General features: G+C 36.8%; 2 pseudogenes; both read left to right on the top strand.

The window, feature by feature from the left end:
* Positions 1 to 28,245: 28,245 nt before the first annotated feature.
* On the top strand, positions 28,246 to 121,425 carry LOC110292484 (malate dehydrogenase, mitochondrial-like; annotated as a pseudogene).
* A 280-nt stretch (positions 121,426 to 121,705) lies between these two features.
* LOC110292487 (sentrin-specific protease 2 pseudogene) lies at positions 121,706 to 122,463 on the top strand (annotated as a pseudogene).
* The last annotated feature ends 21,716 nt before the right edge of the window (positions 122,464 to 144,179 follow it).

The following is a 144,179-nucleotide window of genomic DNA, read 5'->3' as shown; positions in this document are numbered from 1 at the left end:
GATATACCCCAACAAATGGTCTTTTCAGAATATGAAGGACTGTAAAGGTCTTAGTGAGATGAGATGTACCATATAAAGTGAGATGATTATATCAACCTTGGACTGATGATGGCCGATGTGGAATACTGACAGATAGAAAGAAACCTTAGTTTTCTCATGTCTTTTATCTTAATGCCTAGGGCTGCTTGCTGCCTGGTTAACTAAAGTAGATTCACTAAGCTGCTGCTTTTAGAGCAACAACGAACAGAGAGGCATCACAACAATTCTAGAAAAAAAAAGATATAAAGGCGGGAAACAGAAGCTATAGTACATATTAATGCTCCATTGTCTCATTGAAAACTGTTAACCTAGAGTCTGAAATCATTCACAGAAGCATTTTTCCTACTGTGCCATATTATCAAATCATTGTATAATACTATACAATATAAAGAACTGAAGGTATTTGTTGCATATGTGTATATGTTAAATTTGTAGAAATATATATATATATATATACACATATATATATTAACATTAATTTATATGGTATGGATATAAGATGCATGTACATGTATTCATATTTACAAATGAGTTCATATTAAATTATGTGAATAGTGAACATGTATATGAAAATATTCACATAATTATAAAATTAGATCTTACATTTGTAAAATAAACACAGCAATATTTATTGAGATATTAATAAAAGAAGACTAAGCTCAACTTTAAAGACAATATTGCATGAGAATGAGTAATAATAACACTGTTTGTATCATGTTCTAGATAGCTGGCTATGTTGAACAAATGCAACATTGATGTTATAATGATTAAAGTGCAGGGAAATAAGCATAGAGGAATTAAAAACTTTAATCTTGACATAGGGCCACAAGCCTCTTCCGGTCAGAAAAGCACCGGGGCAGCTGGGGCGCAGGGTCAGCTGACACTCACCAGCTACCCACAACACCCGCCACAGGATCTTAAGACTTCTGGTGAGTGGAGCACAGCTTCTGCTCCAATCCAATGGGAAGCAGAAACCTGCCTGAGTAGGGCCACAGGCCTCATCCGGCCGGATCAGCACCGGGGTAGCTGGAGCGCAGGGTTGCCTGACTCCGCCAGCTACCCACGACCCCTGCCGCAGGATTTTGGGACTGCTGGTGAGTGGAACACAGCTTCTGCTCCAATCTTTAAACAGTGAAAATGATAACAACTAACCCCAGAGATTACCAGATGGCAAAAGGTAAACGTAATAATCTTACTAACAGAAACCAAGACCACTCACCATCATCAGAACCCAGCACCCCCACTTCGCCCAGTCCAGGGCACCCCAACACACCGGAAAAGCTAGACACGGATCTAAAAGCATATCTCATGATGATGGTAGAGGACATCAAGAAGGACTTTAATAACTCACTTAAAGAATTACAGGAGAACATGGCTAAAGAGTTACAAGTCCTTAAAGAAAAACAGGATAACACAATCAAACAGGTAGAAGTTCTTAAAGAAAAACAGAATAACACAATCAAACAGGTAGAAGTCCTTAAAGAAAAACAGGAAAACACATCCAAACAGATGATGGAAATGAACAAAACCATACTAGACCTAAAAAGGGAAGTAGACACAATAAAGAAAACCCAAAATGAGGCAACACTGGAGATAGAAACCCTAGGAAAGAAATCTGGAACCATAGATACGAGCATCAGCTACAGAATACAAGGGATGGAAGAGAGAATCTCAGGTGCAGAAGATTCCATAGAGAACATCGGCACAACAATCAAGGAAAATGTAAAATGCAAAAAGATCCTAACTCAAAACATCCAAGAAATACAGGACACAATGAGAAGACCAAACCTACGGATAATAGGAGTGGATGAGAATGAAGATTTTCAACTCAAAGGACCAGCAAACATCTTCAACAAAATTATAGAAGAAAACTTCCCAAATCTAAAGAAAGAGATGCCCATGAACATACAAGAAGCCTACAGAACTCCAAATAGACTGGACCAGAAAAGAAATACCTCCCGACACATAATAATCAGAACAACAAATGCTCTAAATAAAGATAGAATACTAAAAGCAGTAAGAGAAAAAGGCCAAGTAACATATAAAGGCAAGCCTATCAGAATTACACCAGATTTTTCACCAGAGACTATGAAAGCCAGAAGATCCTGGACGGAAGTTATACAGACACTAAAAGAACAAAAATTCCAGCCCAGGCTACTATACCCAGCCAAACTCTCAATTAACATAGATGGAGAAACCAAAGTATTCCATGACAAAACCAAATTCACACATTATCTCTCCATGAATCCAGCCCTTCAAAGGATAATAACAGAAAAAAAAACCAATACAAGGACAGGAACCACGCCCTAGAAACAACAAGAAGGTAATCCCTCAACAAACCTAAAAGAAGACAGCCACAAGAACAAAATGCCAACTTTAACAACAAAAATAACAGGAAACAACAATTACTTTTCCTTAATATCTCTTAATATCAATGGATTCAACTCCCCGATAAAAAGACATAGACTAACAAACTGGCTACACAAACAAGACCCAACATTTTGCTGCTTACAGGAAACTCATCTCAGAGAAAAGGATAGACACTACCTCAGAATGAAAGGCTGGAAAACAATTTTCCAAGAAAATGGCATGAAGAAACAAGCTGGAGTAGCCATTCTAATATCTGATAAGATTGACTTCCAACCCAAAGTCATTAGAAAAGACAGGGAGGGACACTTCATACTCATCAAAGGTAAAATCCTCCAAGAGGAACTATCAATCCTGAATATCTATGCTCCAAATACAAAGGCAGCCACATTCATTAAAGAAACTTTAGTAAATCTCAAAGCACACATTGCACCTCATACAATAATAGTGGGAGACTTCAACACACCACTTTCACCAATGGACAGATCATGGAAACAGAAACTAAACAGGGACACAGAGAAACTAAGAGAAATTATGAATCAAATGGATCTGGCAGATATCTACAGAACATTCTATCCTAAAACAAAACGATATACCTTCTTCTCAGCACCTCATGGTACCTTCTCCAAAACTGACCACATAATTGGTCACAAAACAGGCCTCAACAGATACAAAAATATTGAAATTGTCCCATGCATCCTATCAGATCACCATGGACTAAGGCTGATCTTCAATAACAAAATAAATAATAGAAAGCCAACCTTCACGTGGAAACTGAACAACACTCTTCTCAATGATACCTGGGTCAAGGAAGGAATAAAGAAAGAAATTAAGGACTTTTAGAGTTCAATGAAAATGAAGCCACAACATACCCAAACTTATGGGACGCAATGAAAGCATTTCTAAGAGGAAAACTCATAGCTCTGAGTGCCTCCAAAAGGAAACTAGAGAGAGCACACATTAGCAGCTTGACAACACACCTAAAAGCACTAGAACAAAAGGAAGCAAATTCACCCAAGAGGAGTAGACGGCAGGAAATAATCAAACTCAGGGGTGAAATCAACCAAGTGGAAACAAGAAAAACTTTTCAAAGAATCAACCAATCAAGGAGGTGGTTCTTTGAGAAACTCAACAAGATAGATAAACCCTTAGCCAGACTCACTAGAGGGCACAGGGAAATCATCCTAATTAACAAAATCAGAAATGAAAAAGGAGACATAACAAGAGATCCTGAAGACATCCAAAACACCATCAGATCCTTCTACCAAAGGCTATACTCAACAAAACTGGAGAACCTGGATGAAATGGACAAGTTCCTAGACAGATACCAGGTACCAAAGTTGAATCAAGATCAGGTTAATGATCTAAACAGCCCTATATCCCCCAAAGAAATAGAAGCAGTCATTAGTAGTCTCCCAACTAAAAAAAGCCCAGGACCAGATGGGTTTAGTGCAGAGTTCTATCAGACCTTCAAAGAAGATCTAATCCCAGTTCTTCACAAACTATTCCACAAAATAGAAACAGAAGGTACTCTACCCAACTCATTCTATGAAGCCATAATTACTCTGATACCTAAACCACAAAAAGACCCAACAAAGATAGAAAACTTCAGACCAATATCCCTTATGAATATTGATGCAAAAATCCTCAATAAAGTTCTTGCTAACCGAATCCAAGAACAAATCAAAACAATCATCCATCCTGACCAAGTAGGTTTCATCCCAGGGATGCAGGGATGGTTCAATATACGGAAATCCATCAATGTAATCCAGTATATAAACAAACCCAAAGACACAAACCACATGGCCATCTCCTTAGATGCGGAAAAAGCATTTGACAAGATCCAACACCCATTCATGATAAAAGTCTTGGAAAGATCAGGAATTCAAGGCCCATACCTAAACATGATAAAAGCAATCTACAGCAAACCAGTAGCCAACATCAAAGTAAATGGTGAGAAGCTTGAAGCAATCCCTCTAAAATCAGGGACTAGACAAGGCTGTCCACTTTCTCCATACCTATTCAACATTGTACTTGAAGTCCTAGCCAGAGCAATTCGACAACAAAAGGAGATCAAAGGGATACAAATTGGAAAAGATGAAGTCAAAATATCACTTTTTGCAGATGATATGATAGTATATATAAGTGACCCTAAAAATTCCACCAGAGAACTCCTAAGCCTGATAAACAGCTTCGGTGAAGTAGCTGGATATAAAATTAACTCAAACAAATCAATGGCCTTTCTCTACACAAAGAATAAACAGGCTGAGAAAGAAATTAGGGAAACAACACCCTTCTCAATAGTCACAAATAATATAAAATATCTTGGCGTGACTCTAACTAAGGAAGTGAAAGATCTGTTTAATAAAAACTTCAAGTCTCTGAAGAAAGAAATTATAGAAGATCTCAGAAGATGGAAAGATCTCCCATGCTCATGGATTGGCAGGATCAACATTGTAAAAATGGCTATCTTGCCAAAAGCAATCTACAGATTCAATGCAATCCCCATCAAAATTCCAAATCAATTCTTCAACGAATTAGAAAGTGCAATCTGCAAATTCATCTGGAATAACAAAAAACCTAGGATAGAAAAAACTCTTCTCAAGGATAAAAGAACCTCTGGTGGAATCACCATGCCGGACCTAAAGCTCTACTACAGAGCAATTGTGATAAAAACTGCATGGTACTGGTATAGTGACAGACAAATAGACCAATGGAATAGAATTGAAGACCCAGAAATGAACCCACACACCTATGGTCACTTGATCTTCGACAAGGGAGCTAAAAACATCCAGTGGAAGAAAGACAGCATTTTCAACAAATGGTGCTGGCACAACTGGTTGTTAACATGTAGAAGAATGCGAATCGATCCATTCCTATCTCCTTGTACTAAGGTCAAGTCTAAGTGGATCAAGGAACTTCACATAAAATCAGAGACATTGAAACTTATAGAGGAGAAAGTGGGGAAAAGCCTTGAAGATATGGGCACAGGGGAAAAATTCCTGAATAGAACAGTAATGGCTTGTGCTGTAAGATCGAGAATTGACAAGTGGGACCTCATGAAACTACAAAGCTTCTGCAAGGCTAAAGACACCATCAAAAAGACAAAAAAAACACCAACAGATTGGGAAAGGATCTTCACCTATCCTAAATCAGATAAGGGACTAATATCCAATATATATAAAGAACTCAAGAAGGTGGACTCCAGAAAGTCAAATAACCCCATTAAAAAATGGGGCTCAGAAATGAACAAAGAATTCTCACCTGAGGAATACCGAATGGCAGAGAAACACCTGAAAAAATGTTCAACATCCTTAATCATCAGGGAAATGCAAATCAAAACAACCCTGAGAATCCACCTCACACCAGTCAGAATGGCTAAGATCAAAAATTCAGGTGACAGCAGATGCTTGTGAGGATGTAGTGAAAGAGGAACACTCCTCCATTGTTGGTGGGATTGCAAGCTTGTACAACCACTCTGGAAATCAGTCTGGCGGTTCCTCAGAAAATTGGACATAGTACTACCAGAGGATCCAGCAATACCTCTCCTGGGCATATATCCAGAAGATGTCCCAACCGGTAAAAAGGACACATGCTCCACTATGTTCATAGCAGCCCTATTTATAATAGCCAGAAGCTGGAAAGAACCCAGATGTCCCTCAACAGAGGAATGGATACAGAAATTATGGTACATTTACACAATGGAGTACTACTCAGCTATTAAAAAGAATGAATTTATGAAATTCCTAGCCAAATGGATGGACCTGGAGGGCATCATCTTGAGTGAAATAACACAATCACAAAAGAACTCACACAATATGTATTCACTGATAAGTGGATATTAGCCCAAAACTTAGGATACCCAAGATATAAGATACAATTTGATAAACGCATGAAACTCAAGAAGAATGAAGACCAAAGTGTGGACACTGTGCACCTTCTTAGAATTGGGAACAAAACACCCAGGGAAGGAGTTACAGAGACAAAGTTCGTAGCTGTGATGAAAGGATGGACCATTTAGAGACTGCCGTATCCAGGGATCCATCCCATAATCAGCTTCTAAACGCTGACACCATTGCATACACTAGCAAGATTTTGCTGAAAGGACCCAAATATAGCTGTCTCTTGTGAGACAATGCAGGGGCCTAGCAAACACAGGAGTGGATGTTCACAGTCAGCTATTGGATGTATCACAGGGCTCCCAATGGAGAAGCTAGAGAAAGTACCCAAGGAGCTAAAGGGATCTGCAACCCTATTGTTGGAACAACATGATGTACTAACCAGAACCCCGGAGCTCTTGTCTCTAGCTGCATATGTATTGAAAGATGGCCTAGTCGGCCATCAATGGAAAGAGAGGCCCATTGGACTTGCAAACTTTATATGCCCCAATATAGGGGAATGCCAGGGCCAAAAGAATGGGAATGGCTGGGTAGGGAAGTGGGGGGCGCTATGGGGGACTTTTGGGATAGCATTGGAAATGTAATTGAGGAAAATATGTAATAAAAATATTAAAAATCAAAAAAAAGAAGAAAATTCAAAGAGTATCACAAAATTCATTTTTGTAACCAGTTCCATTTTTTAATGTGTATGATTATATGTATAGTGTGTGTGAAGAAGATTTATCTTCTCATTTATCTTTGGGAAAATGTTTAAACTGTTTTCTTGTACTTTCTATGCATTATTATTATCTAATAAATATCAATTGTTAAAAAAAAACTTTAATCTTCATGTGGACATAATTTCAATAAAGATAAATTTAAAGGCATAATTTAACAGCAACACTAAAAGTTTTTTGGGGATAACATTAGGAGACTAACACATTTTTTTGGAAATATGTATGAAATTTATCCCATGCAAATGAACTATACAAATGAACTATACAACATTAAGTATATGTGAAAAGTAAAACTATAAGACTAAAAGAAAACAGGAGGTCTTTCACCGATTTCTCCAGTCCATTCGAGCAGATGCCATAGGTGCCTTCCATGTTCTCACCAGTTGACTGAACGGGAGTAGAAATGAGGAGTTTTATACAATACTGGGTCAGCCAGAAAAGGGAAATGTGCGTTAGTTCCTGAAACAGAGCATGGGAACATCTGAGAACCTGCCTCTGTCTGGAATGTGCCTAAGATCTGATGCTCAAGTTAGGGTTTCCATTTTTTCTTGGCACCATACCTTAACCTGCAGTTTCTTCCAAATGCCCAAAGTCTTGTTTTCTCTTACCTTAGGCTCAAACCTGGCCTAGGCCTGAGGAAATCTATGGGAAATTAAGCAGGAATTGATCTGGAAATTTTCTCAAGAAAATAAGCTTGAATGGTATCCAAAGATATTGGGCAAGATGTCATGGGAGAAATATGTACAACAGTCCTACCAAGCTACAAAATCTATAAAATACAGTGGCTATGATATCCACAGTGACACAATAAAGAAGCATGTAGCTATCTATAGTAAAACTATAATTGTACTTAAAACACATTTAATATTAGGCATCTCAGGCCTTGTTCTATAACCCTAGCAAACTACCAGTGGCTTGAAGGGTCATTGTCCCTATGGAAAAATCCACTATGGTTCTTTTTCCACACCAGTGTGATTTCAAGCTGAATTCTAAATATCTCATCTAAATACCTGCATCACCCTTCTTCAAGGAAGCTTATTTTGGAACTGTACTGGCTATTTTTGCGTCAACTTGACACAGCTGGAGTTATCACAGAGAAAGGAGCTTCAGTTGAGGAAATGCCTCCATGAGATCCAACTGTAAGGCATTTTCTCAATTAGTGATCAAGGGGGAAAGGCCCCTTGTGGGTGGGACCATCCCTGGGCTGGTAGTCTTGGGTTCTATAAGAGAGTAAGCTGAGCAAGCCAGGGGAGACAAGCCAGTAAAGATCATCCCTCCATGGCCTCTGCATCAGCTCCTGCTTTCTGACCTGCTTGAGTTCCAGTCCTGACTTCCTTTGGTGATGAACAGCAATGTGGAAGTGTAAGCCGAATAAACCCTTTCCTCCCCAATTTGCTTCTTGGTCATGATGTTTGTGCAGGAATAGAAACCCTGACTAAGACAGGAACATATAAAATTATGGCAGAAATTTATAATCTCTGAAAATGTAGGATTAATAGGCTATGCTGGCCTCTAATGGTACATATAAAATGTAACACCTAAGCAAATTATTAAAGAATAGGAAGAAAGATTTCAAAAGCCAAAGGACTAGTTTCCATACTTTTAGATAACAGAGATCTACCACATGATTCAGCTCTATGACACTTGTGATTCTAATTTTGAGCAAGTGAACATTGAAACCAATTATAATCATTCCTGAGATAAGTGTCATGTTTTGTGGTATGTTCTGATTCACTTATAATTGAATCATTTGCCTTGACTATTTTCTAGTCCTCTGGGTCACATTTTTTTATGCATGAGTGTTTTTTGGCGGCTCTTAAGTGGAGTACTTTCTACCTATGGATGTCACACTTGCATAGAACAAGCAGGTAGTATTTGCATGGCTTGTTCACCACACTCTAGAGATCATATGAATGAATGAGTCTTCTAAAATCTAGCCCTTTATTTTTACACAAATTCCAGCATATACTTTTCTACAAAAAATGACAAATTTGATACCTCAACATTGTTCTGAAATGACTTTCTTTAATATTATTACAGACATCTATCATTTATTATCATTAATCATTGTCTTATAGCATGAAATATATGTTCGAGTGTTTTGTTGGCTCTAATATTAGGGTAACTGAAAAATTATTTTTAACTTATATTTCTTTTAAATACACAGAACTTCTATTGAATCTCTGTACTTGTATTTCTAACATAGTGTAAAACTGACATATTTGTATACTGTCTTAGCCACTGTTCTCTTGCTGAGAAGAAACATCATGACCAAGGCAATTTTTATGAACAACAAACAAAACAACAATAACAACCACAACAAAAAGCCATTAATGGGAGCTTGCTTACAGTTTCAGAGGTTTAGTTCATTATCATTATGGAAGAGTATGGTCACATGAAGCCACACAATGTGGTAGTAGCTAAAAGATATATCCTGATCAATGGGCATAGAAAGAAAAACTAGTTCTGGCATGGTCTTTGAAACCTCAAAGACCACCCTAGTGACAAACTTCTTCCAATGCCGCACTTACTCCAAAAGGCTACACTTCTTCATCCTTCTAATCTTCTGGAAGAATGCTACTCCCTTGTGACAAAGCATTCAAATATATGAACCTACAGAGGCATTTTTATTCAAGCTACCTCTGTAAGTGAGAAAATAAAGTCATCAAACATTATTTTGAAAATATTAGCAACAGTGCAATGGCTTTTTACAAATTTACTAACATAAAGTTAGGGATAATGGGCATTATTTATTTGAACTGCAGTACTGAAGCTGATGTTTTACAGGCTAACATATAAAATGGAATGACAGGTTGCAAAAGTAGTTCTTTTATTGTATTGCAAAGCAAAATACTGGAATAGAGAAATGTACTTTGTTCTATTTGCCACTATGAGTGGATAGACTCTGAATTAAATTACTCTGAACAAATTTTACTTTTCTCATTCAAAGACATATTACAAAAATATAACAAACACGAACTCAAGTAGAATCAATTTGTCTGGTCCATTACTTCGCCTCTTCACTCTAAAGGACCACTTAAAGTCAGGATGACATTAGCATGGTCAATTGTCAACATAATGGATTAAATCTGTCAAAAGTAATAGTCTTTTCAGATCTTCAGTAGAGTAAATCTTTCTGTAAATAAGGTTATGATTGGGGAAAATTATATAATGTCTGTTGTCTGATGTCATCAGTATAAAATCTCTGCTTTAGAGCTTTAAAGGTCTGTTTTAGAGGCCCATGGAATACGGTAAGACACTAACTCATACCTTACAGAGATAGCTGCTGAAGGTACAAGCAAAGCTACCTAAGAAGAAAAACATTTATGTTGCTAGTAAATTCATGATTTTTATAAATTGTTTGAGTTTGTGGCAATTTTATAATTCTTGGGAGCTATAATTTTAGATGTAATAAAATATATGTAAAAACTAAATTTGAACCAAATTTGTCTGACAATTAATGATTTATATGATGTCCAGGAGAAAGGATCGATACTGAAAACATTATAGTTTATATATAACTATTCTTAATGGAATGAAGCTATGGAAGTGTGTGTGTGTGTGTGTGTGTGTGTGTGTGTGTCTGTGTGTCTGTGTGTGTATATGTGTGTGTATGTGTGTGTGTGTGTATGTGTGTGTGTTTGTGTGTGTGTGATTCCCTTTATGTAAAGTTTAAGAACAGATAAATATACATAATTGATGGAGGTTGGTAAGAGAGAAAAATACTGCATACATATGGAACAAATAATTGATATTAGCAAGAGTTCTCAGTAGTTATTGACTTGATTCTCTGTTTTGTTTTTAATGGGTATGCAAGCATTCTACTATCCAAATACTTTAAACAAGGAAAAGAACACCTTAAAATCCTGTGCATGCTGTAGCTATCGTGCAGTTACAGATAGATCCAAAGTTTTAATATATTAAGAGACTTTTATCTCTTTATTTTTAGAATAAGGTACTTTTCTATTTACAAAGAACCAAACCAATTTAATGCTCAATTTCAAAATTAAAACTGAAATTCTATTATAGTCACATTAAGTGCATAATTTGTAATCTCACATGACCATACTGCCAGAGTAAAAACATGTTCTTGATCAATGTTTGCTCAATCCAGCTATGCTTCAGAGATATTTGGGAAATAGAGCTGTTGAAAGTTGCTTCAGTTCTGTACATTTTCCATTTTTTTTAACTTATTGACTTTGTTCATTGAAAATGTCATACCAGTAGAAGGTGTATTTTGTTTTATTATCACTCCTTCAAGCTGCTGTCATTTTCTTTCTACAGTCATTAACCCCTTCCTCCCTATTGGTCCCTTCTGGCATTCATGTTGTTGTTTGTTTTGTTTTGTTCTGTTTCTCACAGATGTTCACAGTCTGTGTGGCCACACATTTGGGAATCTCCAGTGCAGGTGAGTGAGATAAGCATTGGACACCCAGCTGACATCAGTGACTGCCCCTCCTCCAGAATCCATCCTTTAGCAGTAACTTAACGGAGGAAGAAGCAGTGTCATGAGTCCTTTCCTGATCGATTGTTGGGCCTGATAATTTTCAAACACAGTGCTGTCAAGAGCATCTGCTGTGTAATCATATTTACAATGATTATGCTATATCCTAAATATAGAATTCCACATGGCTTCTGCCTTTCTATTTAAGTTTTCCCCTTCTCTGTTCACCAGTATTTAATGAGCTCTAACAAAGATTATATGTCTGTCTATTTGCTGCTAACCACTCAACCATCACTTATGCCAAACATCTCAAGAAGTCACAAATTCATTTAACCACAATTCACCTCGAAGAGAAGGTTCTCTGATGAAGAATGACATGTGTTATCATTAGACCCTCTGTATACATGCTGTGCTTGTTTAGTTTCAGATTTTCATTGGATTTATGACATGGAAATGGAAGAAACTCTGATTATTTTTTCTGCTCATGAGACCCTTTGCCTCCTCCTAGTTTGCCTCATCTAGCCTTATTATGAGGGTTAATGACTTGTCTTATTGAAACTTGATATGCTGTGTTCAGTTGGAATCATTGTGAGGCCGGTGTTTTCTGAAGGAAAACAGAGGAACAGTGAATCTTGGGGGTGAGGGGGAAGTATGGTGCCACTGGAGTATGTGTGTGGATGCTGCAGTGAAATATATTGTATGAGAGAAGAATAAAGATGAACAATAGCATTTGTTTATGAGTATAAATATAAATATTTAAACTTAAATATGGGTGTCTTTTTTTTCTAGCTAAACAACAATTATGAATGCTCTTCTAGGGTCTAGATAGACCAAAGGTAAGATATTTATAGGTTTTATATCACTAGGAATATATTTTATCCAGTGAAGTGATCTTCAAATCTGATTTAAGAGTGGTTGGTTACTAAACAACAGCATGTCACAATTGTACTAGTTGATACATCTTACCGGATGCATAGGGTTCAGAGGTGAGGAAGGACCACTAATGTCTTATTAGCCAAAGTTTTCCATTAAAGGAGAATATAATACTTAAAGGAGAATATGTAATTTTAGTTGTCAAATAACAAACATATTTCTATATCAGTTTAAGACATTTATTTACATAATTTTATTAGTATTTTGATTTACATTTTGTTTTGGCCCTTTTTCGGGATAGCAGTTTTTCATGAAGCAAAAACAAACTCTTATTCATCTGCTGTTCATGTATCAAATATTTTGAAAGGGTTTTTTTTTCATTCAAAAGAAAATGAAAAAGGAAATTTAAAAGAATTTGTGACATACTTAGAAAATAATGCCGTTTGAAAACTAAAACATTTAAGTGGAAAACATGGGATATGATCTTAATAAAACATACTGAAATACAATTTAAAAATGAGATGAATTTTCTTAAATGCTTTATATTGGAAGAATTTTGTTCCTGAAAAGAAATCATTTGACAATAAAATTTACTTAGTAAATGCTACATATGATTTCACCTTTTAGGTAGTTTGATTAGTCCCTCAAAACTAAGAAAAGTGTCTGACAGAAATATTTTCCTCAGTGTTTGAAATTTTCATTGTAGGAACAAACTATTGTGGAGATCATTTATTTCTAGGCATTTGGGGGTTTGAAGAAACTGTGAATGGGATTGACTTCTTGATTTTGTTCGTGTTTCTTGGTTATTGATATGTAGGAGTTACTAATTTTTGCATGTTCATTTTGAATTATTTTCCTTTGTTGAGAATATTTATTAATTCCAAGTGTTTAATTGTGGGGCCTTTAGGGTCAAATATAAAATATAACATCATCTAACAGGGATAATTTGAAAATTTCCTCTCCTATTCACATTCCTTTAACTACTTTTAGTTATCTAAGACTGAGGCTGAAATGTCATGTGTTTGAGTGTCAAGATGACAAGGTGTACTTTTGTGACTGTAAAATTTGTCACAGTAAAAGACTCCAGAATTTCTTGGGAGATGGAATTCCAACAGCCTATGCAATCTCATCTTTATTACATTAATTGATGTATGAAAACCTATCTTAATTATGAGTGACAACATTTTATTGAGCCTGAGTTATCCTCAAGAGACACAAGTGTTCTTAGCCAATGAGCTATTTCTTCAAACCATTTTCTCTCCTTGACTAACAATGCAGTGTGAACACATTTCTCAAGCCACTGCAGATTTGCCAACATAGTGAATTATGGTGTAGATTTCTGAGGTAATTAAATGCTCTCTCAATCTCTCAAAAAGAAAAGACTTATTCTATGGACAGAGAGTCATGGATAGGTCAGTTAGTATAGAAACATTCTACTAAGTTTTATTTTAGTGAGAATTTTGGAATTTGGATTTCTTTTTAAAATACAGATATACTATAAAAATGTCCTTTTCCAGGTGTAGGGGTAAGGGACTACCTGAGAGAGTCTGTTGTATCTGACTATGAATTGCTGTATGTTCAAGGAAAAGCATCCCTCTGCCAGCTGAAGAAAGTTTCTGTGATTGAGCAAATTCGATGTAAACTGTGATTTGGTATTATGGGACCATTTCAGAGGGTATATAAGTGCCATAACCCTCTGAGTAGTTGTTGGTTTTTCAATGGCTGGGTTTTAGTTTGTTAGTAGGCATGTTCAAAGAAAAAAATAAGAGGAAAGAAATTAAATTTAGAGATCTCTATTTTGGTCTTTCCCCTCTATCCTTATTTATCTTCTATATAATAATAGGGGTTGAAATTGGGGGATAAAGGGTGCCAAAAAGAACCCACAACGTAGCAGCTACATCTGATAAATTGTTTTTTGTTTTGTTTTGTTTTGTTTTGTTTTGTTTTGTTTTGTTTATCCTTGAGACACACAGGGTGGACTGAGAGAATAGATTCTCACAAATTGATCCACATTTCAACACATTCTCATTCCCACAGACGGGGCTGTTTAAATAATGACCTCCCCCAAGACTCATATACTTGAATATTAGTCATCAGGGAATGATGTTTCTCTTTTTTAAATTAATTAATTTTTTTACGTTCCATATTTTACCCCCTGCCTGTCCACCTCCTACTGTTTCACAAGCCATATGTCCTTCCCACCCCCCTGTCTCCATGTGGATGTCCCCACTCCCCTACCCCCCCAAACTCCCTGGGGCCTCCACCCTCTTGAGGGTTAGGTGCATCATCTCTGAATGAACACAGTCCCAGCAGTCCTCTACTGCATGTGTGTTGGGGGCTTCACATCAGCTGGTATATATTGCCTGATTGATGGTAGAGAGTTTGAGAGAACTCAGGAGTCCAGATTAATTGAGATTGGTGGTCCTCCTACAGGATCACCCTTCTCCTCAGCTTCTTCAGCCTTCTCTAATTCAACAACAGGGTCAACTGCTTCTGTCCATTGGTTGGGTGCAAATATCTGCATCTGACCATTTCAGCTGCTTGTTGGGTCTTCTGGAGCGCAGTCATGATAGGGCCCTTTTTATGAGTGCTCCATAAACTCAGGAAAAATATCAGGCCTTGGGACCTCTCTTTGAGCTGGATTCCACTTTGGGCCTGTCGATGGACCTTCTTTTCCTCAAGCTCCTGTCCATTTCTATCCCTGTAATTCTTTTAGAATTGTTCTTTAGGAACAATTATGGGTCAGAGTTGTGACTGTGGGATGGCCCCCCTCCCTCATTTGATGTCTTGTCTTTCTGCTGAAGTTGGGCTCTATAAGTTCCCTCTCCCTACTGTAGGGCATTTCATCTTTGAGTCCTGAGAGTCTCTCACCTCCCAAGTAAATAGTGCTGATACAGAAAACATGGTTCATTTACGCAATGGAGTACTACACAGCAATTAAGAATGAGGTCATCGGGAGTTTTGCTGGCAAATGGATGGAACTAGAAAATATCATTCTGAATGAGGTAACTCAGACCCAAAAGGACATGCATGGCATGGTATGTACCCACTAATAAGTGCATGTTAGCCAAAAAACAAAAACCAATCCAAACCAAACCAAACCAAATAAAACAAAACAAAACAAAACAAACAAACAAACAAACAAAAACCAGAATACTCAAGACACAGTTCACAGAACTCAAAAACCTAAACAAGCTGAAGTGCCCAAGTGAGGACCCCCTCAGTCACACTTGGGAGGGGAAGAAATCAATCACAAGTGGGGAGGGAGAGAGGGACATGGGAGGAAAAGTGGATAGTTGAAGGGGAGATAGTAGGTGGAGAGAGGGGAACCTGATCTGTTATTGGGTAAGGAAAATGGATTGAAACCCTGAGAACAAGCAGAATGAGTGGAAACAGGCAACCTTGGGAGATAGGAGTGAATGGTATTTCTTGAGAAGGAATAGGATGTTTGAAAGAAGTGATGCACTGCAGGTGGGTTTTAATATTTCAAAATCCCATGTCAGGTCCAAATTTTCTATCTTTCTGCTGCCTGATCCAGATATAGAAGCCTCAGCTAGTTCTCCAGCACACACACAAACATACAAATAACTAATTGTAATTTTTAAAATAGTTCTATGCCCTCAAATATTTATTCCGCCTTAGAAAAAATATAGAAAAAATCATACAGGGTGTTAGAAGAATGCAAATTCTGAAAAGGTTTTGTATTAATACTGAATGACGATGACTTCTTATGATTAAAAAAATTAATATAGTGAAACAGCAATATTGTCACTCTACATAGTCAATCCATTTCCCATAAAACTGTGATAATAGTATTCAAGAAATAGAAAATTTGATCTTAAAATTAACTTGCATAAACAAATACTTCCCAAAACTTAGTCAGGAATTACACCACCAATTATTCTTTTTAAAAAAATAAATGAAATTATCAATTCCTGATTTCACATGTCCCACAGAGGCATAGTATAAAAGAGGGTACTGACAGAAAAGCAAACATGCTGATGTATGCAATAAAAGAGAGTCATGAAAGTATTTCTTTGAATATATAATAACCTTTTGAACTTGACAAAGGTGTCACAAATGTACATTAAATAAAAGATTTTCCCTTCAAGAAATAATGCTGGAATAACCAGATAATTGAATGCATAAAAATGAATATAGATCCATACTCTATACCAAAGTAAATTTAACAACTACTATAGACCTTAGATTAAAACATGAAACTCTGAACTGGCTATAGGCATGATCAAGAACTCATTTCAGGAAATAGTCATATCAAAAAAGCTTTCTGAAAAGATTTCTGATAACTCAAGAAAAAAAAACTGAAGAACAGATTGAAGACAACTATAACAGTCAAAATAAATGCAATGTATTAAACAAATTGTCTGAATGAAATTCCTTGCTATGTATATTATGTGTTCAAACATGTGCTTCATATGGAAGTGTTTTCAGCAAGCTCTATGGTTTCTTTAATGAATTATCCATTGACTTAAAAGCATTTCAGGAGTTGGCATAAAGATGATTTAGTAAGGTTCATGCAATTCCTGCAATAATCAGCAAAAACAGAGGGAAATGTCTCAAGCTAATAGATTTCAAAACTAGGAGTCAGAGCACAACAGAATAAGAACACTCTATATGTCAGCGTGCCCTTCAAATAACCTTTAGGTTTCTACTTTTGAAAATTTTCTGCTCTTTGCCAGTTAACATTATCTGTTCAATATTGCAGAGTATGCATAAGTGCATTTCTTTCACAAGTATTCTATAGCTTATTGAAAATTAAGACTAAAATAATTATTTTTAAACTTGGCAGATATAATCAAATTTTATGTTTTCTCTATGTATTTTTATTTGACAGTTTAGTACTAAGAAATGCTACAATTAGGAAAGCAACACATACCAAAATTAGTCAGATGTAAAGACTATAAAACTCATTCAATTTTACAAGTAAATACCTCCATTCACAGTAGAAGATGTAGAGCTTTTCATTGCATTCTATAATTTTACTAACAAATATATATTTTAGGAACAGATCATATTCCCAGCAGTAGTTGGTCAACAAAAATTGGGCACTTTACTTTTGTATATCTGTGCAATTTTTTTGTTTTATTGTTGTAATTTTATATTTGTTTATCTCAATTTATAATTTTTTGACATTACATTTTTCAAGGAGAGTTGAAAGGAAACCAACTCTCCTTGAAAGGAAGAATTCATGGGAAGTCATGACAGATTTGAAATACAAGGTAACTATATTCTTTTTCATGTTTTTCCTTTAAAAATTACAGAACTATATGATGAAGTCTTGCTTGAGTCTTTATCTATGCACCCCATGTGAGACTCATGACCAAAGAGTGTATTGCATCTGGAGCTGAAGTTAGAGATGGTTCTGAACCTCCATATGTTCCAGTCAACGTCTTATGTATGATTAGAAAATACTGTTCATTCTTTAGTCATCTCTCCAGCCCCAGTATTCTTAACTAATATTTCACAATCCAATAATTCTCTACTAAATGAAAATCAAGCAACCAACAAGAACTATAGCTTTGGTATTTTGTGACATCACTTCAATAATTTCTGCATTTTCTCAAAGTCTGTTCCATACATTTATACTTTTGTTTTGTTGCATTTATTTTCCTTTATCTCTAGACTTGTTTTTTTTTTTATCTCCTTATCTTCTCAATAACTTCAATTGCTTTACTTGACATTTTTTCAAGAGTGAATCATCTGATCAAGATTTAAAGAGTTTTGGAGTAATTGCACACAGAGATGAAAGGTTCCATCTGAACAAATAATAACTGTGAATTAGTTTATGCTATATTTTTATAGAAAACTCAGTTTTGTCCAATAATTTTGTTTTTGTCTCTGTGTCTTACGATGGCATTACTCTAAAGAAAGCATGTTGGAATCCTTATCCTGTGATTCATAACTGAAGCAGTTGACCTCTTGCAAGCACTCAATCCTAGTCAAGAGAGATCCAAATGTCCCCATCAAAAGAGAACCAAATATCCTTCCTTTATGTTTATCAAGGCTGAATATGCACACAGCAGTAAGATTCCTGGTGAAAATGAACCTTCTTTTCTGTGTTTCCTCTCAGAAACTCATCCATTTTCTTTATTAGTCTGCTTTCCAACTTCCTAAACATTCTTGCTATAAATTTTCTTGTTCCCCATTTCTTTTGATGATGATGCCTTAATGTATGTCCTATGTGCATGTCGATTTTCACAAGTGAAAAAAAAAGAGTATATATCCTATTATACAGTTTCCTTATAAATAAAAATATATTTTATTTTTATATTCAGATAGAATGCAAAAAATACAGTTGGGGTAGACTGGTCAAAACTATCCAAAATTCAGAGTAAGTTCATACATTTTGGTAAACATTATAAACCCCTATATTGGCATTTACCTATTAAATAAATTTAAAATGCATATCACATTTGAGGTAGGAGCTTTAACTTCTTGCTACTCATATATTTCTGACATTCATGACTTCTACCAGAAAGTCTTGTAGAAGAAAAATTTTATTGACTATAGACTGTGTATAAAATTAACATAATTCTGGAGGGTAAAATATGTCTTTAGTTCACAGGCTCTTGATATATATAAAGTATCTACTACTCATTGAGAATAATAGAAGTCTAGGTAGTATCAGTACTCTTGAAAACACAGTGCAGCATTTTAGAATTTCCTGTCTAATCTCAAGAGATTTGAATATACATGTAAAAGCTGGAAATGAATAAATGAAGATTCAAATCACACATAGAGTTTTATAGTCCAGCTTTGTCTTTGTAATTGTGCAGGACACCAGGTAAAGAATAGAGATCTCTAGAAATGTTGCTGGGTTGAAATCACACATACAGGAACATACGTGTATGTGTGTGTGTGTGTGTGTGTGTGTGTGTGTGTGTGTGTGTGTGTGTAGGTATTTATTATAATGTATCATCTATAAACCCATGTCTATTATTTTAGTGGAATCTGAATGGATTCTACAATATACTTTTTTCTTCTTAGTTAAAGATAGCATGTATGGAATTTATCCTTTCTCACCTTTTTTTAATCATTTATACACTAAATACTGGAAAGGCTAGAAAGTTTCTTTTGTAAACACCCAGGTCCTTTATTTTTAAATTGTGGGATATATAGGGGGCTGATTAACTAGAAAAACTAGTAATCATAGATTAGGTAGACTGGCAAGCAAGAAAGACTTGAAAGCAAGCATATGCGTCTACATCCAGCTTGTTCTGTGGTAGCTGGGATTATGAATTTATGTTCTCACAATGGTGCCCCAAGGACTTTACCTATTGAGTTATATCTCCCACTCATCTTCCCTTGTTACTCTTTGTAACAAGTTTCTGTAATGTTTCACAACTATATTCATAACTTGTTTTTTTAATATTCTTTTTAATGCCATTTATTTGGTGAAGTTTGAGAATTTTAATAATAACCCCCCTTTTTTTCTAGAAGAATCATATGCATTTGCATTTCTTTACTATTTTGTAATCCTGATAGCTGAGTTTTATTTGCACCTGTCGTGAGGATCAACTTAACCTTTATTCAGAAATTTAATATTTTGGCTCTGTTCCTCTATTGGTCTTTTGTAATTGTTGTGGTATTTTTCTCCGCTGTACATTATCTTTTATACGTGTCGCTATTATATCTTGGCCCATTGATGTTACTTTCAGAATGAAGGCACCTGTTAGATACTGTACATTCTAATCCTGGAGAGACCTGTTTCCTGAAGCCGCATGGTTGTGCTAGCTGTGATGGGAATAATAGAATTGTCCTACTGTAGCTGCACCTTACCTGGGCAACAGAGGAGGGTTGGCCCTGATTGAGAGGACATGTGTAAGCCAACCAAGAGGGTGTGAGAAAGAGCAAACCCCACCAGTAGTCAGCTGTGAGGTGGCCTGGGGAACATGGTGATGTTCTGAGGTTGATGGATGTTCTCTTAGCTGGGAAGAGAGTGGGAGAGCTAACCCTGTCCCTTTGCTGGTTCTAGCACTCAGAGAGTTGGTCCATCCCTTACCTGGGCAACACAGTGCAGTTCTGATGGGAAGGCACAGGTGAGCCATCCCTGAGGGTATGAGAAAAGAGAGCTGTCCCAGATCCTCACAAATTGTGAAAATAGGCCCTATGCCTTAACTAGGCAGCATAGTAGAGCTGGCTCTAAAAGGGTAGGTGTGGGTGTTGTGCCTGGAGGGCATGGGAGCAGGAGAGCTGACATTGACTCTGGCCAGTGGCTGTATAGGGTGGACTAGCTGGAGCATTGCTGGAGAATTCATTCTGTTCAAGAGGATGTGGGAGCACTGGGCCAGCTCAGCTACCACCTAGGCCCTGATTCAGTACTCTGAAGTGACCCACCCCCAAATTTGTATCATCCATGAGCAGTTGGGACAGTTAAAGGGCTAGTCTTGTTGATCTAATGCTGCAGGAATCCATGACATGTGGTAAGAACAGGAAAATGGGGATAACTTGGAGTTCCAGTGAGCACAACATATTGAGAGTGTCATGGAAGCCAGAAACCTCAAACCAGACCAATTCATGGCAATGGGCAGTTACAACTGAAAATGTGTGAACAGAAGAATATGCTATGGAACACATTTTGACATACTACAACTTCCACAATGAGATTTATTGTGTGTGTGTGTGTGTGTGTGTGTGTGTGTGTGTGTGTGTATGTATGTGTGTGTGTGCTGCAAGAGTAGGATGCAAGAGCAAAGGACAGATATGAAGGAATAGGAAGATGAGCAAGACTGGGGTGCATGATGTGAAATTTACCAAAAATATTTATTAAAAGTTTTAAAATATGCTAGGTATTGAGCAGTCTATTCTTAGGAATATCATGTTGAATAGCTAATAGTTGATTACTGGAGACTGTAGGAGACCTTGTACTCTTTCTTGGTCACAAAGGAGGAATTTACATCAGGATTGTTTTCAAGAATCACAGTACAGCTTCTCTGATAGACATTCACAATCACCCCTCCATTTTCTATATTCTCAGAATATGAACACACACTTTATCAGTTTTGCAATAGCTGTCTCACAGATGGAATAGAAAACAATCCATGTTTGAAAATAAAATCTGATACTCAATAGACATTGATTTTAATCTTGAATAGCATTTCACAAGTTGTCATGTTATCAGATTTTGAAATAATTACTGTAGTATTATTCATTTAGTGCCTTGAAAACCTAAAAAAGAAAAAAAATGTCATTAGTTGAATGAAGAACATGACTATTCGTCCTAGGGCATTGAGAAATTCTGGGAAGGAATGGTTAATGGTTTTATGGTTAGTTGTCCACTAAACATTTTGAAATGATACATTATTGATGTTTCAGTTACCTTTCAATTAAAGAGAGACTGCAGTATTTATGTCTGAAGATATCAGGAAGCATCAACTTACTTTTATGTATGGTTGTCGTGCCCTACGAGTTGCCTCTGGTTATGTAATTAGTAACTGAAATATTTCATTAGTGGCTTTATAGTTTCTGAGTCTATGCTTTTATTGCCAATTATAAAGTTATTGGCCTTTTTGAGCTAAAAACTTTTAAATTATTCATTTTAAAATTTTATTTATTACTATTGCCTGTGTATGGTTTGCATATGTAAGTGTGGGTATATGACATGGCTTGTATATGGAGGTCAGAGTAGAATTTTATGGAATAGCTTGTCTCATTCTGTCATAGGATTCAAGGATTACTGTTTGTAGGCCTTAGCTACATTCCTATGATTCATTTATTATAGATATATGAAATTTCCTTGGTAGGGTGATATTTTTGTTTTTATTAAAGTACATACTGTTATAATATTGCTCACTATGTTAAATATATACAATGTAATTCATGTAGTGGGTATATACAATTCTTTCATTTTTTTGATCAAGATTCTCAAGGGTTGAAAATATAAAATAATACTTCTATTCTTTGATGGAATAAAACTGTTTCAAGCTTATTTAGAGTTAAAATAATTCTCCTTAAGTGACCTAGAACTCAACTTCACTCACAGACCTTTTCATTTCCCATCTTTGCCTCTGATACTTCCTTTATAATTATTTAACTTCTCACATTTGTTGGCCTACATTACAGTGAAAACTGAAAAGCAGTATATATTTTCTTTAACTTCAATCATTTATATGAGCCACACTTCAGTGAGTGAACACAGACACATTTTTAACATTGCTGATTCTTTCAACAAGTGTGATATGCTTCTCTTAAATACCACTGGCAGAAAAGCAGACATTTTGGCTTCAGTAATATGTTCTGGTGAATTTTCAATGGTTGGCACTTTCCTTGGACTATTTTAAATACTAATTTACATTTAATAAAGATATACTTTTGGAAGATGTTTCTGAGAATTTTATATAAGATCTAATCACATTTATTTTCATCAAAAGAAATTTATGGAGAATGTTAAATTCATTAATTTTATATGTTGTATAATTTAACAATCCCTTTCATATGCAACATAAAATTTTATTCTATCAACAGATTAGTGAAGGAAATAGTTCTGATGTTATTTCCAAATTTTTGACAAGGTTACTGACAACCAGAGCAGTTCCAATATAAATATTGTAGCTCAGAATCTAGAAATCTGTACACTCTCCAATGTCCTAGAGCTCTCATTATATTAAATGTTTGTCACATGATTTTACTGTATATCATTTAATCCTAAGTCTCAATAATTTCATAAATACTACATGGAGCATGAGAGTCGAGGCTAGGTCATACCTGAATCCCATACTGTCAACATACTATATTTTATGACATGTAATGTCACTGAGGAGCTATTCAATTTAGAGTAAAAACACAATGAAATTTAAATAACATATGGACAGCATGAAGCATTCTAATACCTAATATTATTATTGAATGTTCATTAAATTATAATAACCTAATCTTTTGGTACTACAAATAGAATGTTCAGACCAATGTATTTGAGGTGTAATGTAGCTTCCATTTTATTCTCTAAAGTTAAATTTAGTGGATTGGAAACTTTCTGTAACAGAAGCATGCAGTGTGTAGGATTAAAGATAGTGTGGATCCTTCCACTTTAATAGGACAATCAATCTTTGTTTTCTTTCCTTCTAGAGAGCTGCCTGTGAGAGTCTTAGTGTGGGGCTGGGCTTAAACGAGGTCAGCGTTCATACCAGACTTTTTCACTTCAGTGTCTTAAACTGCTGGGAAGCAATTTTGGTAAACACGCCATCTTAAACGCTGCATTCTGAGTTGGCTCAATACAGGGAAGATTCACAGATTGAACCGATCAATAGAAAAGCAGCAGGTGATTCGGCAGTGTCAGCTAATCCTCCTACAAGTTCCATGAAAGCTCATACTAGTGAGAAAGACAGCAACAGCAAATTCAAAACTAAAACAGCAATTTTACGGCCATATAGTAGCTGAAGGATCTTAAAGGTTGGTTTGATCTCTGTGAACTCCACATAATTCAGGATTATTGCTCTCAAGTTTGGGTTACTATTTTCCATTTTATGTACTGAACTGACAATGTCTTATCCTGATGAAGCACCTTCCAAACTTGATTATTTGTCACAATCTTTTTCCTCCAGTTTTCCAGTTTTCATTTCCAGTGAAATGAAAGTTTCCCAGCACAGAAGCCGCTCCTTTTTAGTAAGAAACAAACTCTTTTCCACAGGCTGCTCATGAAAGATTTTAGAGTGGATAACAACTGAATATAACATACCTGAACCATTATGTTAGTAAAATGATAGCAAAACATTTGATTCTAATTAAACTGTTGGTTTCCTTGCTATGGTACAGCTATGTAATTGCTCAATAATCAGGTAGTGTTAGTAAATAATGAATTATATCTATGTAAGTATGCTTTTGCATTTCTAGTTCTTTATAGATAAGAATTTCATAGTGTTAATCCATCTGAGCTGAGCTGTCTAATTGTCTGAAATTACTTACTGAGAAGATTCTCCTTTGTCTGTCGAAACACCTTATGTATTTTTGCAAACATATGTATATATATATATGCAAACATATGTATATATATATATATATGCAAACATATGTATATATGTATATATGTATAAATATATATATATAATTCCTGGATTAATTCCTATTCTGTTCCTCATGCCTGTCAATTTTGGTTTGTTTATTTATTTATCTACTTATTAATTATTCATTATTTGTAATAGTTATCACTTTCAATTGATAATGTTTTCTTTAGTCTTTCTAGGACACGAGGGTATAAACATAAATTGTCTGAGTTTGATTTAGTTTGACATGGTATCCTAAATATGTCACACATACACAAACACACACACAGAAACACACACACAGCATAGGTTGATAGGCAACTACATGGACTTTATAGCTTGATTATTGTGAACAGTGATATCATAAGCATTAATATATAAAGATGTCCTTTATGTAAGTTGAGTTATTATGTTGAAAAACAGACTAAGACATAGTTGAAATACTTTTTATGAAGACAAAAGAAAAACATGGTGCTCATTCTACATATTGACACTGCAGATGAAAGCAATTACTCCATGAAATCCAACTTGATGGACTACACATGAGGTCACTGGATCCCAGAGAAGTACAGAGAGGAGTTACTCGCAGAAACTTCAGCGATTCATAATCAGCGATTCATAATCAGCGATCCATAAATATTTTAATACATAAATGGAGGCATGATTTGGGGAGATTTGGGGAAATTTGGGGAGTGAGGATATGCTAAAGGAATTATATTATTTGGAGTAAGATTTGAGATGGAAATGCTTTATCTACTTCCGGTTTGCTTAGTTTGATTTACAGAAATGAGGCCAATGTTTGATTTTACTAGCGATATCATTTTCTATACTTTTAATTCCCCTAGACATCTGTCTTCTTTAATTTTTAATGTTTATCTAACATTTAATCAAATTTATTAGAAGATATATATTTTCCAAGTATCAAGCAGTGAGTTTTGTCTAAGCTTTTATTTTGCCTTTTTTATTTTAATTTTAATACATCCTCTCTATCTCATTTTATCCACCTTTTAATTAATTATTTTATTTACATTCTATCCATTGACTTCCCCTCAAATTGTCCCCTCTCTTTGACTATAAGAGGGTACTCTCGCCTCCCCACCATCCTGGGTATCTAAACTTCTTGTGGTCTGAATTCTCGCAAGGAGTAGGCACCTCTTCTCCCACTGAGGCCAGAACTGGTAGTCCTGGGAGCAGCCCATGTATGCTGCCTGGCTCATATCTCAGTTTCTGTGATCTCCCTGAGGTTCAGGTTAGTTGAGACTGCTAGTCTTCCTATTGGATTTTGCCTCCCCTTCAGTTCCTTCAATTTGTTCCCTAATTCCTCCATAGGTGTCTCCAACTTCAGTCTAATGGTTGGGAGTAAGAATCTGCATCTATCTCAGTGAGCCGACAGTAGAGCTTCTTGGGGGACAGCCAGGCTAGGCTTCTGTCTCTAAGTACATCAAATCATCAGTAATAGTGTCAGGCCTTGGTGCTCTCCTGCACTGAGGAGATGGACACCAAGTTGGGCCAGTCCCTGGATGGTCTTTACTTCAGTCTCTGCTCCATTTTGTCCCATTTTGCATTTCTTTTGAAAAGGAACAATTCTGGTTCAGAAATTTAAACTGTGGGTTGGTAACAACACCCCTTCACTTCTTTCTATCCTTCCACTAGGGGAGTAAGACTCTTCAAGCATGTTCCCGATCCCCACTGTTGGTCATTTTGGCTAAGGTCACCCCCATTATGTCCTGAGAGTCTCTCACTCTCTAGTTTTCTGGGACTTTCAGAGGATCCCCATGCCTCCCTCCCACTGAAACTGCATATTTGCATTCATTCTCTGGTCTACTGAGTTGCTTTCCGGATCAACCTCCCCCCAAATAACTGATATTGTTCCTTTATTCCCCTGTTCCTCCCCTCTCCCACTCATATCCCTTCCTCCTCTGCCTCCTGTGATGATTTTGTTTACTCTTCTAAGTGGGATTCCAGCATCCTCACTTGGCCCTTTATGCTGTTAGATTTCTCATGCTCTGTGGTGGGTTGTATCCTGGGCATTCTGTACTTTTTGGCTAATATTCTCTTATCAGTGACTGCATACTATGCATATCTTTTTAGGTCTGAGTTATTTCAATCAGGATGATATTTTCTTGTTTCATTCATTTGCCTGCAAAATGAATGATGTTCTTGATTTTAATAGACTAATAGCATTTCATTGTATAAATGAACAGTGCTCTGTACCTATTCTTTTTTAGGTGGTTTCCAGCTTCTGGCTATCACAAATAAACCTGGTACAAACATAATGGAGCTACATATTGTTTTTATCGTGTTTAGGTATTTGCCATGAATTCCTGATCTGTTCAAGATGGTTAAAAATTTTCTATTGGATATTTTCTTTTTTGTTATTGCTATCCATAATTTTTTATAGGGTATTTTCCTTACTTACATTTCAAATGTTTTCCCCTATCCAGGTCTTCTCTTCAGAAACCCCCATATTATTCCAGCTCATCAACCTCTATGAGGGTACTCCCCCACCCAACCACCCAATCCCATCTTCTTGCACTGGCATTCCTCTACACTGGGGCATTGAACACCCTCAGGGCCACTCCTCACACTGATGTTAAAAAAAGCCATCCTCTGGCACATATGCAGTCAGAACCATGGGTCCCTCTATGTGTACTCTTCAGTGGCCCAGTCCTCAGGACCTCCAGTGGGTCTGGTTTGTTGACACTGTTGCTCCCTCCATGGGACTGCAAATCCCCTCAGCTCCTTCAGTCCCTTCTCCAATTCCTCCATCTGGGACCCCAAGCTCGGACTTTCAACATGAAGGGCTATTTCATGTATTTGGGCACAGGATTTTTCAGCATCTAATGAGATGATGATGTGACCTTTTCCCTTGAGTTTGTTTATATATTTTATTTTTCATTTTATTTTATTTTATTGATGGTTTTTCATATATTGAATCATCCCTACATCCCTTGTATTAAGCCTACTTGATAATAGTAAATGATGATTTTGGTTTGTACTTGGATTAAATTTGTGGGATTTTTTTTCATTTTTTATTAGGTATTTTCCTCATTTACATTTCCAATGCTATCCCAAAAGTCCCCCATACCCACCCCCCTCTCCCCTACCCACCCACTCCTCCTTTTTGGCCCTGGCATTCCCCTGTACTGGGGCATATAAAGTTTGCAAGTCCAATGGGCCTCTCTTTCCAGTGATGGCCTTCTAGGCCATCTTTTGATACATATGCAGCTAGAGACAAGAGCTCCGGGGTACTTGTTAGTTCATATTGTTGTTCCACCTATAGGGTTGCAGTTCCCTTTAGTTCCTTGGCTCCCTTAGCACACACACACACACACATACACACACACACAAACACACACACACACACACACACACACACACACACACACACACACACTGCAGAGGTTTAGCATCCATGATGGAGAAATAAGGGCATAGTTGATAGTACAGGTGTTAGATCAAATCTTGATCCTGTTATAAAATGCAGAAATCACACTGGGAATGGTAAGGCTTTTTAAAACCTTAAACCCCATCAACTGTGACACACATCTCCAACAAGGCCATGCAAACACCCTAATACTTCCTTAATAGTTCGACTAACTTGGACTAAAGGGTCACATATTTAAATATATGAGCCTATAGAGGAAATTCTCATTTAAACCACTGCAACAAATATATGGAAATGCAGCATGTGAGTGCATATAAAGGACTTAGTCTGTCACTGGGAATGTTCCTCTATCAGTCTTCTTATTTATTGAAACAGGGTTTCAGCTAACCTATATAAGGCTAATATAGCTAGCCAACTTGCTCAGGAAAGCGACTTTATGTGCCCTATGAGGCTGGAGCTACAGATTGGCAGTCATTGGACAGAGTAGAGGTCATTGTAGTTACTTGTTATCTCTTGGTCCATGCCCTACCTGCCTCGGCTATGTTCTCAGCTCTGGATCAAACTGTTTGCACTTCTGTCTACAACAATGCCAGAACTTCAGACCCAGAACAATGCTAAAGCAGTGGTGCTGGACACTTCTGCAGGCATTGGTCGCCCGTTTTCACTCCTGCTGAAGAACAGCTCCTTAGTGAGCCACTTTATCTTCAACAATATTGCTTATATGAGTAAGCAGCAGATCTGAGTCACCATGAGTTGAGAGCAAATATGAAACATTACCTTGGACCTGAGCATTCACCAGAATGCCTAAGTAGTTGTCATGTAGTGGTGGTCTCATGTGGAGTGCATGAATGATATGGGATGATTTGTTCACCAATGCCACCACTATGATCATACTATCAGAAACCTATGCCCAGTACTGACCTGAAGCCATGAACTACATTATTGTCAACAGGATTAAAGCCAACATTCAAATCAAACAAAAGTTTTGAGGAAGCATACCATATACAACCCAAACAAAATAATTGACTTGACAGTTCTTGACATCATTAGAGCAAACACAATTTTTAAAAAGATGAAGTGTTTGTATCCAGCTCAAGTCAATATTCCTGCAATTGGTGAGAATGATGGAAAGATGAACAACCTGTTGATTTCTCAGCATACACCCAAGGTTGGCTTTCCTCAAGACAAGTTTGCTACACTCACCAGAAATATCCAAAAGGATAGTATGGATGTCATGAAGGTCAAGGCTGGATCAGGTTCTGTAAAAGAATGGGCTTTTCTTTTTTTTTTTTTTTTTTTTTTTTACATCTTTTCCTCAATTACATTTCCAATGCTATCCCAAAAGTCTCCCACAAGAATGGGCTTTTCTATGCCTTTTCTTGTTTCTGGACAATAACACAGAGGCCTTTGTATTTATAAAAAGCTTCAAGTGCTATAATTGGGAAGATTCTGATGTATTCTAACCTGACTATGCTAGCCCATATTATTTCCCAGCCACTTCCCAACCACAGGGCGTTGCCTGCCATCTTATTCTTTCCCTGGCAAGCTTCTTCTTTTATGTCCTGATGACAATTTCCTTATGTGCCCCTCTGAGACTGTCTCATTGTCTCTCAGAAGATAGTAGTCTTGCCTTAAATACTCCTGTTCTTCTCTAGACTGATAATCTTTTTATTGACCAATCAAAAGATGATGGAAGACAATGTTTTACAAAATACGCAGTCAGAAGATGCTTCATAGTAAAGTCACTACCAAGTCTAGACCATAATCATACCTTTGAGTAATGAAAATCAGCAATTGAATACACATTGCATAAAAACATTGTTCCAAATCACCCCCTTTTATTCTAATAAATGGCTCTTTTTCTTATATTAATAAGCAATATATAATCAGAACAACTGAAAATTATCAGGTAAAATTATATACACAATGTCCAGCCCATTTGAATTTGCAACCTTGGATCCTTTCTTGGTGAATTCAAATGTCTCTCCTTAAATCACTTTCTATCATTACTTGCATATATCAACCTATAACATCTTTTTAGTCCTTAAAATATTTTTAAATACCAAACAATTTAAGTTTAATATAAGATTATATATATCTACTCTTCAACCTTATGGGAGATCTGAAAAGGATGTTACCTGAGTAAACAGGAAGTATAGAGCAAGCATCTTCTAAAACTAAGTAATGGCAGAGATGTTGGCTACCTGAACAGTCACTCAATGTATCTCTACAACACTGGAGCATCATCTATTTTACGTTGTGACCCAGCATTTGACAGATTTTTCTGTGAAGCAGGAATTATGAAAGAGTTGCCTATCTTGTCCTTGAAAAGTCTGGCAGTTGACTTTGTATGAGACTTGTTTGTCTACAGCTTGGGCACCATGCTGTCTGCTGTTGAAGTAAACACAGTTTCTTGTCCACTCACTAGCTTACAATACTGGAAGCAAAATCCATAAGGAGGGTCTTCAATGCCCATTATCTTCTTTGAATTAGAATAGGGGTGTTGTCAAGAGATGATACACCTCACTATCATGAAAGCCTTTTATTAATAAAACATCTTTAAAGGCCATGACTAACATGACTACAAGTTTGATCAATTGACTACTTGCATTTCTTGATTATCCCAAACAGTTTGTAGTAATAGTTTTCAAAGACTAGATTACATTGCATTTAAGATTACATTAATAAATGAGTTACATTAAACAAGAATTGAAATATAAATACAGTCTGTTGAAGCAAAAATAATCATGAATCTGTATAAATTCACAAAATTCCATACCAAATGTAAAATATTTTAACTTGTTAAGGCTCTTTATTCTAAAAGTATATTCAATAATCTACCTTAATATCCTATCATTACCAAGTGTCTTTTCCTTAGTGTCCATCTCTTCTCCCTCCTTTTTTTCTTAACATTAGGTTAGAAAGAAGAATAAATAAAAGAAAGAGCAAAGAGATTGCTGAATCTAACTTCCATTATTTTGTTACCTCACTGACCAAGACCAGTAACAACTTGTAACTAACTCCTTTTAACTAACAACAAACATCTATCACCCACCAAACAACCAAAAAAAAAAAATGCCCACTTACCTTGTTTGAGAATGGAGCATTATTCTTTTTTTTCTTTAAGTAGGTATTTATTTCATTTACATTTCCAATGCTATCCTAAAGGTACCCCTTATCCTCCCCACCTCAACTCCCCTACCCACCCACTCCCACTTCTTGGCCCTGGCATTCCCCTGTAACTGGGGCATATAAAGTTTGCAAGACCAATGGGCCTCTCTTTCCTGATGGCCGACTAGGCCATCTTCTGATACATATGCAGCTAAAGACATGAGCTCCGGGGGTACTTGTTAGTTCATATTGTTGTTCCACCTATAGGGTTGCAGATCCCTTTAGCTCCTTGGGTACTTTCTCTAGCTCCTCCATTGGGGGCCCTGTGATCCATCCAATAGCTGACTGAGAGCATCCACTTCTGTGTTTGCTAGGCCCCAGCATAGCCTCACAAGAGACAGCTATATCAGGGTCCTTTCAGAAAAATCTTGCTGGTGTATTCAATGGTGTCAGTGTTTGGAGGCTGATTATGGGATGGATCCCCAGGTATGGCAGTCTCTAGTACTCACTAATAAGTGGATATTAGCCCAGAAACTTAGAATACCTAAGATATAAGATACAATTTGGAAAAAACATGAAACTCAAGAGAACTAAGACCAAAGTGTGGTCACTTTGCCCCTTCTTATAATTGGCATCAAAACAACCATGGAATGAGTTACAGAGACAAAGTTTGGAGCTGAAACGAAAGGAACATTATTATTGTAAAATTGCTTCCTGCTCTCTGGTGTGACATTCTTTTTCTAGGTGGTAAGAATATTGGGATATTGGTCAACTCTTAAGAAAGGTAGCTCTATCATTTGCTGACCAGTCTCTGTATGACAGTAAAGTACATGGCTTGCTGAAGTTGTAGTTGGAACAGTATATGAATCTGGACCATCTTAGATAGCTCTCTTGAATCTGGATGCTGATTTTTGAGGAAACAGCATTAGAAGCAGTCTGTGAGATAGGATGACTTGGGCTACTTGTCTTGGCTTCACAGATATCTATTTATTTTGTTCTGTAAGCATATAAACTTTTTAAAAAGATGACATAGCTTTCTGAATTAACACATGTATGGACTTGGAATGTTCACAATTCAGCTAAAGATGATTCTCTGATCTTTGATTGGGTGAAAGACATCAATCAATTTATAAGTCCATTTGGACTATATAGCCAAACTGTAACATAAATTTACATCCATGACATATGAAAGGATGGCTTATAATAATAATTCCCAAGGACCTGTAGCCAACAATATTTATTGCCATGCAGAGACATTTCTCAGCCAGTCTCAGAGCTAGCTGTTCCCTTGTAAAGGAATGAACATTCATGTTACCTGTTCTGCTGTTCTCTTTGGTTTCTTTCTTCATGTCTACAGCCAAGATTTTTTAGGATTTCTCCTTAGTCAAATCTAAAATATGAAGACAAAACCACTTCTCTAAGGCAACACATTTTCTCCCTTCCTTTCTTAAGTTTTAACATCCTTAAAATGAATTAGGCTGATTTAATTTAGCAATTTATTCCATAATACAATGATTCTGAGCATATGTTGGTTTTGATCATTAGTATTTTAAAAAAGTATAGTTAATAAAGTACTATGTAATCTTTGGCTGGGAAACTTTGTTAACCATTTGTTTTAGTTGAATATCTCTTTTAAAGTCCTATTAGATCTCTCCATAACAACTTGTTCTGGATAATTGTGGAGTATACCTGTAAAATTCTTTATGTTGCAATATGAAAAAAAATATTAGAGACATATCCTGGGACATTGTCAGTCTTAATTTGTATAAGTATTCTCACAATATGCATAACTTCATATAAATGTATGATTATTGAGTCAGCCTTTTTCAGAACTTAAAGCAGTTGCTCATTGAAATCCTGAACATTTGTCTTTAGAATAGTTCAAATGTGCCCATATCTTCGAGGCTCTTCCCTATTTTCTCCTCTGTAAGTTTCAGTGTCTCTGGTTTTAAGTGGAGTTCCTTTATCCATTTGGACTTGTACTTTGTACAAGGAAATAAGAATGGATCAATTAGCGTTGTAAATGCTAACCCCCAGTTGGCCAGCACCGTTTGTTGAAAATGCTGTCTTTTTTCCACAGGATGGTTTTAGCTCCTCTGTCAAAGATCAAGTGACCATAGGTGTGTGGCTTCATTTCTGGGTCTTCAATTCTATTCCATTGATCAACATGTCTGTTGCTGTACTAGTGCCATGCAGTTTTTAATCACAATTGCTCTGTAGTACAGCTTTAGGTCAGGGATGGTGATTCCACCAGAGGTTCTTTTATTGTTGAGAATAGTTTTTGGTAACCTAGGTTTTTTGTTAATACATATGAATTTGCAAATGCCCTTTTTAACTCTGTGAAAAATTGAGTTGGAATTTTGATGGGTATTGCATTGAATCTGTAGATTGCTTTCAGCAAGATAAGCATTTTTACCATATTAATCCTGCCAATCCATGAGCATGGGAGATCTTTGCATCTTCTGAGATCTTTGATTTCTTTCTTCAGAAACTTGAAATTCTTATCATACAGATCTTTCACTTCCTTAGTTAGAGTCAGGGGGAGGGGGGAGCGGGGAGGGTATAGGGGATTTTCTGTGAGGTAACTAGGAAAGGGGATAGCATTTGAAATGTAAATGAAGAAAACATCTAATAAAAAAAAAGAATAATGCAAATGCTTTAATTTTCCATACTCTGCAAAATGAAACACATGCATCTGCCAAGTTTTATTTTGGGATTCTTTCAGGTTATTCCCCATAGTTATTGCAATTTGTTATACAAAGAACAAGCAGGGCATTTCCTTAAAATTTCCTTTGCTTGTTGCCAAGTGATAGAAAAATATTTCCGTATACTTTTGCTATCAATGTGATGTTGCTTCTGAAATTCTGAAGCTTATAGAACATATTCTATTAATAGCTGATCAATTTCATCATTACCTTTTTCTAGAGTGTGTGGTAGATGTGAATGTCAGCAGAAATGTGTTATATACAATGAATGAATTTATTTCTTATTGCTTGTTGTAGCTGAATAAATAGTCAAGTTAATTATGAATTCTCTAGAATAAGGTCAATGGCTTCTATATAAACAATAACTCTTCGCATATTGAGAGTTGGAATGTATAATAATATCATACAACTTTGATTTTTAACTGAATTATAAGGGCTTTTAGCCACTGAACTTAATTTCTTTTATTTATTTGCATCTGTATAGAATGTAGAGGCTCCAGAAATTGGTGTTTGTTTGACTATACGAAGAGCATCCAATTAGTTCTTTTTATATATTGAAGCTGCTGGATTTTTGGATATTTGTTCTTAATCCCCCCTCCCCCCACCCCAAGTTACTGCAAGTTCTTTGTCAATATTTTTTCTACTGAAAATGTGACAGTTTCAGCATTAGTAAAAAGTACTAAAATTTCTGCAAGGCCTATTCCTGCTAATTGACAAAGTCTCATTTTTCCTTTTAGAATAAGTTCAGAAACTGTTTCTATATAGGTCTTTAATTTTGAATTCTATGTACTAAAAAGATTCATTCTAAGATATAACTCTCTGCATATATTTCCAGTGGGAGGAGTAGAAAGCAAAATGACTAAAATACATGTTATCTTTGGATCCAAACAGTAGACATGTGCATCTTTCAATTTCTTATCTCTCAGGCACAATTATCTCTCAGCCTCAACTCATAATTTCCTTACTACTTAAGACCTTAACACCTTCTATGGTTTCAAATAAATTACTTACTTCTTGAGTAGTTAACATAATTGTGGATCTTAACCAATTAATGTGGCCCAACAATCTTTGAAAATTAAGAGTTCATAATTGTTCTCTTCTGATCTATATCTCCTGGGGCTTGATAATCTGCAGACCTATATTGCATCCTAGATAATTATGCAATCTACTCTTCATAGTTTTCCATGAACAATTTTTAATCCTCAGAGAGGCAAAATTATCTTTTCTTTACCTATTTTTTTCCTAAGGTATCTCCATTTGAGCCAGTCAGGAAAATATAATCCATATAATGGTAAATAATAGATTCACTACTTAGTGAAGTGTACATTTATGGTTTCTTTGGAGACAAAGTTGAGCCATGTGATTTTTTTTTCTTGAAACTGTCTTATGAGAGGATGTTTTGCTGAAGCAGAATGGTGAGAGTGCTTTTAATGAGGCAGACATGTGGAAGAATGTTTAGCTGAGAACAGACACCTGATTTTTTTTTTCTGGAAGCTGCCTAGAGAAAGGGCATATTGCTAGAGCAGATGTTATAGGGATCAGTTATGTGTGAAAGGGATATAGCTATAGTCCAAAACACAGTGCACAACAGTGTGGCATTGGTTCTCCTTGACATTCTTTGCTGGTCCTTAAACTTTGCTTACAATGTGGTGCCATTTCTTTGTCTTACAACTCTTTGCTGATCATCATTTGTTATAACTTCACAGAAAGAAATGAACCAAAGAACTTCCCTTGATATATGGTGGCTTCTTACCACTTTCTCAGACTGGGCCAATTGGCAGAGCCTTGTGGTTTCTTCTGGATTGAACTGCCACTGCTTATTTATAAATGTTGTTTACAAGTTGATTGTGCTTCACTGCCAATCCCTGTGAATGGGTCTGCTAATATACTAACAATGAAGATTGGAATTCCCACAAAGAACTATGCCAATCCCTGTGAATGGGTCTGCTGATATACTAACAATGAAGATTGGAATGCCCACAAAGAACTATGCCAATCCCTGTGAATGGGTCTGCTGATATACTAACAATGAAGATTGGAATTCCTGCAAAGAACTATTTCTAAGCAGGAATACATCCCTTTTTGTCTTATTAAGCTCTCCATTCAACTCTCCTGGTGGGCTGTGGATGAGACAGAGATTAAAGCTTTTAAGAACTCTTCTTAAAGTAGGTTTTGGAAAATCCAGTCTATGGCTTATGAATTATTCCTAGTGGCTATTTTACAAAATATTGACTTAGGTTAGAACTATCCAACATTCTGTGTGCAGGAACTTTCAAATGATACCTTTGTATTGAACAACTATTATTATAAGTAGGTATTGAGGAAACAAATCTTCCCCTATATGCTCTCTCAAAGGAATATTGCTTTTGTCATATCTTTCTAGTCTTGTGGTATTATTCTATTTTGAAACACCCAATAATTTAATGCCTGTTTGATGGACAGAGAATGCATACCTTATAATGTAACACTTTCTGTTTTTCTCCTTCTACTTCTTCCTCTTCCTACTCCTCCTCTTCCTACTCCTCCTCTTCCTCTTCCTCCTCCTCCTCCTCCTCCTCTTCTTCTTCTTCTTCTTCTTCTTCTTCTTCTTCTTCTTCTTCTCCTTCCTTCTTCCTTCTTCCTTCTCCTCTTTCTCCTTCTCCTCCTCCTCCCCCTCCCCTTCTCCTTCTCCTCCTCCTCCCCCTCCCCTTCTCCTTCTCCTCCCCCTCCCCCTTCCCCTCCCCCTCCCCCTCCCTCTCCTTCTCCTTCTCCTTCTTCTTCTTCTTCTTAACCAGCATGTCTACAGGATGCCATCCAATTTAGTCTTAATCTTGGGTATGAATATTTTATAATGGCATTTATTGTCCAGTACCTACCTAGGCTATTTATGGTTCTCTAACAACATCTGTCTGAATTTCATTATTTATATTACATGCTGGCATAATAGGCTCAGGTCATAACTTTCATGTCTCTATATGAGTATCTTTTTATTTACATTTAGAAGTATATTTAATTTTTCTTCTAAGACTTGCCTCTATCTTATATGTTTAATTTTTTTTCTTTTATCTATGAAGCCCTATTATTTGATAAGACAGTGAAAGCCACTACAGCTATTAAGATTAAAATAAGAAATAACAACCTGGTAATAATCACAACCAGTAGTGTGCCAATTTCAGTTAAGTGAGTGACCTTTTCATGTTTTGTCTCTATTTTTAACCTACCCAAAACAGCATTAGATAGAATCCAACTACTCTGTTTTGTTGGGTTTTTTTTCATCCCTCCATGTATTATTCCTTTTAGTTTAATATAATTCTCATCTTAAGTACATTATTTTATTAGTTTCCAATTTTTTATATCTGCCTATTGTGTTTTATGTCCAGTATATTTCTTTCTTCAGAATTTAAGCAAATTCTGATTTAATTTAATTTAATTCCAAACATTTACACCTGATCAGAAGTTGTCTGTGCTTGGATTTCTTCTTCTGTGTTTTTGCCTGTTTGCTGCTATTCAGCTCAGACTTTATGCTGTGACTGGCTCCATACTATTCCTTCCACTCACAGGGAAGAGATGATCCTTGCATCTCCATACGTCTGTATGTGGTGTCTACCTATGTGGTGTCTACCAAGGCTCCCTGCCCCTGAAAAGCTCTTCTGGGGCTCCCTGCCATGGTAAGCTTGGGAGAACACTTAACAGCCTTTCTGTGAGGTTCTGCTTGCCAACCTTTCCACTATGTAGCAAGGATGGCCTCTTAGGGTCAATTCACTACCTTTTGTCATAGGCCCCATTCAAGTTCATGGCAGCCAGCAGATCAGGGAGTTGAACTAGGGAAAGGCTGAAAGATGTTGAAGAGGAGGATGATCCCATAGGAAGATCAGCAGTCTCAACTAGCCTGGACTCCTACGCTTTCTCAGATACTGAACCACCAACCAGGCAGCTATATACTAGTTGATCTGAGGCCCCCAACACATATACAGCAGAGGGCTGCCTGGCCTGGTCTCAGTAAGAGAAGACACACCTAATCCTTGAGAGACTTGAAGCCCCAGGGAGTAGGGAGGCCTGGAGGATGGGGTGAGGATATGGGAGGTGTGGACATTGTCTTAGAGTCAGGGGAGGGTGAGTGGGATTGGGAATTGTCAGAGGGCAGAATGGGAGGAGGATAAAGACTGGACTGTAAAATAATAATAATAATAATAGTAATAATAATAATAACAATAATAACAGCAATAATAATAATAAATAATAAAGAGGTGCTACATTAGGCCTCTTCTGTTACTAACTGGCTTTTTTTTTTTTTCTTTTTTCTTTTGGTCTGGACTCCATGTCATGAACATTTCTCTGTCTCTAAGATTAGACTTATCTAAATTTAGATCCTGTGCTTGACACATTGGATGTCAACTATAAAAGAAAAGGTCTTTTCTATGCCCACCCTTTTTACCCAACAATGAAATAGAGGTGTTTATATTTACTTAAAGTTGTCAAGTTCTATAACTGGGAAGATTGTGACTGTGCTGTCCTGGACTATTTTCCAGCCGTGTGGCATTCATTACTTGCCATCTCAGTCTCACCCTGGGCCCCAGCTTCTTCTATGTTTCAATGGCAACTCCCTTCTGTTCCCCTCTCAAACCCTCTCTTTCTCTCTCAGGGCATGGAAGTCCTGCTTTTTCTCCTCCTGCTGAGCTATAGACAGAGCTGCTCTTTATTGACCAGTCAGAAAATGATAGAGAACAATGTTTTATAAAATACTGAATCAGGAAATGCTTCATAATAATGGCAAAACCAAATCAGAAATCAGCAACTGAATATATAGTGCATAAAAACATCCCCCAACAAGCTTCTACTGCTTGTCAGTGGTTTACTTTTTATGCTACGCTATCTGCTGCTTTCTTTCTTTCTTTCTTTCTTTCTTTCTTTCTTTTTTTTTTTTCTGTAACAAGAACAAATCTCATAGGATATTTAATCCCATAATGCATTTTACGGCTTAATGATACATATCTCATTAAAGTCACAAAATACAGAATACATTATTAAAGTTAAACATATGCATATATATGTATATATTTCAAATTATTATTCCATTTTTATTTTGAAATTTTTTTTAGCATTTTAATTTCTTTTTTTTATTTTTAATATTTTTATTACATATTTTCCTCAATTACATTTCCAGTGCTATCCCAAAAGTCTCCCATAGCGCCCCCCACTTCCCTACCCACCCATTCCCATTCTTTTCTGCTGCTTTCTGTATGGACAGAAAGGAAGGAGTTGTTGGGTTCCATTTTGTTCAAAACAACAAGACAAACTACACTTTTATTTCTCCATACTTTTTCTTTTGATAAGAAAGGGCAGCCAGGCATGGTGACGCACACCTTTAATCCCAGCACTCGGGAGGCAGAGGCAAGTGGATTTCTGAGTTCGAGGCCATCCTGGTCTACAAAGTGAGTTCCAGGACAGCCAGGGCTATACAGAGAAACACTGTCTCGAAAAACCAAAAAAAAAAAAAGAAAGAAAGGGCTTGGAGATCAACTTGGTATTGGGGGGGAAAATCACTCCTTTGGAGGAGAAAATGATATCTGAGGCTATTGCTTAGCTGAAAGCCTCCATTAAGAAGATGAAGTGACAGGTTCAAGCCTAAAGACTAACATCATATTTTACCTATTCAGCATCATGTCATTGAAGACACATTAGAGATCTTTTTTTTTTTTTTAAAATATGCTTTATGTGAAGGAATAATATCAGCATAACTTCCAAATTGTGGCAATTTCCATGTGTGTACAAAATAAATATTGGCCATTTTCATTACCTTTTCCTATGTTATCTTTTCCCCCACCCACAGCCCTGCCTTCTTGCCACTAAGCTTTCATCCTACTTTCCTGTCTTTTTGTTTGCTTACCATTTTTCTTTGTGAACGATTATGTTAAGCTACTAGGATCAAACATATTGGCCTGAATATGAATGTATCTACTCACTGGTCGTGAACAAATTAGAGATGGTTATATCACTGAAAATAAAGATTTTCTCTCGGTTAACAACCCTCAGCTACCTTTTGTCTGATAGGCAGGGTTCAAAATGACTTCTGTAATTCATGATTGGATATTGAATAAATCAGACTTCTTTGGACTATAAAAATAATCTTTGTTCATTCATGTTGCAATAATAATGTAATGTCAATAAGATAATATTTTATATAGCTTTGTTCTCTGTCATGCTGTTCTTTAGGTTTCTTGTTCTCTGATGTTGCCTGAGCTTTGGAAGGGCTGATAATATCCTATATAAGGCTGAGCATTTTTTAAATCTATTTTTCTCAGTGTGTTTACAAACAATGTACTTCTGCATTGTCATTCACTTCAAAGACAAACTTCTCTCACCAAGACAGAGGATAACACTTACAATACATATTATTTTTTATAATATATTTTATTGGGTGTTTATTTCATTTACATTTCCAATGCTATCCCAAAAGTCCCCCACACGCTCACCCACACACTCCTCCACCCACCCACTCCCACTTCTTGGCCCTGTCTTTCCCTGTACTGGGGCATATAGAGTTTGCACGACTAATGGACCTCTCTTTAAATGATGTCCAACTGGGCCATATTCTGATTCATATGCAGCTAGAGACACGAGGTCCAGGGAGGTACTGGTTTGTTCATATTGTTGTTCCACCTATAGGATTGCAGATACCTTTAGCTCCTTGGGTACTTTCTCTAGCTCCTCCACTGGGGACCCTGTGGTCCATCAAATAGCTGACTGTGAGCATCCACTTGGGTGTTTGCTAGGCCCTGGCATAGTTTCACAAGAGAGAGCTATATCTGGGTCCTTTCAGCAAAATCTTGCTAGTGTATGCAATGGTGTCAGCATTTAGGAGCTGATTATGGGATGGATCCCCGGATATGGCAGTCTCTAGATGGCCCATCCTTTCGTCACAGCTCCAAAAATTGTCTCTGTAACTCCTTCCATGGGTGTTTTGTTCCCAATTCTAAGAAGGGGCAAAGTGTCTACACTTTGGTCTTTGTTCTTCTTGAGTTTCATGCATTTAGCAAATTGTATCTTATATCTTGGGTATCCTAAGTTTCTGGGCTAATATCCACTTATCAGTGAGTACATATTGTGTGAGTTCCTTTGTGATTGGGTTACCTCACTCAGGATGATGCCCTCCAGGTCCATCCATTTGCCTAGGAATTTCATAAATTCATTCTTTTTAGTAGCTGAGTAGTACTCCATTGTGTAAATGTACCACATTTTCTGTATCCATTCCTCTGTTGGAGGGCATCTCAGTTCTTTCCAGCTTCTGGCTATTATAAATAAGGCTGCTATGAACATAGTGGAGCATGTGTCCTTCTTACCAGTTGGAACATCTTCTGGATGCCCAGGAGAGGTATTGCTGTATCTTCCGGTAGTCCTATGTCCAATTTTCTAAGGAACCGCCAGACTGACTTCCAGAGTGGTTGTACAAGCTTGCAATCCCACCAACAATGGAGGAGTCTTCCTCTTTCTCCACATCCTTGCCAGCATCTGCTGTCACCTGAATTTTTGATCTTACCCATTCTGACTGGTGTGAGGTGGAATCTCAGGGTTGTTTTGATTTGCATTTCCCTGATGATTAAGGATGTTGAACATTTTTTCAGGTGCTTCTCTGCCATTCGGTATTCCTCAGGTGAGAATTCTTTGTTCAGCTCTGAGCCACATTTTTTAATGGGGTTATTTGATTTTCTGGAGTCCACCTTCTTGAGTTCTTTATATATATTGGATATTAGTCCCCTATCTGATTTAGGATAGGTAAAGATCCTTTCCCAATCTGTTGGTGGTCTTTTTGTCTTATTGACGGTGTCTTTTGCCTTGCAGAAGCTTTGCAACTTTATGAGGTCCCATTTATTGATTCTCGATCTTACAGCACAAGCCATTGCTGTTCTATTCAAGAATTTTCCCCCTGTACCCATATCTTTGAGGCTTTTCCCTACTTTCTTCTCTATAAATTTCAGTGTCTCTGCTTTTATGTGGAGTTCCGTAATCCACTTAGATTTGACCTTAGTACACGTGTAGATAGGAATGGAACAATTCACATTTTTCTACATGATAACCGCCAGTTGTGCCAGCACCATTTGTTGAAAATGTTTTCTTTCTTCCACTGGATGGTTTTAGCTCCCTTGTCAAAGATCAAGTGACCATAGGTGTGTGGGTTCATCTCTGGGTCTTTAATTCAGTTCCATTGGTCTACTTGTCTGTTGATATACCAGTACCATGCAGTTTTTATCATAATTGCTCTGTAGTACAGCTTTAGATCAGGCATGGTGATTCTACCAGAGGTTCTTTTATCCTTGAGAAGAGTTTTTGCTATCCTAAGTTTTTTGTTATTCCAGATGAATCTGCAGATTGCCCTTTCTAATTCATTGAAGATTTGAGTTGGAATTTTGGTGGGGATTGCATTGAATCTGTAGATTGCTTTTGGCAAGATAGCCATTTTTACTATATTGATCCTGCCAATCCATGAGCATGGGAGATCTTTCCATCTTCTGAGATCTTCTTTAATTTCTTTCTTCAGAGACTTGAAGTTCTTATCATACAGATCTTTCACTTCCTCAGTTAGAGTCACGCCATGGTATTTTATATTATTTGTGACTTTGAGAAGGGTGTTCTTTCCCTAATTTCTTTCTCATCCTGTTTCTCCTTTGTGTACAGAAAATCCATTGACTTGTTTGAGTTAATTTTATATCCAGCTACTTCACTGAAGCTGTTTATTAGTCTTAGGAGTTCTCTGGTGTAATTTTTTTGGGTCACTTGTATATACTATCATATTATCTGCAAAAAGTTATATTTTGACTTCTTCCTTTCAAATTACAATACATATTATGGATGTTGGCTGAACACATTTCTATTTTTTACAATAAAATCAGTCAATTTATTCGTGGGCCTATGACACACCTAACCATTGTCTTTGATTGAGTCCATTGCATTCCAAATGAATTTCTTCAGATAGAGCAGGTACCACATGGTAAGCAGTTGGTTACTTTCATAAAATAGAGTTACTATTGCTCCAATAAGGATATCTGACATGGGAGACAGCTGATATAACTTACAACATCCTATGCTGAGAAATATCATTACTACTTTATCCCCATAAATTTGTGGCAAAGTTACTTCAAACACTACAAAAAGCATAATTTCTTTCTATATAACTGCATTTTTCTATTTGTGTCCTTACTGTGTTATTTCCATTTTTATTTCTTACTTGTAATGGTTACTTAATGTAAAAAAACAAAACAAAAACAAAAAGTATACAAAACCTACTGCTTTTCAGAACTATTTAAAAACACAAAATTTATGTTAACAATCTATTTTTAAAACAATAAAGATAACTATTACAATTTAATTTTGGGAGAAAGTTGACTCAAAGTAATGTCCTGCTATGGACAAAAATTCAAGATGAAGATATATTGTACTTATCAAGTTAGTTTCAAAATTATTTACTTTTGGCTTTTCTGAATTTTAAGGAATAACATTTTACAAGTTCTAATAACTTCAAAATAATGATTATAGCCACACATAATCAAAGAGATTTTAATGTAAATTATTACTTTAAATAAACTCTAAAGTTTTTAGAGACATTTTACAAAATCATAGCAAAAATATTTTATTAAAACATACATATAAATGTATGGTTATATTTAGTATATTAATTAAAGTAGATATATGTTAATTCCATTCTCTTTTCTTATTAATCCCCTCCCAGTTACCATGTCTCAAGCCTCTCCATCTATCCCTCATGTTGCTATCCATTCTTTGATTATTATTGTTACCTATATGTTGATGTGTATATGCATGAAAAATATATAAATAAAAGGAACTTGCTGAGTCTGCTTTTGTTATTTATGTGCACATGGTCTTAGGAATGAAGTTTGGTTAGGACAATGAATAAGGCACTAATCTAAGAGGAACTTATCCTGCACTCATTAGTTGCCTATAGTTCTATGTCTAGGGATCAAACACTCTGAAGATTTCTTCCTTCCATGTTAACATGTAAATAAGTACTGACGTTGTTCTAGGCTTCTTTATGCAGTCAATGAATACAGAATGTGCCACAACTCACTTCCTGGTATTCTGGCTACTTCAGTCTTTCAGCTCCCTTTTCTCCCTTGTTTCTTGAGCCAATGATGGAGTCATGGAGTAGATTTGTCATTCACACATAGGATCCCCACAATCTGCTGAATTCTGCTACGTGTAGTCATATTTCTCTGTCATGGTCTCCAGGAGCTGCATAGAGAGGCTTTTTTGAGAGCATGGTTTTTGACTTACCTGTGTGTATATGGATAAAATTTACAATATAATAAGGCATTATGTGATTATTGCGAAGTGGCAGTAGAGACTGGAATATCATTTCTGGTGGTGTTACTGGAAACTGCCAGATTATTGGGACTGGTTAAGTAATAGACCCTAGAAATGTGTTGTTTTTCATCACCTTAAAATTTTTTAATAGTAATATCAGATATTTATAACGTTTCTTTAGTTGCTAAACCCATAAAATCAAGCATATCCACAGGAAGTTTTGAAGAAATACTAGTGGCAGGCATAGCAAGTAAAACTATACTGGATGTGATTCCGTAATACAAAGGCAAACACATCCTGAAGAAAGCTACTCAAGATGCCTCACCTGTTACAGAAAAAAAAAAAAAAAAGTTATCTAGAGACAGGGATTCTATTATCTCCTCTACATGCTAACAGCTGGGGCAGACAGATGTTTGCTTTCCTTTTATTTATTTCTTTTTTTTTCCCAGTGTACTGAAAGGAGCCACAAAAAAACTGTAACTCAATTCAAAACTCTGTTTTCTTTCATTTGCTTAACTGCATGTGGAGGTGAGGAATGAAACCTTAAATTCACAACTGAAAATCAAAATGCCAGATGGTTTTATAATTGGATATTTCTTTTCCCACTGAGCAAACAGACTTCTAAAAGACATGGGCTAAAAATATGTGTACGTATAATTCAATACATGCATAGAAGACAGGTAACATGAAAAAAATAAAACAAAAGCAAGAAATTCTTCATAACATTGAGACACTAATGACTTTGACAAAATTAATTTCATTAGAGATTAAATCTGTGTGAGCCAAGACATACTGCTTTACACTGACTAAAGTTATTTTTCTTGTATGCGAAAACAGAAATTTTCATGATAAGGACAGTGTATATACATATATTTAAATGTGTGTGTGTGTGTGTGTGTGTATGTGTGTGTGTGTTTGTGTGTGTGTGTGTCAGAGAGCTTCTTTTCTATTTATAGACTTTATTTTAAAGTCAAATTAGCAATATATTTAGAAATTTGTTTTGGCATATTTTAATGAAAATTTCTAGATATTTTGCTCATACGCTAAATAAAAATATATCAAAATAAAAATATGATCACTTTTGAATATGATGATTTTTTAAAGATTTCTAAGATATAATTTATTTAAAAATAAATTTTTATTAATGTGTAATTAAATTTCATTAAAATTTGCAATATATACTCATGGCAACCATAGACACTTATGTCTTTATATTCCAAGTATATCTATATATATACATAGCCAACAAATATTATTGGAAAATATCAAAAGATTATTATTTGCCCTATACCATCAATTTTCTATTATTTAGGAATATTATTTACAGGAGATATATAGGCTAGAGAAACAGCTCAATGGTTAAAAGTATTTGTCTCTCTTTCGGAGAACTCGACACTAGTTCCTAATACCCATGTAAGCAAGCTCAATATTGGCTGTAACTAAAAATCTTTGGGATTTGTGGGTATCATCTGCATACATGTAGCATATATTCACACACACAGACACACACACACACACACACACAATGAGCTGAGGAGAGACAGAGAGGAGGCTAGAGAAGAGGAAGAATGGGAGAAAGAGAGAGAGAAGGCAGAAGAGAAGGAGTGAGAGACAGAGAGAGGTTAATAAATATATTTAAATGTAAATCAAGATTTTGAGACTTAATATCCTGTCCTGTCTTAGGGACATTATTGCTGTCATGAAATACCATGATCAAAAACATCTTGGGTAGAAAAGGTTTCGTTTTGCACACACTCACACTTCAGAGTTCCTCCTAAAAGAAGGCTAGGAACTTAAACAGGGCAGAAACTTTGAGACAAGCTATTTCTGAATCCATGAAGGAGTGCTGCTTACTATTTGACCCTCTATGTCTTATACAATATACTTATAATACCCAGGACGTCCTGCCCAGTTGTCATACCATCTTCAATGGAATGGGCCCTTCCAAATATCAATCACTAATTAAGAAAATGTCCTACATACTTGTTTACAGCCCAATATTACAGAGCGTTTTGTAAATTGGTTATCCTTCTTAGATGACACAATTCATGTTTCAATTGTCATGAAACTTGCAGGCACACATCTATAAATAAACATATTGTCTTACATACTGTCTTAGTCAGGGTTTCTATTCTTGCACAAACATCATGACCAAAAAGCAGGTTGGGAGGAAAGGGTTTATTCAGCTTACACTTCCCACACTGTTGTTCATCATGGAAGGAAATCAGGACTGGAACTCAAGCAGGTCAGGAAGCAGGAGCTGATGCACAAGTCATGGAGGGATGTTACTTATGGGCTTACTTTCCCTGCTTTGCTCAGCATGTTTTCTCATAGAACCCAAGACTATGAGCCCAGGGATGGCACCACTCACAATGGGCCCTCCCCACTTGATCACCAACTGAGAAAATACCTCACAGCTGGATCTCATAGAGGCATTTCCTCAACTGGAGCCCCTTTCTCTGTGATAACTCCAGTTGTGTCAAGTTGACACAAAAACCAACCAGTACACATACTTTCTTTGAGAAATGTAAAGTCTATCATTTTATATTAGTTATAGATTAGTCTTTACTTTAAGGCCAGACATCATAACTTAATTTGAATTCACTTCCAAAAATGTGTTTTACCAAGGAATTTACCTTTGGATTTTCTTCTGAATCTAGTCATATCATACAAATTACTATATTATCTGGCCCTGAAAGAAATTAGCTAGTCTACAAAATATTTTTCCCTTTGATTTTGTGAGACAGGGTTTCTCTTTGTAGTCCTGGCTGTCCTGGAACTCACTCTGTAGATCAGGCTGGCCTCGAAGTCAGAAATCTTCCTGCCTCTGCCTTCCAAGTGCCTCCCAAGGCATGTGCCACCACTGCCTGGCTTCACAAAATATTTTTAACTTAAATGGATAGGCAAATGAACACTTATTCATGTGCTGACAAGGTTGCTATGAATTGTTAAAAGAAGTACATTCTGAACCTGACAAATTGAATCTCCATTCAATCAACATTTGCTATTGTCATATTTTCTAATCTCCTGACTCTAAATATTTTTAAGGTATATGTGAAATAATATAATTTACATTTTACTTCAAAAGGAAGAATACACACACACACACACACACACACACACACACACACACACCACTGACACACACTGTTGGGAACTTGTCCATGTGTTTGTCTCCTGTCAATATTGTTTAGCAGGAACAGAGCAAGTCCATCATTTGAATTTTGTAAATAACATTCACTGAAAAAAAATTCAATAGGATGAGGTTTAGTTTCACAATAATTCCCATGCAGCAAAGTGAATAAAATCAGTGGCTTGGTCCAGTTATAGAATAGTAATCTGAATTTAGGATTTAGAATCAGACCATTTGAATCACATTAAGGAGAAACACTCTCCCATAACTGTGGGGAATCACTCATTCTGCAGAATAAATGCTATGTCAATTACTGTCCTTTAATCAATTTGTTTCTATTAGTCTTCCTGCAAAGTGGATGCATTATGAGTTGGAAACTGCAGAGACTACAGAAAAGTTTAGTTTCTTTAGACAGTGTCCAATGGTTGACAACATTAGACTGTTTTCAGAGTTGGAGAATCTGTATGCTGAAATTATAACATTGTTTAACAAGGATCAAAGTTCATATGACTTTAGGTTGTTTGTGTTTGCTCTTTTTTCCTCCTTACAATTTGAGTAACTGGGCCAGCAATATGGCTCAGTAGATAAAGGTTGATGATGTTCTTCAATGTAGTAGAAGGACAGAACCAACTGCCATAAGTCATCCTCTGTTGTGCACACCAACACACAGACACACACACACATATGCAGGTACATGCACACAGACACAAACATGTTAATCTTGAAATAAAATAAATGTAATTATATTTTATAAATATCTAGAATTTTCATATAAACATAAACCATGAATGACTACAAAAAATGAAATAAATAGCATTGCCTGTCTAGTGTATCTCTGCTAGCATCCTAGGTAAAACAAGTTTTATCTTCATAATCAGCATTTCAGGCACGTCAAGAGCAGCTCATTTAACCTCCACTTAACTTCCTGCACGTTAATTATGACTGTTTTGCTTTCCAGTTCCATCGTAGTTAGCTAAGGCATTGTCCATGTCTTACAGACAAATCTGATTTTGTCTGTGTGAGACAGGAGAAGCAAGTGACTGACAGGAACATAAACTTTTTCTCAGGAAGACCCAAGACACCAAGATCTAAAGACTTTGATACAGCATATGTATTAGACATAATTCATCTTGACAGGAAACACATTGTTCTTCACAGCAGTTTTGAGTTTATAAAAAGGAAAATAACACATCTTGGTGGCCATGAAAAGTGTGAGTTTGCTGTATGCTAGTTGTACTGGCTTTAATGTATGAGAAAATGTTTTCAAAGAAGTTCCGTGTATTAAAATTTTCAATATATCATACACGGTATGCCATAGCAGTCCTCAAAGCAAGGTAGGAGAAGAACTTTATAAGACATAATTCTTCACTTGATAACAATGTTTGGTTACAAGCTTAGAACTCTAGTGCAATGGAAACTCTCAGGAATCTCTGAAAGTTACCCTGCTAAGATGTTTAGTAATGAAGGGTAGCAGCCTGAATGAATTGAATCCTCCAGTCAGTCAAAAACAAAGGTATTGGGACACCAAGTCAGTCACAAAATCTTCAAAACACAATTTGTCCTGCCTGCACAATGTGCTGGGGTAAAAGTGGTGCAGTACTTATGGGAGTGGTCAACCAATGACTACTCCAGCTTGAGACTTATTCCATGAGAGGAAGCCCATTCCTGACACTTAATGATATTCTGCTGTGCTTGCAGAGAGGTGCCTAGTATGTCATCTGTGATTCTTCTTTGGGAGAAGAGGCCCTTGGTCTTACAAAGATTATATGCCCCAATACAGGGGAATGCCAGGGCCAGAAAGGAGGAATGGGTGGGTGGGGGAGCAGGGCAGGAGACGGTATAGGGGACTATCTTAGAGGAAACTAGGAAAGGAGATAGCATTTGAAATGTAAATGAAGAAAATATAAAATAAAAAATAAGAATGTGATATAAACAGATGTAGAGACCAACAGCCAAACACTTGAAGAGCTCGGGGGATCCTGAGAGGGGTGATAAGATTGTAGGAGATAAAGGGGTCAAGGACAGCAAAAGGAAACTCACAGACCCAACTAACCTGATCTAGGGGATGAGCGATACTGTACTGAAAATCAGGGAGCCTGTATGGTGTGAACTAGGCCCTATTCTTTTTTTTTTTTTTTTAAAGATATATTCTTCATTTACTTTTCAAATGCTCTCCCCTTTCTTAGTTTCCTCTCCAAAAAATCTCCTATACCATCACCTTTCCCCTGTTCCCCAACTCACCCACTCCTGCTTCCTGGCCCTGGCATTCCTCTACACTAGGGCATAGAATCTTTGCAATACTAAGGGCCTCTTCTCCCATTGATGGCCAACTAGGTCATCCTCTGCTACATATGCAGGAAGAGACAGGAGTTCTAGGGTTACTGGTTAGTTCATATTGTTGTTCCTCCTATAGAGTTGCAGACCCCTTCAGTTCCATGGGTACTTTCTCTAGCTCCTTCATTGGGGACCCTGTGTTCCATCCAATAGATGACTGTGAACATCCACTTCTATATTTGCCAGGCACTGACAGAGCCTCACAAGAGAGAGAGAGCTATATCAGAGTCCTGCCAGCAAAATCTTGTTGGCTTATGCATTAGTGTCTCGGTTTGTAGTTGTTTATGGGATGGATCCATACTACTTGAAGATGCAACAATACCGCTCCTGGGCATTTACCCAGAAGTTGTTCCAACTTTTAATAAGGACACATGCTCCACTATGTTCATAGCAGCCTTATTTAAAATAGCCAAAAGGTGGAAAGAACCCAGATGCCCCTCAACAGAGGAATAGATACAGAAAATGTGGTACATCTACACAACAGAGTGCTACTCAGCTATTAAAAACAATGAATTTATTAAATTCCTAGGCAAATGGATGGATCTGCAGGATATCATCCTGAGTGAGGTAAACCAACCACAAAAGAACACATGTGATATGCACTCACTGATATGTGGATATTAGCCCAGAAACTTATATTATCCAAGATACAATTTTCAAAACACATGAAACTTAAGAAGAAGGAAGACCAAAGTGTGGATACTTCATTCCTTCTTAAAATGGGGAATAAAATACCCATGGAAGGAGTTTCAGGGACAAAGTTCTGAGCTGAGATTGAAGGAAAGACCATCCATAGACTGCCCCACTAGGCCCTGTTCTTATTGGTATGTTTTTGCAGCTCTGTCTTCGTGTGAGACTCCTAACAATAGGTTTTGGGGAGGTCATTGACTCTTTTGCCTGTTTTGGGAGACCCCTTTCCTCCTACTGGCTTGCCTTCTCAATCTTCAATACAAGGGAAGATAACTAGTTGTCACACTGCAACTTAAGGGAAGTGAGGAGTTGTTTGGGGTGGGAGGAGGGAGTGAAGGTAGACAGAGGGGAACCTGCGGTCAGGATGTAATATATGAGAGAAGAAATCATTAATAATAGTTAAAAACCAAGTACTGGCACATTATTCTGCTACATAATGTTTTGTCAACTCTCCTTGGGATCCAGGATTCTGTGGAAGACAACAAGTTTTGTCCTCAGCTTTCACTTTACCATTTTGTATACAGAAATATATACACTTATAAAACAACACACGTATCCACGGTAGTATGTGTCACAAATAAAGGAGGCAATATGTTTGGCATACATTAGAGGTGTTTTAATTTAGTTAGTAGCAGCACGCATACACACAAAATGGTCATACTTTTAAATGTCAAAAACTTTTGAAGTTACAGTGAAAAACAGTTTCAGGTAAGCTAGTTTTGGAAATATGAAATGTTTTTATTGAAATATTTATAAAAATAGAATACATTTGTGCATGAGGAAAAATATGCAGGAAATGGAGAGCTGGAGAGGTTTGAAGATACCAACCATCTGCAGATATCATTTGTTTAAAACTCATGTATGAAAATAATGTAGACTAGGCCGGGGCCTAGCAAACACATAAGTCACAGTCAGCTATTGGATGGATCACAGGGCCCCCAATGGAGGAGCTAGAGAAAGTATCCAAGGAGCTAATGGGATCTGCAACCCTATAGTTGGAACAACAAGATGAACTAACCAGTACCCCGGAGCTCTTGACTAGGGGCATATGTATCAAAAGATGGCCTAGTCGGCCATCACTGGAAAGAGAGGCCCATTGGACATGCAAACTTTATATGCCCCAGTACAGGGGAACGCCAGGGCCAAAAAGTGGGAATGGGTGGATAGGGGAGTGTGGGGGAGGAGGGTATGGGGGACTTTTGGGATAGCATTGGAAATGTAATTGAGGAAAATATGTAATAAAAATATATATTAAAAAAACATTATAAGCTAAGTTTAATTAAAGCACTACCTTAAGAGTTGCATTATTAAATAATCATTGAGTTCATTTAATGTTTTTAAATAAGTAAATATTAATAAAATAAAAAAAAGAAAAAAGAAAATAATGTTGAACATAAGTAATCAAATAAAGCAAGCACTACATGTAGAAGCCCAATACAGACAAATATGTAGCAACTTCCATTGCCTCCACCTGACCCATTTCTAACTCATTTATTACTAAAATGTTGGTAATCAGAATGGACAGTGTACTAATTGGTCCATTGTCATAAACTCTGATCACTGTAGCATTTATTCATTTTGGAAATCAATCACTGCTATTAGCTTTGCAATGTATTTAGTAAGTCCTCAGCATTTCTTGTCTAGAGTACTGGATGTTACCTCCTTAAAAATATGCACAAAAGATTCTCAATAATTATTTACTGTAAGGTATTTTAAAGAATATAAAATCCTCTTTTATTAATTTACCAATATGGAATAAATAATGACATAGTTAGCTACATAAGAATAGCATAGAAAACAGAAGAAGGAACACTTCCAAAATCAAATTCTCTTGATCTATTAATATGTACACACAACCTTAGCAATTGGCACATCAAGGAAGGGGGATAAAGAATTTATGATCATCTTTAAGAATACAGCAACTATTAGACAGGCCTGGGCTACATAAGATGCTGAAACAAAACAAAATGCATTAACAACTAACCTTTGCATTAATTAGTATTTTATTTTCAACTCCAGGTTTAATAGAAACTTTTAACATATTAAAAATTATTTATAGGACTATATGTTAATTGTAATTCTTTGAAAATCCATTTAAATTAGTCAGTAACTAATCATAGTGAAATGCTGAATGAGATTTTCAGTAATTACTTGTAACCAATTGCATTATACAAATTCTGAAGATAAGACAGTTTTAGAAGGGGAATGTCAATAAAATTGTGTTCAGTGAAGACAAGCCATTAAAATGCAGGAGATGTTTTCACTGGAAACTCTTAATGGACTTAATATCATCCTCAAGTAAAATGACATCATAATCTAAGCCAATATTAGGATAATAAAATGCATAAGAAATACCTTGAAAATTATTTTTCTTTATATATCAGTGTTTTTCAATTATGTAAAAATAAATTGTAGTGATAAATGACCTCTTTGTTGTTGTATGACTTCTACTTTTTGAAATAATCTTTCAAAAAAGCTTAAAGAAGAATTTAAGATGGTTTGCCACTCACTAAATCAGATGTTGTTTGTCTGACTTAGCAGACAATCAGTGAGGGGATAAATTAATGGATGAAATATTTTTGTATAAGTGTGAAGACCTTAGTTTGAAACCCAAGTTCACACATACAGCATGGATGAGATTCCATATAATGCAACTCTAATCTCAGTGCTCCTATGAGAATACGAGAGTTGTTACAGGAGAATCCAGAATCAGGAGCAGCAAGTGCATAGGTGCCTGAAAGAGAAAAAAACAAAAAGACACTGTCTCAAGCAGGGTCAAATGTGAGGACTGATAGCCTGATAGCTGAGGTTGTCCTTTGAATTCTATATAAATCCTCTGGCATTTACCCTAAGAAACACACACACATACACACACACACACACACACACACACACACACACACACACACACACACCAAGTAATTTTAAGAACATGTGAACTTTTATGATCCCCTGTGATTGTTCAAAGTTTCTTGGTGTTATTTTTTTCTCCCAACAATGTTGTTCCTCCTATTCTGTATTTTTGTTATGTTTTGCATTCACTGCTAGAATTTCTTTCCCAACTTGTATTTCTTTAAACTTAACACATGTCACATCAATTAAAATAAATTCCCCATTCCAATGGAAGATAACAATAAGAGAAGTGAATCTTCTAGGAAAATATCAGAACTCTCTAAATTTCATATTTTATTTTAAACTCACATAAATCTTAAAACCAATGGCTGTTTTTCTAAAATAAAATATATTATCACATAATCTCTGTTACTTTGTAATGTATTATTAAAGTAATACATTACCAAAGTAATCTCTATTACTGACTAAAATTTATATTGGAAATTTTGAAGAATGAAGGAAATTTGTTTATAATTTTAATGAGTAATCACTTGAAATCTAAGGAAATATTTTTAAATTTTCTATCAATTGTGGTATACTTTGTAATTTTTTCAAAATAGATCAAAATTTTAATGTTGCTATTTCATATTTAAGAGACTACAATTTCAAAAGGACCATTGCTATTATGCGTTACATAATACAGTGGAATCAATTGTATATAACAGTTGAAGGTATACTCCAAACACCTAAAGCAATACTTAACATAAACAAGAGAAGATTTTCTGATAACATGTATAAAGAGAGCTTTTAAAAGTTGGATTACAAAAGTTTTGGTGTGAATAGGAAAACAGACACATCATTATGTTTTCACTAATATTATCCAGTGATTGCCAAACTACTTAAGAGTCTCTTCAAAGTTGTATTAACAACCTTAACTTAAATTCAGAAATAGAAATGAAAGAAATATGAATATTGGGGCAATGTTTAAATACTGTTGATATTAAGCCATTCACAATAATTGCTCTCTAAAAATGTAACCTAAAATTATACTTCATTTGATAGCTGTCATTCTATCCAGCATAAATACTGAAATGCCAACCTCTAGATTAAAACACAACAAAAAATTTAAGGATAATCTAAGTATTTAACAAATAACAAACATATTTTAGAATGATATACTTACTAAAGGTTTGAATTTTAGTAGAATTATTGAGAAAAATTTGGTGGAAATATGTCAACCTTTTATGATCCAAATAAACATATTTAAACATAACAGCTCATAATGAGATGCATCCACCTGAAGCAATTTTGACTTTGTAAGACTTGTGTTCCCCTCCACTTTAACATGTGTTAAAGTGTCCTTTAAAGGACACATGTTTATTCCTAGTAACCTCCACTGAAAGCCCTCCAAAGAGTTTAGTTTTCTTTCTTTTTAACAAATACATGTTCAAACTCCTTGAAAATCAGTTAGATGTCATTGTCTTTACAAACATTCAAATCCTATAAAATCTAATCATATTTTTTACTTGATCGTTTTCTCATAACTCAGGAATAATAGAATAGAGACCAAATTAGTGGGGAAAATATTGCAAATATTAAAATCAAATTATTAAGAAACAATTAGTAACTCAGGGTTAAGAAGGCACCCATTTATTTAAATTGATATTCCTGGTTTGTTGCACATTTTACTGGTCAGAGTGGGTGATAGGAAAATCAACTGGACATAATCACACTGTAGTAGGAATTCACTGTAGAGAGAGATGGAAACGTATATAAACATGTCAGTTCAAATTAGTGATATAATAGATCCCAGGCAGACAAAAACATATAAAAAGACTTGGAACTATCTATAAGTCATTGAATATTTGGAAATATTTTGCTGAATATATTGTTCCTCAAATACACTACAGAAATTAGATGAGAATTTAACATTCATGGCACACATTGCTATAGATGAGATATCATAAATAAAAATATTTAGACAAAAAATCCTTTAAAAATAAATTTAAATGAGTTTATTCTAGCCAAAGTTATTGTTGATATATAATTCTCTTCCATTAAAATTACTATCATAAAAAGTCTCTACCTACATATGGAAAAACACTGGAATATGTATGCTTTGAAATTTGAAAATATTTCAAACATTATTAAAGTTTTGGTGTCTTCTTTCTTTTTTGTATATTTTTAATTAGGTATTTTCTTCATTTACATTTCAAATGCTATCCCAAAAGTTCCCCAGACCCTCCCACATCCACCCACTCCCACTTCTTGGCCCTGGCGTTCCCCTGTTCTGAGGCATATAAAGTTTGTAAGACCAAGGGATATCTCTTCCCAATATGGCCGACTAGGCCATCTTCTGATTCATATGCAGCTAGAGACACAAGCTCCAGGGGGTACTGGTTAGTTCATATTGTTGTTCCACCTATAGGTTTGCAGACCCCTTTAGCTCCTTGAGTGCTTTCTCTAGCTCCTCCATTGGAGGCCCTGTGTTCCATCCAATAGCTGACTGTGAGCATCCACTTCTGCGTCTTCTTGATTATAATATAAACATGGTAAATGTTAAAAAAAAATCTTTAGAAAATGAAATTCAATAGCTGACTGTGAGCATCCACTTCTGTGTTTGCTAAGCCTCCGGCATAGTCTCACAAGAGACAGCTATATCTGGGTCCTTACAGCAAAATCTTGCTAGTGTATGCAATGGTGTCAGCGTTTGGAAGCTGCTTATGGGATGGATCCCTGGATATGGCAATCACTAGATGGTCCATCCTTTCGTCACAGCTCCAAATTTTGTCTCTGTAACTCCTTCCATGGGTGTTTTGTTCCCATTTCCAGGCTCACAGTCAGCTATTGGATGGGTCACACAGCCCCCAATGGAGGAGCTACAGAAAGTACCCAAGGAGCTAAAGGGAACTGCAACCCTATAGGTGGAACAACAACATGAACTAACCAGTACCCCGAAGCTCTTGTCTCTAGCTGCATATGTATCAAAAGATGGCCTAGTCAGCCATCACTGGAAAGAGAGGTCCTTTGGACTTGCAAACTTTATATGCCCCAGTACAGGGGAACACCAGGGCCAAAAAGGGGGAGTGGGTGGGTAGGAGATTGGGGGTGGGTGGGTATGGGGGACTTTTGGGATAGCATTGGAAATGTAAACTAGGAAAATACCTAATAAAAAAAAATAAAAATAAAAAAATTTAAAAAAGGAACCATTTCAGGAACAGATTTAAGACAGAATGAGAGGTAAGAGAAGAGGCATTGGAGGTGGTGAGTATTGTCTTTAGAAATCTGCTATGAAGAAATCGGGCTATAGATGACAGAAAATGGAGCAAAATGAAAAATAATAATGTTAGAATATGGATATGAAAAATTCAAAGATTTGCATAAAGGAGTATTGATAATGGACGAGTGAGAGAGACCGGACACAAATGATTGGAGAAGTCATAAAGCATCCATGGAAATGGTGGCTGTGACTAGGCATACAGCTATTTCTAGGAAACTGGAGAAAAAGAAGGGAACGTGAATCCAAACCGACTAATATAACCAGGTTACAGTGATGGATAGTATTTTCTTATTTTTAAAAGTATTTTATTATTTACTTATGGTATTGTTTTAATTTTAACTGATAAATAAAAATATAAAATGGCATAAAAAAAAGAAAATGAAATTCAATAGACAAATTTAATTGGATAATGCATAGAGTTGATGAAAAAATATATTAACAGTTTGGAAAATCATTATTTGAGATTTTGTTCTCTTTATAAGCAAGTATAACACAACTTATCATACTTTTACTAGAATTTGCAGAAGGAAAAATTTCTGGGTTAGAGATAATAATTTACTATTTATGGTATTTGTAACAAAAATTTTGTCACAATATGTAGTAAGCCTTCCTGCCCTTTGCTCCTAGGGAGAAATTCTTTTTACCTAAAATGTCTGGTTGCTGATTTAAAACTCTTTTAATAAAATAATGGGTAGAGGGATTTATAAGGGTTGGACTGGGAATAAAGGAGAGAGGGGATCTGGGATCAGGATGCAAAAGGAATGAAACTAAATAGTTGAAAAAATTGCAAAAATAGCCATCAAACTCATTAGGTAATCTCTAGAAATATGCCTGCAAGTCTCAATAGCAAAATAGGTAGGCTAACTGTGGATCTTCACTTTTTTCTACTTTCCTCCAAATTTAATGTCCAAGTCTTCTCCCTAGCCCTGCTGCAGACTACTTGATGTGGCCTCTCCTCTTTCCCTACCACCATCTCTAACAGATAACTTTACCATTCTCAAGAGTTCACACAAATTATTCCATCTTCTATCTCCAAAAGGCATTTTCTGGGAATCCAATAGTCAAGACCGACAGAGGAGAAAGTAAGTCAATAAAGTAGACAGGCTAGCTTCAAATCTTATTCTCCATCTTCTCCTCCAAATCCTGTCCCTGAGATGCATCTAGAGTCTGTAGAGGTGTATCTGTTGGGGTCTTCCCTGACTCTCTTATCCCAAGTCCAGGGGCCTAATCAGTTTCTGGTGGAAAATTTCCCCCCTCTTGTGGAACACCTTAGCATCCTCTGGCTCATCCCCAATTTTAAGAGTCAGCAGCTAATATCTTGAACCACATTTTACCTAGTAGACAGACCTAGATTTATCCTTAAGAATTCGCCTGCAGAAAACATCATCCACCAAACCCTAAGTAAAGAGAGGGCATCAGAAAACAAGTTGGGAACAACAGACAAAGACTCAAAATTCAAAAAACTAAAACAAACAAACAAACAAAAATACTCCCAGCAAAAACATGCACATATATCAGCACTGAAAATTATAATCTTCCCAAGGACAGTACCTAGACATGAGGATAAAGACATTAAAATAGTATTTATTTATAATAACCAAATGCTTAAAATATCCTAGATGTCCTTCAACTGAAGAATGGATAAAGAAATTGTGGGTCATTTACCCAATGGAGTATTACTTAGCTGCTAAAAGCAATGACATCACAATTTTTTTAAACAAATGGATGGAGCTCAAGGCCATAATTTTAAGTGAGGTAACAGACTCAGAAAGACAAGCATGGTACATTTATACTTATAAGTGGATATTAGCTTTGAAGGATAACCATGCTACCTACAATCCACAGACCTGTAGATACCAGTAACAGGGACAGCTCAAAAAAGTAGGTGCAGCAGGGCGCATGAGAAAGATGGAAAAATTACAATTTGGATGAAATATATGAGATAATATTGAATAAATTTAAATTTATGATTAACTGTCTTGTCTGTTTTTTCCTTCCAAGGCTATTAAAATTTTGCTAGGTACAGTAGTTTGGTATAGAAGATGTGGTCTCATAGAGTCCCCAAGGCATCTATCCAAGCTCTTCTGATTTTAGAGTTTACATCGAGAAGTCAGGTATAATTCTAATGTCTGTCATTATAAGATACCATTTCTTTTTCCCTTGCAGCTTTTTTATTTGTTCTGAATATTTAGTGTTTTGGTTATTATGTGGCTAGGAGGACTTCCTGTTCTGGTTCCATCTACATGACTTTCTGTAAGCCTCTTTTACTTTTATAGGCATCTACTTCTTGGCTATACCATTTTTCTTTTATGATTTTATTGAAAATATTATTGCTGTTGCCAAAACTGCTCTGCCACATCCTGACGAATACAGATGCAGATGCTCATAGCAAACCATTGGACTAAGCACAGGGTCACCAATGTAAGAGTTAGGGGAAGGACTGAAGGAGCTGAAGGGGACTGCAACCCCATAGGAAGAACAACAATATGAGACAACCAGATCCCATATGGCTGCTAGGGACTAAACCACTAACCAAAGAGTTCACATGGATGGACCCATGGCTCCAGCTGTATGTGAAGAAGAGGATTGCCTTGTTTGTCATTGATGGGAGGGAAGGCCCGTGGTCCTCTGGTGGCTTGACGTTCCAGCATATGGGGATGCTAGAATGATGAGGCAGGGATGGGTGGTTGGGAGGGGGAGAACCCTCAGAGAGGTGGGTGTTCCTGGAGGGCAAGCTGGGAAGGGGACATTTGAAATGTAATTAAATAAAATAACCAATTTTTTAAAAAGAAAATTTTTTTATGCCTTGGAGCTTGGAATTTTCTTTCTTCTATTCCTAATATTCTTAGGCATGGTCTTTTCATACTGTCTCATATTTCCTATATGTTTTGTGACAGATAACTTTTGATTTGACAATTTCTTTGACCAATGTATTTTCAATACATAAGATTTTTCTCTTCTATCTTTTGTATTCTGTTGATGATGTTTATGTGCCTAGATGTAGCAATTCCCTCAGTTTGAGTTTTCTTTTTGCTTCTAGTTCCGTTTTCAGGTCTTAAATTATTTCATCTGTTCCTGGATATCTGTAATAAATTTATTTATCTCCTCCAATTGTGTATATTTTCTAAAATTTTCTTAATGTATATATTCATTTCCTCCGTAAGGACCTCAATCATCCCTGTGGCATTAGATTTATATATTCTTCTTTAGACATTGTTCACCAGACTTTTCCATATTATTTCTATGAGGCAAACACTATTTTTCTTTAACTCAAAACCAGCAGTCATACCTTCACACGAACTGTCAAGACTCTACATTCTTCAAACTGGTGAAAGTGAATATTAATATGGTATTTTGATTTCAGAGCTAACCTCTCTAAATGAGGTTAATTAATATGGTATTTTGATTTCAGAGCTAACCTCTCTAGTCCCTTGTTATAGAGAGCAGTTTTGTCATAGACAGGTGGAAAGGAGTGGAAATGTAGGTAGGTTGTAGAAGGTCACTTGGTCCTTATGTGAACTCATAATCATGAAAAATTGTGACAGTGCCATCGAATTTCAGGAAAAGAAATGAAGTTGCAGAGTTTGTGCCAACTAGAATCTTATCAGCTTCATCAAGCAAGATATATTAGAAAAGAAGAAATGCATTTATATGAAAATTGTTATTTCAGTTTAAACACATATTCACAAAACGTTGTGTCCCAAGTTGGTTTTTTACTGAACCTAACAGAACACATTTTCTCAAAGTACAGAATCTTACTTAATTATTTTTAAGTTTGGAACATTGAAATTATTGTAAACAATTGGTTTATTAACAAAATTATGGGCAACATTCTTTCATCCTGTAATTTGGAGTTGCAAAAATGTCCTATTGTTCTGGTTTTATTATTAAACTCTTTCTCCTCTCCTGCTAGAAGGGTGAAAATTATCTTCATAATTTCAATTTTAATTAGACCCCTGGAATAGAGAACCTTTCATGTACTTATCCATGTATACATTCTACACACTAAAATGCATGTTGACATTTCTCTTGACAGTTTCTGCTAGTATTAAAAAAAAAAAAGTCACATTGGCTTTTTTTTCCTAATTGTGCACCAGATTGACACCAATCCTGTCTTTTTCAAGCACTGTGAACTGCTCACATCATACTAAATTTCCCCCACTGTTCCATCAGGAGCTTCCATTGTTCTTTGAGGAATACTGCTGTAATATTTGTAGATTAAATTCAATTGCCTGATTTTATAGTTTGTCCTAGCCTTTCCAATGTTATCTCTGAGCTTGCCATATTAAAGTCCATGCTGAACTTTTAAAAATCGTTATATAATATTAGTATTAATTAAATTAAATTAAATATTAATATTAAAAAGTACTCTCATTTTCCTTTCCTCACAAACCCACCCTATCAGATGGACACACACCACTACATTGTAGTAGTGAATGCTCTTTATTTTTATTTTACTTTTAATTTGTAGACCTGATTACTCATTTGTTCTTCACTTTCTTCAATTTGTATTAGTTTATTGAGAATTTCATGCAACATATTTAGTAGTATTTATATCCTCTCACAAATCCTTCCCAGTTCTCTAACTATACAGCTTGTGTTCTCATATATAAAAAAAAAATGAAGTCAGATTTGTGCTGCCCAAATATTCTTGGTAGCATGGCCTTTCAATGGAAGAAAATGCATGTATACATCTGATAGGGTGGGTTTTTGAGAAAGAAACAAAGGAATACCAGCACTTAATGAAAATTAATCTCTCCCTCTCTCTCTCTCTCTCTCTCTCTCTCTCTCTCTCTTTCTCCTCAATATGTCTATGTCTGTCTATCTATCTATCTATCTATCTATCTATCTATCTATCTATCTATCTATCTATCATCTGTGTATAATCAATTGTCAGCACCTCTGTATGTAACAGTGGGACTTAGTGGTCAAATCTCCCTATGCTGGACTATTGTCTGTGTTCACCTTGCACTGGTCTTGTACATGCCAGCACACCTGTTGAGAGTCCAGGACTTCAACTTCTCTGTTGTATCTGGAAAGCACAGTTTCGATAGAGTCATCATCTTCTGCTGACTCTCTACCTTTTTCTGTAATCATCTCTGAAGACTTGGAGGAATGATGTAGAAGCCCCATTTAGTACTGAGTGGTCCACAGTGTCTTATCCTATGCACTTTTTATCAGTTTCAGTGTCTGCATTGATCATTGTACATTTACTCAATGAAATGGTATCCAGTTATTAAAGAAAAAAATTATGATACTTGCAGGTAATGAATGGATTTAGAAAAAATCATTTTGAGTGAAATAACCTAGACCCAGAAAAAAAATGCTGCCTTTTTTTCTTATATGGCAGGTAATTTACAAACTGCATAATATTCATATGTGTGTTTAATTTGGAATATCCATTGGGTTATTAAGGGTTGTAAGAAGTAACTATCTATCTATCTATCTATCTATCTATCTATATATATATATATATATATATATATATGTGTGTGTGTGTGTGTGTGTGTGTGTGTATACCTGTATGCACACATATGAAATATGCATATATCTGTTAATGGGATTAATGGCACAGGAGGGGTTGATTGTGGTGAAAGAAGGGAAAAAAGTAGAGAGGAGTGAATAAAGGGAGGGCTAAGTAATACTAATGACTTTATTAAAAAAAACTTTTAATTTATTAGAGTACATTGAATGTTCTGATTTGGTTAGTATCAATAGGCCCATCTCCCACTTAAACTGACAAAAACCTAGTTGGTGTTCATCTCAGAAGAGTAACACCTCAGCAGTCCTGGGATCTCTTCTTTTCACTCTGTGTTAGATCCTGAAGAGCAGGTTGTAATATAGTGAACAGAAGACTCAGCAATGGAACAAATTAATTGGTGTGAGAGCAAGGACTAAGAGACAAAGAACAAAAGCTTTATTCTTTCATGACCTTTTTATATGGGTTGCTATGGAAGGGGTGTAGATTAGAATTTGCCATAGGTTTTCCCACTTTGCATGATCCATTTTAAAAAAAGGAAAAAGAAAAAAGAAAAGTAAGACCTAATAGGTATACTTAGCTGCTTAGTATTAATTGATTCCAGATGTAGTCAAGTTGTTCACAAAGATTAGCCATCAAAACCACAGAAGTCAGGGAATTAGTGTGGGTCCACAGTGAAGGAGCTTCAAGTAAGAGGATGTAGAACTCTGTGGTATAAAATGTAAATGGGAATAATGGCACAAGAGAGTTTGAATTGGGAAGGATGGGAAGGAAGAGAAAGGGGGGGCAGAAGAGAATAAAACAAGGGCTAAGTAACATTGAATACCTTTTATAAAGAATATGGATGCCTCTATTGTAGACGGTGCACCCATGTGATATACACTCTTCTTCAGCAACCTGGTTATCACGTGGAAACTTCATTCTTACTGGTTAGCTATCATAGTGTAAGACGGTACTACGAAAACTATCAGAGCAGCAAAATAAACACAAACCTTACCTAGCTATTAACACAGCACTCTACAGAAATGACTGGATTGACAAGATATTAGGGACACAATCATCATAAGAGTAAATAACTGCTATCTAATGGATGTAAGACCTGTTCTACTAGATGAAACATATTTTTCATGCCATTTTCAGGCCAAAAAATTTTGGCTAGTAAGGTTATAAACACTAGGGTAGTAGCTGTTTCACTTATTCTGCTAAACAGACATCATATAAAACCACTGAAAGTGACTTACTATTATACTCAAAGATTAATGCATCCATCAAACTTCATAAAAACAAAACAAAACAAAATTCAAAACAGCTTGGTCTCACAATGTAGACTTCACTGCCATGTAACTTATTACATAGACCTATCTGGTCCCTACCTTAGGAGAGTGCTTCCTAATCCAGCCTTCAAATTCTGGGTGACTAAAAAAGAAACACCTTGCCTCTCTTTCTAGAAAGTTCTTTGTAGAAGAATTCTAATCCAACAAAATGTTTGCTCTTACAAGGGACCATATCCAAAGGTATGATCTGGCTAAAATGCAGACATGCCATGGATTAAAGTATGTTATTATCTGGCTGGCATACAAACACACCCTTAGTACACACCTTTAATGCCTAACAGTGTAGTTGAGGTTGCTTTGTAGAAGAAAACAGCCATATTTGATAGTGACCTTTAATTTGGAGTCAGACAAAGTGACAAAACAGAGAAATAGTTGATGCAATGAGTCAGAGACAGGATAAACAAAACTCACATGAGAACACCACAGGAAAGAGGGACTCCTTATGTGCAGTGCAGAGCATAGCAAGAGTAAGCTAGAGAGACGGAGATAGAGATGGAGAGAGAGACAGAGAAAGAGAGACAGACAGACAGAGAGACAAAGACAGAGACAGACAGGCAGAGAGAATGCAATAGGGATAGTGTGTGTATGGCAGTTTTTCTAGGACAGTTGTACAGAGACAAGTTGCAGAGAAAGAACAAGCAAGACATAGGTGAAGACAGAAGTAGTCAGAGAAAGAGAAGGAGCCAGAAGATAAGGCTATATAGACAAAGTTAGTATGAGGCCAAGCAGAGGGATTCCATCAGAAGTTAACTGAAGCCACATTGAATCAGTCATCTTGAAAGATTAGATAGGAAGGAGGGTGTAAGCTTTCAGGCCTAGGGCTAGGGGTAGCTAGAACAGAGAAAGAAACTTTCTAGGATCAGCCTAAGCCATGCAGTCACAGAACAAAGGTACAGCTTTTTTCTCATCCCTTCATTCATCGAAATAAGAACAACATGTGCAGTTGTTAAATCATCTGGACATAATTGTATGACAGTATTGCTATTGTGATGTTCTCATTCCCATTTATACCTCCCTTCTGTGGTTAGTTTTCAATGTGAATCAGGTTTAACTGTACATCACAGCACATACCTGCTTCCTTCATTTTATAGGTACATACTGTTTTATTATCTAACTTAAGGTGAAAAAAAAAATAAACATTAACAACTTCACATAAAGAATGTGGTATATTCTAAAATGTGTATAAAATTATTAAATCATATTGTCATAATTATCTCAAAACAAATTTCTAATATTTTCTTTAAAAGTGAAAATGCTAAACTTTTGTTAATCAATACAGCCTGTCAGCAGCATATGTGATTTAGAAATAAAATTGAAATAGATTTTGAGCCAGAAATGTGCTGCAGTGTTAGATGACTTGTCTAGCATTTCAAAGAACCTGATTTTGATCTAAATCATCACAAATGCAAACCATAAAAAACAACAATACCAAGGAAGCAAAAAGCCATGATTTTTAGAATTTTAAACAGTGAGTTTGATTTAAATAAAAATGACTAACTCTATATGAACATTATTTTGTCCTGTTAAATGGACACAATGCAGGAGTGATTTGCATGATTTTTTGATTAATGAGAACATGCAAATGATCTACAAAATCTCATAATCACAATTTGACCAATAAAAAATTACAAATTGCTTGTAGGATAACATAAGCTACTTTGACAATAAGTTCTGCTTTGTTTTGTTATGTTGGTGTTGTTTAACTTCAGGTTTAGGAACCTCTTCCGTTTTTTTATTAGGCTTACTCTTCATAAAATCTTTCCAATGGAATGAAATTTTAGAGCCCTAGCTTTACTGAAAATCCCTAAATATACAAAAGTCTGGTTCAATTTGTTCATCATTTTTTGCATACTAGGATCAGAGATAATATTCACAGGAGATATAAAAACATCATGGTAAAATACTTTTTTTTCCCTATAGATATCAAACTGATGACAGCTCTCATTGCTCATGTTAGAAAAAAATTTAATTTCACAGCCAGTTTCAAATTCCTGCTGTTTCAGCAGGGCTTGCAGAATATAGGAATGAGCAGACTAAACCCCACCGTAAAGCATCTATGAAATCCGTAATTCCAAACACTCCATAAAAAGCTTGCACTGCTTTTAGATACTTCTTACAATGAAGAAAGTTTTGTTGGCAATGATTCCTCAGAAATGTTTGAAACTTTGTTGACAATTTTACACATCTATAGTGGCTATTGCCCATGGTGTCAAGTATACAAAAATTTAATTGCTTTTTATAGTATGAGCTTTCAAAGAGACATAGAGTGAAAATGAGCTGAAAGAGGTAGATATAATCTGAATTGCACTGTCCTATGTACTTGAAATATTAGAAGTATCATGAAGTCCTACTTAGTATCTGAGCTATTGTTGTTCTGTTCAGAAAGTTGTGACCTATACCAATGAGTTAAAGGCTATTTCCCACACTTTCCTCTATTAGATTTAGCGTTTACAGTTTTACCTTGAATTTTGTGCAGAGTGATGACAATGTATCTGTTTTGATCCTTCTACAGGTCAGCATCCAGTTTGACCAGCACCATTTGTTGAAGAGGCTTTCTTTTTCACATTGTATGATTGGATTCTTTGTTGCCCAACTTGAGCTCCATCCAAAAGGCAGAAACCAACCCCTGCCCCTCTGATTGATACTTGCTTATACTTGCAGACATTAGCCTAACTTAACTGTCCTCTGAAAGGCACCACCCATAAACAGATGGTCATAATCCCCGCCAAACATTAAGTGGAGTTTGGGGAGTTTTATGGAAGAGTTGGAGGAAGGATTGAGGGATAGGGACTCCACAAGACCAACAGAGTCAACTAACTTGGTCCCTTGGGTTCTCCCATAGACTGAACTACCAACTAAAAAACATATGTGAGCTGGACCTAGGACCCCTGCAAATACTTAGCTTATGCACAGCTTGGACTTCATGTGGGTCCCCAAAAAACTGGAGCAGGGGCTTACCCTGATTCTTTTCCCTGCCTCTGGATGCTGTTTCATCTTTCTGGGCTTCCCTATCTGACTTCAGTAGGAGAGGATGTACCTAGTACTGCAGTGATTTGAGCTGCCAAGGTAGTTTGGTACCCAAGGATGTAGGCATCTCTCCATTCTTCTCAGAGGAGAAGAGAATGGGGAATGGAAGAAAGTGATGTGCGAGGGGGGACTGGGAGGAGAGGGGCTATGATTAGGATGTAAAGTAAATAAATAAAGAAAATAATGGAAAATATTAGAAAGTAAAATAAGTACATTTTATAGTAAAAATTTAAGGGTTTGACAATTCTCTTAAATTTCTCTTCTCAAAATAATCATATTTCACAGCAACAGATAATTTCTATTAGATTTCTTTAAAATATGACCTCAAAAATAATAGCCTGTGAGGTTTAATTTTACATGAACCTGCAACCTGCTAATTTGGTCAGATTTCTTTTTGTTCACTAGCTTCTCAACACAACTTAAAAATAAATAGAGATTAGATCCGGACTGTAGTGGTGCACGCCTTAAATCCCAGCATTTGGGCGGCAGAGTCAAGGTTGACTTATGGTATTTTAAAAATCCAAGCATGAACTAATTTTTAATGGAGACTGCATGCAAATCTGTAGTTCAGAACTTAAAAATTTCTGTTAATAATATTGTGTACAGTTGAGGTTTAAACTGTCATGTTCCTACTGATCAATATACTCCCTGCCCTTTGTTCATTTCTCACTAGAGATATAAGTAAATAATAGGACCTCAGTTTTTCCTTTCTTTAAGTTCATCATCAAAGTTGCAGTGTCTCAAATATGACTTATCTAAGATTATTCATTAATTATAATCTTTCTGACTTTAGCAAAATTTGCTCCAGCATCCATATGAAGGATATAGACACCAGATAGAAGCACTAGTTAGATCTAGCACATTATATAAATATTATTTCTACATATAGTCACAAGTTATCTTAAAAATGAATAATAAAATAAAAGATTTAAATCATGAGTGGAAGACATATTTTATGCTTACACATGAAGCCAGGCTCAGGTTTCATTCAACACAGAGCACTGAAATTAAAACAAAATGAAACAAACAAAAATCTCATCTATCATGAAAGAGGACAATTTTCATGAATAAGAGCCTTTAGCCCATTTCCAGCAGATAGACAGGGCACCAAGTGAAGGATGGGGTTGCCATCCCACGGACAAAACTCGTTACCCATAATTGTTCCTGTCTGAAAGAACTGCAGGGTTGGAAATGGAGAGGTTCTGAGGAAAAGAAAGTCCAGTGACATTCCAAATGTGGGATGCAGCTCAAGAGGATGCCCCAAGACCTGATACTTTTATGGAGGCTATGCAGCACTCACAAAAAGAGCCCTATCATGACTGCACTCCTAAAGACTCAACAAGCAGCTGAAAGAGTGAGATGTCCAACCAATTGACAGTAGCTGCTGACCCCTGTGACACACTTGCTTACCACATGAAGCCAGGAAAACCCTGTGGTTGAATTAGGGGAAAGCTGGAAGAAGCTGAGGAAGAGGGCAACCCTGTAGGAGGACCAGCAGTCTCAATTAATCTGGACCACCGAGATCTCTCAGATACTAGAACAACCAACCAGGCAGCATACACCAGCTGATATGAGGCCCCCAATACATATACAGCAGAGGACTGCTGAGTCTGTGTTCATTCAGAGATGATGCACCTAACCCTCAAGAGACTGAAGACCCCAGGGAGTTTAGAGGACTGGTAGGGTGGGGACATCCTCATGGAGACGGGAGCAGGGAGGAGGTGTGGGATGTGGACCAGTTAGAGAGTTGACCAGGAGGGGAGTAAAAACTGGAGTTTTCAATAAGTAAATAAATAAGTAAATAGCATTTAAACCACAAAGAGATTAAAATCTTTCCATTTGAAAATGTATTTTATAACAATTATTCCAATAAACCTCACCTAGTAAAAATTTGTGTCTTATAAGTATTAAATAACCACAACCTTTCCAGTTAAATATATGTCAGTTTATAATTTGTTATTTAGATCTTAGTGCATAATTTGATACAAGAACAAATTACAGTACATTCCACAAATCTGTTGAACATTTCTAGAACCGTATTTTCAAGGAATAAATCATCATCATCTTAGTATCTTGTGTCTCATACTCATGTGGGTTAGATCAAAACACAGAAATACGTGTACCTATAGCTGCTTGGATCAAGGACAAATATGGAAGTGCCCAATCTTCCAGGCTCAGGCTATGATGTAAAGGCCTTGTGAGTTGTGAAACACTCTTACACCTGCAAGGGAAAGCAAATGAGCAATCCACACACCAAAACTAAGCAAAATTTTAGAGTACACATCTGTAGAAAGAAAGCTTTTGATATATTTATTGCCTGGTTCCAGACTTGTCTTCCTAAACTGCATGGCTAGAATTTTGCATAAAAACTATTTTGAATTAGAAAGCATAGTACTTGCTGCAGTGTCTCCCTAACCGGCAGGCAGGACTATTATTTCCTCACTTTTCTGACTAGAGTTAATTTTCAAATTCTCACAATGAAAATATAAATCCTAAAATGGCTTGACAGATTCAGCAGTGAGATATTGATATTTGGAAGAGTCTGAAATAGGTGAAATTTTAGTTGCAAAATACTCGGGCAAGGCCATATAAACAATAGACGCCAGAGTTGACCTGAGTATGTCGGTGAGAGTTTTGATGAATCGTACATCCTTTAAAGATAGGATTTTAACTATGCTATGTTAGGCAAATGCATGCTTCTTAGAACCTGAAGTTCTCAATAGTTTAAAGATCATAAAGGACAGAATGATGGTGGACTCCAGTACTGTGGAACTGTGTGGAGGCACAGTTCCGCACAAGGGATAAGTAACAGATGCCAGGCTCTATGCCCCAAAATAGGGGAATGCCAGGGCCAGGAAGTGGGAGTGGGTGGGTTGGGGAGCAGGGGGAGGGGATAGAGGTTTTTGGAGGGGAAACTAGGAAAGAGGATAACATTTGAAATGTATATAAAGAAAATATCTAATAAAAAGAAAAAAAAGTGACAGAGTTCTCACTCTCACAGGGTTTAAACGCAAACCGCTAAGGGAGCAATAACTGATATGTCTTTCCCACAGTGCCAAATATTCTTTAGAGAAATGAACAATATAAAATGCCTAATGTCTTATAGTTTTAAAATATTTGGAAATACAAGGGGTGAGTTAGAGGTGAAGAGGGAGGGAAGGGAGAATGGGGGAATACTCTCTTAGAGGTAAAGGGAATGAGGTAAAGAATTCTTAGAGGGGGAACTGGGAAAGGGGGGCAACTTTTGAAATGTCAATAAATAAATCAATTTTAAAAATATTTGGAATATAATGAAACACTCATATAAAAAAGAAGTTCAGCCTTCACAATCAAGGAATATATATATATTCCTGGATATATTCTGGATTTAACAAATGCATATTAAAGTCCAATCAATAAATATAAAATTTGCCATTTTATGAATAGTGATTAAAATGTAACTTGTAAAATATTCAAGAAAAAAACACATTAGATTAAATGAGCATATATGATTTATCTATATTTTTTCTAAAATCATCACTTGTTAAGCATTATAAAATGTTTAGCAAAGAAAGTCATTTCAGAATTTTATATATTATAAAATATTTTTAAAAGTAAAACTGAAAAGAGAAATTAAATGACAAAATTATAAACTTTTATTTTTTGTATTATAAATTTAATAGAAATGACAGTTTTAAACGAAGAGTCTCTATGTAGTCAAGAAAGCTCTTGGCTTTGTATTTGTAATCCTCCCACTATGCCACCAACCAAAGAGTCCAAATGGGGGGACTCATGGCTCCAGCTGGATATGTAGCAGAGGACTGCCTTATGAGGCATCACTGGGCGGGGAGCCCCTTGGTCCTGTGGAGCCTCCTAGTGTGGGAGAATGCTAGGGCACTGAGGCAAGAGTGGGTGGGTAGGTGATTGAGCACCCTCATAGAAGCAGGGGAATGTGAGGGAGGAGGTTTGTGGAAGGGAAACTGGGAAGGGGGCTAACATTTGAAATGTAAATGAATAAAATAACCAATAAAAAGGGATTCCCCCCTCAAGTTAACTGAACCTCCCAAAAATGTCCTTTAAGGTTTCACTTACACAGCCATAGAAATTTGAGAGACAGAGACAAGAATTAGAACAGTGACTGCCAGAAAATTGGGAAAACTGTTTTGATGTGTTTTCAGAAAAGTTTGTTGTGCTGAAAATGTGATGGTTTTGTAACTATATAATGTACAGGCCTCAAAGAAGTGAATACTAACAGGTAATATTTGAATTCTCTGTAAATTTGAAAATCAAATGGATAAATAATTCTGCACTATAGTACCAATTGCATCCAAGAAATACAGCTCAAGTATAAAAATAGTGATAGATAAAAGGTAAAAGTAGCTTTTAATTTCATTTATCTTAACACTAAGCATAAGGCATATATCTGAAGTCTACCTACTTCAGAAGGACAAAGGACACACATACCAAGTTTTAAATAGAAAGCATCAATTTTTGGGAACATACTGTATTAAATGGCTATGTACATATAATAGGGACTTCAACTGCAGAAAATAGAATCTCCCCAAACAGAAAGTAGACACAGGCATTCTTGATTACTTTGTAATATTTCAGCTCTGTCCTGTGATTCACAGAAAAATGGAAAAAAAAAAGACTTGATACAACTTTGAAAGACTGAATAATGCTATCATACAAATGAATAATAATGACCTTTATTGAACTGTTCACACAGCATTAAGAAATTGCACAGTGGAGCTGGAGGACAGTGATCCGCCCTGCAGGGAGCACCATCTTGGCTCCAGGACTCCGCCGAACTTAGTCTGCACAGGTGAGAGTGAGGACCACAGAGGCAGACAGCTTCTGGGACAGGCGGAAGCCACAGAGCCGCTGAGGCAGCACCCTTTTGGGGCCACAGACATCCGGCACCCTCCCAGCTGGAAGACAGTGGTCTGCCCTGCACAGGAACCCTCTGCCTCAGGAGCAGGGAGCACATCTTGTATCCAGGACTCCACCGAACTTAGGAACTTAGTCTGCACAGCTGAGAGTGTGCACCACAGAAGCTGACAGCTTCTGTGACCTGCCAAAGCAACACAGCATCTGGGAAAGGTCCTGTTTTCGGCCTTCTTCTTCGGCCAGGAGGAGGTCCAAATGCCAGATATGTGTACACCTTCCCTTTAAGAGGAAAGCTTGTCAGCAGAGAGTGCTCTAACCACTGAAACTCAGAGGAGAGAGCCTGTCTCCCAGGTCTGCTGACAGATGATACTCAGAATCACCAGAAGAACAACCTCTGAACAGAGACAACTATAACAACTCCAGAGATTACCAGATGGCGAGAGGTAAACGTAAGAATCTTACTAACAGAAACCAAGACCACTCACCATCATCAGGACCCAGCACTCCCACTTCTCCCATTCCAGGGCACCCCAACACACCTGAAAAGCTAGACCTGGATTTAAAAGCATATCTCATGATGATGGTAGAGGACATCAAGAAGGACTTTAAAGAACTACAGGAGAACATGGCAAAAGAGCTACAAGTCCTTAAAGAAAAACAGGAAAACACATCCAATCAGATGATGGAAATGAACAAAACCATACTAGACCTAAAAAGGGAAGTAGAAACAATAAAGAAAACCCAAAATGAGGCAACACTGGAGATAGAAACCGTAGGAAAGAAATCTGGAACCATAGATGCGAGCATCAGCAACAGAATACAAGAAATGGAAGAGAGAATCTCAGGTGCAGAAGATTCCATAGAGAACATCAGCACAACAATCAAGGAAAATGGAAAATGCAAAAAGATTCTAACTCAAAACATCCAGGAAATACAGGACACAATGAGAAGACCAAACCTACGGATAATAGGAGTGGATGAGAATGAAGATTTTCAACTCAAAGGACCAGCAAACATCATCAACAAAATTATAGAAGAAAACTTCCCAAATCTAAAGGAAGAGATGCCCATGAACATACAAGAAGCCTACAGAACTCCAAATAGGCTGGACCAGAAAAGAAATACTACCCGACACATAATAATCAGAAAAACAAATGCACTAAATAAAGATAGAATACTAAAAGCAGTAAGAGAAAAAGGCCAAGTAACATATAAAGGCAAGCCTATCAGAATTACACCAGACTTTTCACCAGAGACTATGAAAGCCAGAAGATCCTGGACAGATGTTATACAGACACTAAAAGAACACAAATTCCAGCCCAGGCTACTATACCCAGTCAAACTCTCAATTAACATAGATGGAGAAACCAAAGTATTCCACGACAAAACCAAATTCACACATTATCTCTCCAGGAATCCAGCCCTTCAAAGGATAATAACAGAAAAAAACCAATACAAGGACGGGAACCACACCCTAGAAACAACAAGAAGGTAATCCCTCAACAAACCTAAAAGAAGACAGCCACAAGAACAGAATGCCAACTTTAACAACAAAGATAACAGGAAACAAAAATTACTTTTCCTTAATATCTCTTAATATCAATGGACTCAACTCCCCGATAAAAAGACATAGACTAACAAACTGGCTACACAAACAAGACCCAACATTTTGCTGCTTACAGGAAACTCATCTCAGAGAAAAAGATAGACACTACCTCAGAAAGAAAGGCTGGAAAACAATTTTCCAAGCAAATGGTATGAAGAAACAAGCTGGAGTAGCCATTCTAATATCTGATAAGACTGACTTCCAACCCAAAGTCATCAAAAAAGACAGGGAGGGGCACTTCATACTCATCAAAGGTAAAATCCTCCAAGAGGAACTATCAATCCTGAATATCAATGCTCCAAATACAAAGGCAGCCTCATTCATTAAAGAAACTTTAGTAAATCTCAAAGCACACATTGCACCTCATACAATAATAGTGAGAGACTTCAACACACCACTTTCACCAATGGACAGATCATGGAAACAGAAACTAAACAGAGACACAGTGAAACTAACAGAAGTTATGGATCAAATGGATCTGGCAGATATCTACAGAACATTTTACCCTAAAACAAAAGGATATACCTTCTTCTCAGCACCTCATGGTACCTTCTCCAAAATTGACCACGTAATTGGTCACAAAACAGGCCTCAACAGATACAAAAATATTGAAATTGTCCCATGCATCCTATCAGATCACCATGGACTAAGGCTGATCTTCAATAACAAAATTAATAATAGAAAGCCAACATTCACGTGGAAACTGAACAACACTCTTCTCAATGATACCTTGGTCAAGGAAGGAATAAAGAAAGAAGTTAAGGACTTTTTAGAGTTCAATGAAAATGAAGCCACAACATACCCAAACTTATGGGACGCAATGAAAGCATTTCTAAGAGGAAAACTCATAGCTCTGAGTGCCTCCAAAAAGAAACTAGAAAGAGCACACATTAGCAGCTTGACAACACACCTAAAAGCACTAGAACAAAAGGAAGCAAATTCACCCAAGAGGAGTAGACAGCAGGAAATAATCAAACTCAGGGGCGAAATCAATCAAGTGGAAACAAGAAGAACTATTCAAAGAATCAACCAATCAAGGAGCTGGTTCTTTGAGAAAATCAACACGATAGATAAACCCTTAGCCAGACTCACTAGAGGGCACAGGGAAAGCATTCTAATTAACAAAATCAGAAATGAAAAAGGAGACATAACAACAGATCCTGAAGACATCCAAAACACCATCAGATCCTTCTACCAAAGGCTATACTGAACAAAACTGGAGAACCTGGATGAAATGGAGAAGTTCCTAGACAGATACCAGGTACCAAAGTTGAATCAAGATCAGGTTAATGATCTAAACAGCCCTATATCCCCCAAAGAAATAGAAGCAGTCATTAATAGTCACCCAACCAAAAAAAGCCCAGGACCAGATGGGTTTAGTGCAGAGTTCTATCAGACCTTCAAAGAAGATCTAATCCCAGTTCTTCACAAACTATTCCACAAAATAGAAACAGAAGGTACTCTACCCAACTCATTCTATGAAGCCACAATTACTCTGATACCTAAACCACAAAAAGACCCAACAAAAATAGAAAAATTCAGACCAATATCCCTTATGAATATTGATGCAAAAATCCTCAATAAAGTTCTTGCTAACCGAATCCAAGAACACATCAAAACAATCATCCATCCTGACCAAGTAGGTTTCATCCCAGGGATGCAGGGATGTTTCAATATACGGAAATCCATCAACGTAATCCAGTATATAAACAAACTCAAAGACAAAAACCACATGGTCATCTCCTTAGATGCGGAAAAAGTATTTGACAAGATCCAACACACATTCATGATAAAAGTCTTGGAAAGATCAGGAATTCAAGGCCCATACCTAAACATGATAAAAGCAATCTACAGCAAACCAGTAGCCAACATCAAAGTAAATGGTGAGAAGCTTGAAGCAATCCCTCTAAAATCAGGGACTAGACAAGGCTGTCCACTTTCTCCATACCTATTCAACATAGTACTTGAATTCCTAGCCAGAGTAATTCGACAACAAAAGGAGATCAAAGGGATACAAATTGGAAAAAATGAAGTCAAAATATCACTTTTTGCCGATGATATGATACTATATATAAGTGACCCTAAAAATTCCACCAGAGAACTCCTAAACCTGATAAACAGCTTCGGTGAAGTAGCTGGATATAAAATTAACTCCAACAAATCAATGGCCTTTCTCTACACAAAGAATAAACAGGCTGAGAAAGAAATTAGGGAAATAACACCCTTCTCAATTGTCACAAAAAATATAAAATATCTTGGCGTGACTCTAACTAAGGAAGTGAAAGATCTGTATAATAAAAACTTCAAGTCTCTGAAGAAAGAAATTCTAGAAGATCTCAGAAGATGGAAAGATCTCCCATGCTCATGGATTGGCAGGATCAACATTGTAAAAATGGCTATCTTGCCAAAAGCAATCTACAGATTCAATGCAATCCCCATCAAAATTCCAACTCAATTCTTCAACGAATTAGAAAGTGCAATCTGCAAATTCATCTGGAATAACAAAAAACCTAGGATAGCAAAAACTCTTCTCAAGGATAAAAGAACCTCTGGTGGAATCACCATGCCTGACCTAAAGCTTTACTACAGAGCAATTGTGATAAAAACTGTGTGGTACTGGTATAGTGACAGACAAATAGACCAATGGAATAGAATGAAGACCCAGAAATGAACCCACACACCTATGGTCACTTGATCTTCGACAAGGGAGCTAAAACCATCCAGTGGAAGAAAGACAGCATTTTCAACAAATGGTGCTGGCACAACTGGTTGTTAACATGTAGAAGAATGCTAATCGATCCATTCCTATCTCCTGGTACTAAGGTCAAGTCTAAGTGGATCAAGGAACTCCACATAAAACCAGAGACACTGAAACTTATAGAGGAGAAAGTGGGGAAAAGCCTTGAAGATATGGGCACAGGGGAAAAATTCTTGAATAGAACAGCAATGGCTTGTGCTGTAAGATAGAGAATTGACAAGTGGGACCTCATGAAACTGCAAAGCTTCTGCAAGGCAAAAGACACCATCAATAAGACAAAAAAACCACCAACAGATTGGGAAAGGATCTTTACCTATCCTAAATCAGATAAGGGTCTAATATCCAATATATATAAGGAACTCAAGAAGGCAGACTCCAGAAAGTCAAATAACCCCATTAAAAAAGGGGGCTCAGAACTGAACAAAGAATTCTTACATGAAGAATACCGAATGGCAGAGAAGCACCTGAAAAAATGTTCAACATCCTTAATCATCAGGGAAATGCAAATCAAAACAACCCTGAGATTCCACCTCACACCAGTCAGAATGGCTAAGATCAAAAATTCAGGTGACAGCAGATGCTGGCGAGGATGTGGAGAAAGAGGAACACTCCTCCATTGTTGGTGGGATTGCAAGCTTGTACAACCACTCTGGAAATCAGTCTGGAGGTTCCTCAGAAAATTGGACATAGTACTACCGGAGGATCCAGCAATACCTCTCCTGGGCATATATCCAGAAGATGTCCCAACCGGTAAGAAGGACACATGCTACACTATGTTCATAGCAGTGCTATTTATAATAGCCAGAAGCTGGAAAGAACCCAGATGTCCCTCAACAGAGGAATGGATACAGAAATTATGGTACATTTACACAATGGAGTACTACTCAGCTATTAAAAAGAATGAATTTATGAAATTCCTAGCCAAATGGATGGACCTGGAGGGCATTATCTTGAGTGAGGTAACACAATCACAAAGGAACTCACACAATATGTATTCACTGATAAGTGGATATTAGCCCAAAACTTAGGATACCCAAGATATAAGATACAATTTGCTAAACGCATGAAACTCAAGAAGAATGAAGACCAAAATGTGGACACTGTGCCCCTTCTTAGAATTGGGAACAAAACACCCATGGAAGGAGTTACAGAGACAAAGTTTGGAGCTGTGATGAAAGGATGGACCATCTAGAGACTGCCGTATCCAGGGATACATCCCATAATCAGCTTCTAAACGGGGACACCATTGCATACACTAGCAAGATTTTGCTGAAAGGACCCAAATATAGCTGTCTCTTGTGAGACTATGCAGGGGCCTAGCAAACACAGGAGTGGATGTTCACAGTCAGCTATTGGATGTATCACAGGGCTCCCAATGGAGAAGCTAGAGAAAGTACCCAAGGAGCTAAAGGGATCTGCAACCCTATAGTTGGAACAACAAGATGAACTAACCAGTACCCCGGAGCTCTTGTCTCTAGCTGCATATGTATTGTAAGATGACCTAGTCGGCCATCACTGGAAAGAGAGGCCCATTGGACTTGCAAACTTTATATGCCCCAATATAGGGGAATGCCAGGGCCAAAAGAATGGGAATGGGTGGTTAGGGAAGTGGGGGGCGCTATGGGGGACTTTTGGATTAGCATTGGAAATGTAACTGAGGAAAATATGTAATAAAAAATATTAAAAATTAAAAAAAAAAAGAAACTGCACAGTGACTTCCAATTCCCAGGGACAGAAGAGACACCTAAATGAATACCTATTTTATTTCTAACTAATGGAAAACAGAACATAATTGACACTGTAGACCCTAAGCATATCTTTTCCTGCATCCTACAAATTCAAATAAATTTGGTATCATTTTAATAAATGTTTAGAAAACTGATAATTCTCTCATGGCTTCTTTGTCTGTTTGTGAAAGTTGTGTTGGTTTTCAGGGATACATTTTGTGATTTGCAGTTTTCTATCTGCCATTGATTCACAGCTTCAGTTCTGAGGATAGTCTTACATGTCTTATGTTCACTGACTTCTCTCCATGAACCTTCCTAGCCTTTATTGTCAGTACTTCATGTGAACAGCAGAAGAGTTCATGCTCTGGATTTGCTACATCATATTTAGAAGTGCTGGTTATATCAGTTGATGGACTCTGACAAGCTGAACTCTGTAAATCCAGAATTTCTGCTGATAGAAGTTTCTAAGGGCTATTTAAATCTCCAACTGTAATAACAGATTCTCTTCCTTCTCCTTCCACTAGAACCACCTCTAGGTTCATGAATTTTGAAGCTCTGTTGCAAAGCATTTGAATATTACTTGTTTTTGCTAGGAGAATTGACACATTTATAATTATCTCATAATACCCTCAGTATCGCTTATTTATCCCTTGTCTTCTAGTCTTTACTACCAGAAATTAATATTTACTCTTTGTTTATTTTTTTAAATTTACTGTTTTATTTTCTACTTACTTCATTACGTGACAATGAAGTTTGTATTTTGCTGTTTGATCCACTTTGAAACTATCTTTTAATTGACATATCAATCATTGATGTTCACTATGAATATTGATAATATTGATATATTGAATTAGGGTTTACACTACTACTACTACTACTAGTAGTAGTAGTAGTAGTAGTAGTAGTAGTAGTAGTAGTAATTTCTGTTTTCCTTTTGTTGAGATATTTTAACCCAGTGACAAGCTGCTCTGTGTAGAATACTGACAGGTCTTTAAGCCCAGGAGACAGAGGTAAGCAGTTCTTTCAGTTCAAGGCCAGCCTGGTACTGAGCAATTCCAGGTACAGAAACACTAAGGTCTGGCATGGTAATACATACCTTTAACACAAGCACTCAAAAGGCAGCTCAAGAGGCAGTACAGTGGAGTTAATTTAATTCCATTCAGTTTGTATGGCAGTCAATTGAAGCTAGAGAATAAGAGGGCATCATAAGATTAGAACAAATTGCCAAAGTGATTTTCAGGCCAGAGTAATTTAGTGAGAAGCTGAGAGATGTCAGATTGAATCAGTAAGCTTGGAGATGAATTTGAGGCAAAACAGCTGAATTGATCCAGCCAACCTGAATTCAGAAAGAGCTAGAAAGGGTAAGATAATCAGCAGTAAGCCTCCAATATGACAATTACATTAGGCAAGTAAAAGATACAATATAGCCTTTGTTCTATATTGGAAGAAACTATTGGTAGAATTAAAGAATGAAATAGTGAGCATGCGCTCAGAGTGAAAACCCACCAGTAGAAGACTCTATTCTTTACCACGTTCAGTCATGAAGCTTTGGTCACTAAATCTTACCCATGTTCTGCATTTGTAGCATTCTTGTCCATATAATAAACCTTCAGGATATACTGCCTCTAAAACATACTTATAGACTGTCCCCATAAGCAGTATGGGAATCCTTATAGACTGTCCCCATAAGCAGTATGGGAATCCTTATAGACTGTCCCCATAAGCAGTATGGGAATCCTTATAGACTGTTCCCATAAGCAGTATGGGATAAACACAAAGGCAATTCTGTGAAGACATTTATCATCATAGACATGATCTTGCTTTTCTACTAGTGGGAACAGCATCTTTACATGAAACACAGACCAACTCACTGTGTCCTGTCCAAAACCCATTTGATTACTTGATCTTCTGAACAATGACAGTATTCTTCTTGTGACTTATTTTGTCCCCTTTCCCACTACCTTAGACAATCTATTTCTACCAGTTGTTTGAGTAGCTCAATGGCATTCTTAAATCCTAATTACTTTTCCTTTCATCGTTGCCTTTCTCATTCTTTTGGTCAAAGGATATTAAGAGCAGGAAAATCTTCTTCACTAAGTATTTGTAATTTCCTGAACTGTTTCTCACTAACATTAGTCAAGATCTCCAAGTGTTGCACACTAGCCTTATTATTGGAGCACTCCACTATGGACTATACATGTATGTAACATGTCTAAAACACTTAATAAGTACTTTATTACCTGTTTATGTGAATGCTTGAACATTTTAGAGAAAGGGAAGTACTTATTCAAGTTTGAAGCCATTCATATTGGTCAAAGCTCTATGATGAAAAAATTGCACATTTATAACATCTCTTTTATCGTCACTTAAAAACTAAAGGACTGTGGGAAAATACTTATAATTTCCAGCAACATGGAAACTGCACATTCAAGAGAGAATAATGGTACTGCAATGATTTTACTCTGCTAAAGTAGGCCATTAGCAAAGTGCTTGCAAGTAAATACACTCCCCATGTTTATTTTAAAGTTCAAATCTAATGGTAAAATACTAAGACCTACTACTATCAATTTAAACTTACTTTACATTTTAATTAAATATTGCAGGTAATGTTCCCAAGATATTTTCTCCCAGTTAAATGTAAACAACAGTATAAATGAATAATGTATGAATGAATAATAAAATATTTCAAAAATTACATGAAACAGGAGCAATTCTGAATTACACAAACAGGAGTCAATTGAATGGATCAAATATTTAATTGAAAACTATAAAAAAGGATTTAGTGTGTGATGTACAGCAAAAGTTTAACAGGCATATGCTCAAGCACAAAGTGTGGATTTTAAAATCTCATAAAGTTTAAAGTAAGCTGGCAAGTTGTGGGCACTTTAAACAAACATTTACAGATTGCAAGGTTTCCTATATTTAACAGAAATCCATGTAATATAATTTATAAAGTAGTAAAGCAATGTATGGCCAACTGTGTGGAAATTAAGTAAAATATATTGGTCTAAAAAAGACATTTTGAAAGCTCAAAAAATCATGTGGATATTTAAATCGTCAGAGTTATTAAAATCTGAATAAAAGAGCTTGATTATGTATAAGAATAAAAAGATTTTTTCCTTTAAACCTATTGGCTAGCATTATAGTGCATATTAGTAACTGGGTTGATATTTTCCTTCAAGACATAAAGCAAGATCAACGCACATTTGATATTCATTTTGTTATTTCATGCATGCATAGGTATATCATTCTTGCTTCATTTAAACACCATGGTTATTGTTAATACAAGCAGGCTATAGAGACAAGTTGAATATGCAGTCCTAAGCTGAGTTCCTGGAAATTGTTTTTTTCTGCTCTAAGGAGAAAAATTCAAAGTAAATCTTGATTTATTTCTAAGAAATATATTTTTATCTCTATTTCTTTTATATAAAAACAAAGACAAATAAACATGAATAACATAATGTGTGTCTAAAAATGTAACTTGAACTTCCTAATCTTAAGAAAAGGATCTAGTTTAAAAACAAGATGTTTGCAAAACACTATCACAATAAAAGGTCAGAGGACAGCAGTGAGGACTCAACAAATGAAGTCAACCCTTACCCAGAGTTGCTAATTGAACTATTCATTTGATTTAACCTGTAGTCTCTCTCTCTCTCTCTCTCTCTCTCTCTCTCTCTCTCTCTCTCTCTCTCTCTCTCTCTTTCTCTCTCTCTCTCTCACACACACACACAGTCTATATGATCTCAGAAAAGCATGGAAGTATGTATGGCAGTAATATTTCATTCAGTGATTTGTATATTACACTAACAAGATCACTATTATTCAATCAATATCATAATGGATCTCAAAAGTGGTTTTTACTTTAACCCTCCAACAAAAATAACTTACATATTTATGATTTAATTAATGGCTCTTTGCTAAACTTTTATTGAATATGGTGTGACTTTTTTTCCAAGGCTGCTGTGAAATATGGCTAGCATTTTTTGATACAGACTGCCTTTGTGTGTGCATCTATGTGCACCTGCAACATATGTGATTGCCCAAAAGATTTATCTGAAATTGCTCTTCAACTCCTGTGGTACACACTTGGAAACTAAGAAGATAGCTTTCAACTCAAAAATAGATTATGTGATAATTTTTCCTTCTAGTAAACTATCAAAGCAAGAAAAGAATGAAGAGAACTTTTGAGAACAAATAGTATTATCAATTCATAAGAGTGCATATATATGTATGTATATATATATATATATATATATATATATATACATATCCATTCTCTATTACAGTATATATAGAAAATAAAATTAAATTCTTAAATAAAATTAACACATTAAAGGGGTAGGTAGCTTTGTTAAATATATTATAATCCTTATATATATATATTACCATTAACATGTTCATAATAATTAAGTACTTCTTATAAAATATAAATAGATAAAATGATGAATTTTACCAAATTTAACATGTTTATGAAACCAGCAATAAGAAAATAAAGTAGTTTTTTTGTTTTGTTTTGTTTTGTTTTTCTTTTTATCTAATCTTTTTTACAGTCCAGATTGTTTGCCCTCCTGGTCTACCCTCTGACTCTTCCACATCCCATACCTCCTTGCCACCCCCTGTCTCCATGATGATGTCCCGAACCCCCACCCCTACCCCACCAGACTTTACGACTCCCTGGTGACTCCAGGCTCTTGAGGGTAATGTGCATCTTCTCTGACTGAACCCAGATCCTGCATTCCTCTTCTGTATATGTGTTGGAGGCCTCATATCAGCTGGTACATGCTACCCAGTTGGTGGCCCAGCGTCTGAGATATCTCAGGGGTCCAGGTTAGTTGAGAATGTTCATCTTCCTATAGGGTTACCCTTCTCCTCAGCTTCTTCCAGCTTATCCCCAATTTAAGCACAGTAGCTTCTGTCTATTAGTTGAGTGTAAATATGTGCATCTATTTCAGCTCTTTATTAAGCCTTGGGGGGGGGCAGTCATGATAAGCCCATTTTTGTGAGCACACTATTGCCTCAGTTATAGTGTCAGGCCTTGGAGCATCCCCTTGAGTTGGATTCGAATTTGGCCTGTCATTGGCCCTCCTTTTCCTCAGACTCTTCTCCATTTTTGTCCCTGCAGTTCTTTCAGACAGGAACAATTATGGGTCAGAGTTTTGACTGTAGAATGACAATCCCCTCCCTCATTTGATGCTCTGTCTTTCTGCTGGAGGTGGGCTCATCAAGTTTTCTCTCCCCATTTTAGGGCATTTCATCTAAGGTCCCTCTCTTTGAGTCCTGAGAGTCTCTTACCTCCCAGATAGCTGATACATTCTGGAGGGTACCCCCACCTACTACCTCCCGAGGTTATCTCTTTCCATTCATTCTGCTTGTCCTGAGGACTTCAGTCCTGTTTCCTATACCCAATATCTGATCATGTTCCCCTCTTCCACTCCCTGTCCCCTTTCCTAGCCAGGTCCCTTCCTCCTTCACTGCTCCTATGACTGCTTTCTTCTCCCTTGCGACAGACTGGACTCAGTCTGTCTCTCAACCTGAAGGAGAAGTCAGAGTCCCAGTTCTCAGGTGGAAAGGGATTTGGTGGGATGACAAACACACAGGGACACAAGGAAGAACTGTATCTGAATGTAATGTCTCAAAGCAAGCATACGACTTATAATACAGAAGAAAAACAAGAAAGTTAGGCAATACATCAGCCAAGGTATATCAAGATGCATAATGGCTCTTTACACAAAACAGAGGAAAATGCATACATAAAGCTAACAGGAACCAGGCAGTGTTTATATTTGAAATAAGATCAGCCCTATCTGAAATCTACTATTCACAGGAGCCAGGTGAAAGGGCTAACCAGGTGCAATTCTAGTCTATTGTTTAACCCAACCCCAGGGGTCCCTTAGTAAATACCTAATTATGCTATTTTTCTGGGCCTAGTGAAAAACATGCACCCAGGAAGTTCCATTCTACTAACCCTTTCATGAATAATAAAATAAACTAGTTCCTCCTTAAACCACAACCCACCTTCTTTCTACTATTATGAAATATCGTATGTAATTCATGTTTGTAATTAGAATTCTAAGTATACTTTATTGAACTAGCCCTGAGATTTCTAGCTCCTATCTGGCAAACTGCAATGCCTGACTTCTTACTATCAACACTGGAGACATTTCCTCTGAATGAGTAACATTCTTATGAAATTCCAAGCCCAGAGTCAGCTCAACAGCTCCCTAGGATACTGGTGGATGCCAGGAAGCAATGTCCAATCTAACTTAGTTATTTGTCAAATCATTCCTTGGAGCACCTTTAATACAATACTGAAAGAAAGCACCCAAAACTCTCAGGGACAAATCTGATACACATCTGAGTTATGGGATGCCAAAGAACTTCCAGGAGAAAAGTTTTGCCTTTTTGCCTCAGGACTGTAAGCAAGCTTTTGGACTTGCCACACAGACTTCACTGGAGTGGCTGTGGCACTCCCCCTCCAAGTGAGATTGTGGCATCCTCATATGGGCCCTTGCACTTATTAACCTTCTTGAGATCTGTGGATTATATCCTGGGTATGCTTTATTTTTTGACTAATATCCATTTATTAATGAGTATACATCATAACAGGCATACCTGTTCTTTTGGGTCAGAGTTACCTCACTCAGGATGATATATTCCAGTTTCAACCATCTGCGTGCAAAACTCAGGATGTCCTGGTTCTTACTGGCTAAGTAGTATTCCATTGTGTAACGGAACCACATTTTCTGTATCCATTCTTCTGTTGTGGGACATCTGAGTTGTTTCAAGCTTCTGGCTATCATAAATAAGGCTGCTATGAACATATTGGAACACATCCCCCTATGGCATAATGTGGCATCTTTTGGGTATATGCCCAAGAATGGTAAAGCTGGATATTCAAGTAGATAAAGAGAGTTTTAAAAGTTCAGCAGTTAAAAGCAGAGACTGCTCTTACAGAGGTCCTGAGTTCAATTCACAATAACCACATGGTGGGTCACAACCATCTGTAATGGGATCTGATGCACTCATCTAGTATAGGTCTGAAGACAGCTGCACTGTACTCATATAAATAAAAAGTAAATACATCTTTAAATGTTCTAAAGTCACCTTCATGTCCTATTTCGTCTTTGGCTACATGTTGAGTAGTGAGCCAAGAAACTATACTTTGAAGATGAAAATATAAATGGGATCATAGTTTGCAAACTCTGGGATGCAAGAATTTTTTCTGTTAGCTTAAATTATGTAATTTTCATGTGTGTAGGGGGAGGAGATAATTGTTCAAAAATACTTTACTCATTATAATAATATTTAATTATATGTATATAACTTATAATCAGTTAGTAGATTGGTTGGCATATACAGGAATTTTATCAGATAATATCAATGTCATATTTAAACTACTATAGCAGTTTTCCATTGATAGTATACACACTGTATTTTATTTTAATGTGTTTGATTTCTAAATGCTAATATGTAAAACATGAGAAAGAAATTCATACCTGAGAATTAAAACTTCAGTTTAAAAGTATTATTTTCTTCTATTGGAAATGTTAATGCATTGATATTTATGTGACTATTCTTACATTTGGGCTTGTATCTGCACATTTTGTTTGAATAATTTCTCCTTTCTGGGATTATTCAGGTATTTAAAATTCATGTTTCCTCATATTAAATTTCTAATTATGCATTCCTTTTTAGTATTAAATTCATCTCATAGTTTAACACCATTCATATTTGCTATATTGAGTTATAATTTTTAGCTATGCTGTATTCCCTGTTTTATTGTTCTTGATTATTTTAAGGCTCTATATTATTCAGGACATTTTCATTCCCTTTATTCTTTCAAAAAATTTACTTTAGCAGCACCTGGTATAGAAGTGTTGGAAATATAAGGGTTAGCACAAATGTATACTTTTTTTATACACTTGAAGTACATTTTCTCAATATTGAGTATAGAAAACTACCTCTTTTTCTAGATTTCACCCGAATAATAATTTATTCTGGAAGCTCTAAAGACATCATGTATGTTTTCACTGGTTTCTTTTATTACTAACATATTATTAATCTATTCTCTCATGCATTGATTCCCTTGATAGCTTTCTTTACAGAGAAATTCTTTTCTTGTTCTTTTTTTCTTTCTTTTTTTTTTATTAAATATTTTTTTAACCTACATTTCAAATGTTATCACTTTTCTATATTTCCCTCTGGAATCCCCCTATTTAATCCCCCAACCCCTGCTTATATGAAGTTGTTCCCCCAACCATCCACCCCCTCCTGCCTCCCTGACCTGGCATTCTCCTACACTGGGGCATCAAGTCTTCACATGACCAAGAGTCTCTCCTCCCATTGATGTTAGCCACCTTCCCACTTTCCCCTCCACAAACCTCCTTCCCCCACTCCCCTGCCTCTTTGAGGGTGCTCCTCCACCTACCCACCCACTTCTGCCTCAGCTCCCTAGCATTCTCACACACTAAGATCCCCCATGGAACCAAGGTGCTCCTCTCCCAGTGATGCCCAATAAGGCAGTCTTCTGCTACATGCTACACATCCAGCTGGAGCCATGAATCCTTCCATATATACTCTTTGGTTGGTGTTTTAGTCCCTGAGTGCTCAGGGTGGGTGGTCTGGTTGGTTGATATTGTTCTTCCTATGGGGTTGCAAATGCCTTCAGCTCCTTCACTCCTTTTTCTAACTCCTCCATAGGGGACCCTGTGCTCAGTCCAAAGGTTGACTGTGAGCATCTGCCTCTGTATTTGTCAGGCTCTGGCATAGTCTCTCAGGAGATAGCTAGATCAGCTTTCTGTCAGCATGTACTTCGTGACATCCATGATAGTGTCTGGGTTTGAAAAAGATAGGTTTGAGACTAAATCTTACTCCAATTCTGAAGCTCAAATCCACTCCTTTCTGGGCTGCAAATTTTAGCTGTATTTAATCTGTCACTAATTTGCATCTGTTACATACTTCTACCTGATTTTCAGCTCAGAGGATGGCATAATCTGAGAAATTTCTGTTTAAATTCTAATTTATAATTTCTAATGTCGTCTATAGTACAGTTTATCTTCCTTTTCCTTTGATTAATTGTTTTTTCTAGTATACTTATAGTATATGGTAGCGGTTCTACCTAAATATCTAAATATCTAGTTTCATTTTGCCTTTTCTAAAATTACCTTTAAAAAAAGAATTAGAAATGTAGCTTCAGAAACGAAACGTCCTTTTGACCTTATTCTTCTTTGGAGTTGGGAGAGACAGTGTTATTTTCAGTGCCTTTAATGATGCGTGTGTTTTTGTGTTTTGGTTATATTTTTCTTTATAAAATACAAGTATAGGACTATGTCACGCTTCTTATCTCTTAGAAGAAAGAATCATCAAGACAGTTGATGATATATTACCAAAGAGACAATTTTGGTGGTAGAAAATCAAGGAAGGTTGATACATCAAATAAGATATAGTTATAAGTACACAGAAGAAAGAGATTTTGGGAAAATGCAAAAGGATATTTGTATGTGCTAATATACATATTTATACATGTAATAATTGTGTGATTAGTAGGAAACAATGTCTTCTGAATACAACGGAGCAGTCACACAAGCAGTTGTAACAGCATGGGCCAGACATGTGTACACTCAAGCCAGATAATATCCAAGCATGGAGAATGGAAGTGCCTCCTACTAGCAATCTATAGCATCTCTGCTTAAGGAAAATATATATTAATAGTATCTTTTATTTCCCAGATGTAAGTATCTTCTAGGAGGCTTACTCTGAATAAAGTTACCCTTTCTAGTTTTTTTTTTCTGAACTTTGGCTGACTGGTTCAACTCAGCTCTTCTGACTCAAACTCCTTTCCTAGGTGATTGAACCAATCTGATTTCTCTTTACTTCTCACTGGATTGTTCTGAGTGACCTCAAACTAACTGAGAATTTGTTCTAATGTTCTGGCTGCTTCTTCTCTGGTGCCGGATGCCTCTGCATGAATGCAATTCTACTGCACAATAGCCACTTCACTGATTGCCAACTGACTCCACAAAACTCAACTCTATCCCGAGCTTTTGTCCCCGCCGGCAAGAACACACTCAGGACAACCGGAATCTTCTGTGGCAAAGCTTTATTGCTTACTTCTCAGGAAGATCCCGACCCCAGAAAATGGAGTCCCTTATATAGCACTCAGCCATGACGTTTCAGCACCTGATGTGGCGTGACAGCTCTTGATTCGTTGCTCGCTCATCACACCACTATTACACCCCGAGAATGGGCAGTGACTAGGAGTGAGTTCACTCTCGCACTTGCGCACAAGGCTTGTTTACTAGTTTGTCACAGCAGAGGCCAGCGCCATCTTATAATGGTGATTGCTTGCGGCATGTGCACGGCTCTCCACAGCGATTGCTCACTGCTCGCTGCACGGCTTTCCACATCTCCCCCTTTTTATTTTATTAAATTGAGGCTGGACTAGGTCTGTGTAATTATGCCCATCCGCTGTGGCTCCTGTCTTAGGTCATTCCTCCAATGTCACAGCCTTTCCTGTCATAGGGTAACCCTATCGCCACTGGGCCCCGTGTCTTAGGATGATCTGTGCATGAGGAAAGTTGCCCGTCCCTGGATACTGCAGTGCTATGTGACAGTAACTACTAAATGACCTAGGGCGAACTCTACAAAAGAGGCCAGCCACCAATGTCAACTAATTTTTGAGCATAGATAGCCAGATTTCGGGGGAGGCCCCTTGCTCAATGGCAGCAAGTGCTTGAGCTATCACAACCTTGTCACGTGTTTGTTGGGTTCTAAGCTTGCAAACCAACCAGAGCATGAACACAAGTCCACAGCAGGTGGCAACACCAAATAAACCCACCCCCACCCAATCCTTAAAATAAGAAAATGCAGATGAAATCCAGGAGGAGAGGCCCTCTGTCAATGACAGGTCTACTCGCGTTGAGTTGATCTTTAAAACTGCCACCCTCAGGGCCTCAAGAGTCTCATCGAATACCTCAGACCAATTTCCTGCAAGATACAAGGAAAGCTGTCTAGACAGAATAGCTGCATAAGTAAAATTTTCATATTGGACACTGGTAATACACAGAGCTTCCAGTTTTCTTTCACAACCCAACTGGGCCATCTGGTATAGAACTCCTATCTGTTCTTCTGCCAGGTCAAGGTGCTGATTCAATATCATCAGCCCTCCCTTTAACTTGGTACTAGCAGAAGTTTGGACAGTGATGGTATCAGCCAGATCTGCTGAAAGCTGATTTAATTTTGTGCCTGATTGAACCGTACTAGCCATAGCATACCCTGCAGCTGTAGCAGCAGCTGCACTGGCTGAAATTGCTATGATCATGGCAGCAGTAATTCCAAAATCTCTTTTTTGTCGAAAAAGGGATAAGGTGGAGGGTGTTTCCACCGGAACAGGGATCCAATGTGGGATCCATGCTACCATGGCACGGGTGTTCTTTGTTATGTCCCAACATTGAGAAATCCAACAAGAATCATTGGAACAGACTTCAAATGAATCATTTGAAAGAATAAACAAGAAAGGGGGGTAAACACAGACTGGGGTAGATGGATAATTAATCTGGTTTACCAAAGTTTTATTGAACCCAGTGATCTCTACACTGGTATTAGTATATCCATAAGAATCCTGGGAGGCAGCATGTATTCCCCAATACTGAGCAAATCTTGAGATGCCAGTAAAAGAAGCCTTTCCAACTGCTCCTCCCTGGGTAAAGATCAAAGGATTGAGTTCTGTACAACTGCCATTGACTCCACAAAGCACCCACTTGTGAAAGGGATGCATTCTAAAGTCCTGTATGAAAAGTCCCTTTTTCATAACAAATTCCTTCTCTGGATCATCTATCATGTTGGGAGAAAAGGAAAAGGTTTTACTCTGATCTGCCCAACGAGTGATGGAGGATTGACAATCAGACCAAGGCAGTATCAGCCCTTCATCTTCCAAGCTACAATGAGGGGCTATTTTTGGTTGGTGGGGACGTTCTTTGTTTGAAAAGTTAGGTGGTAGAAATGTACCATTAACCCAAATTGCCTCCTGCCAAAAGGTCCGATTTGTAAAGGTTATATCTGCGTTGGAAGTATCTTGGGTTGTGCTTACCCAACCTCCTCGGTGCTCATTAAACTTCCCCAAAGCTCGAGCTGTGAGGTTGATACATTTTCCTGGTCAATTAATTTGAAAACATAAAGAACCCTGTTCTAATAAAGAGCGATTTTCCCCTAATGGTGCTCGGGTGGGATCATAGGGTAGATATGGCAAATCGAATGTTTTATTAGTAGTAAAGAATTTTGGAAAAACTATAGCATTATGGCGAACTGGCATTGGTTTAGGGAAAGTCGAGAGAATGGCCCACCTCTGTTCGCCCCTCATACTAGGAACCTGAGACAAGTTCAGCATTGTCAGGATCAGGAGCAGTCCTCTGGAGGTCAGCATCTTCTGCACCATCCTTGATGAATATCTTGCGGGTGAGTCGTTCCGGCAGCCAAAATGGGTTGTCTTCACTCTGTGGAAAAACACAAACAGCTCCCCTGGATCTTATCAAAATAGGATCCGGGCCTTTCCACAGACCAGTTAAGACATCCTTCCATTTGACCATTTCTTTTGGTCTATCAGGGTCTGAGCTATGTCGATCAGCTGCAGAGCGACCTTGCTCGTCAAGATTCAAAAAATTAAGTGTAAAGAGTGCCATAGATACAGCTACTCTTGGCACTGAGGGCAGAGTCTCATCAACTCCCCCTTTTTGTTTTATAAGAAAAGACTTAAGTGTACGGTGAGCACGTTCCACAATGCCTTGTCCTTGAGGATTATAAGGAAGGCCAGTCAAGTGAGTGACATCCATTTGATGACAAAATTGCTGAAATTTAGTAGAGGTATATGCTGGCCCAGTATCAGTTTTAAGAATTGTGGGCTTGCCCCAAGTACTCCATGCTTCTAAACAGTGCTGTATAACATGAGAGGCTTTCTCACCTGTTAAAGGTGTAGCAAACATAACACCAGAGCAGGTGTCAATGGAAACATGTAAATATTGATTTCTTCCAAAGGAGGAAATATGAGTGACATCCATTTGCCAGACCTGTAATGGTCTGATGCCTCGGGGATTTACCCCTACATGAGGAGTAGGCAGAAATTGACAACAGTTTTGACATTGGGTGACAATGTCACGAGCTTCTTTCCTAGTTAAAGTGAAACGGCGGCGTAATGTTTCAGGCGTCACGTGGAAGCGTTTATGAAACTCCCTTGCAGCCTCTGACTGCGAGGACAGAGCAGCAGCCACGATTCTAGTAGCTTTGTCTGCCAAGTCATTTCCATGAGACATGATGCCAGGAAGGCTAGAATGAGCCCTAACATGAGTAATATACACAAGATGTCTTCTATGTAACAAGGCTGACTGAATTTGCTGAAAAATGTGAGCAAGCTTGCTAGAGGGTCTAATTAAGCCAGCAACTTCAAGCATATTAACTGCATTGACCACATATGAAGAGTCAGATACAATATTGAGTGGTCCCGGAAAAGTTTCAAGGACTTCTAGAACTACCAAACACTCTACAATCTGGGGTGATGTCTCATTATATTGTTTAGATGTTACTTGGCCATTTACTACATATGCACCTATGCCAGATTTGGATCCATCTGTATACACTACTACCCCATCCGGAAGTGGATGTTTGGCTGTTATTACTGGAAACACTATGGCTTGGCTTAAGGCAAATAGTAAAATTGGATGTTTTGGATAATGATTATCAATTTGTCCTGAATAAGAGGCAACCAAGACTGCCCAATCGTTAGTTGTTGCTGCCAGGGTTTGAACTTGAGCAGAAGTATAAGGTACGATTAGCATATGAGGTTCTTTCCCAAAATAAGTAATAGCTGCTTTTATCCCCCTAAGTGCAAGTTGAGCAATTGCATTAGGATACCACTCAATAATTTTTGCAGGGGAAGCATTAGGATGGACCCACAATAAGGGTCCTTTTTGCCATAAGACTGCTGTTGGTAACTGTGCAGTTTTTAATATGCACAATTCAAATTATTTTGACTCCTCAATGCGTTGTAATTGAGCATCTTGTAAGGCCTTTTCTATCGTTTGTAAAGCTTGACATGCAGCTGGGGTAAGTGCTCTGTGGGAGGAGATGTGGGTATCTCCCTCTAATATGTCAAATAAGGGCTTTAATTCTGCTGATGGAATTTTCAAAAATGGTCTTAGCCAATTAATATCTCCCAGCAATTTTTGGAAATCATTCAAGGTATGTAGTTGATCTTTGCGATTCTCTAATTTTTGAGGAACAATTTTGTCAGGATAAATGAGTGACCCTAGGAAGGCTCCAATTCGAGCAACTTGCACCTTTTCAGTGGCCACCTGCAATCCCCATTGCCCTAACGTTTTTATTAATATAGGGTATGCATCTTGCAATAATTGTGAATTTTTATGGCAAATCAAAATGTCATCCATATAAATTATCACCTGTAATGATGGAAAATGCTCTCTAACTGACTTAAGTGCCAATTGCACCTACAGTTGACACATGGTGGGACTATTCGCCATCCCCTGAGGTAGGACCTTCCATTGGTATCTTTGATCCGGTTCTAAATGATTAATGGCTGGGATGGTAAATGCAAATCTTTGCCTATCTTGAGGGCATAAAGGTATAGAGAAAAAGCAATCTTTAATATCTATAATTAGAATTTCCCAATTTTTGGGTAAGGCAGAAAGCAATGGTAGCCCTCGCTGAACTGGTCCAAATAGACGCATTTGTGCATTAATAGCTCTAAGATCATGTAATTAGCGCCATTTGCCAGATTTTTTCTTAATTACGAAAATAGGTGTATTTCAGGGTGAGGTAGAGGGCTCTAAATTACCCAAGCGTAGCTGTTCAGAAATTAGTTTTGTAGCTGCTTCTAACTTTTCAGAGGAGAGAGGCCATTGAGGAACCCATACAACTTCCTCTGTAAGCCATGGTATGGGCATGGAGCCCTCAACGGCCCCTAGAAAAAACCCAAACCTTGTCTCCCATTATTACCTTTTTGAGGGATAGGTTCAAGTTTACCCTGCTCTCCTTTCCCTAATCCCCTTCCTTTTTTATAGCCCATTTTCTTCATTATTTGAACAGCTTGTGGCGAGTATTCATTAGTCAAGGTCAGTCCTAGTGCCTGTAAGATGTCTCTCCCCCAGAGATTTACTGGGAGTGGTAAAACATAAGCTCCCCAATGGTAATTTGTCTGGTTATTAGCGTGTTGTCCCTGACCTGTAAGCAACTCAAAAGTCCATGTTCCTTGGTCCCCTTCAACATTGGCATTGGCCCTTGCCTGTGCTTGGCAGGAGTCTTGCCACAAAGCTTTCCATTCTAAATACATTCCCATGTTAGGAGATGTGGCTTTTACTATGGTCATCCAATCGCCAGGGGTCATTGCCAGAGTCGCAAGCCTTTCGACTTGGGCTACAGTAAAGTTGGCATTGACTCCATAGTTACGAACTGACTCTGCTAGTTCTTTAATCTGTATATACTCCACTGGGGCATGAACGCATCCACCCTCTGCGCCTTCAAAGACTGGGAACGTTTGCTGCACTTTTCTCTGTTCCTCTTTTGAAATGAATGAGTCTGATTGATACCTCTGAACATAGGGCGGAGGTGTACTAGGACCCAGAGGTTGCGGATCTGAAGATCGCATAGTGATTTGACATTTGTCTCTAGCTACTTTTGCTTTCTTTATGTTATTCTGTGACTGATTAGCTCGTCTTTCATCTGGCTGGTATCTTTCTTCCTCTAAGTCTGTCTCCTCAGAGGAGCTAAGTTCCTTATCCAATTCTGAGCTACTGACAGCTAGTGCCTTAAACTCATCTAATGGCGGGTAGAGGCTCCTTTCCTTATGTGCCTCTCCAGTTCTTTTTCTCTTCTTCTCTCCCTTTCCATCCCTTTTTCTAATCTCTCCCAAGGCATTCTTTCCTTTATATCTCTTTTCCTCGGGCTCAAGGCCCGTGGAAAGGCCTAAATTCTTCAGTGCACCTTGTTTCGTCCCAACTTTCAATCTCTCTCCCCACTCTGCCTCTGATAGACTGTCTTGAATTTCGTCCAAAATCTTCTGCCCTGCTTCTACCATCTGCTCACAATCCTCATCTGTTAAGCACGATCTCACGAATTTCCATAACGGCATGATCCCTGCTTTAAGTTTGCCGTTCTGCTGTTCCCTAACTAGATCTCCTTTCAGTTTGTCCCAAGAAGTGACAGTTAACGAACCTGAGCAAGCATACCATGGTGCCACACAGTCTACCTCCCTGACAAATGCCTCTATACTCTTAGTGGCGATTTTTAGGCCACACTGCTTCAGGACCGACCTTAACGCCACTACTACAGAGTGAGAAATTCCCATACTGCCGCTATCCAGTCCTGACCATGACTGAAACTAGTCACTGTCCAGGCACTGTCCAGGTGCTGTCCAAGCCTGACTGCGACTGGGAACCAGTCAGCAGTTCCAGTGGTGGAAGCAAAACGAAACTGAAAGGGAAAGTGCAATCACCGTGCAAACAAGCAAAAGGGCATCTAACTCTGGAGAAATTTCAAGACTATACTTACCTTGCAGAGCTGTAGTGTCCCGGAGTTCTGGTTCCGCCCCGCGAACGAGGGATCTTCCTTGAGCCTGTGTGATGGTATAAAGTCCCCGGGTCTTCGGCGCCAAGTATCCCGAGCTTTTGTCCCCGCCGGCAAGAACACACTCAGGACAACCGGAATCTTCTGCGGCAAAGCTTTATTGCTTACTTCTCAGGAAGATCCTGACCCCAGAAAATGGAGTCCCTTATATAGCACTCAGCCATGACGTTTCAGCACCTGATGTGGCGTGACAGCTCTTGATTCGTTGCTCGCTCATCACACCACTATTACACCCCGAGAATGGGCAGTGACTAGGAGTGAGTTCACTCTCGCACTTGTGCACAAGGCTTGTTTACTAGTTTGTCACAGCGGAGGCCAGCGCCATCTTATAATGGTGATTGCTCGCTGCTCGCTGCAGGGCTTTCCACACAACTCCACTTAACTGAACTGACTTTATTGCTAACTAACTCACCTCACAGTCTCTGACTGTGTTGGAATTAAATAACTTTTCTCCTGAGAGTTGGGTATATGTTATCACTGATTGATGTGTATATTTTTCTGTGATTCATCATATTGCCTGTATTTTAATTGAATGTCATTTTTGGGGGGATATTAGAGGCGTGCACTGAAGGATTAAGGCAAGAGGTAAGCAAGAGGGATTAAACAGATATATTAAGAACTGTCTGTATACAAGCTGGATCACACACACCTAGAAGTCCTTTGGATGTAATCAGAGCAGCCCTATTTCAAGACTAAATTCTGTAAAGCAGAGAACAGAAAGTTGAGGGGTTAAGGAAATAGGTATATCTGAAGCTGAGAAAAGTAAGTGAATATTACCATAAAACATTGTACAAAATCCTCAATGGAATAATAGAAATGAGAACATAAAGAAAAATAGTAAATAAATAAGAAAAATTGAAAATCAACAAAATGTAATATAATTGAAATTAGTATTTACAAAATGGAAATGAAGTAGTAATAACCATGATTAAGCACAATTACTAAACCAAAGATAAATCATTTTAAGTTTTATAAATTATTTAATTAAAATTTTGGAAAATACCTTTTACTCTATTCTGTGTGTTAAGTTAATGATATTTTCTTTCTCTAGGGAACTTTCACTAAGGTTTGACTACACTGCCAGAGCAATAAGAACAGGACAATTGAAGTTTTTCTTTTTGAAAAGCAATAACATGATTATAAACTACCTATCAGAAAGAGTCTCTTCTTCATGTAGTGAATGTTGTCCCCACTGGAAGACTACTATCCTAGCTTAGAGAGAAATATACCATGAAGACATTTAACACTTGCCTTCAAAGTTTGATAACAACATACACTGATTCTACCAATATTGATTTACTTGGTGCTCAGTTTGTGTAGTCATAGCCATCCACAGTAGTTGAAATTACAATAGTAACCCAGGGGCTTTAGGAGGGGATGAGATATGATTTTCATCAAATGCCATGCAATGTAATACCACAGATGTAGAATACAGGCTCAGAATTTAAGTGATATTTAGATGTATATAGTAATATTAAATTCTATAAAAATGCAATCTAAAGGCTCATTCAAGTCTGTAATCATTGTAGATTTGGTGTCTGTAGAGACTAACAGGTGATGTCTGCATTACATCTTTTCTAGTATGCCTAAGAAATTGTGGGACGCCTGACTCGCCAGCAAGAAAGACACCACAATAGGATCCTTCTGCACACGTTTATTGGGCTGCGCATTGACTGTGTAGGCGAAAGACCCCTAGCCCTGGGCCTCTCACTCTTATATACTATCAGTTTCCATCCACTCACAGCAGGCCACATCACCTCATCAGGTACGCAGCTTCAGCTAATCAGGGCAGCAGGGGCATATCTCCACCAAAATGGCTTCGCCAGTAACCTGGTACACCTGCGCAGCTCTCACGATGTTTGTGGTTAATATGAGGAAGTCAGGTGCAAGTCATACGACTTAGCTGCAGTCCCTGGCGCCTTTGGGACTGCTGCCACACCCGCTCCCCACAAGAAATAGTTAAGAAATTCTTTTCTTCCAAGAGTGTATTTAGTTATTCACTTGATATTCTGATAACAGCTCCCCTCTTGAAGTCCCTGCCCAACTCCACCACCTTCCTTTTCTCCTCTCACAGTAGGAAGCCACACCACCTGAGTATACCCCACCCCCTGGTACATCAAGTCTCCAAAGGGTTAGGCACATCCTCTCTCACTGTGGCCAGACATGACAGCTAAGTTAGGGTTACTGATTCTACATACAGGCACCAGGTTTAGTGATAGCTCCCACCTCAGCTTCTGGGGGACCCACATAAAGACTGAGAGGCTACATATGTGCATGGGACATAGGTAGAGTCCATGCTTGTTCTTTGGTTTTGGTGGTTCAGTATCTGTTAGCCCTAACAGTCCAAGTTAGTTGACTATATTGGTCTTCCTGTGGAGTTCCTATACCTTTTGAAACCCTTAGTCTTCACCCCCAATTCTTCCATAAGAGTTCTTTAGCTCCATCCAATGTTTGGCTGTGGGTCTCTCCATTTGTTTCAGTCACCTGCAGGCTGGAGCCTCTCAGAGGACAGTGATGTTAGGCTACAGTATCAAACTATTCCCAACATAGGAGACAGTTATTCTGATGACACTTCTCCCTTATAAAAAGAAAAATGGGGAGTTGTAGAGCAGTGAGCTGTGTACAGGTAACCTTGTCTCAGGTGGAGTGCAGGCTTTGAACCCGGGAGACCTGGCAGGTGTCTTCTGCCTGCAAGGGACAGCAAGTGTTTGGCCATGCCCCTTGGGCACCTTGATCTTATTGCAGCTACAGCCTCCCACCGCCCCCCCCCCCCCCCCCACGGAGAGGTGTGTGGCCATCAGTCACATAGGAGCATTACCAAGCCTTCCCACATGCAAATAAAGTTTCCCAAAGCTCTCAGACCAAGCCAATGAGAAGTACATATTGTCAGACCCTGACCTACCCCCAAACTGTATGTGAGAATCCTATGCAGAAGGACTAAAAGTGAGTGAGAACTACTCTGTTATCTAAGAGCTTCTTTCATAAGAGCTGTAACACTTGGGAAGAGGTATGCTCTCCCAAAACTCTGCCTGAAGCTCCTCTGCACTCCTCACTGGCTAGTTGGCCTCTCTTCAACCAAACTCAGACCAGGGTAACATGGAGTAACCAAGATGGCACTGAGTAAGGAGGACCAACTGCAATATCAGAAGAGGTGGAAACAACTTCCTCTTGCTGCTCCAACTCCCCTTTGCATGAACTTTCCTACTTGGCTGGGCCAGAGTTCTCCATGGAAAGCTCCCAGTACACAGGCCCATGGGCTTCTATCATTTTTTAAAATAAAGTTTAAGCTCTAGCTCTTTAGTGGTGTTAGGATAATACAAGGTTTACTTCAATAGGAGTAGTGAGTTCTGATGGTGCCATATTCCACTGGCTTTTCTTAATTGTTTCCTTGTGCATGCCTCTAGGCACATGGTTGTCTCAGGTGATTGCTAGCCATGTAGTCCCTGGTAACAGAAGGCCTCTGGGATTGCTTGTTCTTAGTAGCAGCAGGACTCATTGGGGGGTGGAGGGGGAGGAGCAGGTAGAGATGTACATTTGGGAGTTGGGTGCAGATACAAAATTTCAGGCAATGGTGTCCAGAAGGTGGAGGACAGAAAACATGGTGAAAACCTCTGGGCTACTGGGCTTGCCTGTGGCTCTGCAGGCATGTGATTGGGGCATAAATATCTTACCTGGTTGTCTGGGGTGGCAGCATGTACCCTAGAGAAAGGGGTTGCTGTGAGACTAGAGTGAAGTGCAGATACACAATTCCAGGTAAAATTGTGGACCAGAGAATGGAGCACAAATGGGTGGGACAGATCTCTCAAGAAACTGTTAGAAATGCACTCTGCTTGAAAATGTGGATAATACTTAAATATAGTTTTAAAAGTGACTTTAGCATTGCATTTTAAGATACTATTGTTGTTATATTGCTTCCTAATCTTTGTCTTTACCAAAGAAACGGATTGTTTTTCTAACATTAAAGGGACATAGTAGGTTCTGTAGAGGTGGCTTACAGTTAAGAGAACTTGATGCTCTTCAGCAGAGCAGGTTAACTTACTAAACATCACATCAAGAGTCTCAGAACAATCTTAAACAAATTCCTTCTCTGGCTCTGTAGTCATGTTCACAGATATAGTATACATAGTGAGACACATGTATATACATACATATGTGATCTTTCATGTGAACAGTAAGACAGTGTTTATTTGTCATATCTTTCCATTATAAAACTGGTTGTTTCACATAAGCTATGGTGAAAAATTAAAATTAAGTAATTGTTTTATCACTAACAATAAAATTATATTCCAATTGCTATTTTTTTATTTTAAATGTCTGAGACAATAGTACTGTGAGTAAGATCATTTAATGAATTTATCGAACATGATATGGAATGCTGTTCAAAATAACTAAAGTTATTGAAAATTGTTCTTATAATGACCAGTGAGATGGTTCCACAGACAGAATTTCTTACTTGACAATCTAAGTTTAATTCCTGGGACACTAGTTAGTATACGGAAAGAAATGACTTGTAAGAGATCTCCTTGACCTACATACAAACAAAATTGTCTCATAAATACCCATATATATGCACCCCAAATAGAATATATATATATATATATATATATATATATATATATATATATACATACATACATATGAATAAATAAACAAATACTTTGTGATTTTAAAATATGAATTTTATTTCCATATTTAAATGTATTTTCAGATATAAATGTATTTATGAATCAAAATATTTATAAAATGGAAGATCAAAAGATTGCAGAAGTTAGAAATAATTTTATTTAAAACTCTATGAAACAATGATGTTTTATCTTTAAAATAGTAAATTAAATAAATCTTTAAACATTAGAATTTACTTCATATCAGTAATTTTCCAAATATAGCAAAACACTACACATAAAATCTGAAAGATAGTCAAATGAATTCATTAATACAACTTTCATATAACCTATGAATTAATGTAACTTGGTTTGGGAAAAAGTAGTTATTCTTGTGACTAATGTTTTGTTTATTTTATGAGATACCATACAAATATGTAATGCAAACAGTATTCTATTATGAACTAATATATTCACGGAAGTATTCCCTTAAATGACCCAAATATGATTTATTTAAGTTACATAACTGGAGTTATTAGTTTATTTAAAAATTTCTAATGAGAATTTTCCAACATATTGGTGGTTTTTACAGTCAATGTCCTATAATTCTGCTTCCTATACTGAAGATAACCATTCTGAAAACAGTGATATATAGTATGCATACATGTCTGTCAAAACAATGAAATTTGCTTTTTCAACAACATTTATTGATACTATGAGCTATATAAAAAACTTAGTGGTGCACATTTGTTGACTCTGGTAAACAAAGCAAGAATTATTCCTTTGGGTTACCTCACTCAGAATGGTATCCTCCAGATCTATACATTTGCCTAAGAATTTCATAAACTCATTGTTTTTAATAGCTGAGTAGTACTCCATTGTATAAATGCACCACATTTTTATATCCATTCCTCTGTTGAGGGGCATCTGGGTTCTTTCCAGATTCTGGCTATATAAATAAGGCTGATATGAACATAGTAGAGCATTTGCCCTTATTACAAGTTGGAACATCTTCTGGGTATATGCCCAGGAGTGGTATTGCTGGATATTCCGGGAGTACTATGTCCAATTTTTTGAGGAACCACCAAACTGATTTTCAGAATGGTTGTACCAGCTTGTAATCCCACCAGCAATGGAGGAGTGTTCTTCTTTTTCCACATCCTTGCCAACACACATGATGATATGCATTCACTGAGAAGTGGATATTAGCCCAGAAACTCAGAATACCCAAGATACAATTTGCAAAACATATGAAACTCAAAAGAAGGAAGACCAAAGTGTGTATACTTTGATTCTTCTTAGAAGAGGTAACAAAATACCCATGGAAGAATTTACAGAGACAAAGTTCGGAGCTGAGACTGAAGGAAGGACCATCCAGAGACTGCCCACCCGGGGATCCATCTCATAGACCACCACCAAACCCAGATAATATTGTAGATGCCAACAAAATTTTGCTGACAATACCCTGATATAGCTCTCTCCTGTGAGGCTTTGCCTGGCAAATACAGAAGTGGATGCTCACAGTCATCTATTGGATGGAGCACAGGGTCTCCACTGAAGGAGCTAGAGAAAGTACCCAAGGAGCTGATGAGGTTCGCAGCCCTATAGTAGGAGCAACAATATGAACTAACCAGGACCCCCCAGAGCTTCCTGGGACTAAACCACCAATCAAAGAAAACAGATGGTAGGACTGGTGTCTATAGTTGCATATGTAGCAGAGTATGGCCTAGTCGATCATCAATGGGAGGAGAGGCCCTTGGTCTTGTGATGGTTCTATGTCCAGTATACAGTAATGCCAGGGCCAGGAACTGGGAGTGGGTGGGTTGGGGAGCAGCAGGAGGGGATAGGGAATTTTAGGAGAGGAAACTAGAAAAAGGGATAGCATTTGAAATGTAAATGAAGAAAAACCTAATAAAATATGTTAACAAAAAATAATTATTCCTTTGTCAACTCTTCGAACAATTTTGTGATATTTTGACAAACCTCTGAAGGGTGCATTGAAATATCATTTAACATGAACATTTTGTGCTCAGATCAAGAAGAAATTTCTCCTGACCTCCATGAAGAAAAATCAAAGTGGCCTTTATTGATTTATGTCTTTCTGTGTGCCCAGATGTCTGATGGAGGATAGTCTTAAAATGATTATTCTATGACTTATCTTCTCATTGTTAGACAGGATGACAACCCAGGGCTATCTACATCCTACCTGAAATGGAGTATGAATACATGATCTTTTCTTGCTTCATAAGTCTGGCTGATAGCAGCTACCTTTTCATACAAATATATGTCTTTACTTAATCTAGTAGAAAATGTGTAACTAAATAGCAAGACAATATAGTTGCCTTTAAAACGTGGAGTATAGAAACTGAGTTTTCTTTTCTTCTTCACTAACTATTTTATTTGTTTACATTTGTTTACATTTGTCCCCCTTCTTACTCTCCCCTCCTCAAGCACTCCACTCCATTCCTCTCCCTTGTGCCTCTAACATGGTGCTCCCTCACTTACCCATCCACCCATATCCACCTCACCCCTCTAGCATCCCTCTTCTCTGGGACATCAAGCCTCCACAGAAACAATCACTTCCCCTTCTGCTGATGCCAGATAAGGCAGTCCTCTCCTGCATATGTAGGTGGAGCCATAGACTGGCCTATGTATAGTTAGCAGAAAGGCTAAAGAAATCATTTCTTTTCTTAGGAAATTTAATCTTGTGAAAATCTTTCAATAAGTTTAATTAAATTGGAGTGGTGTTTTAACAAAGATCTATGCAAAATACTTTCTTAGCTTTGAATCTTAAAACAATTACCTAAATTATGATTTAAATCACACTTTCAAGAAGTACTTTAATTCACAAGTAAGAATTGCATAACTTGAAATATATGTGTTAAGAAAAAAACTAAAATAGATAAATTGGTGTAAGTTTTGACCAACACATCTATTTTACTCTGCTGTGTGCAATGGTTATCTACTCTAATATATTACATCACTATTAACTACAAAACATAATTTATAAGTCTCTTGAATTCCTTTCTCCTATCTGACTTTTATATTTTGTTTTCTTGGGCCTATGACTTCCCCCAATACTAACACCCTTCTGCCTCCCAAACCTCTCTGTTATTCAGTGAGGTTTATCTATTTAATAGATATGGGAGCATTTTAGGTGAATTCCATTGTTTGTATATACCCCATTTGGGGGGACCTTGTGTCCCTTGAGAAATAATTTGAAATCGACAACCTATGGCAGCTTCCCCTAAACACCATTTCTAGACCATGCTTCTTCCCTTTCTAACCTCTCTACTCCAACCCATTGCTTTGGATTCCCCCAAACTCAACAAGCACTCCCTACTAACCTACAAGTCATTCTCACTAGCAAAGCAGGTAGACTAACTGAAGAGCTACATGTCTCTCTCTCTGTTCCTCCAAATCCAATCCCCCTACACTCACCCAAAGGTCTGCAACAGAGCACCTACTACAACTTTCCCTCCCCTTCATCTCAACTCTAATAGATCACACAGTTAGACCTTCCACTCCTAACCTCCCTACCTCTACTCTTTTGCTTTACTCCAGCTCCCAAATCTCGCTGATACTCTCTACTAACCCACAGGTCATTCTTGTCAGTGAAACAAGAATGTTGACTTCAGATATTAATATCTTCTTCAGTTCCTACAAATCCAATGCTCTAATCTAATCTCCAGATGCATAGCAGACCTGGAATGACCTGTTTTCACTCTCTGCCCACATTTTGAGGAAACAAAATAAGCAGATAGAACATGCTGCTTTCATTCTTCCTGTGAACACACTCAGTCCCCTCCCTATCCACATTCTTAAGTGTCAGCTACCAAGACAATCCCAGTGACAACATCTATCAGGTCCACAGAAAATTTCTATCAAGCATCAAACAGTCACTACACTATCCTAAAAACCTGAGATGCAATAGAAACCAAAGAAATACAGTGCCACCCAACAAAACCAAGTCCAGGTAGAAGCACCAAGAACTAAAAATTTCCCAATCCCTTACACCATCTTAAAACCTCAACCAACAATAGCCAGGATATTACATCTTTACTGCAGCCAAGCAACTCTACCCCAGCAGGTCCTGTATCCACCATAGCTGAAGCTCAAGAAAAAGGACTTTGAAACATCTTTGTATGGATATGATAGTGGTCCTTAAAGAGGAAATGAATGAATCACTTTAAAAAAATAATTAAAACACAAACAGTGGAAGGATATGAGAAAGAGTTGATGACCTTTCAGAAATAGAATTAAACAAAACAAAAAAAAAAAACTTAAACTGAGAGAATTTTGGAGATGGAAAATTTAGGAATTCAAACAGAATCTAGAGAAGAACACACCACCAACAGAATTTTAACACAGAAAAGAGAATCTCAGACATTGAAGATACAGTAGAGGAAGGATCTATCTGTCCAGGAAAAGGTTGTGCATTGAAATGTCCTGAAATAAAACATTCAGGAAATCTAAGACACCATGAAAAGATAAAATATAAAAATAATAGAAAGAGAGGAAGGAGACTAAGCCCAGTCAATGGCCCTTAGAATATTTCAACAAAATCATAAGAAACATTTTTCTAACCTAAAGAATGAGATGATTATGACAGTGAAAGTTGCATAGTTAATACCAAATAGATTAGTGCTCCCTAACCACTCACTCCCACTTCTTTGCCCTGGCGTTCCCCTGTATTGGGGTATATAAAGTTTGCAAGACTAAGGGGCCTCTCTTCCCAATGATGGCCGACTAGGCCATTCGTATGCTACATATGCAGCTAGAGACAAGAGATCTGGGGGTACTGGTTAGTTCATATTGTTGTTCCACCTATAGGGTTGCAGACCCCTTCACCTCCTTGGGTACTTTCTCTAGCTCCTCCATTGGGGGCCCTGTGTTCCATACTATAGATGTCTGTGAGCATCCACTTCTGTATTTGCCAGGCACTGGCGTAGACTCACAAGAGATAGCTATATCAGGATCCTTTTAGCAAAATCTTGCTGGAATATGGTATGGTGTCTGCATTTGGTGGCTGATTATGGGATGGACCCTCGGGTGGGGCAGTCTCTGGATGGTCCATCCTTTCGTTTTAGCTCCAAACTTTGTCTCTGTAACTCCTTCCATGGGTATTTTGTTCCCTATTCTTGGGAGGAATGAAATATCCACGCGTTGGTCTTCCTTCTTGATTTTCTTGTGTTTTGCAAATTGCGTCTTGGATGTTCTAGATACTTTCTTTTATATTGTTGAGATTTTCTAATTTTTTCTTTATGTTTATGTATTTAGTGACTTCTTATTAAACAGTATATTATTACATTTTACACTTAACTTGAGATTCTGTATATTTTCTATGAGCCATTACTGTAGTATTAAACCAACATTTCAGTAATGCATTTAATCTTAACTTATTCCACTTACATGCTACAAGTTTCCATTTAGTAACATATATAATTGTGGTTCTATTATTATTTTAGAATAATGCACATCAGTGAAGAATTATTCCATATTCTTTACCATATATCTTAAAACTCATGATTCTTTTATACTGCACATTTTCTTTTATTGTATTTTAAATGTTATAAAATAATGCTTTTATAAATAATCTTTGCTAACGTCATTAATTTTGACTATTATTCTTATCAACTTCATTTTTCTTCACAGACGTAAGTCAGGATATACTTGTACATTTTTCTTTTTCATATCCTCCAAAATGATACAGCCTCTAAAATTCAACTTCTATTAAATTCTATCTCTGAAGTATTATTTCTGTAGTATAATGTTATGCATTTCATTTTTGAAGTTTAATTGAACCAAGTGCTTAAGTTTTTAGACAGAAGGTCTGAAATCTCCAGAAAAATTCTTGGGTAGAAATGCTCAGAAGAATAGTTGATTGAATAATTGCATCAACTCTATAAATTGCTCTACTCCAGAGTCTATATATGGTGAAAATTCTCACAAGTGTTTTTCAGAAGAAAAACACAGGCTTTGAATTGTTGCACAAAGAATTCTCAGACTCTAATGCACTGAGACTGGAAGTACACTTCAAAATAATCTCATAAAATTTACTAACATGTTAGTCTAGATATTCTGTTGTCTTTAAAGTAGTTGCTACATAAGAATGATATAGTTAGCAGCACTCTGAGCATAAATATTTAATTACACTCTCTGAGTTTTGATTCCACTAAATCTTAAAGCAGATGTGAAGCTTGGTTTTCAAAATAAGATAATTGATATTAAGCCCCTACGATAATTATAAAAGTAAAAACAGAAAATCACATGAAATAATATAATAAAATTAAAGTGATCACACTATGTCTAACATTACAGGTTATTAAAGCATATTGATAAGAAACAAATACATTTGCAACTTTTCACTCTAAGTATTGAAGTTGATATTATTAATATTAATATAAGCTATGCTTCAGTTCATAAATATAAATGAAATAAGTTTAATGTATTTTTCACCTGATGAAAAGTAAAGTTGAAAATCAGCTATTAGTAAATAAAATGTAGTAATGGCATTGATAACATTTGAGAGTGAAAGAAAGGAGGTCAAGGCAAAGGCATGATGTTAAGATCATTATACAGGAAGGTTCTGATGAATATTAAATAATTAGCTTAATTGTGCTTAATTTATTGGGTGACTTGTGTTGCTGTATCACATATTTTTTTAAAAAAAGATTTATTTATTTTATGTATACGAGTACACTATTGCTGTCTTCAGACACACCTGCGGAGGGCATCAGATCTCATTACAGATCGTTGTGGCACCATGTGGTTACTGGGAATTGAGCACAGGACCTCTGGAAGAGCAATCAGTGCCCTTAACAGCTTAACCATCTCTCCAGCCCTGTATAGCTTATTTTACATACAAAAAGTCTCACTTCCCATCTAAAAGTTGTAAAAAAAATTCACATTTCATTTGTCCTTACTTCATTAGGTTTACTTCTCAGTAATGAATTCAAAATGTTGGTGAAATGACATAGTTGATACTGCTGTATATATCAACTTTCTCTGGCTATGGTTTTAGCCAAAATGCCTTTAAATACCTTTATAATAATACAGTGAAATGTATAATAATTTATTCAATGTATCAAATTAGCATTTATTATAGATTGTATGTACTTCATGTTGCAACATTAAAATTTGGCTTTCACACCCAATTCTCATTGTATTTTAGAAACCTAACAGTGGCAAACAAGTATATATTGATTGACAGCCCTGTAATACTGTCTGACATTTAATAGACAGTTTGATTTTATTTGTTGAATAAAATTTTGTTGTGTATTGCTGTTTGTATTTTCTACTCCATCAATAGGGGTGACCCAAGGAGGAGTAGATCACATATTCAGGTGAGCTCAGGTTAAATATTATTTGGTCAGATAAGGTTAGAGCCTATGATTGTGTAATGAAAGAAAAATGTAGAGCTCAAAGTTTTGGAGAGAGGAAAGAGGAAGAAGAATGTCATAAAAGATTGAGTATGGAGGGGGAAGAGATGGATGGAGAAGGAGTTGAAGATCAACCAGAAGCATGTGGCCTGGAGGAGACACAAGTAGCTAGGGATTTCACAGATGGGGTAGGGTACATTTTCCCAGTCTAGGTGTGCAGCTTGTATTTATATCAATTGAGTTCTGTGTTCTTTGTGCCAGCATTTTGGGGTTGAAGATTTACCATTATAAATGTGTCTGGTATAAGTCTCTAATTTATGCATTTCATGAATCTAAGGGGATCTGAGTGAGTGTTAACTAGCTGGCTTTCTGCAGGCCAGCCACAGGGTGTAGATGGCCTGGGACTGCCTGGGAAATGCTCCAGGCATTTCAGGAAAGACTGGTTAGGCCAGCTTAACAGGCAAACATGAGAGTGCTAGCTTAGCAGCAGGCTGGCCTCAGGAACCAGGCCATGATGGTCCCTAGAGGCTGGCCATCATGGTGAGCAAGACCACCACCTATGCTAGTGCCTACCCAGATTTAGTGTGGGTTCATTTATAAAACTACACCCAAAAGCATTTGATTTCAAAGATAAAAGTAACTAATTAAATTCTTACAACTGTCATAATCAGTAATGTTTCTGATTAAAGTGGATAAAAATAATCTAATAAATGATCCTTATAAATTTTGGGAAAGAAAAGAAAATTATCCTTTCCCATTTGTTGGTTATGGACAATCTATGGGGAAGTGTCATGATTTATAATTGACCTGTGAAATTTACAAATTAAAATGGTCAGTACTCTGCTTTTGAGAAATGATTATTATGTCTCTCTTCTCACTAGATTATAATTAATATTAACTCACTAAATATTCCAAATGAAGCTAGGTGGTGTTTTACATGACGGTAATCCCCATCTTGCAAGAGTAAGACAGGAAGATTACAAGTTTGAGCTCAACCTGAGTTCTATAGGAAGACTTTGTTTCAGAAAGCAAATGAATGACAGAAAACAAAATGAAAAAAAAAAGAACAAAAACAAAACACACACACATACACATACAGACAGACAGACAGAGACACACACACACATACACACACATATATTTGTGGACAGAGCAGGTAAATGAGATTAGTCATGTTTCTATTTGTAGGCTACCCAGCATGCATGTCTTTAGTCTAATGTGAGAACTTTAGCCTTCAAAGATCTCAGTAATGCAATTCTGTAATTCTCTCAGGAATAAAGACAAAATGTAAAGACTGTCTGTCTGTGGCAGAAATGTGACTTTGAGCACCATCAATAGAGAAGGCAAAGCAGCATCTTTAAAGAGATTTCAAAACATTTCATATAACTAAGCATATGCATTTAAATTATATTACTTTATTTGGTAATAAACTTAATGATATGGAGCTTGGGAGATGGTTAAGCAGCTCAGAGCAACTGTTTTTCTTGCCTGAGTCCTGTGTTTCATTCTCCAAACCCAAAATAGTACTCTCTATCCTATGTAACTCCAGTCCCAAGGCCTCATCTGGCCTTAGCAGAAACCAGGCTGGAATACATGCAAGGAAGAAATCCTACCTGGATAGTAAGTAAGTGAGTAAATAAATAAATAAATAAATAAACCTCAAAATAGTTGTCAGTAAAATAAACTAACAATAAAAACATATTTTATAACTAATCATGAGAACCATGGTTAATGAGTTCATGTGCTCAATGATCATGGTTTCCTGACCTGTAAATACTTACTCAGACATTTTATTGCCACTGTATTCTTAGCTAGAATGTAAACAACACAAATGTCCTTCAGTTGTTAAGTCAATAATGAAAATGTGGTACATATTGCACAGTTCAGGTTTAAACAGAAAAGGAAGTCATGACATTTTAAAAATATATAGTAAATTAGCAATAGCTCTTGAATCCTTAGAAGTCTCCATTTTCATAAACAAATACGGTCTCTAACTGTGTCTCTAATACTTATACAGCAAATGAAGCTTTCACCCATCATCCACAAGTCTTCAATTTGTGATAGATGAAAATGATTACAAAATGATGCACATGGAATAGATGCAGGGAACTAACCATGGAGCTTCCAGCTCCAGTAAGTAGTACTATAACACTATTCCTATACCAGGCCTCAGGAAATATCACAAAACAAACAGACAAACAAACAAACAAAGGGCAGGGATGATTGTAAACTCCAGAGGACCTGGACAGCAGCTGATTAGTGCTGTCTTTTTTAAGGGACAGTCAAGCTGAACCTAAGAAATGTCAATAATGCATCTGTCTAATTAAGACCTAAGCAAAGAGATAACTAGTTGACAAGCCAAGTGGGTAGTGAAAATCTCACAAAAACCTAATCCTAGATGAAATACTACAGGCAATTAATGATTGCTGAGAGAAGGCAGATCAGTTCTCTCCAGGGAGGAGCCTCTTAATTGGTTTTCTAACACCAAGTGGTCAGGCCTAAACTCATATACATGTAACACTAAAAGAATCCTGTCTTCTTCCTTCCTTCCTTCCTTCCTTCCTTCCTTCCTTCCTTCCTTCCTTCCTTCCTTCCTTCCTCCCTCCCTCCCTCCCTCCTTTCTTCCTTCCCTCCCTCCCTCCCTCCCTCCCTCCCTCCCTCCCTCCCTCCCTCCCCCCTCCCTCCCTCCTTCCATACCCCCCTCTCTTTCTTTCCTTCTTTTTTGGTGTGGTGTGGTATGGTGTGTGTGTGTCTGGACCATCAAGAGACTGCCATATCCAGGGATCCATCCCATAATCAGCTTCCAAACACTGACACCATTGCATACACTAGCAAGATTTTGCTGAAAGGACCCAGATATAGTGGTCTCTTGTGAGACTATGCCAGGGCCTAGCAAACACAGAAGTGGATGCTCACAGTCAGTTATTGGATGGATCACAGGGCTCCCAATGGAGAAGCTAGAGAAAATACCTAAGGAGTTAAAGGGATCTGCAACCCTATAGGGGGAACAACATGATGAACTAACCAGTACCCCGGAGCTCTTGTCTCTAGCTGCATATGTATCGAAAGATGGCCTAGTTGGCCATCACTAGAAAGAGAGGCCCATTGGACTTACAAACTTTATATGCCCCAATACAGGGGAAGGCCAGGGCCAAAAGAATGGGAATGGGTGGGTAGGGAAGTGGGGGGGAGGGGTATGGGAGACTTTTGGGATAGCATTGGAAATGTAATTGAGGAAAATACGTAATAAAAAATATTTTAAAAAAAAGACAATAGTAATAAAAGGTAATCAATATGTACAGATTGGCAGTGGAGAAATGAGAAATTAGTGTAAGAAGAGATAAAATTTTTTTTGTAAATAGGGGACGCACATATAACATTTACAAAAAGATAAAAATAAAAAGCAAATTGAAGTGAGCAACAAAAGCTATTATATTAGTAAAAGATCAAAGTTTCACAATATTGTATGCTCCTGAAAACATAAATGAATAATTGATCTCTTAGAGCATCAAAGTTGAATGTAGATGAATTTTAAAAATTGAATAAAACATACCAATTATTGTTAGAAATAGTGAATAATTACACAAACTGTAAGCTAATATTTTCTACCTACATAAAATCTATTAGCAAGTTAAAGTTGTACCTGAATGAGGTTTATTTTTAATTAAGTGATAAAAGTACAAATATGGGAATCATATTAATTTCAGATAAACAAAAGATTTTTATTCCAGCTCTTGAAAGCAAATTATGAATACTCAATGAAAACAATATTATAGTAGAAGAGTTATGCCTAGCTAATTTAAATATGAGAAAAAAATCAGATGGGCTTGTATGCCAAATTATATTTACACTATTTTTCCTAGATATTTATTTTAATATCACTGCAGGTGTTGTTGAAAATATAATGCTAAAATACATTTTGTATTTAATTAAACAGATTGGGAATATAATTATCACTTTGACAATAAACATGGACTTCAGAGAATCAGTTGATTTTCTTATTGGTAAAATAATGTATACAAACTGTATAGATGCCTGAAACGCTAGACTTTAATAAACTCTGCATTCTACTATTCTTATTCTTGCAGATACCAACAATGATATAGTGTAAATTCTTATCTAGATATAATAAGAGATAAATAATTAATAATATTACTTTAAGATTATTGAAAATTGCATTCCAATCCTTCAAAATATTTTACTGTAATTCTTTTTTGTAAAACAATATGACACAATGTATATTTACTCTGAAATTATATCATTTTGAGATATTGGATACTTGAATACAGACAGCATACTTCAGTGTGATGGCTGAGATAATTGAAAAATATTGGGGTGTGTAAATGGCACACACACCCTACACAGAGGGATGGTCATATGAGACAAAGCAGGATTGCTGAGATTAGTTATTACACTCTGAATATTAATTAATAAAATATTAGTAGATTGTTATACTTTCAGAGTTTTCTTTGAAATCATTATGATTAGGATGCCCTAGGCCATTGTTAATTGACTCTTGGGCATTTTAGAGTCCTGTGTGTTGAAAACATGAAATACTGCTTTACAAATATGTTCTCAGCTCTTGGTTTGGATATTATTTTAAATTCAGATATGACAGGCCAATAATTCCTGGGATAATTATAAAAACTAAATACATATTTCTATGTATACATATAATATAAATATATATATGTATACATACATATATACATATTTGACTTTATGCAAAGAATTAGGCAAATGGGGTAACAGTATATCCTTTTATTGTGCTTATCTAAGAGACCATGTAGGTTTATAAGTTCTATTTTCATAGCAACCAGGTATAGGAAGTGAGGAAGTTAATGATTTAAACCTGGAAAGAGATCTTAGGAAGAATTGAGGGAAGAAAGGAGATGGGGAAATGTGAAAATGACATATATGTTTTTTTTTTTAAATAAACTCTTGTTAATGTTACTAAAAGCTGATCAATTATTTAAGCTTACTTATTTTCACATAGATTAAACATCATTTTTCATGTCTAAGTCTCATCCTTTGAATACTTACGTGACTTACTCAATTCTGACAATTTTAGTCATTAAAGTTCAATATTCACTGTCTTAATCTGGAAGCATCATGTCATTGTCCATAGCCTTATGAAAAATGTTGTTATATGGAAATCATTTTATCAAAATTGCCTTTCTTATTGCATCTTTCTGGCAATTCCTTCTTCAACTAATTGGCCTTTTATTTCTTTATTGATATAGTAATATTAAAAAATGAACCTAAATGTTATTAAAATCAACTTGAGTATAAATCACATACATAGGATAGTATAAACCACATATACAAGATAGTATAAAAAACTAAGATTAGCTTTGTACATACTGTTGAAATATGAGGCTTTGCAAGTCCTCAGATGAATCTTACAGAAGAAAAGAAGCTCCAAATAAATATTAGGAATTTGATGCTATAAAATATATTTTTAAAATGAAGCTATGTTGGGGCCTAGCAAACACAGAAGTGGATGCTCACAGTCAGCTATTGGATGGATCACAGGGCTCCCAGTGGAGGAGCTAGAGAAAGTACCCAAGGAGCTGAAGGGGTCTGCAACCCTATAGGAGGAACAACAATATGAACTAACCAGTATCTCCTGGAGCTCATGTCTCTAGCTGCATATGTATCAGAAGATGACCTCTGTCGGCCATCATTGGAAAGAGAAGCCCATTGGTCTTGCAAACTTTATATGCCTTAGTAGAGTGGAACTCCAGGGCCAAGAAGTGGGAGTGGGGGGGGAGGGCTTGGGGGACTTTTGGGGTAACATTGGAAATGTAAACAAAGAAAATACCTAATTTTAAAAAAATTAAAAAGGAAAAAAAAAGAAAAACAAGATTATATTCCTCAAATTAAGTCTCAAATAAAACATGCATTTACATGTGAAAAATGTGTCAATGAATAAATGAAAAATTATTAACAGCAAAAAAGAAAAACAATTTAAAAAAACAAAAAAATGAAATATTCTTCATTATGATTTCCAACACAAGAAACCATTTATTTAGCTTTCAAGGTAATATTAAGTGGCGAAAGTATAATGATGCTGAAAACCTGACCATCAAAAGTCGTTTTAAGTGGGATAAGAGAGGGAGCAGCATAAGTCATATGTTAATTTAGAAACTGAATAACAAAAATTTCTGTTCATATATAATTTCTAAGAATGGAGAATAACAGATCAATTCTCATTACCTAAACCTCTCTGGAGCAACATCATAAAAAAAAAAAAATCTTTGAATGCAACTCAACACAAAAATTCCAAATTACTTAAAACATTAGTGATTCTTTGTCATTGTTCATTATAATCTGGGTGATAAGAGCATGTCAAACTTTAAAATGTTTGACAAGTCTAGGGCCTTATGCAAACAGAGAAGTTTAGACATCAAGACTACAAAGTGAGTTGTATCAAGTAGTAAATCAAGAATTTGAATAGATGGATGCTTTTTCTTATTTTTGAATGTTTGTTGTAGGAAGTAAATTGTGATGCTGGAGAAGGTAATTTTTAACTTTAGTAATTATTGAAAACTAACTTCCACAATACTATTTATGAAAATGGATGTTAAATTTTTAGCAGTTAATGATTCTCCAGTTTAAAACTAAGGTCACATACTTACTTATTTGAATGTGGAACATCTTTCTAATAAGGATGTTCATAAAACAAATAATTGTTTCCTGGGAGGACAATGTACAGTGAACAAATCTATGATAATTGTTTTACATAAAACTATAAATTAGATTAAAGATGTGATTTCTGTTTGCTCATGTCATAGGTCACTAACAATTTATGAAAATTTGTACTATAATAGATTTGTAGTAGTAGTAAAAGATTAGAATGAAAATTGATGTGTACACATTACATTATATCATACCATATACAGTTAATATTTTTGAAACTTATACTTTATCTTAATATCATGAAAAAGATGGTGATAACACACACCTTCAATCACAGCACTTAGGAGGCAAGTTTTGGGGGATATCTGTGAGTTCAAGGCCAGCCTGGTCTCCATAGTGATGGAGGCTGATTCCTGACCCAGAGCTTCTACATAAATATGTATATGTGCAGTCATTCACACATATTTTCAAGTGAATACAGGCATGCACAAATATACACACGTCCTGTTCTTGTCCATCTGACATTTTTACATGTATTCTGTTTGTTGTATCTCTAGCAGGTTGGCTAGTTCTCTTATGTGGCTAGTCAGTAATTTACAAAGTGAACAATCAGGAGTCAGAAGTTGTTGATTTTGGCAAAAGGTGTCATAGAATAAGATCTTTGCCCCTGTCTCATTCTGTGGAATCAAGATCAATATGAGGCATGACCAGGAATATATGGGTTAAGGTAAAAACATAATTGTAGAATTCCTGCCTTTTTAAAAGTATAAATGATAATTAAGTATCTAATTTATTAAATGATTTAGATGTAATGAGAGCACAGAAATATGTTCATTGCACACAGAAGAGAAAAAATATTTCATCAAAAATATAACTCAATTGTGATCCGATTTCCTCTCTAGCTTCATGAGTGTTCAAGCAGTAAACTCTAACCTTATTTCGATTTTAATGTGTAGATATGTGTGCCCATGAATATTAATGCATATCATGTGCATGAAGGTAACCACAATGGCAGGGGAGAGTACATAACTGCTTGCTGGAAATAGTACCTGTTGTAACAATATCAAACTTATTTTTCTTGTAATAAATAATTTGTATTAAATAACTACATATCCCCAAAAGTTGGAGGCACATATTTAAAACTATGGGCCTTTATAATTAAAATAATAAACAATAGTAGAATTTTGAAACTGAGTTTTGTATCTAGTGTAGTCAGTCTCTGAGCACACAGTCCCATATACATCTATTATGTGTAACTGACTAGTGAGAAACCTGATTAAAAGGAAGAGAAATAACTACACAATTGTCAGTGTAAAATATAATTTCAAATCTTGGAAGTAACAGAAAAAAATATAAAATACAATGAAATCAAATGTAAACTCAGGAAGTAGGAAGTAGGGTGACCCTCTAGAATGTACCAGAGACCTGGAAGGTGATAGATGCTCAGGACTCAAAGGGGGTCAGGGGGACATAGATGAACTGACCTACAATGGGAAGAGAGACTTTGAAGAGTTCACCTCCAGTAAAAAGAAAGGGCATCAAGTGGAGGGATAGGGTTACCATCATACAGTCCAAAACTCTGACCCAGAATTGTTCCTGTGTGAAAGAACTTCAGAAACAAAAATGCAGAAGGGCCTAGGGAACAGAAGGTCCAATGACAGGCCCAAATTGGAATCCAGCTCAAGGAGAGGCCCTAAGGCCTAACACTATTAGTGATGCTATGATATGCTTACAGACAGAAGCCTAACACACCTGCCCTCTAAGAGGCCCAACAAGCAGCTGAGTCATGTGCAGATATTTACACCTATCCAATGGACAGAAGCTGGTGACTCTTATGGTCTAATTAGGGAAAAGCTGAAAGAATCTGAGGAGGAGGTTGGCCCCATAAGAAGGCCAGCAGTTTTAACTAACCTGGGCCCCCAGGATCTCTCAGACCCTGCACCACCAACCAGGCAGCATAAAGCAGCTGATATGAGGCCTCCTACACATATACAACAGAGGACTGACAGGTTTGGACTAAGTCAGAGAAGATATGCCTAATCCTTGAGAGACTTGGGACCCCAAGGAGTGGGGGAAGTCTGGTGGAGTGGTGGTGGGGTAGGGGCATCCTCTTTGAGAGGGTTGGGTTGAGGAGGGGGAAAAGATGTGGGATGTGGAAGAATCAGAGGGTGGACCAGGAGAGGGATAAAGTCTGGACTATAAGAAGATTAAAGAATAAAAAAAAAATAGTAATTTCAAATCTTGTAAGTAAAAGAAAAAATATAAAATACAATGATATCAAAGGTAAACTGTTAAATTTTTCTTCAGAGAATATATAGAAAGCTAAATGCTAATATTTTATTCCTTTCACATTCTCCAACTTATGGAAATTTAGTAGAGATACATAGAGAATTGTTATTTTGTTAATTCTTAAAGTAGTCTTGATTTCTGGTGTTTTAGGAACATCAATGATCCGCAGACACAATGATGAAATCGTTTTTCTATTATTTAAAATGGTGAATCTTTATTGTCAGTTTTGCTGTATGTGAGAATTATCCAAGTACACCTCTGGGAATGCCTCTGAAGAAATTCTTAGAGGTTAACCTGAGGATAGAAGACTTCCTTGAAGATAGTCTGGGTCCTGAGGCAGAATAAAAAGAAAAAACATAACCAAGAAAGCCTAAATATCATGTGAAACCCTCTGTAAAGTATGATTTGCCTGTTTGAGAAGTCCAATATGCATCTAGAGCTATGAATCCCACCATTTTTCAACCATGAAGGATGCTAAGTCTCTTAAATAATGAATGCAAATAAGTTTGTTTTACTCTTGCTGGTTGTGGTGATTGGTCTGGTGGTTTATAACAGCATCTGGAAAAATTGCCAAAACACTGGACGTCCATGCAGACCCAGAAGCTGTGGAAAGCATTGAAGTAAGTACACATGGGAGTGTTGATACAGGGTGAGCTAGAGTATAATGGCTTGGCAAGTGGTCTTCTGAGAAATCAGCTTAGGGCAGAACGAACTGAAATATATATGCATTAAGGGTCTGTTTAAGGGAGTCAAAAGTAGTTAAGTTTATAGTTCCTTGTTATGGGCTTCTATATTCTGTAAGATGTGTTTCAGTTACTTAATTATGGAAAAAACACACAAAAAATTCTACAGTCCTGTTAAAATGTGTTTTAGTATCAAATAGTATGTCTTTTTTCCCATTAGTTCCCATTTAAATTCAATATCAGCTGACCAAACAGTCTACACATAAATTTTCCTTATTCTATAATTTTTTTCTAACCTTATCTCCAGGAAAGGTTTCTATGATGATAAAAAGTTGTATAAAGTATATAAAAATACACAACTGATTTAGCAGAAAACCTATTGTTAAGATATATAACAGTGTTATATATTTTGTGATATATTTTAAAAATCCTAAAGTTTCTAATTAGTATAGCCTAATTAATCCATAAGAACAATACTGCTTCTAATTTTATTGGTAGAATTACAAAAGTTTGCCTCTTTCATGAAGCTTATTTAAACACATTTAATTTCCTTTACTAATTATTAAATTCAAAGTTAAGATCTAAGTTGAGCTTTTATATGAAATTTAGATTGGTATATGCTGTCCTTAAACTTATGCATAGACAAGCTATGACTATTTTATATATATATATATATATATATATATATATATATATACCTTATTGAAAAACACAAAGTATGAGAATAATAGATATGAGAATTTTTACAATTCTTAGATATTTTTGAATCACAAAGTGTAATAGAAACATGATTAGCAATTATTAAAAAGTATTTATCTCAGAGAGAATCATTGTATGTTTTCTACTGTGTCCTCCCCTTACTATCTGTGGTCCTCAGTTACATTCACATGGGTCCAAGTATTTATCCTAGAAATAAATAAAAGGATAAAACCTGGAGATTTACTCAACAGATGAAAAGAAAATTCCAGTATTATGGAACAAAGAGTAACTTTAATTATTAGTCTCTTTTATATATCCAAGGAAAGGCAAAGTTCTCTCATAGAATTTTATTTATGGAATGAAGCTCCCACCATTTATCTAAGCAGGACAAAAAGCATTTTCAGTATTGACATTCCATTGGTCTCAATAAAGATTGTGTATGGTTTGAATACCATGCTGTAATGGTTGCAGTATCAGGTAACTAGTTATTTCTAGAACATTAGAATAATTATAAAGTATAGATTTTTTTTTTACTTTAAATGGCATGGGAATAGGATTAGTGCCAAAATTCATATTATATTCCAAGATTTAGTGAAGTGAAAAGAAATCTAGGAGTTATTGTAATTATCAAGTCAAAGCATTATACCACTCTGTGTGGAGGTACTTATTTCTAATACAGAATTGATGAGTCTCATGTGACTAGTGAAAAGCACCACAATCTATTTGTTGAAACATAGCTACACTACTTATGACCCCCACCTAGTCCTAGTTCTAATTATGCAAGCCTAAAATTAATTCATAAAAAATACTACTTCTTAATTTTCAAAGATAGCCTATTATGACTATTTTGAAGACTGGCTCTCTGGTTATAAAATACAAACCAAACCTTTCCATGTGAAAAAAAAATTTACTTATTTATTTTTACTGGATATTTTATTTATAAACATTTCAAATGTTATCCCCTTTCACAACTGTAGCTCCAGCAACCCCCTATGCCACCCCCTCTTCCTGTTCTATGAGGGTGTACACCCACACACCCATGCCCTCCCAACTACTCACCCTTGCATTCCTCTACACTGGGGCACTAAGCCTTCATGAGACAAAGGTCCTCTTCTCCCTTTGATGCCCAACAAGGCCATTCTGTGCTACATATGCAGCTGTAGTCATGGGTTCCTCCATGTGTACACCTTGGTTGGTTTAGATCCTGGGAGCTCTAGTTAGTTGATATTGTTGTTCTTCCTATGGGGTTGCAAACCCCTTCGGCTCCTTCAGTCCTTTCTCTAATTCCTCTATTGGGGACCCAGTGCTCAGTTCCATGGTTGGCTGTGAGCATCTGCCTCTGTATTTGTTAGGATCTGGCAGAGACTCTTAGGAGACAGCTATATCAGTCTCATGTCAGCCTATGATTCCTGGCATCCACAATAGTGTATGAGTTTGGTGACTGTATATAGGATGTATCTCCAGGTAGGGAATTCTCTGCATGACATTTCCCCCAGTCTCTGCTCCATACTTTGTCTCCACATTTGCTCCCTAAGTATTTTGTTACACCTTCGAAGAAGGACTGAAACATCCACACTTAGGTCTTCCTTCTTCTTGAGCTTCATGTGGTCTGTGAATTTTATCTTGTGTATTCCAAGCTTTTGGGCTAATATCCACTTATCAGTGATTGCATACCATGTGTAATTGTGTTACCTCACCCAGGATGATATTTTCAAGTTGCATCCATTAGTCTGCGAATTGAATGAAGTCATTGTTTTTGTTGTTGTTTGTTTGTTTTATTGGATATTATATTTATTTACATTTAAAATGTTATCCTCTTTCCCAGTGTTCCCTCCAGAAACTCCCTGTACCATCATCCCTCCCCCGGTTTCTATGAAGGTGCCCTCCACCACCCACTCACCAACTCTGGCCTCCCTGCCCTGGCACACCCTTACTCCCTGGGGGCATTGAGCCTTCCCAGGACCAAGGGCCTCTTGTTGGACATTGATGCCCAAGAAGGCCATCCTCTGCTACAAATGCAGCTGGAGCTACAGGTCTCTCCATGTATACTCTTCGGTTAGTGATTTAGTCTTTAGGAGCTCTGGCTGGTGGGGTGTCTGGCTGGTTGATATTTTTGTTCTTCCTATGGAGTGCCTGTAAATATGCAGATTATATCGCTAGGGACCAACCTGTGACCTTTTCTCAGCAACATATGCCCACCTTCAGGAAGAGGATGGTATGGGAAATCCTACACAGTCACTGTAACAACATCCACCTGGTTGCTATGGTCCCCATCCCTGTTCTTTTCCATTGCTGTTTCTAATATACCTCAGGAAGGATGAGTAGAAGAGATTTAAAACACATACTGGGCTGCCTGACTAGATGAAGCCCACTCTCTTCAATATAGTCCTAACGTGGGATGTGGGACTGATTGATGCCCTAATGCCATCTCTAGGATGCATGCAACTATTGCAAGCTTAGAAACTGCTGCTGCCCAACCCACAGGAGACCAAGTGTTGAAGAAACCCTGTTTTAATGCTGGATTTAGTCACTCAATTGTTTTTGTTTGTTTGTTCATTTGTTTGTTTTGTGGTTTTGTTGTCTATTTGTGTTTTGTTTTTTGTTGTTGTTTGTTTTTTGATTGTGTACTTGATTTTGTCTTTTGTTTTTGATTGGTTGGGAGGTTTTGTATTTTTATTTTATGTTTTTTTTTCTTTTTTTAAAATTAGGTATTCTCTTCATTTACATTTCCAATGCTATCCCAAAAGTCATCCATACTTAAGATAAATTATTTCAAAAAGCAGGATGAACAAAAAGTTTTAACCATTCCTGACATCATTTAGTTGCAGAAAACTCCTGACAGGAAATGCATATTTTACAAAAAGGTATTTTACAATTAAAAATTTCTCTTGCAGAATAAAGTTCTATATAAGAGATTTCTGCACTAAAAATTTTATTTGTAATAAATTGTTTCCTTAAACTTTAAGGATGTCAACAACATTGTAATTATTATTTATTTTTATTTTTATTTTTTATTTTTTGCTTTCAGTAAATAAGAGGCATTTTTATTAAAAGAAGACTAACCTGAGCCAACAAAGAGAGAATTCTATAGATAAAGCCCCGGCTATTTCAAGCTAAAGAATTATATAGCAAAACCTGAAAAGTAACAATTTTGGGCAGCCAAAGCAACTCATATCTTCTCCCAGAGCAGGCAAGGCTTGATTTAGTGACATGTCCAACAGATGCCTCAGACAAGCAAGCAAGCAGGCAGTTTGTAGAAAGCAGAACTTAACCATTAGCCTGTGTAATCTTGTGACCCATCACTTTATAGGAATAGCTGAGGCACTGAAATGTTTTGCAACATTCATCTCTTTTTTAAGAGTAGCTCAACTGTACCAGGAAGTGGTCCATCTCAGGCTACCTGACAGGGTACATTCAAGATAGAGTAATTTCTTCAGGGCTTATGCAACCTAAAAACTATTTTGTTTTTATAAGCCCAGCACAATAAATGTATCCTCTAAACACAATGTTCACCATCACAAAGGCAGCCCTGCTAGCTTATTCAGAGGTGTAAGACTAATGTGGTAGTTTCAAGTTTTTTTCTTTCATTATGGGAATAAATCCCTCCATGGTGTAATTAGAAAGAAGAGAAAGAGGCCTGGTACAAAGAAAATGATATCTGGGAAAATAGCAATCACAAGAAATTCAAACCTTTTACAGAAAAAAAAAATACACTTTTTTCCTTACAGTAAAACATTGGTATAGATAAATGTGCACATTTTGTTAATATTTTCAGTGCAAAAAAGGAAACAATTTGTTTCTCAACTCTTTTCTCACATTTTTATAAAAATATCTCCTTACCTTTGAGAGTAGATCGAAGAGATGTTCAATGTGTGTGTGTGTGGTGGTGGTTGTGTGTGTGTGTGTGTGTGTGTGTGAAGGTAAAGTGCTTGCTGTTTAATCATGGTGGCTGGAGTTCAGATTCCAGGACCCACAGAAAATACCCAGCTCTGTAACTACAGCTACAATTGAATTCTGCCTACTGTTTTCTAGGGAGAAGTTCAGGGTTTGTGTTATCGCTAGGATTGTAACTGAAGCAGTGATGTATCTTTCTCAATGGATCCTATTGACAATGGTGATATTTTATTTATTCTCTTTGGGATTGATCCTTGGTGAAATGGTTCCAGTTTCTCAAATTTCCTCCAATACTGAACCACTGAACCATTCCACCCTTCATTCCGTCTGAAAGGAAGCCCCTCAGGCAGGAAGGCAACAAAAGATCTCAAAATGGTCCCTGAAATTGATCAGATTCACTAGTCTCCATCCCTGCCAGACAGCAATAAAAGCTGAGAGTCCCTCTCAGAGGTAAGGAAGCTGAGCTGCAAAGAAGACTCTCAAAAGAGCAACCCTCATACCAATTGTCTGGAAGAAGTTTAGACCAACTGAGGCACCTGGAATGGACATTCTCCAGCCCTTTGATCCATCTACATGCTGTGCAGTTTCTCCAAGTTCCCAGGTTTTATGAACTGTCACACATGCTGGGTAGGCTTTGGGGATGCAGCTGTTTTTGAGTCATTTCTGCTCCTGTAAGTAACCCCTCACCCATATTCCTATATGTAACCCCAATAAAACTTATCGGTTCATCAAGTAGGACTTTGGTGGTATGGGCACTGTGGTCTGTCCTGGGTTCCTTATGCAAAGGAGAAACAAGTTTTGTCACACTACACTACCTACTAGGTTTTAAGACTGTAAAATTCTATTTATTCTTTGTAATTAGCAAGCACATTGTGTGTGAGAAGATCTTTAGAAGGACACTTAAATTTCTATAATTGACCATGATGGGACAGTTTCTTAAAAGACAAATGTACTACTCAGGACCAACTGAACTATGCTGAGATGATTTAAGTAACCCTGTGCTCTGAGGAAGAACTGAAATATGTATTAACATATTCAAACTTCCCACTTGGGCAAAGGAGTGCTTTGAAATCCTGGACCAAGTTGGGGTTGTGGAGGGCTTCCACCCTCCAAAAACGTTGCTTACTGTTCTTTCAGGTGACATCACACTCAGCTATGGAACTTTGAAGGCTGTGTCTAGGGGCAACACTTTGAGTTAAACATCATTTGAGAGGTTGCCTCTGATGTGGTAGCTGCTAGGTTTAGGACTGGTGTCTTACTAGTGATTAACTAGGACGATTAGTCCGATTTCAAAGTTTAGATAATTAGCTGGTTACAGCACCCAAGAAGGATACTCCTGAGGAAGTATTCTTAGAACTCCTCCAACTTTTTCAGAGTGGACCCCTGGTGAACTGCCGACCTCTGACTATTCACCGATTGGTCTCTGATAATGACAGCTTAATTATCTCCATTCTTTGACTGACCCTGACCTGAAAAGTCAACTGTTTATAAAGGAGCCTCATAGGTTTGCAACCTTGGACCAACCATCTACTAGAAGAAGTGATTCTTCTGACATCAGGGCGAACGACCCGAGAGTACTCACCAGGAGCCAGGCAAAAGGTTGCTTTCGCTTGAATATTGGAAAGGCCCTATTCCGCCATGGGGTAAAACGAACAAAGCCCCCAAAAGGAAAAGTACAGAAGATTGCTTCAAAACCTTAATCGAATCCTTACAAACGCCTGGAAGATCAAAGGGGACTAGTCAGAAGACAGTCATGGATCAGAAACAACTCAGAAAGATCGAGAACCATCTATTGTTGTTGCTCTAAAAGAATGTCTTTCACCAGAGGAAAGAAAGAAGTGGTGTTCTGAGGAGAAATCTGTTACAGAGAAGAAAGGTTGTGTAAAGGGCGAAGGAAGAAGGGGGAACAGCTTGGAGCCGGGAACACGGGCTCAGATCATCCTGGATAGCTGCAGAGGCAATAGCTTACTCCCCAACAAGATGGCAGTACTTGCAGCAGAGAAAAAGCTTCTCATAGACCAAGAAAAGGGCAGAGAAATGGATCAAATCTTTGATATTACAGAGGACATGGAGAAGGAAATTGAGAATGCATTGGGTCCAGGACCCCAAGAGGAAATCCTAAGTTCCAGATTCAAGTTGCAAATCACCAGAGGAGATATTCAGACCCTGAAGAATGGTCAGTGGCTCAATGATGAGGTCATCAATTTCTACATGAACCTTCTTGTTGAGAGAAATGAAAACCAAGGCTACCCAGCTCTTCATGTCTTTAGCACTTTCTTTTACCCAAGCTAAAGCACAGTGGTTACAGTTCCTTGAAAAGATGGACTCGAGACATCAATCTCTCTGAAAAAGAACTCATCTTGGTGCCTATTCACCAGATGGTACATTGGAGCCTGGTAGTAATTGATTTAAGAAAACGAAGTATTGTATACTTCGATTCCCTGGGACAGACAGGGAAGTCTATCTGCGAGACCATCTTCCAATATTTACAAAAAGAGAGCAAGAAACTCAGGAACATTGAGCTGGACCCTTTGGAGTGGAAGCAGTACAGTGTGACATCAGAGGAGATTCCTCTGCAACTGAATGGGAATGACTGTGGAATGTTTACCTGTAAATACGCAGATTATATCACTAGGGACCAACCTGTGACCTTTTCTCAGCAACACATGCCCACCTTCAGGAAGAGGATGGTATGGGAAATCCTACACAGTCAATTACTGTAACAACATCAACCTGGTTGCTATGGTCCCCATCCCTGTTCTTTTCCATTGCTGTTTCTAATATACCTCAGGAAGGATGAGTAGAAGAGATTTAAAACACATACTGGGCTGCCTGACTAGATGAAGCCCACTCTCTTCAATATAGTTCTAACGTGGGATGTGGGACTGATTGATGCCCTAATGCCATCTCTAGGATGCATGCAACTATTGCAAGCTTAGAAACTGCTGCTGCCCAACCCACAGGAGACCATGTGTTGAAGAAACCCTGTTTTAATGCTGGATTTAGTCACTCAATTGTTTTTGTTTGTTTGTTCATTTGTTTGTTTTGTGTTTTTGGTTTGTTTTGTTGTCTATTTGTGTTTTGGTTTTTGTTGTTGTTTGTTTTTTGATTGTGTACTTGATTTTATCTTTTGTTTTTGATTGGTTGAGAGGTTTTGTATTTTTGTTTTATGTTTTTTTGTTTGTGTTTTTGGTTTTGTTTGTTGTTTTTGTTTGTGTTTTGTGTTTTCTTCTTTTTGGGTTTGTTTCTATTTTTTTGTTGTTGATTATTTTTTATTTGTGTTTTGGTTTTTGTTTCTTATTCATTTTGTTTGTTTGTTTTTTGTTTGTGGTTTTGTTTTTGGGTTTTTTTGGTTTGTGTTTTCAATTTTGTATTTTGTTTGTGTTTTTATATTTTGTTGTTTGTTCTTTATTTCTTTGTGGTTTTGATTTTGTTGTTGTTTGTTGCTTTTTTTATTTTTTTGTTTGTTTGTTTTTTGTATTTTTGTCTTTTTTGTGTTTTTGTTTGGTTTTGTCTTCCTGGCCCTACCCCACTGACTGTTTTCCTTTACTCATTTGCAAACTTTGGCCAAGGGTCATTTTCCCATTCTATAGTGCTTGTTTGAACTATTTCAGAAAGGAATGCCCATCATGGTGCCATTTCCTGTTGAAGATCAAGAGGGACATCAGTAGGAAGAGGCAGAAGCCGTTCACTAGCATCTCTAATGTTGTATGCTGTTAAATTGAAGCAGGGTATAGAGGTGTATTTTTTTTTTTATGTTTTCGTAAATGAAAACGATTTGCACCGACTGGTGCTGTTCTGCATCACCGTACTCTGCTGGGCCTCTACAGGATGTAGAACTGCAGCCAAACTACTGACTGGACTCCAGGACTAGTAAGAAAAGCACCATGGCCATTTAAAGACTCATTCTTTCCCAGACCTGACTTAGTTTTGGAAGTTTATTTGAAGTAACTATAATGGCAAAAGTCCATTTCTATCTCAGGTCTCATTGACAAATCCCATCTATTGATGTATTGAATTATTTCTTTTTGAAAAGTTCTATTCAATTTAATTTTTTTCACAAAACGTTTTGGTATATATTAAGATGAAATTGAGATTTTTTTCTCATTAGATTAATATTCCCACTGTGCATAGTTGGGGATTTAGTATTTAGGTTTGAAACCACCAGCTATATACTAATCTACGTTGCATGTGATTCTTTGTATTTAACTTTTCTATTCATTATCTTATGGTTGTGTTTATGCAATTTTTACTTAATAAAATTTAAAGTTATTTAAGCATTTCAGAAGATCTGGTGTCTCCTTTTCTTTTATGGCATAGTAATAAAACCTGGTTTATGAGGTGACCTGAGAAGCAGGTGTTGAGGGTGTGACTCACCAGCTTAAGCCTTAGATATATTGTGCAAACCAGTGATTGTTATTTTTTTCTGGGCCTCTGCAGTGGAGTTAGAATGTTCTAGAGAGCATCCACTCCTTTATTGCAGGCTGTAGAGGGAGAATATATGTGCAGCTTAGTTGAGTAGTGTCCAACTGAGCTGTAGAGTGTGAGCAATGGAGAAACCTATTGATTGATGTACTTGGGGCCACTTGTCATTGAAGCTACTCTGCATTACTCTAAATGGGAAGTCAGGCAGGTTCACTCCTGACCCCTACCATAGACTGAGACTGACACTGGAAAAGGAAACAGTATCTTCATAGTTTGGCCCAGATTTATGGAGAAAAAAATCTCAATACTCTTTTGTTTATAGCAGCTTGAGGATGTATAGAAAAGAAAACACAGAGTTGGGGGAATGGCTCAGTTGGCCAAGTACTTGCAAGCAAGTGTAAGGATCCAAGTTGCACCCAGGGACCCATTAAGATGAGCCATGATGTGTGGCTGTAAGCCTGAAGAGCCCAGGTCCTTTATGACAGAGTGGTTTTCCATCTTATCTCTTTCTTCCAGCCCAACTCCTGCCTTGGGAATATGCTTTTTTTCCTAATCAGCCATTCTTGTTTTTTCTGCAAGTAGAAGTCTATAATCAATTCGTCGAGGACAGAAGTTCCTCAAAAACCTCTGGAAGGTCTTCTGAACCTTGCTATTATCCAATATTAGTAGTTTCTATTTTCAAATGCTTAATGTGTATGCTAGAGAGATGGCTGACAAACCTGAAGCTCGGTGGTAGATGGGAGAGCTTACCCATGTATGATGTTTGAGTCCATGTGTTCAGTCATCAGCACTTTTGGTGGGACACATAGCTGTAGCTTTAAAATATTTATGGATGTTCCACTCCACAGGGAGCACGTAGCAGACAGCCAAGCTCAGTAAGAAGATGAAGTTTCCAAACAGCAGTTTTATTGCAGATGGCTCTGTTCCTTCATAGGACAACTCGTCATGTTCATGTAGTGTGCCATTTCATGTAGCTGGTCTTCAGTAAAGGCAATGCAGTCTTTGGAAGAGCAAATTGGGCCTTAAATGCTATGTTTACTGCAGCTCACACACTAGGATATCGGAGGAACCTGTCAAAACCATTATGCAGCAGCTTTCCTTGAGATTTGTCCCAGATAAACAATATCGAGTTTCAAAAACAAGTTTTCAAGTACATCTGTTTTTCTTCAGAGCTGGGACTGAATCCAGGACCTCACTGATGGGGAGCAAGCACTCTGCCAACTTAGAGTACAAGTCACAACAAAAAACCAGTCACATGCATCGCCCCTCAGACTGTTGCTGCAGGACCGGGCTCCACCTCCTGCGCTCCTCAACATTGTAATTATTTTAGTAAAATCTTTAGGTAAAAGAGATTTTTGTTAAAATTTATATCAAATATTGTTTACAAAAATAGACACCAATATTTAGAAATGTTGTATTAAGTCCTTAGAGAAATGAATACTATTTGGGTGTGATAAATTTGACAAAGCTTGTCATCAATGAAATACAATGTTTTTCAAGATCATTCACAAATTTTTGTTGCAGCTTCCTAGATTTACAAGGGAAAAAATGGGTAGGACTCCCTAGCATTTTCTTAGTTTTAAAACATTTTAATTTCGCCTTTCATTTCTAAAGTATATCTTTGATTTCCCCTGATATTCACCAAACATCCCTTCATTTAATTGTACACTTATGGTTCTGCCATCTGTTCTATGTGTTCATATTTGAAGTTGTATTTTCATTACAGCATTCTTGCTGCTTTTTCTTGTGTCTAAACTATTGCTTTTCAACCTATGGGTCACTACCCCAACAGTGGTTGTATATCAGTTATCCTGCATATTGGACATTTACATTATTGCTCATAACAGTAGCAAAATTATAGTTATGAAGTAGCAATGAACTAATTTTATGTTTGGGGGTCACCACAACATGAGGAACTATATTCAATGGTCATAGCATTAGGAAGTTTGGAAAGCATTCAATACTCCTACATTCTCCTCTCCTTCAGATTCAAGAACTTGCTTATTAGTTGTTATTGCATGAATACATGCATATAAGGATATATATCTATAAAAACTATCTGAGTTCTTATATGTTATTTCTTTTTTTTTTTAATTTTTAATATTTTTATTACATATTTTCCTCAATTACATTTCCAATGTTATCCCAAAAGTCCCCCATAGCGCCCCCCACTTCCCTACCCACCCATTCCCATTCTTTTGGCCCTGGCATTCCCCTATATTGGGGCATATAAAGTTTGCAAGTCCAATGGGCCTCTCTTTCCATTGATGGCCGACTAGACCATCTTTCGATACTGTACCTGCCACAGACCCTCTGGGTCCCGTGCCTGCGTAGGAAAGAGTTCTCTCGAGCAGATGGGCAAAGAGTCGGATGGGACAGACAGAGACACACACAAGAGAGGTGTCGAATCTGAATGTAATCTCTTGGTAAAACATGAGACTATTATATTATAGCGAATATCATAAATTGTAAAACATAACAGATACGGTACATTGAAGTTTCCCAGGTGCAAGAGGAGTGACTTTAAAAAGACTATGTTTACTTAGAGACAAACGCCTGCTTTAGCCCTGACCAGGCAAAAGTTTTACACTTTGTTAATTGCTCTGGGGGGTTTAAATCTTGACAGGCTTTAAGAGTAATGTAGTGTCACTGACCCCGAAATTCTCTAGGCCTTGTTAAATTATATATAATTTGGAGAATTTTCATTATCAGGATAGTATATCAACTTGCTCTGGTGTGGAATGTAGTTTGTAGTAAATATTTCTATCTCAGTGAGACTTTTAGTCTCTTTTTGCAGATAACTGAGCTAATGGCTAGTGTTTTATTTTTTTATGGTAGAGCTAAATTAGTTACTGAATGGGTTAAGCTCCTTGCTGTTATCTGGGATCTTAGAACACTGGGAAAGGCTTTAGCTATGTTAGAATTCAATCTTAAAAGGCATTTACTATAAGGTAATGCTTAATAGAGTGCACGTGAGTCTATACATTAGACTAATGGTGAGTGGAGGATTAATATTGTGATTTTTAAAATTTTGGGGAGAAAAATGTCAGACTTCAGGAAGAGAGTCCCCTTTGAAACCCATTGCTTCATCGGTCAGTTTCCCAGCTTTCGCTATGTCAAACTGACTCAACCAAAGTACGTGACATGTACCCTTTCAGGGTTTACTGTTCGGTACTGAACAATGAATTGTTATTCTACCCTGGAGAGGAATACTTACGCTGTTCCTAGATTTATTTAATTGCCTATGAATTATCACTTTAGAAGTGATAATTTTTCTTTATCCCAACTAGGTCCCAAATAAATGAGACAGAGATTTTAAGATTTATTTGGTGAAAATTTTACAGCACCTTGAGTTATTAATATATTTCTTTCTTCAAAGCTACTTTGCCTACCTTCTAGCTATAATCCTTGAGATAGTTGCATTTTAGTATTGATCTCGCTCTCTCTCTGATGTGTGTTCCCATGGTGTGTCCTTGACACTTTCCTCTTGGCATATCCGCTTTTCTGCCCTCTTTATCTTTATTGGGATCAGAATTACAGCCCTATTCTCTCCTCTGTTCAACCATTGGCTGATCAGTTTTTATTAACAAATCAGAGAATATATGGGGAGCAATGTTTATTCAATATTAAGAAAGGAGATAACTAAAATAAACATTCCACATGTCAGAATTGCAACCAGATATGGGAGTCAAAAAGTCAGAATTTGAATAATACAACAATTGGACAGTGCACAATAGAGCATTATGCGTACAGTGTAGAGTTGAAGCCTCATTGGTTTTTCCCCATCCAGTTCATTGTGATCGTTAATGTCTTCATTTTTCAGCTCATGTTTGAGCAGTAATGTTAGTGAGATTTCAATTATAGCTTCTGATATTACTAGGAGGCACAATCTGTAAGCAAACTCCCTTTTCTTGCTCTGTTCCCTCTTCTACAATTATTTATGAGTCTTAGTAGCAGGAATGTTTCATAAATGTATCAATTTGGACTAGGTTCAACTCAGCACATAGATTAATTGTGTTTTTCTGCAGTGGTATTTTTCTTTTACAAAGAGATGTGCTCCTGATCTGAGATGAGGACTACACTCATCTGTAGGTATGAGGAAGAATGTTTATAGATTATTTTTCTGGATTATGCTATTGTAGTAAATTAGTGTTTATGTATTCTCCTCTAATAATCAAGTTGTTTTTTTTTTAGTAGCACCAGGGTGTTAGCTAGGTTTCCAGTACAAAACATGGATTCAGTCTGGTTGCAGGGCCTTAATTCCAAATAGAAAGCAGTTAGCTTCTTTCAAGGTAAGTATGTTGCCACAATAGTAGCAATAGGGTTATCAAACCATGTTGGTCACTATATGGTTTCAAGGAGTCATAGATGAATAGGAATTTTCATTCCTTCCCTCCTTTGGAAAGCATGATGCTATGAAAACTAATCCTCAGAAGTGGGAATTCACATCAGTTCCATCTCAGGGACTTCTATGGCCTGTTACTAATGTGTGAACATTATTTTTTCATTGTTATTTCATGATCTACGCGTATGAGTATTTTCCTTGTGGTTCATGTAAGTGAACCACATTTGTTCAGTGTCTGTTGAAGTTACCAGAAGAGGGTGGCATATTAGGATATGGTTCTGTGGACCTAACTTAAGTCCTCTGCAAGAGCAGCAAGTACTCTTAACTTTGCAGTCATCTTCCCAGCCCCAGATTATGTATTGTTAAAATCCTGAAACTAATGCTTTGTTCATTACAATGTTATCCATAGTAGACCTAGTTAAACTTTCTATTGAAAGAACAATGTTTCCAAATTTAGATGGAAATTTTTTCTCTTCCTCTAAGTACACAAACTTGATGGAAGTTAACACCATGGAAAGGGTCCAGGTCTTAATTATGAAGATCATTTAAGATAAGAGAAAGTTTGCAGGGCAGAATATGAGTTCTCATTAGCATAATTGAATTCTGGATTTTACTATGCCTAAAAGGCATCTCCCTCTTAAGATTTCAGTCTATGTAAACAAAAAGGTTATTTCTATATGTAAACCAGTTTGAAGTTTCAAGTAAATGATTGTTTTCTAATTGATAGGAATTGATTAATTGATTTTTATGATTTGAGGAGGACTGTTAGGAAGTATTCTGGTTACTTTTCTTTCTCCCTTCTGAGTTTTCATTTGTGTGGTACCTTAAACCCTCACACAAAAGCACATCACTACTTCCCTAGTGATGTTGAGTGTGAACATAGGTCTAAGCTGGGCAAATGTGACAAAAAAAGAGAGAGAAATTCATTAGAGAAGATATTAGGGACAGGGACACTCACTCTGGCATGTTCATAAGGCAGCAAGTGACTTCAAGACAGATGATTCTTATTAGTGAATATAGAGGAAATTATAGCTTAGTTGTGTTATTAAATTTACTTGGAATCACTGCCACCATTTTATTGTGGTTACATGAATTCAAAACTTCGATCTTTTATAGATACATATATGGAAAGGCAAAATAAATCTTAATGTAGAGTGAACCCTCACTCTACTGTAAATCCCTAAGAATACATTTGTTTGTTAATTTAAATGCCCTACTCAGATTATATTAGTTAAGCAATCTATTTGGTAGGGTTCTGTACCTTTGATTATCTATAAACAACTACATGTATTTCCTTATTTGAATGTCTCTGCAGCCAACATTTTCCTGAACTAACCTCTAAAATATGTTAGCAGTGTGACTTTAGAAGGTTTCATGAGGATATTTCTATTTAAAAATCTACAAGAGCTGTGGGGATGCCATTTTAAATGCCACTTGTCAACAACCACTTTAGCTCCCAACAAATGTCTAACAATTCTTAGTCACACTGATTCTAATATTTTCTTTCCTTCAAACATTTTACTTTAAGGTAAATATATTTTAATGTGATGAGTAAAACTCTGGAACGGCCCAAAATGTTCATCGTAAGAATGATATCTTGTAGAGAATGCAGAGCAAATGAAATTCAATAGTATTAAGAAGGGGTTGGGGATATTAGCCCAAAAGGTTGGAATAGTCACGATATAATTCACAGACCACATGAAGTCCAAGAAGAAGGAAGATCAAAGTGTGGATGCTTCATATTATCTCAAGAACTTGGAATATCCAAATTACAATGCACAGAACACATGCAGCTCAAGAAGAAGGAAGACCACAGTGTCGATGCTTTGATCCTTCTCAGAAAAGGGAACAAAATATTCATGGTAGGAAATATGAAGACAAAGTGTGGAGCAGAGACTGAAGGAAAGGCCATCTATAATCTGCCCCACCAGAGATCCATCCCATATACAGTTCCCAAACCCAGACACTATTGTGGATGCCAAGAAGTGCTTGCTGAAAGCAGCCTGATACAGATGTCTCCTGAAAGGCTCTCTGCCAGAGCCTAAAAGAGACAGAGCCAAATGCTCACAACCAACCATTGAGTATACATGGGTGAGCCCATGGCTCCCTCTACATGTATAGCAGAAAATTGCCTAATCTGGCATCAGTGGGAGGGGAGGTACTTGATTATATGGAGGCTTTTTGCTCCAATGAAGGAGGATGCTAGAGGGGTAAGGTGGCAGTGGATGGGTTGGTTGGTGAGTACCCTCTTAGAGTAGAAGGGAAGGGGAATGGGGGTTTGCAGAGGTGAGAGTGGGAAAGGGGACAGTATTTGAAATGTAAATAAATATAATAATGAAAAAAATAAAAACAAAATGGTAAGTGGTTGAAATGAGAATGGGAAGCAAATTTGTGGGGTTATTTTTTGGGGGGGTGATATTTGATTTTAACTAGTTATAAATACTTAGGCAACATGTAAATTATCATGGTTTTCCCAATGCAAATGGAAAGGAAAAAAGACTCCGTACCAATTTTTTTAAGAACATATTAGAAGTTGCAAGATATACCTTAGTGGCAAAGTCCTTATCTAGAATGCACGTGGTTCATGGTTTAATCCCAACCACAACTCATAAACAAATGTAGTAAGTAGGGTAGAACAGATAGCTAATTGCTTCAACACCGTGAGAACCTGAGTTTAAATCCTTAAAACTTGTTTAATCCTAGCACTCTCATGCATACCTGCAATTCCAGCATGCCTGCTGCAACATGGGAGGTGTTCTCTAATCCCCACGCATGATCAGTAGTGTGCACCCTGGCATATGCATGCTTATATTCTCACACATGAACACCATCTCAAACACAAATCCACCCCCATATACAAGTGTAAACAAAACACAAAAAGAGAAGTAATTGGGCATTATGTATCTGATTTGATACTGGAAGACTGAGTGAAATGCACAAAAGTTTAAGGAACTTTGAATACTTGGGATAAAAGCCTGGTTATTTTTGAAATTCTATCTCTAAAATACACACTTGAGTATGTTTCCATTAAGTAATTTCTTCAGACTTGATTTTTCCCCTGCCAACTCTGCTAAATATTTTTTTTTTACTTTTCCCTTCCTTTCTTGCTTTCTCTTTTTTCTCTTTTCCTTCCTTCTTTCCTTCCTTTCTTTCCCTTCCTTCCTTCCTTCCTTCCTTCCTTCCTTCCTTCCTTCCTTCCTTCCTTCCTTCCTCCCTCCCTCCCTCCCTCCCTCCCTCCCTCCCTCCCTCCCTCCCTCCCTCTCTCTCTCTCTCTCTCTCTCTCTCTCTCTCTCTCTCTCTCTCTCTCTCTTTCTTTCTTTCTCTCTCCTCCATCTTTCCTTCCTTTCTTTTTTCTGTTTGTTCTTTCTTTTTGATAAACTGTGTTTGCCAACTCAGAGAGAGAAACAGAGAGACAAACAAACAGACAGAGAGACCAAGAGACAGAGAGACAGAGACAAAGACAGGGACAAAATAGAAACACATATAGAGAGACAGGCAGAGAACTTAATTCTCAGAATAGACATTTCTATCAACACTCTTACTTTATAACCTATGCACAAAAATTGAGGTTGAGGTTTTCACATTGTAACTTCACACCAGTACAATTTTGCATTCATAAAACTATAGTAAGTTCCAAATTTGAAGTAGAATGAACACAGTAATATTAAAATATGTCTTTTCCCCACCAGCCTCACTCATGGCTTACTTCCTTCTTACTACCAGACATAACTGGGAGAAAACACAATTGTACAATATGTGAGGAAGCTTGGAGAGCTTGGGGTTATTGTTAATGCTTAGAAGTAGAGTAAACTTAAAATGCTAGTGAACACAAAACTTGTATGCCAGATTGGAGAATTTTTCCCTAACTTAATACCAAAGCAATCAACTATTTTAAATATTATTTTTAATAACATAAGTCACTTCTTTAACTTTCAATTTTAGAAAAAAATCATTTGAATTTTTTGTGGGTAAGGATTGCTGAGAGCATATTTTTATTTCTTATTGTTTTGTACATACCTTTGACTACTAGGTGCACTCTGAGTTGTCTTCTTTTCTTTATTCATTAAAAAAGATGGTTCTTTATTAATTTCACACATTCCAGATACATCCAGCTCCTTTTGCATTGCTCATGTACCTTGAATCCTTCAGTTTCCTCCTAAAAAATTCCTTTCGAGATTCATCACTTTTTTGTTTTGTTTTATGAAAGACTTAAGTTTAGGCAGTACCATATTTGTGATCACCTGATTGGGACTGTCTATTGAAAATGAGTATGATCAACAGGGATACACAGTAGAACTAAATGAGCATAACTTTCTGACTATCAATAGTCAATTGTTCAGCAGAGAATGGTAGAGACCCCTGAGCTCATCCTATATCCAAATTGAGCTGCTAATTGGTCCGTTCTTTTGCAGACCCTTGGCAGGCATCTGTAAAGTAGTTAGTATGATTTTATGCACGCAGTGCTTGTCTTATCCAGAAGAAGGAGATTTTGTATGTAGCCCTTTGACCTGTCTTCTGACTCATACATTTTTCTCCAATTCTGAAATATTGTTTCAGCCTTAAAAAAATGTTGTATTTGGCATGAACTGACAACCATTACACATTCTCAGAACATTTGCAGCCCTAAATTTCTGCATTTCCTGCCATTCGCTGGGATGTAAATATTGATCTGTCTCTCTCATTGGACATTAACCACATATATATGTATATATGCAGAGAGGGGAAATCTCATGAGCAACTCTTTCCTGATCAACAGTTTTTCTGCCTATGAGTTCTGGGAGTGGAGCTCATGGAACCATCTCCCCTAAGTGACCGTGTATTTACAGACCAAGAGTTCTCCCCCCACCAAGCGACAGGATCCTTACATACCCAATATTCTTCAGGGCAATATCCAGTAGTAACAATTGGTCAGGGATCAAGAGTATAACAGGGATATCATGTTGGGAACATTTCATTAAGTATGTCCCTTGTCTCTTGTAATTTTTTTTTTGATATTCTTGAGTCTTGTGAGTGATGACACAGAAACCCAATTTAGACTCAAATTCAATATTCCTTTATGCTCAGACTTTGAAAATCTGTGAATCTTGGCAGTTATCACTGTCCACTTCAAAAAGAATCTTTCTAACAAAACTTGACTGGAAGATTATTCTGCAAGTATAAATGTAATTATTTAGATGGAAAGTTGATATGTATATCATATTCATCTAACAATACAATAATAGTAGCTTCTTCTATGACCTTCACGGCAACAGAATTTGAGTCATATTTATGGTATTAGATGCTCCAGTAGAAAGGAACTAAAATGTTATCAAAGTGTGATTTGTTATCCCCATTACTGCCTTGGCATTATAACACTTGTGTGATCACTGTGTCTAGTTGGTTAAAGATCTAGCATCCAAGGTTCATGGCTAAGTAAGATTTATATTGACAATTCTTCACCAGCATCCTACATGGTTTCTTCCAACACAATGAGGGGACAGAATTAACTCCTGTTCCAGCTTGATTTCTTTATGCCCCTTGTCAAAACCATGTGGTATCTTAGTATTTATCTTGGCATTTAGTTATGGTGTAAAATCAATAGCTATGGTAAATGATTGTGTTGCTTTAAGTGTCTCGGGGGTATCCCACACCAGCTAATTGTAGGGAAGTGATTATTTTTAAATCTAGAAATATTATTTACTAATTTATGGGAAGATTGTCTTCTCATTTAGGACTCTGTACTCAAGGTATCTTAGGATTGATTCACTTATCTATTATGAACCTTCATAACAGGTATTACTTACAGCTTTTCATTTCATTGATCCTCCCCCATCTTTTTTCTCTCCTATCTCCCTGATCTTTTCCAAAACTGAGATAGTCCTTCCTTCCCAAGTACCATCTATATTCATTTAATAATTTCATATGATCTACTTCCTCTTCTTAAAGGTCTCCCCACTTCCTTCCAATGGCTTGCTGTTTTTGTTGTTGTTTTCTTTACCTCACAAAAATGCTTATGCTGACAAATAGCATATATAAAAATAGATGCTAGAATATACATATTATAGAAAGCATGAGATTTTTTTTATCTTTCAGACCCCATTTAATATAATATTTTCCATTTCAATTCATTTTCCAAGTTCTCTAAATTTCATTTTTCTTTATAGCCAAATACAATTTCATTGAATGGATGTAGTACATTTTCCTTAACCATTCATTTGTTGATTGACACCTAGGTTGATTCCATTCTTTGATATTGTGACTAGGTCAACAATGAATATGGTTAGGTAAATGTCTTTGTAGAAGGATGAGTCCATGCAAAGCTTGATGTTGTGATACCTTTATTTTTTATCATATTTGGACACCCTCATTGATTTTTATAGTAGCAATACCAGTTTATATTCTGGTCAACAGTGAAATATGGATCCAATTTCTTCACATTCTTACTAGCATTTATTTTCATTTATTTCTTGAAAATAGCAGTTTGAAGGGAATGTGGTGAGATAGAATTTCAGTGTGCTTTAATTTGCATTTTATTGAAGGGCAATGACTATGCCTTTTTATTAATGATTTTATTTATCTATATTTCAATGTTTCCCCCTTTCTGCTTCCCATTTCATGAGTCCTCCAGCCCATTCATCCTTCACTTCTCCCCTAAGGGGGTACTCCTCAAAATACCCACCCACTCCTTCTTTGCCTTTCTACTTCCCTTCAATCTGTGGCATCAAGCCACCACAGAACCCAGCACATCCCCTGCCACTGAAGCCAAACAAGTCAGTCTTCCACCACATATGTAGCAGGATCCACTGACCAGCCCATATGTGCTCTTTGGTTGGTGGCTTTTTCCCTGATACTGCTTGGGGACCCTTGTTAGTTGATACTGTTGTTCTTCTTATGGGGTCTCAATCCCCTTCAGCTCCTTCAGTCCTTACCCTAAATTCTATAGAAGTCCCAGATCTCAGTAGAATGGTTGGCTATAAATATCTGCATCTGTCTCAGTCAAGTGTTGGTAGAGCCAAAGGACATACAGCCATTTTCAAGCTACTGTCGGCAAGCACATCATGACTTCATCAATAGTGTTGGGTATTGGTGTCTGTAGGATCCATGAAAAGGATCCCAAGAGGGACATTCTCTGGATGTCCTTTGCTTTAGTCTCAGCTGTATTTTTTCCATGCATTTCCTTTAGAAAAGAACAATTGTGGGTCAAAAATTGTGAGGTGGGTAGGTGGCCCCATCCCTCAACTGGGGCCCATGTCTATTTACTAGAGGTGTTCTCTTCAGATTCCATCATCACGCTGTTGGACATTTTGGTGAAGCTCATCCCCAACGAGTCCTGGGAGCCTCTCACCTCCTAGGTGTCTGAGACTTTCCAGAGGTTTCCCCTGTCTCCCACTTCACATTGGCCAAAAACCTGTGGACTCTTGATCTTTTACAAAGGAACCAAAAACCTACAGTGGATAAAAGAAAGCATCTTAAGCAAGTGGTGTTGGTCTAACTGACGGTCTGCATATAAAAGATTGCAAAAATTGGTCCATATTTATCAATTTACACAAAGCTCAATTCTAAGTGAATCAAGGATCTACACATAAAATCAGATACATTGAATCTAATAGAATAAAAAGGGGACATAGCCACAAACACATTGGCACATGGGAAATTTTTCTGAACTGATCACCAATGACCCAGGCTCTAAGATCAGTAATTGACAAATGGGATCTCATGAACCTGAAAAGATTCTATAAGACAAAGGACACTCTCAATAAAACAAAATGGCAACCTACAAATTGGGATACATCTTTACTAACCCTACAAACGATAGTGGGCTAATGTACCAAATATATAAAGAACTCAAGAAGTTAGACTACAAAGAACCAAATAACCCAATTAAAATAGGTTACAGAGCTAAACAGAATTCTCAACTGATGAATCTCAAATAACCAAGAAGTACTTGAAGAAATGTTCAAAATCTTTAGTCATCAGGGAAATGCAAATCAAAACAACCCTGAAATTCTACTTTACACCAATCAGAATGGCTAAGATCAAACACAGGCAACAGCACATGCTGGTGTGGATGTGAAGAAAGAGGAGCAGTCTTTCATTGCTAGTGGAATTGCAAACTTGTGCAAACTCTCTGGTAATTAATATGATTTTTTTTTTCTCTTCAGAAAATTGGACATTGTTCTACCTGAAGATCCAGCCATACCACTCCTAGGCATATATTCAAAACTTGCTATGCCATATTACTAGCACACATGCACCACTATGTTAACAATAGTCATATGTGTAATAACCAGAAGCTCGAAACAACTCATATGTCCCTCAACTGAAGAATGGATGCAGAAAATGTGGTTCCTTTATGCAATGGAATGCTACTTAACTCTTAAAAATGCAGACATTGTGAATTTTGTAGGCAAATGGATGGAACTAGAAAATATCATTCTGAGGAACGCAAACCAGCCCCAAAAGAACATATATGGTGTGTACTCACTGATAAGTGGATATTAGCCAAAACTTTAAGAATACCCATGATAACTCACAGACTATATGAAGCTTAGCATGAAGGAAGGCCCAAGTATGAATGCTTCAGTCTCACTTAGAAGGGGAAAAATCATCATGGGAGTAGGAAAGGAGGGATGTAGGTGAGAGAAGGTAGGGGAAGGGAAAAATAGGGTGCAAATCAGGTATGGGTTAGAGACAGGAGAGACACCCAGAGGGCCAGTAGAATGAAGAGAAATTCACATGATTATACTTTTTAAGACATTTTTTGTATTTTTTTAAAAGAATGTTCTATTCACCACCATCTTTTAAATTAAGAACAACTATTGAGGCCAAAGAATAATGAAGTAAATAAGATTCTAAAAGTCAATGTAAATATTGCAATATGTATATAAGAAAGAAACTAGGTTTTTGTTTGTTTGCTTTTTGTTTTTGTTTTTTTTTTTGTTTTCTGTTTTGTTTTGTCAGCAGATAACATTATCAATTGAACTAAATATATCTAGCATATTCAGAAAGTCTATTTTGCCAGTCAAGGATTACTGAGCTGAAATAAAACCTCATAATGAATCAATTTATATTAAGTAGATATCCGTACTAGGTATTCTGAACTGAACAATGAGTACTTTAGCAGTACTTTTTTTTTTTTTTTCAAAAACATTGTGTTAGCTTATGTTAGTAACTCAAATTCTACCGAGTATCTTTGGGAAGTGTAAGTTGTAATTTTGATGAGTAAAAATGTGAAATTTCAAGTGGATATGGTTCCCAATTTTTTAATATCCCATAACATGGTGAAATATATGAGATGGAGATCTCTGGACATTAATGTTCATGGCCTCTTCCCATATATGAATGATGATGAAATAATTTTCAAAATGGATTCTTACTTCTCTACTTTTAATCTACAAAATTGGTGCCCATTAAGATTTTATATATGCATCCAAAGAGATTTAGAACTAGTTTATTTCTTTAAATCTCATATCTATGTGAAATAACAGCTTACTTCCTACCCAACAAAAATATTCTTTTTAATATAATAATATGCTATGAGAGCTAAGTCAATATAGAGGGAGACACTTCTCAGAAAGTGCCAAACCACATCTCATAGGAATTAATGCAGAGGTAAAATAGACAAAAGTCTCATAGAAACCAAGAAAAATTGTTATATTTTATAGGTAAATAACCTAAGTAGAAATTCAATAATGTTATTAACATGTACTTAAAATAATACATAGTTTACATAAATTGACCTCATTAAACAAACTAGAAATTCAAAATATTAAATGTAATACAGTCAATAAATATTATTTTCAAAAATGTACTATTACTTCATCACATATAACTGAAAGTTTATATGTAATAAGAAAAAGGTTTCAGAAGAGCATCTGCTCTTAAGATAGATGCATTGTATTTCTGGAAATGTATTGAATGAGGAATACATAACTCCTAATATACATAAAGTTTCCCTGTCCCAGGAGTTTATTGTCATTGAATGCAGAGTGATGCTTTATTTTATATGAGTGTACCAATTCTTAATGTTTTACTTTCTTTATATAGAAATATTTCTCAACAAATGCAAGATGTTTGCAGGAGAAATTATACTATATGGTTTTATAGTCTTCTCGTCCCCTGTCATGAGTAATATATAGTATGCCCAGAATCTTAGAGTTAGCTGAAAAAATTGGATGTGGTAAGAGAAAGAACTCTCTCCCTTTTTAGGATTAAGGCAACAAAATAAATTGTTATTCAGTCTCCTTGCCACCTTGACTTCTAGAAGCCAATTGTCCTTTTTATTAAAAGAAAAAAATCACTTTGAAATGATAGAATTAATCAATATAAAGTAAAAAGATGTGATAATGGAACAGGTAGGACAACTATATCAGAGCATTCTAAAACCACCAATATAATAATAAAAAAATGATAGATAGTGTTATAGGTTTTATATATTTATATGTTTTATATGTTATTATATATAATATTTATATATAGTTTTAATTAATCTACTAGTTTCATGTTTATGGTTTTGACATTATATATGAAATAAGTTTTAATTTTGAACTTGAGTTGAGAAATCATAATATTATAATCTATCACATGATGGACATTTAAGATTAACCTAAATCAAATGATACTATGAAATGATATGGAGATATGTCTATGCACATACCTATAATAGACATTCAGGCACTTATGTGAATATTTCAGAAAGATTGTTGACCTGAAAATATTCAATTACTAGAAATTTACATTCCATACTTTATTTAGTATATGAAGTTGTTGGTTTTAAAATCTTGTTCCTTTGTGTAAGTAATGTGTAGTAAACTAGTATTGAGTGGCAGAAAAGAAGTACAAAACTTCTCTATATCATAAAAGTGATGAAAAGTAGAAACTACAATTCATAATATATATGGTTTTGAAAAAGAATCATTCATGAAAAGGGAATAAGAGAATACAGCCTGACTTAAGAAATAATGCTATGCTCAAAAAGTTCTTTTAATTCTAAAGTCTACAATTTTTTAACTTGTTGCCATGATAATAATATTAAAGTTGACATGGCATTTTTGCCTTTGTTTATTAAGTCAGAAGACAGTGGTTTCTATCTTGGGAGACCAGGTACAGGAAAATTCGCTATGCCTGTGAAGAAGACAAGCAGTAGTCAGAAAAATAAATGGGCTTGTATTTAGTTGCATTGATCAAATTTCTACAATTGGCTTAAAACGTTTATAGAATGCGTATTCTTGATTTCCTTACTATTGCTGAGTGGTTTGGGCTGTTATGAACTCTTTTATGTAGATCAGATTAGTGTTGCATCAAGCTCACCCAATCCTCCTGCTTCTTTCTCAGATACAGAGATTTTTAATCTCTGAATTTCTTTTTTTTTTTCCAATTAGATATTTTCTTTAGTTATATTTCAAATGTTATCCCCTTTCCTGGTTTTCCCTTTAAAAACCCCCTATTCCCTACTTCCTCTGCTCATCAACCCACCTACTCCAGCTTCCCTGTCCTGGCTACTCCCTACAATGGAATATTGAACCTTTACAGGACCAAGGCTGTCTCTTCCCATTGATGTCCAACAAAGTCATCCTCTGCTTCATATGCGGTTGGAGCCATAGGTCCCTCAATGTATACTCTTTGGTTAGTGGTTTAGTCCCTGGGAGCTCTGGTGATACATATTGTTGTTCCTCCTATGGGGCTGCAAACGTCTTCAGCTCCTTTGGTTCTTACTCTAACTCCTCCATTGGGGACACCGTGTTCAGTTCAATGGTTGTCTGTGAGCATCCAGCTCTGTATTTGTCAAGCACTAGCAAACACAGAGATTTTAGGCATGCCCAGTCATATCACTATGTTTATAATATGAAAAGGATGGAATGGGAATTCATTGTAGTAGCTTTGACTGAAATTTCAGTTGAATATGTAAATGTGGGACACTGAAATTTCTTCGATATGAGCCAAATAATATTTATAAGTATTGTTTCTTATGTTTTTCAGAACATATATCTTCTTCAATAATAGCATACTAACACTTAAATAATTATTGTTATATATTTGCTAAATATATACATACACATAAGTTTATATAAACATAAAAATTTTAAAGTCCATAATTGTAACTTTTTATATGACATTACCTCCATTGGGATCAAAATCTGTACTAAGGAATTGGTTCTAGATAGTTTTTAGTTGGCAACCTTGTTATTTTTTTATTAAACATATCTGCATTGATTTTAAATATGAGATTACCAATTATCTAATAATCATTCATCATATTGATAGTTTACGTTTTGCTTTACAATTTGTCAAGAATTCTTTTATAAAGTGTTGGTCTCTTGTTCATCACAGGAGAATAGATGAAAGGTTTTGCACTGTCATGAATCTGAAACTTATGAATGACCTCTTTTTCTAAATCTTGATTAAGACTTGGATCTGGATATGGTGACATTATGGAATAAGAGTTCTCACTAGACTTTTCTCATACTTTTACAGTTCTCTAAAGTTACAATTACAGTATAGATAGATAGGTAGAGCTCTATTTTCTATTAATTTTCATTTTTGCATATCCAAAACCTTGTTAATGAACCAAGTTTAAACAAACAAGTGCAAGAATCAAAATTTCCCTTTAAAGGAATCCAGCAATATTTCTATGAGCAGTATGAGAGTGTTTATCATTATGGGCAGTGTTAAAAGTAGATATAAATCTGTAAAATATGATGTGATCACTGCAAAAGGGTAGGGGGATAATTTTGAGAAGAAAATTCATTTGATAATGCAGTAGAAAAGGTAAAAAAATGAAATATTACACTATGCTTATCTACTTCTGGGCTGCTTATGAACTTGAAAGTGATATTTATAATATGACAAACTGGAAACTGAACAGTAATGAGGTTGCACTGAAAAGCAGGACCAATGTATTTTGAATTCCACTTTTACTGAAGACAAACGTATGCGTTGAAAATTAAAATGCTTTTCTAGGTATCCCAGAACATTTATGTGGCATACCTTCACAGCGATCTAAATATGCTAAGCTCTACATAAAGATTGTAGTATTGAATTAAATATGAATACTGTTTTTTCTTTTCCATTTTGTAAGCTCATCAACTAATGATAAATTGGACATCCAGCAATGTAGCTAAACTTTAGCCTTTTCACAAAATCAATTTGTTCTTATCTTATTCATCATTTTCACTTCCCTGACTTGTGCAGCAGAGTCATTTTATCAAATTATCCAATGGTATTATATAGCTATTGCCATTATTAATATCCTACTTCGATAACAAATAAATAAATCCTCTAATTTGACTAGCTTGTAAATTGTGTTATTTACTCTTACTTGATTTTTTTTTTTTCTTTAAAAGCCTGGTGCAGTCTAGGCAGTGCAATTTAGGGGTAATTGTTGTTCTGGTAGGGGTAAAATTACCAAACATTAAGATTCCTGAGATGACTGATATAATCACGTGAAAATCTACTTCCTACTGGGTGTCATTATTGACAAAAATGGATGTACTTCTTAAATATTTAGAAAATGCAAATGTAAAAGTTAGAAATGGTAATTATCCATTCTAGTGACAACCAGGCTCTGATTGCTACCAACAAGGCAACAAATCTGCGATGATGATATACTGAAACAGCCAAAACAGTGCAAACTATCACATGGCATATAGAATAACACATAAATTACATGTTGGAAGATGATCCTGTAATGCTGGTTTTATAACTGTTTTAAGAAAGTTATTTTGAAAGAAATCTTTTTACTAACTTAAGAGAACACAGCTTCAAGCTAATTTATCATGCTATGAACTGCTTTTATGACTTAAGACATAAACTATAAATTCTACACTTTTTTATGGTATTTAAAGTTAGATATGATCATTCCCCTTTTAAAAACTTGGTCCAAAGATGTTTAAATATTTAAGTTGTTAAATACCCTGACACACATCCATGAGAACTGCAGTTTGGATTGCCATCCTCATGAAAGAAGATGTGTTTAAAGCTGGTAAACTCAAGATAGCTTGTAGCCACATAATTTTGGAGTAGCAGGTAGAAACAGATTCATGATGAACATTGACAAGTGAGACTGTGCAAATCAGTCAGGTATAAGTTCAGAACAAGACCTTAGTTGAATATATATGTATATATACACACAGAGCGAGAAGTAAAGCAATAAAGAATAGCCACTCCATATCTTTCTCTGGCATGCACACACAAACAGCCATAAAAACATGCATGATCAACTGTGTAAACACACACACACACACCAGGCTAAAAAGTACATGACTCAAGCAACACATGCACATACACACAACACTAAAATTAAATTCACATATACACACTAAAGTACAAAGCACTTTATACATATCTGTTTCAGTGTATCACATATATCAAATATTTAAGAATTAAAAATAAAATTTGATATATCTTTATGTATTTGGTGTAACACTTATACTTAAGTAACTCATCCTATGTGTAATGAACAAATATTCTTTATAGCCATGTTTACTAAGTGACTAACCTTAATCTTAACTTTTTCATGTCCTTGTGCACTGCTATGCAGTCACCATCAATTTTGCTATTGCATGCAGAAATTTGGCCTTTCTTTCCCATAACTTTATAAAAACACAGTCATCATGATTTTGGGGGGTTTGTTCAACAAAACAATTGTTCATTTCTTTTTGGGTTTGCCTTAGTTTTGCTCAACAAATAAATTGTACATTTCCATCTTATCCCCCTTCCTTATCCTTCTTCCAATAACTCTATACTTCCTCTCTCCAACATTAATAACATTGAAGGTAGCGGCTATCTTGAGGATGAGCCAGAAACCTGGCATAGGGGAGGTGTTGATGAGTTTTTAAAGGCGTTTTGTTTTTTGTTTTTTGGGTTGTTTTGTTTTGTTTTGTTTTGTTTTGTTTGTTTTTTTGCTGTGATTCACAGCATTTAGCATATGGATCCAAAAGAGGCCATCTCTTGTAGCCAGACAGAAACTCCAGTAAGGTGTTAGGAACATCAAACTGCCCACAAAACTTGCAACCCAAAATTTATCCTGTCTACAAGAAACATAAGGACAAGAGATGTAGCAGAGACTGAAGGAATGGCCAAGCAATAACTGGCTCATCTAGAAGCCCATTCTATTGTCAAGCACCATAATACTATTAATGATACTGTTATGCTCACAGATAGGAGTCTAGCATGACTGTCCTCAGAGGCCTCACCCAGCATAGACCCACAGCCAAACCATGGGTGTAGCATGTGGACTCTTATAGAAGAGTTCAGGGAAAGGATTGAGGGTCCAAAAGGAGATAGGCACTTCACAAGAAGACTAACAGTGTCAACTAACCTGGACCCTTGGGATCTCAGAGACAGAACCAGCAACCAATGAGCATACATTGGCTGGACCTAGTCTGCCCCACCCCACACACACACATACTCATATGCTGCAGTTGTTCAGTTTCATCTTCGTATGGGCCCTGAACAAATTGAGCAAAGCCATCCAAACACCTGTTGCCTGTATGCAAAATATGTTATTCTAGGCAGACTGTCTTGTCTGGCATCAGTAGGAGTGGATATGCCTAGCCCCACAGATATCTGATAAATCAGGTTAGGGGGATACCCAAGGGAGCCTATACCCTTTCAGAGGAGAAAGGGATGGATGGATGGTGAGATGGGGATATTGAAGGAATGGGGAGTGATTGTGGGATAGGCTGATGATAAGATAGTGAAGAG

Source organism: Mus caroli, unplaced genomic scaffold (assembly GCF_978045245.1).
Source record: "Mus caroli unplaced genomic scaffold, Mus_caroli_1 scaffold_6, whole genome shotgun sequence".
Lineage (NCBI taxonomy): Eukaryota > Metazoa > Chordata > Mammalia > Rodentia > Muridae > Mus > Mus caroli.
Note: the sequence above shows the minus strand (reverse complement) of the source record. Positions and strands in the feature narration are given on the sequence as shown.